A 144,179-nucleotide genomic window follows, 5' to 3' on the forward strand; every position below is an offset into this window, starting at 1 on the left:
TGTTGTGATGAACCAGAGGATGGCAGTGATGAACCAGAGGGTGACATTGATGAACCAGAGGGTGACAGTGGTGAACCAGAGGGTGACAGTGGTGAACCAGAGGGTGGCAGTGATGAACCAGAGGGGGGTGCTGCTAAACTGCCCGGGAGCCCTGTGGGTGTGAGCACCCGTGCTGCTGAGCTGCCCAGGGGTTGTGAGCCCACGGGGCCCAGTGGGTGTGAGCCCCCGTGCTGCTGACCTGCCCCGGAGCCCTCTCAGTGTGAAAATCATTTGTGCTCAATTGCCTGGGAGCCCTCTGGGTGTGAGCACACATTTTGCTAAGTGCCCCCCTGCCCCCAGTACATATATACCCGTACCACACAGCACCATTATGCCCTTGCACCATGAAGTCTGGTGCCTGGATGCTCCTGATCCATGTAGGTGGTACCACCGTCTGGTGTAGTCAAAATGTAAAGTCATAACTTGCTACACAGCACCAATAAACACGTGTCCCCCCTGGCACAGGTATGCGCATGTACCAGGCGTGGAGCACCCGCATGCCACTGCACCCTACTGCCCAGCGCCAGCATATGCCTGTGTGGGGCAGTTTATTATGAGATGGGACATTGTCCAACAGCAGCAGCTGCATGCGCCTGAACCCAATGAGCAGGATCAGAATGGCTTTGTTCCAACACGCGCAGCAGAGCTACCTTGGACATCTGAAGAATTCTGGGGTCCTGTGCCAAACGTATTTTTGCATCAATGAGTTTCCCGAGTGCCATCTCCGTGTAGCTTCTGTGACCAGGGGGCTGCTTTCTCCTCATCTGCTGCTCTGCTCGGTCTCTGACCCTTTATAAACAAGATGCATGTGAACTCGCATAGAAGCCCAGCCCATTTGGCCCTGTCCACCACACGCTAGCGGTTTGAAACGTCTTCCCGCCCGTCCCCACTATAATGGCCAGCTCACTCAAGGGACCACGGCGCCAGGGGCTAAGATGGCGGCGGCTCACTAGTCCGCTGTGAGACACTCTCCCGTGCCTGAGTCAGTGAATGGGCTTGTGGAGGGGTAGAATCCCGTGATACCCATGCGGTACCTTTGAATTCACCGTGCGAAAATGCGATGTACAACTGTGTACAACTGTGAAGAACTGCTGTGAATAACTGGAGCAGTAGAGGACAAAACCTGCAAGATGAATAATGAGCGGCGCCTGTTTTAAACCACCCGAGCACCCTTTGCGCTTACCTCAACAGCCGCGCTCTCAAATTCACTTCATCGCGTCTGCAATTGGCCTCACGGTGCTCAGACTTTATTTTCGGCTCCACCAACAGTCCTGTTGCACTTCTGGTACCGATCATTTCCATACAAAACCGCTGATGGCTCCAAAAAATGCAGCGGAGGCGGCCTCTGCTGCCTCGAAGACCCGTGCAGCTAAACAAGCGCTACGAGACCAGAAACTTGCTGCCAGACGTGCCGGGTCACAAACGGATGAAGCTGCCGGATCAGATGGGGGGCAGGCCCAGCTTCAACTACACCCAAAACAGCAGAGATCTGTTAAGAATATCAACACTCCAGGGCCAGGTCCTTCAGTTGTAGACTTGCTCCGCAAAACGCCGGCCGGGGCTGCTCCCTCCCCTTCCAAACAACACGCAACAAGCGGAGCGCTGATTGCAGCTCCGCCAGTAACACCAACTGGCTCGGATTCGCCAACCGCGGCAATAGTGTCTGAGGTAGCAGCCTCTGAATTACCAGCGGATTTGGATTCTTTAGCAAGCTCTTTACAATTAGCTACTGCCGTAGCTATAGCTGACCCGTTTTCACCGCCAGCACAGCAGTGCTCATTTGTTACAGCAGAAACGCCAGCGGGGGCCATGATAGAGGTAGCTACAACGGAAAAAACTACAATTGTGCAAACACAAACTCAAGCACCTGAAGCACCAGAAACAATACGTTCTGAGCCCACAGCAACCACCTCTACCTCTAACACAGCAGCTTCTGTTACTGCTATAAGCGATGTAAGCGGTGCAACAAATACATCCACTGCTCCTCAACCTAAAATTCAATTGACTTTGTTAAATAATGAGGAAGACAAGCTAATATCACCCTCATCAACGCAGACATTTGCTGAGACCCAAGGCGTCTCTGCGTCAGTTGGGGAAGGAAACATTGATGACCTAACACTGCTTGGGCCCAACCACGAAGGTGGGGCAGGAATCGCGTCTGATACAGATGTGGAACCTCTTGAATTTTACACTATATCTGAAGGCCGTGAGGACCCAGGGTGGCACCATGACCTAGACTCTGAATTAGACTCTCTATCCGACCTGCATACCGGCACCAGCTCCAGCACTCAAGATAGTGATGCGGATGAGCTTTTGGGAGAAGCCTCAACCGGAAAGCACACAGTGATAAAAAAAAAAAGAAGCCACCATATCCCAGCAGGTCCTCACCGGGAAGGCACAACCGCACTAGCTTCCAGCTCTTATGGGGCCTCTTCTTCTTCAAAAGAACAAAACACAACCTTAACTGCGGTAATGGATACTGTGTTGCAGGCAATCGCGTCACACAGAGAGCAAACATCCAAGGATGGACGGAAAGCACAACAAGCTCTACAAAAGGTACAAGGAGTGGTACGCAAACTTTCAAAAACAGTTGCAGCATCCAATACAAGAATGTCGGACATGGAAGATCGAATTGTGGTTATTGAGGCGGAAGCAGTTGTGGTGAAAGAGCAGGTTGATGCTCACGACGCCGAGATGACTGACGTAAGGTGGAAGCTTGAACAGATGGAAAACCGGATGCGCCGTAATAATCTTCGAGTACTGGGAATACCGGAAAAAAGTGAAGGGGATGATATACGCACCTTTATGATTCAACTCTTTAAAGACACTTTTCCTGAGTTATCTTCATGGAACTGGGATCTGGAAGTTCAACGGGTCCACAGAACCCCTTCTACATTACGGCCTACCAACTCGCAAAGCAAATACCCTAGGGCGATCCTCGTCTACTTTGGTAACTTTTTGCTACGCCAAATCATTGCAGAAAAAGCGAGACCTGAGGCTCATCGGATCCGAGGCGACATCTCATACTTTGTCAGACCGGACTTCTGCCACACAACTGTGGAGCGGAGATGGCGCCTCCGTCAGCTAATCAAACCTTTTATGGACAAAAAAGCTAAGGTCTATTTGAATAATCCCGCCATACTCAAGGTGTTGTATAATGGTCAGGTAAAATTTTTTTCCTCCGAGATCAAAGCAAAGGCTTTTTTAGATAGCCTGACCTAGTTTCTTCCTTAGGAGCCCTAAAAATACATCGGTCATCTTGACTTTAGTTACGACACCGGATGGTGTGCCTTGTTCTGCAGTTCCCAAGTTCCTAAGTTAACACCAACTTTAATGCTTTTCGGATAATTCGCTTAGAGTAGGACTAGAATATGCTGTATTATATATTATGGCATAATGTACCTTTCTCCTAGCATTCAAGGGTTCCATTCGCATGGCTTGTTGGGAACTGCATGGCTCTAGGATGTTTATATTTTTCACCGCTTTGCATGTTTTTCGCTTTCCTTTTTTCTTCTTTTTTTTTCTCTTACATACCCTTCTCACTAGCCTACATATGTGTTATTTGAAATATTCATAATTAATGATAAGGCACGGTCACAGGGTGTCTCTCCATCACTATAGACTCTAGTGAGAGTCTGTTATGCCTCATAGGGTGGAGTTCGTGGGGAGGTGGGGGGGTAAGGTCTTGGAGAAGACCTTGGGGAGGGGGTTGAGGAGGGGGGGAGGGAAGGGGGGGAACCAAAAAAGAAAAATTGGCAAATTCGGTCATAGTCGTTGTTGTATTAAGAGTAAAAACTACAGAAATGTTAAAGAAAACCAAAACCGTATTATATATTCTAAGGAGAATGGGTGTTTAAAGTTTGTCGGGTTAGCCTTTCAAATCAATTTATGGGGAGAATAAGTCTTTGTACATGGAATGTGGCAGGCCTCAATCATAAAGATAAAAGGGCTCAGTTATTTCAACTAATACAACAAAATCCTGTTGATATATTATGTCTCCAAGAAACACATATTGCACATTCTGATAGGAACCTACTTAAATTACCTGGTTATAACCTAATGGCAGCTACATCTCAAACATCTAAAACTAGAGGGGTAGCTATCTTCGCTAAACCTATAATAGGCCCCCCAACTCGTATATCAGCAGATAAATACGGCAGATGGGTTATAATTCAGCTCCAGCTGGATATCACCATTTGTGCAATCTATGGCCCAAATCTGGATGACCCTGCCATTTTTCGAGAGCTCGAAATTGAGCTGGCTTCCTGGTCTGGTTCCCTGATTTTTTGTGGAGATTTTAACATCGACATAGGGCTATCCTCTGGGAATTCTCTATCTCGAAACTATAAAGGGCGCAAGCCAAAGGTATATACAGCATTGGATCAGATGATGAAAAGTCACAACCTAGTTGACGTCTGGGGCCTACTCCGGGGGCCAAATTTGGCTGGCTACACATATTTCTCTTTCCCCCATAACAAATATGTTAGAATTGATTATATCATGTCAAACATTAACCGTAAGGATATAATAGAAGTAGTTAAATCACCGAAAACTTTATCTGATCACAATGCATTGACTTTTATTTTTGATACATCTAATTTAGTTAAACCAGTAACACAATGGACCTTTGATAGGAGGCTATTGGTTAATCCAGAATACATAGCGTATATTAAATTATGGACCCAGTCTTTCTTTGACTATAATCAGTTCAGTGCTCCACGTATTATAGTTTGGGACTGTTTTAAAGCAGCATTGAGAGGAGAGACCATTTCATTTGTTGCTAATAAACGAAAGTCAGAAAAACAGTCCAATTTGGAAATGATGCAGGAGTTGTCCAATCTTGAGGCCCATCATGCTTCCCTGTTAAATTTGTCTCGCGGGGGCCAAGTCGATTCTACCGCTGACCCTGGGAAAATCTTTAAAAAAATCATGATTTTGAAAAATGAGATTAATAGTAAGTTAATTCAAAAAGCTGCGGAAACCTATCAAGCCAATAAGGATAGACTATATGAATCAGGGGAGAATGTGGGGAAGCAGTTAGCATTACGCACACGACAAAAGCAATCATTGAGTAATATTAAAAAGATTGAATTCGAGGGAAATGAGTATACTACCCCCAAAGATATTGTTAAAGCATTTCATAAATATTATCAAAAACTCTATAGCAGTGATATCTCACATTCTGATAGTGAGGTTATTACATTCCTAAATAATTGGCTCCCAGACCATATTAATAATCAAAATATCGATGAAGAAAATAAGATTCATTTGGACAGAGAAATTACGATCATTGAGCTGGAGATTGCATTAGCTGAGATGGCCAACGGTAAGGCGGCTGGACCAGATAAAATCCCACTTGATTTATATAAAATCCTTGGTAACCAGATAACTCCCTTCCTGCTTGATTTGTTTCTAGGAGTTCAATATCACGCAATTCCTCCCGATTCTTGGAAACAAACAAATATAATAATTTTCCATAAGAAGGGTAAACCACTCCATCTGCCTTCCTCATATAGGCCTATATCTCTGATCAACTCCGACTCAAAGCTTTACGCCAAAATACTTGCTAATCGTCTGAGTGGAGTCATCGAACGGCTTGTATCCCCGTGGCAACACGGCTTTATACCCGGTAAAGGCACTACAGACCACACTTGTAGAGCCATAACCCTACTTGACATCATGGGTGCTACGGGGGGCGAGATGTCGATGATCTTCCTCGATGCCGAAAAGGCATTCGACCGAGTATCTTGGCAATTTCTCTGGAACATCCTGGAAAGTAAAAATTTCGGAAATGCCTTTATCAGTGCCATTAAAGCTATCTATGCCAACCCCACCGCAAAAATTTGTATAGCGGGAAATGAGTCGGAGGCTATTACGATTCAGAGGGGTACAAGGCAGGGCTGCCCATGCTCTCCGGTTCTATTTGCACTCTATATAGATCCTCTTATCCATAAATTACTAACCTCAACATCCATACATCCATTACTTACAGGGTCCTTTTCCACCAAAGTTATGGCATATGCGGATGATATTGCCGTAATAACCACTAAACCGTCTGAAGCAATCTATGAAATTGAGGCAATTACCCAAGCTTTTGGGAAGTACTCAGGGTACTCTTTGAATAGAGATAAGACTATGGTATTGGCTACTAGTAACACTCAGTATGAAAGTACTCTTAGGGTTAATCAGGCCACTTATTTAGGTGTAATACTTTCAACAGAGATAAGTAATATTTGTGATATTAATTATTCTCCCCTTATTGATAAAATCAAAAGCGATCTAAGAAGGGTAGACAGTCTACACCTCTCCATCATAGGTAGGGCCAACTACATTAAAATGAACGTATTCCCGCGCGTTTTATATCTGTTTAGAGCAATCCCTCTATTACCTACAGCACACTCTATAAAGATTATAGACTCCCTTATAGTAAAGTTTATGTGGAGTTATGGAAAAATAAGGCGGGCCCTTCCCCTTCTATCACTTCCTCAATGTAGAGGCGGCTTAGCTTTACCTAATTTAAGATTATACTTTTGGTCATCACTATTGCAATATATGGATCCTCTTTTGACTGCAAAATCAGGAGGCTCAACCTCTACAATTCCTTATATACCATCAATATATGAGCTCAGCTTAGGTAGAAAACATAAGGGACTTTTTTTAAGGCAGGTTGAAACATCTTATTACAAAAAAATTAAATTTAAGACTGTTTTAGACGCTCTTTCAGTTTGGAAAGCCATTGGTAAACATCTAGGCCTTTCGACATATACAAAATATACACCGCTATGGCAATGTAAAATTTTTTCTAATATCCTTAATGATAGTGGATCTCAGAGGTGGGAGCTCCTAGGCATTAAAACAATTGGAGACTTTTTCGGAAATAATCTCCCACTTTCTTTTGAGCTTTTTCAAACGAGATATAAAGTCCCCGCAAATGACTTTTTAAAATTCTATCAAATATCAGCTATCATCCACAATACCAAACCTAAAATTCCCCCAGATAATATCCCATTATTTGACATTTTAGGGAAAAAATCTACCAGAATTGGGGCCATATATCAGCTACTCTTGGCCAATTCCCCGGATGATCTAGAGCGCACGGAACAATCTTGGGCCTTAAAATTAGCTAATCCTAATGTGGACATAGATTTTTCTTTAGCTCTCTCAACAAGATTTTTTATAGCCTCCAACTTAAAGGCTCAATATTATAAAATCATTTATAATTTGTATTATACGCCAGCTAAATTGTTCGCATGGGGGCTTAGGAATGACGATAACTGTCCTAGATGCAAACAACCATCAGCAAATCTCCTACACATGTTTACTGAGTGCCCCACGCTGGTCACAATTAAATCTATGATATTGGAATTTTGGACCCAAATTTTTGGCCGCCGAATACATGATTCTATATCATTGCTCTTATTGGGTCATGATGACTCTCTGAAACACAATAGAGAAGAACAAGCTGTACTTTTTTGGGGATATGCCGTGTTACGGATAATCCTAGCAGCTAGGTGGAAAGATACAGAGCCCCCTACCTTTAATATGTGGCTTAGTCGCTTTATAGCAATATACAAACAAGAAATTTCAATATATGCCACAAGAGGTAGAAAAATGAGAGCAATAGGAACACAGATTTGGGAACCTATTACTAGGTGGTATAATCAAGAAAGGAGGAATTAGATATAGGGCCTCTAAGTGATTTTGATCCCATTCTCTCCCTCTTTCTAGGATTCTATTTCTTCATGGTTTTATCTTTCTTTGTAATAGAGCTTTGATTATATTTATTTATAAATGTACCTTGTAACCTATGTATACTATATCATTTCATTTTACTAATGTTGCATATTTTTGTTCTATGATTTGAATTTGCCAACAATAAAAAAAAAAAAAAAAAAAAAAAAAAAAGGGACCACGGCGCCTTTTGGCGCGCTGGCAAAGTTACAGGCACACGTGGTCACATATTTGAGCAAATGTCACAAAAATCCGCGAGTTCGCAGGAAAATTTGCAAACTCGCAGATATTTTATGCCATTTTGCACAAATTTGCGGACCGCGAATTCGCAAATTTCGCCCATACTTAGACCAAGCTGGGAGCAGCACCTCAGCTTCATTGGTCTCAGGCCACCATCCCAAGTTAGGCCCAAGGCCATGAGTGCCCCAGAGGCAGCCACTTTAATTGCTCAATCACCATCGACCAGGGATGTTTTCGTTGACTCATCGCAAAAAAGGAGCATCCAATCAAAGCAGGGTGTAACTCATCTGACGAGTGTTCAACCACAGCCGCAACAACAACCACAGGTGCAACAAGGAGAGGCGCAAGGAGAGGCGCAAGGAGAGGCACAACTAGAGGCGCAAGTAGAGGTGCAAGTAGTGGTGCAAGTAGAGGTGCATGGAGTGGCGCATGGAGAGGCGCATGGAGAGGCACAATTTCCTCCAGAAGTAGGGGCACATCAGGAAATCGAGATTCAAGCGGAGGTATCATCCGAGCAAGCCACTCCTCCTGATGATCCATTGTCTTCCAGATCCCCAGCAAGAAAAAGGTCAAGGAGGGCTAGTACAAGTTCTTCTTCAAGCCCCCTTCCTTCTTATGATCTTGATCTTGATTGGAACCCACCAATGCAGTCTGAGAGGGAGGCAGGCCATGAGCCGACAAAGGTAGCTAAGACTAAAAGGAAGGTTCCCGCAAGGCTTTCATTTATGGGTGATGACGACGAACAAGAAGTAGAAGTGGTGGATTCTGCTGGTGATGAACAGTCTGACGATGACAACCCAGTCATCACAGTCGTCACTTCAGCCCCAGCGGGCATGCAGCTGACAGACATTTTTACCCTATCCCGAATTGCTGCTGAGCGGGATTATGGCGCCGTAGTACTGGTACCACCACCAACATAGGTAACTACTACACCAACACGACCTACAGCTGCCATATTTTCTCTTCAGAAAGGCCGGCAGGGACCGCCATCCAGCTCGACCTCCGTTACCTCAAGTAGTGGTGCTGTAACTTTAAGTGCACAACAGAGTCAAATTCGGACAAGCCCATCCTCCACTTCATCTGGCATTGAAAGTAGCACCTCCACCACCACTACCAGACATCTCAACTCCCCAGTTTGGGACTTCTTTAGTGTTAGCAAAAAGACGGAAAACCTAGTTAGTTGTTCGATTTGTAAAAATGTAGTTAGTTGGGTAAGCTTGGTACCAACTATGGTACCGGAGGCCAGAGAGGTCATCTCCAAAAACACCACACTATCCAGTGAGAGGCGCACCTAAGTAAGATCCAGGAAGCCAAAAGTACAAATCGAAATGTAGATATTGATATTGCATCTGATGACGAAGAGGAGCTGATCGTGCAGGGGGGAGGTAAACAACCGAGAGACATTTTTTCTGGTACACACAGAACCACTGGCAGCAGCACTGCAGTGGTAGCGCCCACACCCTTCTCTACCCCAATAACATCAAGGAGGCACAGTAGTCTGGTAGAGACACAAATCCGAAAAAAACATCAATGAGCCTAACTGGGTTGAAGAGGTCTGCATCCTCATCACATATGAAAATGGTCCAGACCACCATTAAAAGCATGTTTTGGTCGGAGGCACCATTGGAACGCAACCACCCAACGGCACGTCTTTATAATGCAATGCTGGCTAAAATGTTAGCGCTGGACCTTTTCTCTTTTTCTTTCATGGAAGGGGTGGGTTTTTGACAATTTGTGGCAACAGTCTGCCCTAAATGTAACGTTCCTAGCCGGACCTATTTTGCCAGAGTTGCGGTTCCAGCACTACATAAAGATGTACTGGAGGTGATAGGGGCAGCTTTGCAGAAGAGTGCTGTTTACACTATCCGCCTGACAACAGACATGTGGACCAGTTTCCAAGCCCTTGATTGCATGTGCATCACTGTATACTGGGTCTCTTTTGCAGGGGTTAGAGACAAGTTATCTGCAGGTGTTAACAGTGCCACAATTTTTCAACCTAGTCGGAAACTTGCAACAGTAGCCATGCTTGCCATGGAGAAATCTCATGCTGCAGTAAACATTTTGGAGGAGTTTAACAGTAAGGTCTTTGAATGGCTGATCCAAGAAAGCGCATGATTGGTTATGTTTCCATGGATAATGGCAGTCATATAGCTAGGACCATGAATGATGGTGGCTATTTCAGAGTGCCGTGTTTGGCGCACAGTATTAGCATTGTTGTTCAAGATTTCTTGAAAAAAGAAAACACAGTCAGCAAGTTACTGACCACCTGCCGAAGAATCTGCACACATTTCAGCCATTCTTTTAAGGCCCAGAAGAAGCTGAGGAAACTTCAACATGAGCGTAGAGTGCCAGTCAGAGGACTCATTCAGGAGGTGGTTACACGTTGGAACTCAACCTTCTACGTGCTTGAGCGTCTGTCTGAGCAGTGCTTGGTAATCAATGAGTATGTCTTTGCACTGGGTTCTACTATGAAAGACATGAGGCTAGAGTTGGAGGAATGAGACCTAGTTAAACACCTGACAGACATGCTTCGTCCTTTTGAAGTCTTCATGCGTGAAATCAGCAGGGAGGACTGTACTTTGGGCAAAGCTATCCCATTGTTGCGCATGCTAGAGCACCAACTGAAGGTGGTGTCTTCAACTTTCAAAGATGATACTGACAAGCAAGACGCATATAAGTTGGTGGAGAGCTTATTAACCGGCCTAGTTGACAATGAAAGCTTTAAAAAATACATACAGAACAACATTACATTTGTGCCACTATTCTAGATCCACGGTACAAAAAGGCAGTGGCCAGCAAAGCATTCATTCCTTTTACTGAAGTAGATGTTTCAAAGTACAAACATTAGCTAGCTCTGTCAGCCAATCGGTTCGAAAAAGAGCGGCAGGAAATTGAAGGAACCGGTAGAAGAACTACTGAATCAGCAGGCCATCTGGAGTCAAGGTCCACTTCTGTGGCCGAAGGCAGTCACTTTCTCTCACAGCCTTTACCTACACCAGCAACCATATCACCATCCTCACCTGCACCAGGCCCAGCCATAATATTGTCGGAAGAGGATTGGATAACTCATCAAGGGTTTGCTCGTTCCAGTGCTGATGCAAAGGCCACAGATGGTACGCAAAGTGGAGCAGCCTTGGGAGTCCTTGAGTGGATGGTGCAGGCCTATCTGGATGACCCAACAGAGGTCTACATTGATCACAACCCATTGGTGCATTGGTATGGGAAAAGGCCTCACTGGCCAATGATCGGCAAGCTGGCTCTAAATTATTTGTCTTGCCCACTCGCAAGCGTGTCTTATGAACGTGTTTTCAGGGCTGCTGATGCTATTGTAACTTCAAAAAGGACCCGCCTCTCCCCCAAAAATGTGGAGAGGTTAACAATGATCAAGATGAATCAGCACTACATACCACCAGATTATAAAATATGTGAATCCACGCAGGAAGAAGAGGACACCGACTTAGGTGACGGAAGTTCTTCTCTGTTAGCTGACCTACTCCGTCTCAATTCGCAGAATTTGAGGACAAGCTTTACTTCCATGACACCTAGGCCTGAAACTGACTTCCTTTTTTTTTCGTCCTGACTCCTTATTCACTTTTACTCCTATGTGTCTTTCTTTGTTTTGCAACTTTTACAACAGCAAAACTCTAATCACATCAAATCCATCAGCAGCACTGTCATCATCTTATTTTCCTATTGAAGGTGCCGCTGTCTGCAATCCTGAAGTTCACCAGTTCACAACTGAGTCATGCTCCTCTAATCTCCTCCTCCAGACTCCCCCTATCCATTTCCCTCAAGGCAGATGGCTGGATTACGCAGAATGAAGAAACTGTCGCTTCGTAGACGAGTCCCCTCAAAAGAAGTGGGACTGGAATTACTGACTATACGCTGATTGCTGACAGTTACTTCTGAAATTGACACAAGAGGCTGCCCTGTGGGCCTCCACTTTAAGAACAAGATGCGGGCAAAAAGTGGAACAGGTAAAGAGTAATGAGATGGCATGCAGTGGATAGCACTGGCTGTCTGGCTCTGATAAAAGCAATTGCTGTTTGTTTGTTGTGCATGAAATGAATCATCATATGTCTTCTGTAATTATTTAATCTTTTACACATTAAATGTAACTCAAGTCTACTCTGTTTTTTTACCTTGTTTAATTCAAATTCTACTTCTACTGCAGGGGCCACTACAATGCATGTTTTATTTTGAAAAATGTCCTTGGACTCACTGTGTGTGTAGACTGTGACTGCATGAACAACATTGAGTTTGCCAATATACCATGATGATGATGAGTCTTGGTGATCAAAGTTACATAATATATTTTTTCTTTACTGTCACTCACTGGGATGGATGGATCATCATCGTCGGTTTACAGAAGAACTATGGCCATTTCGTGAGTGGCAAACAGGTAAACCAGTCAACAACAACTACAGCAGAACTACATGTCTGTCTAGTCATGGTATGGAGTGGTCGAGCCAGTGTAGTGTTGTTATGCCAAAGTCCAGACAGCAGTTCATGTAAAATTGCGGCTATGTGGCTTGCTGCATACAATTAGATATGCTTTGTCTGTCTGTGTCAAAGAGGTATGCTACATCAGGTTGCTTCACTCAGTGGTGCCTGCCTTGACCGTCTGCATGGCTCTGGCCTGCTGTGTGCTAATTACTATCCTTGAAAAGGAGACTCAGAGTACGCACTTTACAAATGATGCTTGTAAGTAATACTGTTGCCTCTGAAACTGAGTGTTATTTTTGCACTGCACACCGTACCTTATAATTTTTTCTCTGTGGTGTTTTAGGATCACTTCCTGCTTTTCCATCAACAATTACAGGCCGGCTTCTACCCTGTGCGATGGGAAAAATGATTGATTCAGGCTTACCATTAGCGATCCGCAATTCCGCATACGCCAGGCAGGCAGTGGACAGTGTGTCTGGTCACCAAGATTGATCGACGGAGCGTCAGATGGAATGGTGGAGTACTGCGAATAAGAGAAATTGCTGGATGCATGCAACTTCCCAAATTGAACAGGACAACTACAACATACAGTTAGAGTATCCTCTTCACTTCTCCTTATCTTTTAAATAATGTTATTGTTGTGAACTTCTATGAGTGTGACTCTGTGTGTTTGGTTTCTCTCTACTTCAAATTCATCCCTCCAGCTATTTGATAAGTTTCTTCGCTATTTTTAAAACTAATTTAGGGCCTCATTATGATGGAGGATTTTCCGCCTCCTCCGGGCCGGGGGAAGCCACCTCCGGCCCGGAGGAGGCGGAAAATCCTCTGCGGACTCACCAGACGGGCCGGGATTGCCACCTCCTTCGGAGAGGATATCGCTGCCTGCCAATCCTCATCGTCCAGTTCCAGGCCATCGCTGGTCCAGGCCTCACGCAGCTGTAGAAGAAGGTCTGTACGGTCATTTATCAGTTTCTTATATATAAGAGAGATCGTGCTGTCCGGGACGTGACCGTCGAGCACTCTGTCTTCCAGGGGTGAGGATTCCGGAATGAGGGTGCCGGTCGGGAAGACTGAGCCAATGGCGTATCGGACCTGTAAGTACCGGAAGTATTCCTGATCGCTAAGTGTATATTCAATTTGTAGCTCATCAAAAGTCTTTATCCTATCTTTCTGCCAAAGATCCCCCACCTTGCTGATACCAATTAGGTCCCATTTCTCAAAGCCCTTGGTAGTCCACAAATTGCCTAACTTCTCAGAGACATAAAGTGGAGTCGCTCGAGTGACAGTGTCTGACCAGCCCATAGCTGCATTAGCACTATACTAGATCCGCACCGCTACCTGGTGGGCCCAGTTAACGTCTTATCCGACCGCCTGGAATAAAGTGCCCTGTAGTAATTCTCGCCCGGAAGTAACCATTTATCCATGGCAAAGGCCAGATTAGAAACTGGGCCATACAGTGCATGATTGACCGAGCACAATTGAGAGGCCCAGTTGTAACGCCTGATATCAGCCAACGCTATGCCGCCATCGTACCAAGGCAGTGTGAGCTTAGCCAAGGCAATCCGGGGAAAACTCACTCCTGAGGCGGAAGCCTGGAGAAGTAGCTGTGTCGCTTTTTAAAAATTGAAAGTCACTGATTACTTGTGTTTTTTTTAACCTCACACTATTCAAGCCACTCTTGGGGCAGTAGCCCGCACTTTGCTCACTTGCACAGCCAATTTAAATGCTGTAGCGGACTTTAGCAAAACATACCTTAGCTGCCGCCATCGCCGGCGTGCACCCTGGCCACGCCCCTTCGAGGCCACACCCTCCTAGCATCTTCCCCTCTACGATAAAATGTGCATCTACCGGAAGCGCAGCGGACGAGCGCAGCGGACGAGCGCAGCGGGAGCGCCGTTTGCGCGCCGAAGGCGTGCCTAAGGCAAGCCCGTCTGCACCCGTCCGCGTCCGGCCGGGGACAGGGGCCACCCCCCCGATACTTCTTATAGGATGCAATATAACTCTGCCACCCTTTTCACATGGAAACCCCCCTGAAGGATAGCTGCCTCCACCGATATCATCCCCTTAATCTTCCCACCTACTGCCAACATTGTAATGCTAACTTAAAAACCACTCAACCTAAGCAGCCACAGCAAAACTTTACCCTATTGCTTCTAAATTGCAAGTCTATGCCAAAACACAAAATAGAAATCTCACTTCTTCTAGACAAACTATCCCCCGATGTCCTCTTTCTAACCGAAACCTGGTTACCCCTAGACTGCGACCCAGATATAATTCAAGCCTTACCATCGGACTATCGAATCGAACGCCGGGACTGCCCATGCGGGAAAGGAGGAGGCCTCACCATTATCTATAAATCTATCTATCAATGCCACTGCACCTCTGACCCAATCCCGGACTGTGAAAGCTTGTCCTTCTGCCTCAAGCTCACTCCTAACGACAGCCTAACAGGTGCTCTTATTTACCACCCACCAGGCCCGTTGAACAACTTTCCCTCCTCTTTACCTTCGCTTGCTGCAGAAACTGCCATGTCCTCCTCGAATTTCACGCTGTTGGGCGACTTCAATATTCATTTTGATGTCAGCATCGACTGCACCGCCAGCGAGCTCGCTTCCAGTCTAGCTGCGATCCAATTACAACAGTTAGTAAAGGCGCCTACTCACGACAAAGGTCACTTGCTTGACCCAATCTTTACCAACTGCCCCACCCTAACAGTCGGCTCCATTACTCCCCTACCCTGGACGGATCACCATCTAATCCTTCTTAACTGGTCTGCAAAGAACGCCACCCTGCCCCCCCTCCCACAACACGGAAGATGAGAAATTGGTCGAAACTTCCGCTAGAGGCGTGGTCTGGCCTTCTCTCCAACTCCAAACCTATCCTCTCCAAAAACGCGGAACAAAACAGCATAACCTTCAACAAATGGTTAGAGGACTCGATTGACACCATCCTCCCCGCAAGAAAAACCAAACTAAAAAGAGCCCGAGAAACCGCCCCTTGGTACTCGGACAAACTCAGGGAATTAAAACGACAGTGCAGAAAAATGGAGAGAAAGTGGCGCCTGGGATACGCCCTCACCGACAAAGAAAGATACAGAGAAAATATCAGAGCCTATAAAACAGAAATAAACGCCGCTCAATCCATCTACTACAATGAGAAAATCATGGCAGCTAGGTCCAAACCCAAAGAAATGTATCAGGTAGTTAAAACCCTTTCCAAAATTCCCCCACCTACAATCACAACCCTTGACTCCATCTCCCGTTGTAACGAATTAGCTGAATTCCTCTTCCAAAAAATAAATAAAATATACTGTTCATTTGCAACTCCCAACTCAGAAACTGTCTTACCACAACCCACATGCGCTACTGAACACCCTGCGCAAGTTCACCTGAGTGAATTTCCATTATTAGACCTGGAATCACTCAAATCGCTTGCACTTCAGGTAAAATCTGGCTCCCCCCTCGACCCTGCACCCCCTAAAATGATGAATATGGTCAACCCAATTATTCTTCCTACTCTCCTGGACTTACTCAACAGTTCTATTTCATCAGGGGTGGTCCCCCCGCATGGAAACAAGCAATGGTGAAAGCATTGTTAAAAAAGCCGAATCTCAACCCAGCAGACCCTAATAACTACCGCCCAATTTCCCTGCTACCATGGGCAAGCAAAATACTGGAGAAGTACTGTAGTAATCCACTCAAAAAGTTGAATTAAGATGACTTTTATTCAGTACAAGTCAAGTACAGCAATCATCAGCAAACCCACAAATACTGGTTTAAATTGGAACATTCACATTGATGCAATTCCACTGCATCATGACCGCATCATCTAATTCTAACCATTACCACATATCTTCCCCCCTATGGAATCAAAAAGAAAGAAAATAAGAAAACATTAGAAAATGTAACACATTTTTTTTCTTTGCAAAGTACAATACATATCAAAGAACTATTTTACAAATAAATCACATTCACAATTTGCATTGCATTAAAACATACTTACAAATTAGCTACTTTACACAAACTACCAAAACTCAATTTCTTCCCATCGTCTAATTCAACCACAGAGCCTTTAACTGAAACAACTTTATGTGGCTGAGAAAACTTACTTTCACCCTGTCTTACAAAACCAAACTTCCTCACAACAACCCAATCACCTTCTTTGAAAATTAAATCCTTAACATGTCTCCTACTATCAAATTCCATCTTGTTGCGCCACTGACAATCAATAGCTCTCGATCTCATCTTTTCCCTATCAACCCAAACTTGATTTTTCTCCTTCAACCACATTGGAGACTCCTTAGTACCTGGTTCTCTTCCCTTCAAAGCCACAAAATGAGAAACTCCAGTAACTGAATGTGATGTAATTCTGTGACCCCACATCATTCTTCGTAACTCATATTTCCAAGATAAACCATTAGCCAAAGAAAGCTGTATAGAATCCATTATCATTCTATTGACCCTCTCTACAAGTCCATTTGCCTGCGGATGGAACAAAGCCACTCTCTCATGACTAATGCCCAAACTTAGAAGAAAACTAGTCCTATCTGAAGAAACTAACTGAACACCATTGTCAGTTATGAGAGATTTGAGTACCCCTTCTTCCAGGAAAACTTCTTTCAAAAATGCAATCACATTTGAAGTGCAAATTTGCCCCATTGATTCGCAAGTAAACCACTTGCTATGGTAATCCACCAACACTAGCAAAAACCGATTATTTGCAACCCAATTTGTCAATTGGACCCAAAACATCCAAGACTAATTTCTCCCAAGGTTTCATGGGCAATTCCACACACCTCAACGGAGGTTCCCTTGTAATCTTCACTTTATCACTATTGCTACAAGCATGACAATCACGCACAAGATCTTCCACATTCTTGTCCATTTCTGGCCACCAATAAAATTCTCTCAATCTTTGTTTAGTCAGACTCCTACCTAGATGTCCCTCATGTACAATTCTCAACAACTTTGACCTCAACAAAATTGGTGGAACTATCCTATTTCTTCTTAAAATGTTGTCACCTTGCAAACTAAGTTCATCCTTAACAGATATAAATTGCTTATGTACAATCTCTTCACTAGATCCATCCCAAGAATTCATAATCAATTTTTTTACCTTCTTGTATTCCATATCCAACTCCAAAGCTTCTCTCCACTCTACTTGACTAACAGCGAATTCACAGTCAATATTCACCACATAGTCTTCTAAAATTTCTACATAAATATCATCCTCTACTGGCATCCTAGAAAGACAATCTGCAATGACATTCCTACTTCCTTGCACATATTCCACCACAAAATTGTAATCTAAGACCGATAGTAACCACCTTGATATATGGGGAGTCACACTTCCATCCAAACCTCGTCCTCCTTTAAAAACATGAACTAAAGGTTTATGATCCGTCTTTACCACAAATGGCAACCCCCACAAATAATACCTAAAGTGTGTTATCCCTCAACAACATGCCAGTGCTTCCTTCTCTATGGTAGAATACGATCTCTCTGCTCCCTGCAATCTACGTGAAGCAAACCCAATGATGGTCTCATTACCATCTGACACCTGTATCAACACCGCCCCAATCCAACATTGCTTGCATCTGTGACTAAAATGGACTTTTTCTTAAAGTCAAAATGTCCTAATGACGGAGCCTTTGAAATACATTCCTTTACCTTAACAAACGCGTCCTGACATCCAACACTCCATTCAAATAACACTCCTTTTTTTAAAAGAACTCTCATAGGTTCCACTAAGTCAGCAAATTTAGGCACAAATTTAGCACAATATTCTGCGAGACCTAAAAATGATTTTAACTGTTCCTTATTAGTGGGAGATGGAGCATCCCTCACAGCTTTCACAATACTACCTTTTGGTCTTATACCATCTGCTGATATTTGATGACCCAAATAATTAACTTGACTTAACCTTAACTGACACTTCTCTTTTTTTATTGTTAAACCATGCTCCAAAACTCTACGCAACACTTCATTCATCAACTGATCATGTTCTTCAAATGACCTTCCTACAATCATAATGCTGTCTTGAAAACACAACACTCTGTCCATTCCCTTAAAAATCATCTGCATAATGCGTTGAAATACGGCTGAGGCTGACACCAACCCAAACGGCATCCTACAGTACCTAAATGCCCCCAAAGGAGTCACAAAAGATGTTAAAGGTCGTGAGTCAGGGTGTAAATTCACTTGATGATAAGCGGATGACATGTCGAGCACACTAAAAACACAACCTCCACCCATTCTACCCAACATTTCTCCAATATTCGGTAAAAGTTGTCTATCTACCCAGATATTACGATTCAAATCCCTCAAATCAATACATAAACGAATTTTGTTCCCTTCCTTCGGTGCGACAACAATTGGGGACAACCATTCTGATGATTCAATTGGTTCTATAACTTTAGCCTCCAACAGCTTATCTATCTCTTTGCTAAGTGGTTCCCTCATCATGTGTGGTATTGTTCTAACCTTATGAACTATTGGCTTAGCATTTTTTTTTTAATTATACGATGTGAAAATCCTTTCAACATACCCAATTTGTCAGAGAATACCTGAGAATGCTTTTCCATTAACTTTTTACCCCATTCATTGTCCAACTCCCCACCAGAAGATACATTATCCACATCTTGTTCAATAATCATTACAGGTTCCACAGCATTTGGATTGAGTACAATATTTAAGTCTTTCTGATGACGCCATCCGAGCAAATGAGATCCTTCCTTGGTAATATACACTCTTCCATGGACCCCATTCTTTTTGAAAACAATGTCCATCCATTGCATTCCAAGAATATTAATTTTTGATCCACTGTACCCTACAGCTCTCATATCCGCAGGTAATAGATCTTTCATTTCTCCATTTAACTTTTCTATGAAAGTTTCTTTTGAAATTAAGGTAAAAAGGCTACCAGAGTCAGCCAAAAGACTTACAGTTCCTTTTCCCAGAGCAATTTCACAGTGAGGTTTCTCTAACTTTGTTGTACTTTCTCTTTTTAAATTCGTGCAAGCCTCACCAATTTTTGATACATCAGAATCATAGTGTTCCACTGACCCAATAACTTGTGAAGGATCTTCCACAGTTTCAACAGGAAGAAACAACTCTTCTTTTTGTTCTTCGCCATTCTCCATTTCTTTAATACTAGCATTTTTAGTGTATCCCTTCGATCTACAAGCCTTTCCACATATTCTGCATGTTGCATTCCTCGCTCCACATGCAAAGCTTGAACTTACATGACCCGGACATCCACACCTATAGCAAATTATGGGTCTCTTATCACTTGTTTTGGTCAATCCATTTTCATTGCTTCTTATTTGAGGTTTCTTATATATTTCATTCTTTACTTCTTTGACTTCCACAGCAGTTTCCTTGCTTGGTACCACAACCGGATTTCCAGAAACTCCTTTACCTTTATCAATTTCTTTGACCCACATGTCAGTACTTTCCATACTTCTAGCAATTCTAATAGCTTGTTCTAAAGTAGGGTCTTTAGATAATCATTTTTCTCTTAGTCTTTTGTTACTTGTACATCTAACAATTTGATCCCTCCCGTCCTCGTCGCCAAAATATGTAGTAATCCACTCAAAAAGTTGAATTAAGATGACTTTTATTCAGTACAAGTCAAGTACAGCAACCATCAGCAAACCCACAAATACTGGTTTAAATTGGAACATTCACATTGATGCAATTCCACTGCATCATAACCGCATCATCTAATTCTAACCATTACCACAAGTACGTCAACCTCCATCTCACCAACTACCTTGAGGAGAACCTCTTACTGGACGCCTCCCAAACAGGGTTTTGCCCTAGACACGGCACAGAAACAGCGCTGTTAGCCGTTACAGAAGAAGCTAGGAAGATCTTGGATCGAGGGGGGACAGTGGCAGTGGTCCTCCTCGATCTATGCGCAGCATTCGACACAGTATGCCACAAAACCCTGCTAGCCCGACTCTTCGATCTTGGCATCTCAGGAAACGCCCTAGACTGGCTGAGTTCATTTCTCAGCAATAGAACCTTCCAGGTCTTTGACGACGATTCTTACTCTAAAAGCCGACCCCTAAACTGCGGTGTGCCCCAGGGCTCCTCACTGAGTCCCACGCTGTTTAACGTGTACATGAGGCCACTGGCGGGGGTCGTCCAAAAATACGGTATCAAAATCATATCGTAAGCGGACGACACCCAGCTGGTGGTCTCCCTGACACAGAAAAGCAGCATGCTCCCCCAATTTAATCTGGCAGCATGCATGGAGGATGTCAAAAGATGGATGACAAAGTCATCCTTAAAACTCAACGGTGATAAGACCGAGATTATGATCCTCAGCCCTTCTCCTCCCACCACTAAGGGTGGGCGTAAAATCCGTTTCGCGGGCGAATTTGCGGATTTTCCGCGATTTCGCGATCCGCGAATCTCGCGAAATCGCGGTAAAATCCGCGAATCAGCGGGGACGAATTTTCAGCCAAGCATGGGTTACAGCAGCAGGTGCAAAAGTTGCACCTAATTTCTTTGTAACCTTTTACAAAAGGGTTACAAACAAATTAACTTCAACTTGGACACCTGCTGCTAATTGCTTCCTGGCGCCTAGTTGCCTACTTGCAACTATTCTCTGACCCTGCTCTGACCCTTGAAGCAGGGTCAGAGAATAGTTACAAGTAGGCAACGAGGCACCTGTCCAAGGAATTAAACCTCATCAGGAAGCACTTACAGATATAAAAAACAGGAAGAAGGGAGAGGATGGCAAATACACCCATTTTGACTTGTCAGGAGTGGTTAAACTAAAAGAGACCTTCACAGCACAATTTTCATATGCATTTTGCTAAAAATAAAAAGCTGTATGTTCTGTAGGGGCAACTCAGGAATCTGGCCCTTCAGAGATCCGGCCTCTCTTTCTTTCTCTCGTTCTCTCTCTCCCTCTCTCTTTCCTTCTCTTTCTCTCTCTTTCTATCTATCTATCTATCTATCTATCTATCTATCTATCTATCTATCTATCTATCTATCTATCTATCTATCTATCTATCTATTTATCTATCTATCTCTCTCTCCCTCTCCCATAAACGACTGCATGGGTAACTTCGCTATGCAAGCGGCTCGCGAAGACGCACAAATCCCCGCGAACACGCAAAAAACCCTGCGAACACGCAAAAAACCCCGCGTACACGCAAAAAAACAAAAATCCGCAAATTCACACAAATTCGTGAATTTTGCGGATCGCAAATTCGCAAATCCGCAAATTCGCGGATCGCAAATTCGCAAAATTCGCCCATGCTTGCCCACGACCAGCTGTGGCCCGCAAGCCTGGGACCAATGCCAACTCCCAAGGAAAATATAAAAAGCCTAGGAGTTTGGCTAGATAACAAACTCACATTAAATACTCAAGCAACAAAAACAGCTGCAACCTGCTTCGGGATTATCCGAATGTTGAAAAAAAACCTCCCAATACTACCCTTTGAAGCCAAGCAAGTGGTCATCCAGGGCCTTGTACAATCTAGGCTGGACTTCAACAATGCTCTATACTTAGGAGCCCCAGAGTACGTGTTGTAAAAATTGCAAAGAACACAGAACTGTGCTGCCCGCACTCTCCTTCAGATCCCTCGCAGAGAGTCATTCAAGGCAGGGATCAAATCTCTCCACTGGCTCCCCGTCAGAGAGAGAATAAAGTTCAAAGCTCTCTGCATATCACATCAAGCATTTCACAGAGCGAGCCCGGAAATTAATCATTCACTTCTCTCCCCCTACTGTCCCGGTAAAACCCTTAGCTCCACGAATGCATTTCTCGCCGTAGTCCCAAGAATCAAAAAGCTAGAGCAGGAGGCAGGTCCTTTTCTCTGAACGCTGCCAAACTCTGGAACTCTCTTCCCTTCTAACTTAGATCAACCATACCCTCCTGCACTTCCGCAAAGAACTCAAAACATTCTTATTCAGAAACTAATCCCCCCTGCTCCCTCCTACCTATCCCTTCCTGCTCCCTCCTTTCCCCCCTCAGAATCTGTTTCCACTACTAGCGCTTGGACGCCCTCGGGCAGCAGACGCGCTCTATAAAACCCCTTCACTTCACTTCACTTCACGTCCGGTCCACAACAACTTTCTTTGGAGGCTCTCGATCTCATGGAAATAGCTGGTGGGCACAAGGTCAAGAGTGTTTTGGAGTGCATACAAAAATCTAGGCAGGGACATCATTTTGAAGAGAGCTGCCCTGCCCACCAGGGACAGCGGCAGCCTACACCAAGCTTTCACATCGGCTTTCAAACGAAAAAGCGGGGGGAGCAAGTTGCGCTGATACCTAACGGCAGGATCCTGCGAGGTATATATATACCCAAATACTTGAAGCCGGAAGGCGAGATTTGTATCGGCAATTGCACGGCACGAGAGGCGTATCGTCTGTGAGCGAGTAGACACAGGACTTACTCCAGTTGATCACTAGACCAGAGTTCTTACCAAAGGAGCCAAGGACATCGAACAGTACACCCAGAGATTTCCGAGGCGAAGTGAGATAAAGGAGAATGTCGTCCGCATACAATGAGATGCGGTCTTCAAAGTCGGGGGTTCACCTGATACCCTTAAGTGATGGTTCCCATCGCAACCAGGCGGCCAGGGGTTCCAAAGCCAAAGCGAAGAGCAGCGGGGATAGGGGGCACCCTTGTCGCGTACCTCTCCCGAGGACAAAAGATGCCGAGACCCTATCATTAGCGACCACCTGAGCCAGGGGCTCCTCATAAAGTGGCCGGACCCAGCTAATGAATACCGGTCCGAAGCCAAACTTCGTAAGAGCCGCCCATAGGTACGGCCATTCCACTGTATCAAATGCCATGGTGGCATCTAGGGAAACCAAAATGGCCGGTTCATGCAACGTCTCTGTCCTCGCCAGAATGCTGTGTAGACGACGTAGGTTCAACGCAGTGTTGCGGGTTGGAATAAAGCCAGATTGATCTGGGTGCACCAGGTCCCCAATCACTTTAATCAATCGATTCGCTAACAGTTTTGCCAGGATCTTGGGTTCGGCATTAAGAAGTGAAATGGGTTTATAGGAGGTACACAACTCACGGGGCTTCCCATCTTTATTATTACGGCGATAGACGCCAATCTCTGGTCTGGGGGAAGTGAACCCTTCTCCCTGGACTCCAAGAACATCGAGCGAAGGTACGGCGCCATTTTGTTCGGACACAACTTGTACAGCTCGATGGGTATGCCGTTCGGGCCTGTAGCTTTCCCGGAGCGAATGGAGTGAATAGCGAGCGCTACTTAATCGGTGGAAAATTCCGCCTCCATAAGCTCTCTGTCAGAGTCGGACAAGCTAGGCAATGCGATATCCCTGAGCAAAAGATGCGAATCCTCCTCCAGCCTATCAGAGACCGGCGCATACACCGCTCTGAAATGACAGGCAAACTCTTCCACGATCTCCAGTGGATCTATCACACGTACACCATCCACACGTTCAACAACCAGCACCACTCGATTCAGTCTTTCTCTCTTGTCCAACCATGCAATCAATTTTCCTGCCTTATCGCCCACATCATACAAACTGCCCTGTTGCTCACAACTCATGGCTTTCGCAGCATTCGTCACCAAAGCTTTATAGTCAGACTGTTTCAGTTTCAAAACATGTACCTTATCTCGTGTGACCCCGGATTCAAGATCTGCCTCTAGAGCAAAGATGTCAGATTCCAACTGCTCAACCTCCTCATTATGGCGTTTCTTTAAACCGGCAATCAGTGACAGCGTCTGACCCCGAATAACAGTTTTAAAAGCTTCCCACAGGGACACAGATGAGGATAACGATCCCTCGTTTTCGGCAAAGTAATGGTCGACAGCCTTAACCACCCCAGCCCTGGTTTCCGGAAGACGGAGATGCCAGGGATTGATCGGGGCGACCCGGTCCCCGGTACCCAGATGGAGATCAATGAGTATCCATAGCGGGGAGTGATCCGAGATGCCTCTGGGCAAATGTCGGACCTCTCTCACCGATACAGCCTGGGCTGCAGGCATGAGGATGTAATCAAGTCTAGCCAAGCTCCCATGTGCCCCAGAGTGGAAGGTGTACTGAGCCTGCCCGGGGTGAAGCATCTGCCAACAATCAAAAATTCCAAACGTATCCAAGTAGCCACCAAGGCAGGACTGCGACTGCGTGAGAGCTCTCCGAGGGTGACGATCTTCCGAGCCGCTAACAACTGAGTTGAAGTCTCCTCCAACCACCAAGATCCCCTTGGGAAGCTCCAACACCAGTTTCCCCAGGTCGGCAAACGTAGTGGTCTGTAAACCTGGGGGAACGTATATTGAGAGGATGTAGATCGCCTTCCCCTCCCACCTACCAATAATGGCCGCATACAGTCCCCTATTGTCCAATACCGTGTCATCAATCTCCAAGGGAGGGAATTTCGGACCATAACACCGGTCCCTCTGGATCCCGAGGTGAACCCCAAGTGTGCAACCAACCTGTAGCCCCTCCGATTCATAGCATGAAACGTGTTCCCCACCAAGTGCGTTTCTTGCAATAATACAATGTCAGGGGAGTGGCGTTTCAAGTATTGAAGTACTTTCCCCCGTTTTATCTTGTCCCCCAAGCCGTTGACATTCCAACTCAAAACTCTCAACCCCCTATCCCCCTTCCCATAAGTAGTGGCGGGCTCTCCCAAACCCCAGGAAGGAAACACAGATCACAATATGCAACAATGCGCAGCCTCTGAAACAATTCAAACAGAAAGAAAGAACCCCCCCAAAATGCCCACACACACATCCCCCCACCCTGCACCCCTGTGATAGTACAAAAAACCACCCCAATTTGCAGTGTGCCTGTCGCCCTACCCTAGAAAACTAATCTACAGGAAGAACAAGGAACACCCCAGGAGGAGGAAAAGTCCCAATCCCCCTGCCGCCCCAGGGTTTGCATCGTGAAAGTGTCATTGACCCAAAAGGAAAACGAACCACCGCAACGTGGTATGGTAGTTGCACACGCCGGTTTCCTCACTCCTCCTGGTCCTCTTGGCCTCCCTCTGCGCCTCTGGATTGCTCCGCATTGTCCCGTTGCGTCGACAAAGTGTCCAACCAGTCACTAACCACCTCTGGCATATCAAAAAATAGCACACGTTCATTATGTTCGATACGTAGTCGGGCAGGGAAGAGCATGGCATACTTCATGCCCAGATCTCTCAGTCTACGCTTCACCCCGGTAAATCCCAGTCTCTGTTTCTGCACCAATTGAGTAAAGTCGGGGTAGAAGCTGATGGATGCATTCTCAAATTTGGTGGGGCCCTTGGTCCTCGAGGCCTGTAAAATGGCGTCCCTGTCCCTGAAGTTGAAGATCCTCGCAATTATGGGTCGTGGTGTAGCACCCTGTTTGCGTCTTCCACCCGGAACTCTATGGGCACGCTCCAGCGCAAAAAAGCTACTGAGGCCCTTAGGGGCGAGATGGTTTAGAATCAGGTCTTCCACAAGGAGATCCGTCGATTGATCGGCTGAGGTCTCCGGAACTCCGACGATGCGAACATTATTGCGCCTAGCGCGGCTTTCAAAATCCTTGAGCCAGCGGGCAAACTGTTCACTCGAGGTTTGTAAGGTCCAGACCTCGGTCTGGAGATCGGAAACGTCGGTGGTGAGACTGGCAGCTTTGATATCCAGCGACTTGATTCTCTCGATGGTCTTAGCCAAGTTCGCCCTAATCAAACTGACATCCACAGCCACTGTGTCAATCTTGGTGGCCAAAGTTTCATATTGTTGGCCCATGGATGACTTCATGCTTGCAATGGCGCCCATCACATCTCAAAGAGTCAGCTCCTCCGTTTCAGGGGGCCACCACCAAGGTCCTCCGAACTTTTGCCAGTTCCGCTGGGAGAACCCTTGTTGCGCGCAAATCGGTCCATAATGGTGGTTTGAGTAATGCCACCCCGAGACGTGTTCTTGGTCGTCTGTTTGTCGCTGTCAGGCTTGCCCATCATGTTGGGCTCTGCGCCCCTAGGGGGCTTTTGGGACCTGCTGTAAATGGCTCCCCACGGAGAGAGACAGCAAAAAAACAAAATGCTGGGCGCCGGCAAAGAGCAATTAAGCAAGTGAGCTCATGGGCCTGCTAGATCAGGGGACAGTCGTCTCCCAGCCGTCGTGGGCAGGAAAAATCGAAACCGAAAGTAGACCCGGGTAGCTATCTCCTTCCATCCGCCGTTGTTGTTCAACTATCCCCAGGGTGTTTCGGATGCCCAAGTCCCTGGATATCTCACGGTATAGGCCTTCAGGCTTCAGGACGGAGTATTTCAGGTGTCCGGCGTCCGATTCAAATTTTGAAAAAGGCCATCTAGGTCAGGAGTGTCACAGCTACAATAACCCGTTGTTGGAAACAGGATCCGTGACAGGATAGATGTAGGAGGCGGCGAGGGTTTCGGGAGCTATCAGCTCACGCAACCATCTTGGATGCGCGCTAAGCTCCTCCCCCTCAATTTTTAAATATTTGGGACTGAAAAAAAGTGACGGTTTTGGGGAGGGTGTTAACTTTTTATATGCTTAGCCATGACATGCAACACTTTTTGGCACAACTGATGAATGCTTGCTTTTTAACGTGCACCATTTTCTAATTACAGACAGAAGATTCCATTGCCCTTCTGCCAACAAGAGTTTTTCAATTTTCACCACCTACTACTCATCACCACCAGTACTTGAAGTTCAAACAAGGTGAGGGCTTCCGTACAGTTATTATAATAATTAGATGTGTTATGTTGAAGTATATTCTAGGAAAGGGTGTTTAAACTTTAACGTCATCTATCACCACTGCTTGCTGGGAATACTGCGTTATTAAAAATAAAGAAATTGTTTTTGTATTTGTTATTTGAAAATAAAACTTTAAAACTAAAATACACTGTGTGGTTTTTGTTCACGAGTGAGTGAAGGGAAGGGTTTGTAGTTGACCTACTGCGCTTTGCAAGCATGCTTCTGTGACTCTGATAGGTCAGGACTCTGTAGTCTTCTTCTGTTCTTCTGGGTCGTATAATCATTGGTCAGACACACTAGATAGACGGTCAGGGGATTGGGGGTTCAACTTCTGTTCTGACTGAGGTATGTGGAAAGTCAAACTGCACCTATCATCAACAATGTCCTATTTCTCTTGTCCATACTTCTGTATGTGCAGAATAGTGCTCCTATCAAATCAAAAATCCAACTACTAGCTTATTCTTGGTGGAGATTGACATTTTGTTGTTGGGAATTGTCAAAGCACTAACATTAAGAAGACTGGAATAGACAGCAAGGGCAAACCAGAGGACTGCACTCAGTGCCTAGAGCTAATGCTGGATCAGAGTTTTGTTTAACACCGTTTGCCGACTGGGCAAGCTTAGCTACCTACACAGACCGACTAATAATAATAGTAAATAGTAGTAGCACAGAGAGTGATAGTAGAGGCAGGATAGGAATGTAGAAACAGTGTACAAGAAGATCAAAGACTATTTTGTAAAAAACAGAATTAGGAAGCAGTTTGGAATGAATAGGTGCTGTAAAAGTTAGAGTTTATAATTATTAATATTAACAACAGAACAACTTACTGGGGCCAGCAGAAGAGACCTCTGAGGACCGATCCTGCCCACCTTGTTCCGCCGGCGTATCTGTCGTCGTCTTGCCCCTGGGAGGTGGTGCTGATGATCATGAAATAAACACAAATATGGATGATTGTTTTTTTGAAATATTTGATTTCTTTGACCACAATCTAAAATTATTTCGAGGAAACAAATTACCAACAATTGCACTACATGTATTGACCTATCTGATCTGGTCAACTAGGAGGATAGTAGAGTATTGCAGGATTCACAGACAGTCTACTTGGAAAGTTATGTAAACCACTAACTAAACCAACAAAAAAAAGGTTCTACTATGACTGCCAGCACTCAACAGCACGCGACGTGACAGACACAGTCCATCATCATGATTGCAAACCACTAAAAAATGTCATACTACTAAATAACTAGTCATAATATACTCAACCTATCAATCCACCACTATCTCTTCTTAGTGGCAGCAGGAGTACAAAGGAAGGACTAGATTTGAGTCACTAGTCTCTCTAGCATTGCGCAGTTCGATAAAGTACTCACTCATACATAATCACTCAGGCCAAATGAGCACAAAATTGAAAACAAGTAAGCATAGTAGCACCACCAGTGAGCAGGGAGCACCTGCCATCACAGAAGCTTTTGAAACATAATTTACCTGCAATGTAATCAGCAGCATTCTTGCTCTTCGGAAAAAACAAATTGCAATATCATAACACAGAGCAGGAGAAAACAAAGTAGTGATTAAATACTAGCTACTACTACTCACCAAGGCCCGGGATCTCGACTCCAAGCAGGTCGAGTAGGTCTTGCTCCCGGTCCAGGAGGTCGGACCACTGGTGCGTCGCCCGGTTGTAGGTGCGCCGGACCCCAGACTCCTGATACATGGCCCGGCACACCTTCCCCCATAGCTGGCGACGCTCCCGGAGCCCGTACCCGGCACCCGGCCTGCCGCCTGCCGCGACGGTGTTGGGGAGGTGGCGCTGGACATACAAAATCAGTGCCGCCACCTCCAACCCGCTGAAGTTCTCCCGGGCTACTACTGCCTCCCACCTTAAGCGACCGCAAGGGAGCCGGGTACGGGGGGCGGGACCCTGCCCCTTGATGTTCTTCCCGGCTCCCTTTGCCATGGTCCTGGACAGGAAAGGAAAATAAAATAGGAAAGAAAGAAATAAAATAAAAGGTAAACAAAAGAAAAGAGTTAAAAAAGTAGTTTTAAGTAACCAAAAGTAGAAAAAAACACAAAATATAGATGTAGAAAAATAAGAAGATAGATAATGAGTAAAAAAAATTAAAACAAAGTTCAAAGAAACAAAGGATTGCAGAGATTAAAAGAGGATGGAAAAAGCGTGCCCAGAACCATAGCAGTGAATGGAAAACAAGATGGCCGCGCCTATTGCGACCGCGTGGGTAAGTTTGCGCGATATTTCCCCCGCGAGCATGCAAAAACGCACGCAACCACGCAATCGCGCCCCGTGCACAACGCGAGCATGCAACTAGCGCCCGGAAACAGAAATACGCAACGCGAACAAGATGGCCGCACCCATGTATGACCGCATGGGTAACTTTGCGGTCGGCGCGCAGAAAAAAAACCTGCGAACACGCAAAGAGCCCCGCGAACATGCAAAAATCAAAAATCAGCAAATTCGCGGATTTTGCAGACTGCGAATTAGCTTTTGCAAGAATTCGGGTAGCGCGAATTCGCAAATTTCACCCATACTTACAAATGTTACCATTGCGAAATGCCCAAACACAGGAAATTGCCTTTCAGCTTCTACAAATATTGGTACAACATTGCAGTATTTGTTGACATACATTGATTCATAGCTCTTTTCTTCCTTGTACTCACTGTACAAGGTTATTTTTGCTTTGCATCAATTGTGGTGATATAGGTTTACTATTTTAAACAATAAATCAGAATCATTCAGAGGTGTTAAACAATGCCATGAGAGAATTGACAATGGTTAAGTAGTAACCATTTTAGAATGGCACCGGCAAGCTGCCAGAGTTGAAGTTGCTTACTTGCAAGTGGCAACTTCAACTCTGGCAGCTTGCAGGCAACATTATAAAATGGTTACAAAGTTAGCTTCAACTCGGGCACCTGCCTTAACTGTGTAAGTGCTTCCTGTGGGCCAAAAATTAAACCTCAACAGGAAGCCCTTACAGATATAAATAAAGCAGGTGCCTGAGTTGAAGCTCAAATTCAGTAACGTTTTAATCAGCCCAAAACATCAGTGAGCACGGTCGAGGCTGCGCAAGTGTGCTTTAACCCCATATCTGCTGTCAAAACTTAGCTGTAATACTCAAGGGAGGTCTTTGAATCCCTGAGTTTCTCGAGCGTAACCCCCGTGTAGTTCCTGTGACCAGGAAGCTGCTTTCTCCTCACCTACTGCCCTGCTCGCTCTCTGACCCTTTATACACAAGAGGCATATTGACACGCATGAAAGCCCCGCTCGTTTGGCCCTGCACCACACACTAGCGGTATCAAACGTCTTCCCGCCCTTTCCCAACTATGATGGACAGCTCAAACAAGGGACCTGAGCACCTTTTGGAGTGGTGGCAAAGTTACAGGCACACATGCTCAGTGAAGACAAATCTTCTGGCTCTTTACGCAGCTGCAGAGAAGGAAAAGCACTATACATTTACCCAACGAGGTAGCAGTTACTGATTAGCCAGTAGAAAGTACTCCAGTTGAGTAGAGTGCAAATCGCAAAAAAATCAGCGAATCAGATTTTTTTGCGATTTCGCGCGAATTCACAGACCACAGATCCGCAAAATTTGCCCATAATGGTAAATTACAAAACTGGGACCAAATGTTTTCTGAAAAATCTCCCTACATGCATGATATAATGATGAAAATTAACCAATGTTTGAAAGACATGAAGCAGATGAAATCTGAAAAATTGGAAAAGAATTAGAGAAAAAACTTCATGAGCACTTCAATTTACAAAGAAACAAATACGCTATTGTATATGTCTTTACAGTACCTTCAGGAGCAGACAATGGGGACATTGGCGGGGAAGCAGCTGGCCACTGAGGTTCAGGTGCTGAGACCATGGACACTGAGGAACCCGGTGGTACAGAGGTTAAGAGGACTGCAACAAAAGCCATTGTCTCATCAACATCATCTTTGGAGGCTGCCACAAGTGAGCAGTCCCTAGTGGTGGTGGACAATACAAGATCTGTACCAGCTGCCTTCCTGCCCACAAACAAGAGTACCATCTCCATGTTCCTCTTGCTCCCCCCATTGGCCAGACCTGACCCCCTAAAAGGGCTGGGGTCTCCTTTGCCACAGGCAACTCACACCGTGACCCTGTCCCCCGGCTCTTGAAGAGGCTATTGACTAGGCCTGTGCGAAAAATTCTGTTCCGCTCGCCAAAGTTGCGAAGTTTGGACAATTTTGCGTTCTGCGGAGAACGCAGATATGTTGAAACTTCTGCGATCTGCTGCGTAGCGGAGGTTTTTTCTTGTTTGCGCTTTAAAAATGCGTTCTCGCATGCGGGGTAACGATTTACCAGCTCCCTACGTTTGCCGATGAATTTTCCTATCCGTTTGCGTGCGCCACAAGATGTTGGATTGTTGATAGCCTGTCGTGCTATCACGCGAGAGTTTGCGATCCCAAACACGTCATTCGACTTGCATGGCCAAGTTAGAGATATATTTCTCTGCTAGCATGCAAAAACACATCACGAACGGGCGGGAAAGCAATCTCTGTGTCTTTGCGAAAGTTCTGCGTTCTCACGGAGATTGAGAGCAATTTTGGGATAATTTGCGTAGGGCAACTACACAAATTCCGCCCACCCCTACTATTGACCTCCTATGCAGCATCTATTTCTTAGTTGCAGGTCTAGTTGTCAGATCGACACACACTCTCCCTCATGGCTGGTATACAACCACACCACACCCATTCAGTGCATTTGTCACTACACACGTGACCCTATGTATATAAAAGACAGAGCGCACGTGTTGTATGCCATTTTAGAGTTGTTCCCAAAGTACCGAACAAGGGGCCCACTACTACATGCGTGGCTTCTTTGGTCACTGAGATAGTGGTGCCTGAACCACTGAGCGGGTGAAGAACCTGCGATGATGATGATGGGAGCAGGAGTATGTTGTTAGCCATAGAGCTATCAAGACTCGGAACCATATATGAGACTTCTTTGTTGGAGATCGGAACTTCATCATGAAGAAGGTGTCTTTTCCACGAAAAGGTGAGCAGTGAGGCTTGAGTACGCATCGGATGGAGTCAAAGGGTTGTAGCAGACTAGATACAAAAACGCGACTTAGTATTTCAAAAACGCACTTCTATATAGTGTATTAATTTACATGTATACATTTTTTTCCCAATAGCAGGAACATTTTTATAATCACTGAAATGTCCGGAATATTACCAATACAAACAGTTCGTAGAAATGTGAGAAGGAACGTGTATAATAGCGCAATGTTATCTAACTCCAAATTAATATAGTAACAATCATAACATCTTTCTTTTAATATCTTTTAGATGTAGACCTTCAGGATGGATTATGTAACAAGGACGACGGCAAGGGCACAAGGTAAGCAAAGAAGCTTGTTTCCGAAAGAACGACAAGTTATCTGTGAAAGGAGAGAATGTGTAGTGTGCAGCAGGGGCGCAAAACACACATTGGGCTAAGGGGACTTCAGATAGGATGAGATAGCTTCCTAGGCCCACACACAGTCGCACCCGAGTACTGCACAGGTCTTTTAAGGACTTTTTGCTTGTTAATGAGGCTTTGATTCCCCCCCGCTTACAGCCCCTGCAGCTCCACTCTTCTTTTTGCTTGAAGTTAAGCCCCCCCCGAATTTTTTTTCTAGCCCCCCCCCATATTTTTGACTGTGGTTGCGCCTCTGGCTTCAGGTACCCCCCCCCCCCCGCCCCCGTCGTGTGTGTCTCTCCCACATTTTAATGTCCTTTTTTCTCCCTTTCTCTTTCTTACTCCCTCACATCGTTTCTCTTTCTTTTTTTAAGTGTTGGACACTGCTATCTCCAGTCTGCTGCATAAAACCTTATCTGAGTTGAAGTGGTGAACTCTCTTGGTTACACTAAAGGCTTCTTCCACACGTAGAGCACCCTCTTTCAATCACGGCAATGGCACTAGCTGAGCAAAGAATTGTGTTTCCGAAACAACAACAAAAAAATTGTGAAGGGAGAGAGTGGGTAGTGTGCAGCAGCTTGAATGTGTAGAAATGTATATTTACCTCCGAGCAGTGACAACAGATAGGTTACAACAGTCTGAGAAACAGATCTACAAGCTTATTGCGCCAATTTTGTGTCACTTTTAACATGGGAATAGTGGCGCAAGGAGCTTGTAAATCTGCGTCTGACTTTTGAAGAAAAAATCTCAACTCCAGACTCTGCAAGACAGTTTTAATGTTGCTTTCTCTCTCTTTCTCTCTCTCACTCTCTGTGACATCATTTCTCTTTTTCTTTTAAACTTATAGACACTGCTGACGTGTAGAAGCAGAGTTGAATTAAAGTTGTGAACTCTGGTGGCGCAGTGTTAATACAAGGTAAGCACAGCGGCCTAGATATACAATGCCTCCTTTCCAATGCATTATAAATAAATCGGCCTATTTACAATCCCGTTGTGCCAATTTTGTGTCAGTAACGCAGTAGGCACTTCCATATAGACACCACTTGAACGCGGGACTATAACAGAAGTGAAATATACTAGGCACACTGCACACGTAAAATCGTAGTGTTACCTTCACTTGTAATGCTTCACCTTATTTAGTCACATCTACATAACTTTAAACTCTTTTTTTCTTTTTTGTTTTGCAGATTACCTACCCAACGTTTTTTGGAGTCCACATCACAATTTGTTTATAATACTGTTTAATAAAGTTATTTTTCGAGTTGTTTATCATGTTATCTTTAAGTTACATTTACAGTTATTGTTGTTTTAATAAAAGTTAATTAAAAAAACTATATACTTGTTTTATTTTGGGGGTGGGGGCGGTCCACAACAAAAATAATATTTATATTTGAAGTACTTTAGTAAGATGTTTGACAGTAGGATTGAAAAGTACTGGCTGTAAAATAAGTTATATTTTCTCTGGATGGACTACAACATAGAAAGGAAATCAAAGTAAAACAAAACAATGTGTACAATATTTACAAACCTCTTGCGACATTTTTGCTTGCAAACCTACCCCCTGAAAAATTAACTGTGTGGACCTCAATGACGCCCCTCAAACCACGAAAACGACTACCCCCCGGAGATTTCTTTATTGTGTGAGGGAGGCTGCGTGGCCCACCGCCCGATGCCCTGGAGTCCGCCACGCCTGGACCCGGTTCCTGCAGTGTCCTGGGGTAAACAGCCATTACAATGCGGTCATAACCAGGCGTGACCGTCACCACAAATTCATTAGCACGCATATGGCTTTAACACGCATGCCTTTACCACGCATGCTTTTATAACTACTATACATTTACCACGCATGATAAAGGCATAAGCACGGTAATGGCCTTGTGGTGACGGTCACACGTTCTAATGGCTATGCCATACGTGATTCAAATTAGTTTTTAGGTATGCGTGTGACCAAGTCTGATAAGATCGGAAGCCAAGGACAAACACTGTGGTGTCTGTGGCAGGAAATCTCATGGATCACAGAGAAGATAGGTGGGGGGTAAATTGAAAGTAACAGGTATAATAAAAATAGCGAGACCGGCAGACAAAAGCAGAAAATGTAATGCCTGAAATGAGGAGATGTTTGCTTGGCGAACTTGAAGAAAAACAAAGAAACGTGGGTTTGGAAACGAGGCTGCACACACGCAGAGAGTACAACTGGTGCAGAAAAAAAAGAAAGTTTTACATACTATCATAAAAAAATAGCTCTTTTATGACCAGTAAAGTTAGTTCTGAAAAGAACTGTTTTTATAAGCCCCAAAGCCCACCGTCCCAGCCAGCTCCCCGCGTCCTTCGGGAGCTGCCATTGCTTTTCGTAACCCCGGGCACTGCAGAAGGCGGCACTGTAGGCACCCCGGAACACTGCAGAAGCGGGCCCTGAAACGTGGTAGTCCCCAGGGACATCAAAGGCTCAAGGAAGGGGGCCGTGCGGCTCCCTCCCAACATTCAAAAGCCCCGAGGGGTGGTAGTCCCTGGGGCTGGGTGGTCCATCCCCCTATTTTCTATATTAGAGCCTCGGGGAGGTGGCAGTCCCCGGGGCATGTGTGGGGGGCTTGAAACCCCCCACACAGTTTTTTTTAAATAAAAAGAGGCCCCAGGGAATGGCGGTCCCCGGGTGGGCCATGTGCCACCCCGCATACATATAGTTAACGCCCCAGGGGATGGCGATCCTTGAGGCAAAGGGACCCCTCTGGGCCCCCCATTATGACAAAAAAAATTGCCCCTGATATTTGGCCTCCCGGGGGCTAATTAGGAATAAAACGGACTTCTCGTTTTTTTCCTTTTCCACCGCATACGAGTACCATATGCGTACCCCGCGATTTTTTATTTAAAAAAAAATAATTGGGGCATATAAATCCATTTAGGACCCCCTAAGCAAGCCTAGAGGGTCAGGATGTTTCTACCCTTCCCCCTTTCCTTATTTTTCAACTTTGTTTTACTGTTTTCCAGTGACTCGGTTCTACCGAGGCACAAGATGGCTGCCAACACTTCCTGGTTTGGAGTGTTGACAGACAGTTGACATCCAATCAACATGCAGCTCTTGCTCGTAATTGTACGGATTTCCGTACGCGTACAGTACTTTGTCTCTAGATATCACTATGATTTTACTTTTGATTTTCTCAGGAACTTCTGAATGTATTCACACCATTTAACAAAGAGCACAATCTGCGACCTGAACTCTACCTCTCTGCCAAATTTGGTAAAATTCCGTTCAGCCGTTCGGGCTGTAGCCCTGGCTAAAGGTCCCTATGGACAATTGCATGGGGATAACACGTTTTGGGACTGCCCTTTTTTCTTGGCCCCAGCATGACGAATCACCCCCAACCTTTCAGCGAAGGAGCGGAGCGGAGCAGGCCATTGTCTTGGAGAAATTCGCAAAGATTCATCCACCGGCACCAAAGTTATTCCAAATAGAATGTTGTGGATTTCCTATGGAAAGTAGGTCCTAACAATAACTACCTTCTGGCGACCGCCAGTAGGTAAATATATACATCTCAAGGCCTTGGGATACAAGAGTTTTTCCCTTGCAGTCACTGCAAGGCGTGTAAAAACAGCACCCTGGTCAAGAGAGTAGAATACAACGGTATTAAAAGAGAGATTACCCAATTTCTCAATTGCAATACCATGTTTGTAATCTACGTGATAGTTTGCCCTTGTGGACTTTGGTACATTGGGAGCACAACTGCCCAAGCCAAAAAACGTATTTTGGAACACTATCGTGCCATAGTCCATTGTGATGCTAGGTATCCTGTGGCTAGACACTTTAGTGAGTACCATTTCTCCAATCCTGCACTCATGAAATTCTTTATCTGAGAACAGATCAACAAGAATCCCAGGGGTGGTAACAGAGTTCTCAAGTTGAGACAGGAGGAATCTAAGCATATCATTAATTTCCAGACCAAGACCCCGGGGGACTTAACTTTGATGAGGAACTCTCGGTTCATCTAAAAGATAATTAACCCCATTGATCTGTTTATCCTGTTGATACTGTTCGTTTACCTGTATTCATGCTATTTATTTCTCTCGTCTTCTGCACCTTTCCATGGCTGTTTGTTTATTATAGTGCATACATACTTGTTATCATGTTATCTAACATCTTGTTCCTTTTCCCTATAGGTGTAAAGGTGGGGACTGGGTCACGTCACAGCACTTCTGCTCCAGCCCCCTGACTGTTATTTTTTCACCATCACTTAAGAAAACGCCCATTCTGGGCTTTCATCTAGAAGGTTCTGGACTGCTTTGTGGGTTTTGGGACATTACATACAAGTAAGAACAGTCAGTCACGCGTCTGCACTGTAGTTCCTCTTCAGTGTATTGCACTTTAGTTGATTTCTACATTTAGTGGCCATGGTGGTATTTTACCTGGTTACTGTGTCACTTTCTCTCCAACCGGGCAGTTTGCTTGGATGGTAGGGATTCGTGTCTCCTGGTAATTGATTCGCCCTTTTCTTCTCTCCCTCCCTTTCCTTGTGAGGCATTTCCAGAGTTGGACCTGTTCAGCCATTCTTGCTGTGATTGATTTTCAGGTGTATTGCACGTGTTAATCTCTGGATGATATTATTTCCTTACAGCCTTTTGCCAAGATTATTATATATATAAATTTTTTGTGGCATATTAGTAACTTTGGATTGACACGATTTTGACATCTTCCTGTTTTATTTCACATTTTATTTCATACAGGTTGTTTGATAACCGATGTGCTACGCGTTTTTGTAAACATGCTATTGCAAATGTTTTGATTTCTTGACTATGTGCCTTTCAATGACTGTTCCAACATGTCTGCTGTTTTCACTTGACCTTACTTTCATCCCAGTCCACTTTCGATGTCCATACCTTCTTGTGATACCTCTATTTATTTTGTATGCACAAACAGTGGCACTAACGTGAGCAAGGCCTTTGTCAGGCCGAAACATGTAGTTTGTGTTAATAAACACCCTTGGACTCGGCGTACGGTGTTTGTGTGGGACTCTGAGAGCGTGTTTACGTCTTTTGAACTTTGTTGATATATATATATATATATATATTTCAATACACACTCCTCAGCACTCAGCAACCAAGGAATTGTGATGCCATGTCTTGACAAATCCTTAAGATTTTATTTGTCGGCTGATTGGACGTGTTTCGCCTGAACCAGCAGGCTTGCTCACCAACAATGCTTTGTCAAAATCACCTATTTTTAAATGCTGTGCATGTGACATATCATGTGTAGAACTACTGAATCAGTATTATGGAGAAGGTACTCGTAGTTTGCCAACTCGATATGGTTACAAACACAAATTGGTGCGATCGCAAATTAACAAGAGGGGCGGTATTATCCACCATTCGATCATTACATTCAGTTTGATTCAATTATAAATTATAATACAATATAAATTATACAACATCAGTGTTTACTGAGGACTTTACCAATGTAGTCCACAATAAAAACTACCCGCCCAAGTGGGCATGTATTGTTCCTTGTCTCACACGCTGCTAATTCAGTCCCAGTGGGCATATTTTGTGTCTCAACCACTTCCATAATGTTAATTCATAGTGCTACACATCAAAGTGCAAATGTGATGAAAGTGATCAACTAAAATAAAATTCCCTAACAAAACACTAAAATTATTAAAACATAGACTTACGAGAGACTATCTATTGCATGATTTTTTCAAATTACTATTCACATTAAGTGCACAGAGAGATCACAGATGTGTATATAAATCTTCTTCCATGTTGAGGCCCATAGGGGCTCTTGTATTTAATTCCAATACGTGACAAGATTCTAATCTTCTTAGACTTTTCTCTCTGTCACCTCTCCTTACATTGGGAGCGATAGAGTCTATGACAAAATATGTTAAGCCTGACACATTACTACAGGGACATTTTTCGAAGTGCCAAGCCACTGAATATGCTTTATCTCCATGTTTGATCACTCAAAGGTGTTGTAGCACTCTTCTATGTGCCGGAAGAATTGTGCTGCCCACGTATTGAAGATTGCAAGGGCACCTCAATACGTACACAGCAAACTCTGTTTTACAGTTGTATTGCCCTTTTATTTTTTTCTAGATTTTTGAGCAACCTGTCACAAAAGATGTTGTATTCTTCCCATGCAAACTCGCTTTACATTTCAAGCACTTAATAAAGCCGTCTTTACGTTGGAGCCATGTTGATTTTGTTTTTTGTACTACCGGTTTAGGTGCCATGTTGTAAACTAGCATTTGTTTAAAAGATTTTGCCCTCCGGAATGTAATCAAGGGTTTGCAAGACACTATTTTGCTCAAAATTGGTTTGTTACATTTTAAATGTCAATGTTTTGACAAGATGTTTCTAACTTGGCCATGTTGTTTATTAAAAGTTGTTTTTATTCTACATTCTTTCAATGTTGCTTCATCACTTTTCTTTTTCTTTTCTTTTTTGGTTTCAGATTTTTTTGAACAAAATGTCTTCTCTTGTTTTACTTTTAACCTCATGTATTGCAGTTGCAATGCATTCTTCACCATGTCCTCTAGATTTAAAATGAGAGGTTACATTTCGTAATTCTAGGTTTGCAACTTCTAGTTCACTGAAATTATGCATAGTTCTCAAATACTCCCCATAGGGTATATTCCTAATCAGGTTACTGGGATGGAAACTAGTTCTGTGAAGCAACGTGTTTCCAGCTTTTGGTTTTCGGTAGATCTTGGTGTGTAATTTAGAATCTTCATACACTGTTAGATCAAGGAAATTCACTGCCTTATTACTGATTGTACTTGTGAACTGTAGGTTTTAACTATTAACTTGTAGTTTTTTAATGAAGTGCCTAGCGGATAGTTCTGTGCCTTTCCGGATGACAAACAAGTCATCCATGTAATGACTCCAGTGTAAGATATTATTTTACCAATCCTCTTGGTACTGCTTCCAGATCACCTGCTCCTCCTACCAGCCCATATGCAAATACGCATTTCTGGGGCAAAGCAGGTGCCCATCGCAGTACCGCATAGTTGGTGGAACAGTTCCCCATTGAAGAGGAAAACATTGTTCTTTAAACAGGTTTCAACCATAGAGGTCAGCATTTGTGTATGAGACCACAATGTGATGGGTCTAGTTCCTAAGAAATGCTTTATTGCATTAAGCCCATCCTCATGCCTAATGCTCATATAGAGCGTAGTTACATCTATAGTCAATAATAGCATGTCTTTTTTCCATGGTAAATCATAAATGCCGTTCAAAAAATCACCTGTATCCTGTGTAAACAATGGTAATAACTTAACAAACGGGCAGAGAAATCAGTCAATAAATTTGGAGGTGTTTTCTAAAGCGTTCCCAATGGCCGAAATAATGGGCCTGCCCGGCGGGTTGCTAAGATCATTATCTACCTTTGGTATTAATAAAAAATACAAGAACCAGGATTATTGATCTTAAGGTACAACAACTCATCACGTGTAATTAGACATTGTTTATACTAACCTTGCAATTGAGTATTGTATTGTAGATGGCTGGCTGACATGGCATTCGAGGATACTCTAACATATTTGACTCGGTTGTTTAGTTGTTTATTTGCTTCATCTAGGTACCTCTGCCTGTCCCACAGGACTATGTTCCTGCCCTTATCTGCATTCTGCACTATGCAATCATTGTTTCCTGATAACTTCCTAAAAGGGCCATACACTCTTTTTGCTGCTGTGACCATTTTTTAAATGTTACGCCAGTACATTTTTCCAAATTCTTTAAATCATTGACTACTAAGTCATTGAAGACATCAATTGAGTCTCTCATGGACATGGGAATAAATCTGGAATGTGGTCTAAAACTTGTGGTCTCACTGGCCTCAATGTCAATTCCTTGTTCATTTGGCAATTGCTCAATTTTGATAGATCTTACATTTGGTATAGTAGTTTCATCATTAGCACTGGCTGTGTCCATTTGCTCCAACTCCTTGACTCTGCTTACATTCCAGGTAACCTCTGAACTGGTGGTATTCTGTATTTCCCTGGGTTTAACGCAAAGTGTTTTTTTCAATTTAAGCATCCGTATATATTTGAAAGTGTCAATTCTCTTTGAAACATAGTCAAATTGGGCAATAGGAGAGTCCTAGTTGCAGAATTGTTTCTTCCTTTTTAGACAGCAGGATCGTTATTAAATTAACTACTGACATTTGACTTTATGTGAGCACTTCATCATTTACTTTTTCTTGATTTTGTCATCTACCTTGCTGTTGTTTTTCCCCTTTGCGCCTCTGCTTCCTTTGCCTCTACCCCTTTCGGGTGTTGCGTAACTTGTCATAGTTCTGGGGAGGAGGTTGAACCTCCTTTCTTCCTGTAAAAAAACGAATTCATCCAGGACTGAAGGTATTTTATTGCCCATAATTCGACTTGGTCGTTCATCAGCTGAAGTCTCAATTTCTGAGCTTTGTAGGCTGCTGAGGCCCGATTGCGCTTCCACTGTTAATTTTGCACCCACATTCATTTAATGCCTTCGCACATTTTTGAATATTTTGGCGACTGTATAAATCTGCCCTCTTTCATAATTGCCTTTTTCTCGCATGAATTTCTCTGCTTTCATTCTTTGATCAATACTTCTAAGTATTGCCACCGTTCGATCATAAATTTCATTATTGGTTCTTGGTCTGTTTCCTTGTCTAACATCTTGATTATTTGACCAATCTCCTCCAATATTTTTGCACGATCAATGTCTGCGTATTTATTTATTGTTGCGAGCATTCTGCGGGAAGATTCTTGAATATTATCTGCCCACTAAAATAACATATTGGGATTTAGGTCCTCGTACGTGGGGGCTAGCAGGATTCTTAGACCTCTAGGGATCCTTTTAACTTCCAAATATCTTTGGAGGGACTTTGCTTCCCACCACTTTGACAATTTGCTGCATTTCAATTTCTCTAGGCGCTTAAGTCTCGACATTACATCTGATACTTTGTCACTGCTCGTGGCACCTCCCGCGCCTGCCCTCAGCAGAGGATCGCCAGAGCCAGCGGAGCATGCCGGGCAGAAGTCGCGAAAACCAGTTCAAATAGGGTGATCACTCAGAGGTTTTTACCACACCAGTAGACGGTTTTAATCCAGTAACGTGTTTCACTTGCACAGCAAGCTTGTTCAAACATGAGTTTGCCCACAGGAAGACGCACATGGTTGGAGGGGCGCTTTCACAAAACATCATAATGGTAAATGCCACATGAAGCTAGGAATACTCAGTCAATCAGGTCATAGCACACACAGTACATTCAGTGATCACGCTCTCCCCAAGCAGAACATCTGGACTTATTACCCACTGGCCCTCATTAGGTCCACGCAAGGGTAAGACTCACCTGCATTTTTCATCATGTGTGAGTAATTTATGGCTCAGTGACTAGGTCCATATTCCTCTCCCTATACAGGATCTATGAATTGTTTTATGATGCTCAAAGAAATATATATAAAGGTGCTCAAAACAATACTTTGAGTCAGTCCTCAGACCCGTTTCTGTATGATGTACTCTGGCCACTGTGTTTAAGCAAACCAACTGTTCCTGTTTTGCCAAATGCCTCTTGTCTTGCTTTTTTCCAGGTAAATTCATATTTAAGCAACAGAGGGAGAAATAATTAGTTAAACTCTATATTGTATATCTGCATTACATAAACTTCATGTTATTTCCTTCATTTGCTGTGCACACCTCAATCAAAAATAAGCATTAGAAGTTGGTATTTTTAAATGTATTTTATTTAGGAGTGGGCAGAGCTTGTGGAGTTTTACTAAAAACTTCACAAGATTCCGCAGAGTTCCAGGAGCAGGCAGAATTCTTCATGTCATGCTGATCGCGCTTGTTTTTAGCATTATGAAATCAGCACAAATTGCACCACAGTCCCTTTCTAGCTGTGCAGACTCTATGCTAGTTTGTATTTTGATTTATAATTAGTGTTTCCTGGCTCTTTTTTTAATTTAAACTCTGTGTTGGTCTTTTTGTTGAACTATACTTAGATCTAGCTGCTTGCTCTCTTTGGAGGTATCTCTAGTGTAAATCCTCAGGCAACTGATATCTTAACTATCTAACACAGTTATTAATATTAGACAGAGCTCATGACCATACAAATATAGAAAAATATCAAAAATATTTTATTATCAATATTTAAATCAACATATCATAAAATATACATCAATATAAATAGAATATGGCTCTAAACAATACAATCGAATCTTACACACCTCTCATAACCCATACTCATTCACAAGTTCACTCAATGTTCCAACATACAAAAAAGTGTTTGCCTAACAATTGCATTCCAATTCATTTCCTGTTCTATGTCTTCTTGAATGTGCAGAGCATGATAAATACAAAGAATAACCATGAACACATGTAGTTACTGATTGATGTAACTTCACAATTCATTATAAACCATGGTGTGAATTCATTTGAAGTTGATAGGTATCCAATGGCTGGAATGCAAGAAACACACAAAATCACTATTTCTTTGGAGGTATACCTTATGATGATCCTCTCATAATATTTGATTTAGATGTACTATTGATTAACTATTGCTATGGATTAACTAGCGACTTTTTGTCTACTGTAATGCTCCTAATTTCGAATATTCCTAAACATCACGTATGTTTATTTGAAAGATTTGGAATTAGTTTTATGAAGGAGTAGATAAGTCTGATCCTAGGCATTGACCCTCTTAATTATTTTAATTGGAGCGTTGCTAAATTCAAAGAAGATGCTGATGGAAGCAAATAACTGGCATTCAGTGTCATTTGAAATTTTTCTGACTGTTCATAAACATGCAATGCTCTGAATTCATTAAATGCTTATTATCAATACTCCAGTCAAAGAATAAATGTGTCCACTGAAGTTTACCAATGGTTATGTGGTGGTGTTTAGGGGACACCGCTTTCAGTAATTGCTGCAACCAGAGCTCACTTTGGTGTGCAATGTGTTTCTGCACACTGATAGTTTTAGAAATTAGGTGGGGGATCATAAGCCCCTCTCCCTCCTCTCTCCATGCTAGTGTTTGTAGATGAGTCCCACTCCTAAACTCGGGGGTGATCAAAGCATGACTTAGAACTACTGAGTGTGGCCTGTTTTCAGTGTGAGATGGCAAGGGGGGATATTGTTGGACTTGGCCCTTTTTGCAGGGTTATCCCCAAACCTTTTGCTTCTTCCTCCTATTTATTCCTGACCTGTGTTTGTTGGTTTTAGTACTCTGGGCACTTTACTGCTGCTAATCAGTGCTAAAGTGCACATGCTCCCTGTGTAAATTGTTATTATGATTGATTCTCCCTGATTGGCATATTTGATTTACTGGTTAGTCCCTGGTAAAGTGCACTGAGTGTTCCAGGATTGGTAAATCAAATACTACTAGTGGGCCTGCAGCACTAATTGTGCCACCCACAAGTAGCCCTGAAAAGATGTATCAGGCCTCCCACTGCAGTGCATGTGCACCGTTTGCTAACTGCCATGTCGACTTAGCGAGTGCGCCCACTTGCCAGGCCCAAACCTTCCCTTTTCTTACATTGTCAGTGACCCCATAGGTAGGCCCAAGGTACCCCTATGGGCAGGGTGCAGTGTATGTGAAAGGTAAGACACGCCCTGATGTGTGTGGCATGTCCCAATAGTGAAATACTGCCAATTTTGTTTTTCACTATTGTAAGGCTATCGATCCCCATAGGAAAGCATAGGACTTAATTTATAACATCTTATACATATAACTTATCATTGGGACCAGGTAGGAGAATAAGGTTTAGTATGCCTGAACCTAAAGATACATCTTTTAGGATAGGTGATTTTTACATTCTGTGTTTGAAAATACCACTTTTAGAAAGTAGGTATTTTCTTGCTTAGCCATCGTGTGTGCTTCTGCTAGGATGTGTATTGACTGTCTGGCTTTGGAGTGACAGGGGCTGGGGATGTGCAGTGGCTCCATAGAGTCTGGATGAGTTAGCGCTAGGCTGAATAGGCCTGATCTGCATTTGGAGTAGTGGGAGTAGTAGCACCTGCACCTAAATAGGGCTGTGTCTGCCTTCTACAATGATGGCTCCGCCCCTCTGTGGTGTGTCTGGAGCCAGAGATCAAACTGACAATGGAGTTAGTTGTGCACTTGCATAGTGCCATGCAGAACTGGCTTTGACTGGGCACAGGACTTCTCTTCACAAAGAGAACAAAGACATTTTGGGGTAAAATATTAGACCTAAAACCCATGAACTTTAGACTACTTCTGGAATCAAGAGGAACCTTTGCCAAGGAGAAGAGCTGCAGAAACTGAGGAGAAGTACTGCCCTTGCTGTGTGTCTGGGATTGGCATGCAGTTGCTGTTTCTGCCAAGGAAAGGAGACAGACTTTGCTGTGTACTGTGTCCCCTGTTTTAGGAAAGTCTCCAAGGGATTGAGTAGAGCTTGCCTCCTATTTTGAAGTCTCAGGAACACAAAGATTTCACCCCCAGCTCCCCGGAACATCCTTGCTGGGAGTTCTGACCTGTCAAGAGTGTCTGTGTCTGTGGCTATGTGTGGCCTCTGGAGGTTGTTTATGCTACTGGAAGCTGGAAAGCAAGGCAACAACAAGAAAATCTACACGTCGCTCTTCTTGCAATAGTGCAAGAAAAATCTCCCTGCACTGCCCCACCACTGCTGAAACCGACGCAGCTCCTGTTACTGCTGCATGCTTCGACGCATTGAGGGATCGAGGCAGAAGAAATCGCTGCAGCACCGCTTGATGCTGCTGCATTATTCACCGACGCATTCCGGATTTCCATGCATCGTCCCCGTGCTGCAAGTTTCCAACATCACCCGCGGATCGGAGTAATCTCAGAATCAATGCATTGTTTCCCCCTACAGACCAGACCCGACACACCAGCGGAACTGTGGCATCTCATCCATGAAGGTCTCAGGAATCGACACATCTCTTTGTTTTTCAACGCTTCCCATCGCTGCGGCTGTTTGGCTTGGTGAATTTTGTCGCAACAACAGGTACTTTGCAAGAAATCATGCATTCAAAGTTTTCTATGGACTCAGTTGCTAAAACCTTTTGAAGGTAATTGTTCTTAATACTTGTATGTTCAATTTTTGTCATTTTGGTCTTGTTGAAGTCTAGATAAAGATACTTTCTTTTTCTAAACTGCTGTGGTATCCATTTGTGGTATTATTACTGTGTTAGTGTGAGATTTGGTACAAATACTTTACACATTGCCTTGGGGATAAGCCTGTCTGCTCGTGCCAAGCTACCAAGTGGGTGAGAAGAGGGGTCATCTAAAGCAAGGGTACCCACTTGGACAAAGGTACCTACCTCTGCCAACTAGAGACCCCATTTCTAGCACATATGTATGCACGATAGTAGGGCAGGTGGATCTGCACATACAACCTACATTGCATTTAAAGATTGAGGAAACAGCATAGTGTGAACTGTGTCAAATGCCATTTGTTATTGCTACATTGGACATTGTTCATAATTTGGACAGGAGGGAACAGTCTTTCTCCATGTCTTTTTTTGCTTGAAAGGTGGAAATCTTGACTGGCACTGAGGATTTTTGATTAAATACCACAAAAACAGGGGGTGGCTTAGCCAGCGACATGGCGGTCGTGTAGAGCCGGAGCTCCGACCAGCCGATCATCATCCTTGCTTAAATATCCTAGCCCTGGTCGATTATCGAGGCTCCCTACACTTTGTCCCAATTCTGGATCCCGGGACACTTGAAATCTGCAGCTGGGGCCGCCTGCGTTGCATCCTGAGGCGGTGAGGCGCCCCGGAGAAGAACCGCGAGGCGAGCTGGTTGGTGCGGCCTGTGAAGCCGGGGCCTCGATTTTCGGAGTGTCCCACCGGGCAGGAAGGGCCGCGCCGAGAGTTGCTGGGGTGCCCGAGCCGAGTGCTGCTGGAGCGCCCGCACTGCTGTGGATCGACGGCTCCGGGCCCCGGGAGAGCGATCCCCGCCGGGCGACGCTGCGGGCGGCAGCTGCGAAGTGGGCTTGGCGGATCCCTGCAGCGAGGAGAGCCGGGAAGCGCGGCCGCCATTTTCACCGCGCGGAGGGCCGCCATTGGCATGGAGAGAGCTGCGCTGCCCTGACGAGTGACTGTCTTGGGCCCGGCGAGAGACTGCTGCAGAGCCGGGTCAGAGTGGTACCCGGTGGGAAGGCAGGCGGGGAGGTCACAGTACCACATTGCCCTATCGGGGGTCAAGTGGGGTCCCGGGCTCTCCTCTGCCCGCATTCCTGAACGACGATCCGCTGCGAGACCCGGGCCCAACTAGGAGGAAGGCATGGCCGGAGCTTGCTGGCCGCCGCTGTGGGTCTTGAGTGACCCGGGGACCGCATATTGATGATTGGAGATCTTGGGGAGCTAGCTTGGGGGTAAGGCTGTTCTTCACGGACCGCAGAGAGTGAACTATTCCCGGGAGTCGCCATCTTGTCGCGAGGTACCTGGTGGCAGGTGGCGCCGGTTGAGCGGCTTCAACTGAGAACGGCAGGTGAAAGGCCCCACGTCACAACACCATGACACGGGGTGGAAGTGGGAGCCAAGGCAAACAGGGCCCCATTGATAAGTTTACTGAAGCCGCTGGCGCGAAGGGGGCGCCATCTCCGGTGCCGGACAATGCTGCACTCTTGGCCGCGATCACTCAGTCCAGGGACGTCCTAGATGCCAAGATTGGGGCAGTTGGCTCCGATGTTATGCTCCTTCGGCAGGACCTGCGAAACGCCGTGGAAAGCATAACGGGCACGGAAACGCGCATTTCAGCCGTAGAAGACGACATGACTACCCTAAAGAAGAGGGTTGTTGCCCTTGAGAGAACACAGAAAGGATTGGTGGCGAGAGCGGAGGAGGCGGAAGGTCGTGCCAGGCGCAGTAACCTTCGCTTCCTGGGATTTCCAGAAGACTGCGAAAAGGGCAATGCCGAGCGTTTCCTAACACAATGGCTGGAGGGGTGGATGCCGGCCGACACTCTCTCACGCTGCTTCGTGGTAGAGAGGGCCCATCGGGCCTTGACCCAGAAACCTCCAGTGGGAGAACGCCCTCGTCCCGTGATCGCCAAACTGCTGAATTATGCTGACAGAGACGCTATCAATCAATCAATCATTGACACTTATAGAGCGCGCTACAAACCCGTAGGGTCTCAAGGCGCTGGGGGGGGGGGGTGCCGCTACTGCTCGAACAGCCAGGTCTTCAGCTTCTTCCTGAAGGAGAGGTGGTCTTGGGTCAGGCGCAGGTCGGTCGGGAGGGAGTTCCAGGTCTTGGCGGCCAGGTAGGAGAAGGACCTTCCTCCTGTAGTCGCTCTTCGGATGCGGGGGACGGCGGCGAGGGCGTGGTTGGCTGATCGGAGGTGGCGTTTGGGAGCGTAGAAGTTGATCCAGCTGTTGAGGTAGCTCGGGCCTTGGTCGTGTAGGGCTTTGTGTGCGTGGGTGAGGAGGCGGAAGGTGATTCTTTTGTTGACGGGGAGCCAGTGAAGGTCTCTCAGATGTCCGGTGATGTGGCTTGTTCGTGGGATGTCGAGGATGAGTCTGGCTGAGGCGTTCTGGATCCGCTGGAGTCTCTTCTGGAGCTTGGCGGTGGTACCGGCGTAGAGGGCGTTGCCGTAGTCCAGTCGGCTAGTGACGAGGGCCTGGGTGACGGTCTTCCTGGTCTCGGTGGGGATCCACCAGAAGATCTTCCGTAGCATGCGTAGGATGTTGAAGCACGCCGAGGAGACGTTGTTGACTTGCCTGGTCATGGAGAGGGAGGAGTCCAGGATGAAGCCCAGGTTGCGTGCATGGTCTGTCGGTTTGGGTGCGGTGCCCAGGGCGGGTGGCCACCAGGAGTCGTCCCAGGCGGAGGGTGAAGAGCCCAGGTTGAGGACCTCCGTCTTGTCAGAGTTCAGTTTCAGGCGGCTGGTCGTCATCCACTCGGCTACCTCTTTCATCCCTTCGTGCAGGTTGGCTCTGGCGGAGGCAGGGTCGTTTGTCAGGGAGAGGATCAGCTGGGTGTCGTCGGCGTAGGAGATTATGCTGAGGTTGTGTTTGCGTACGATGGCCGCGAGGGGGCTCATGTAGACGTTGAAGAGGGTGGGGCTCAGAGATGATCCTTGAGGGACGCCGCAGATGACTTCGGAGGCCTCTGACTTGTACGGTGGTAGGCGGACTCTCTGTGTTCTTCCGTCGAGGAAGGAGATGATCCATTCCAGCGCCTTGTCCTGGATTCCGATGTTGCTGAGGCGCTGTACTAGGGTGCGGTGGCAGACCGTGTCGAATGCCGCGGAGAGGTCTAGGAGGATGAGGGCCGCTGTTTCTCCATTGTCCATCAGGGCTCAGATGTCATCGGTGGCGGCGATGAGGGCGGTCTCGGTGCTGTGATTGGCTCGGAAGCCGGACTGTGAGGGGTCGAGGGATCCGTTCATCTCGAGGAAGGCGGCCATCTGCTTGTTGACGGTCTTCTCGATGACTTTGGCTGGAAACGGGAGGAGCGAGATGGGGCGGTAGTTCTTGAGTTCGGTGGGGTCCGCTGTTGGTTTCTTGAGTAGAGCGCTGAGTTCGGCGTGTTTCCAGCTCTCAGGGAAGGTGGCGGTGTCGAAGGATGTGTTGATGATGTCTCGCAGGTGGGGTGCGATGACAGCGTCGGCCTTGTTGAAGACGTGGTGAGGGCAGGGGTCGGTCAGTGATCCGGAGTGGATGGAGTTCATCGTGCGGATGGTGTCTTCGGTGCTGATCGGGGTCCAGGCGTGGAGGGTGGTGGTGGGGGGTGGTTGTTTGGTCATGGTGTGCGTTGGTTGGTTGTTGAAGCTGTTGTGTATGTCCGCGATCTTGTTGTGGAAGTATGAAGCGAGGGAGTTGCAGAGGTCTTGCGATGGGGTGATGTCGTTGTTTCCTGCGCTGGGGTTGGAAAGCTCTTTATCGATGTTGAAGAGTTCCTTGCACTATCCTGAAACAGGCGAGATTGAAAGGCCGACTTATGTTTGAGAACTCTCATATCCTTTGCTTTCCGGATTACACGAAGTTGGTGCAGCAGCAGAGACAATCCTTCGCAGCGCCCAAGGCCCGCCTCCGGGGCCTGAAACTGCCCTATGCATTGCTATACCCGGCTCGATTGCGGGTTGTCTTCCAGTTCCGTACTTTCTTCTTTGACACCCCGGAAGCCATCTTTCAGTGGACGGACGAGACTGTCAGAGTGCGGGTCAACACGGCAAAAGGCAGAGAGTCTGACTCCACGACCGTGGGCCCCTCGGGTAGGGGTCCTGAAGACCAGCGTAAGCGCCGAGGCAGATCTCGATCGAATCGCAGCTCACAATCGCGGTCCAAAACACGCAAGGACAAGGAGTCACAGGAGGCTACTGACGATGTGCCCTGACTGTGGGGGAAAGGAACAATTGCCCATCCACTTAACTGTTATCGTTGACCAGGGCGCTTTAGCTTGGCTGGGAGCCACAGCCTAGTTTGACATGGGTTGTGCTGAGGGGATCCATTAGAGGGGGTGCTCCCAGGCTCCCAGTTGGGGCAGGGAACTCGCCCCGACCACGACAGGTGCTTCCATGTTGGAGAGGTGTGGGGTGGGGGGTGGGGGGGGGTTTGTTGGGGTTTGGGGTTGTTCTGGTTCAGGGAAAGGGTCTGTGCTTATTGTGCTGCTTCCGATCCGTGATGAGTGCTGCTATTGTTGCCTGTGGCGCGACATATATAAGTTATATGCCTTTACACAAATGTCATCTGATGCTGGGGGTTCACGGCTAGGTCCCTGTGGGTCACGCATACTGAGCTGGAATGTACGAGGAATGTTGGACAAGGTGAAGATAGGGGCTGTTTTTGCTTGGGCTAAAAGAAAGGGGAACTGACATATTACTACTTCAGGAAACCCACATATTGGGCAATAGGGCATTATGTCTTCAGCACAATGGCTTCACGCAGGCCTTCCATTCAGGATTCATGAGGGGGTCGCAAGGGGTGGCCATGCTGATCCATCGTAGAGTCCCCTTTACTCATAGAAGTACGTGGCTAGATGCGCAGGGCAGGTATGTGTTTGTGCAGGGTGAGATTGGAGGTGAGGTGGTAATCATTGGTAGTGTGTATGCGCCGCCCCCACTGCAATGGGCCCTAGTGGAGAGGCTGATGTCTCTATGGGTAGATATGCCTACAGCTTTATCTATTGTGGGGGGGACTGGAATGACGTCATGCACGTATCGTGTGATAGATGGCGGAGCGCTGCAGGCGAGGCGACCGGGAGGGAGAGGCAGGTGTCTCGGCTGAAAGCCATGGTCATGGGATTAGACTGGATTGACTCCTGGAGATACAAACGAGGGGCGAGCAGGGAATTCACATCCTTTTCCTCTGCGCGAGACTCGTTCTCGCACCTGGACTACATCTTCCTTCCGCAGGTAATCTTGCCCCGGGCACTGTCGGACCATTCTCAGATCTCTGTCTTGATCGACACGGGGCGCTCCAGGCAGCCATTCAGGTGGCGCCTGTTGCCTTGGCAGTTAATGCAGCCCTCCTATCATGCCCACATTACCTGTGAACTTGCGCACTTCCTATCCACCAATGTGGGTTCGGTGGCATCTCCGCCAGTACTGTGGGAGGCCATGAAGCCCACTATGCGGGGCCTTGATATCTCGTGGTGCTCAGCGCCGCGGAAGGAGAAGCGTAGGGACCTGGTGCGGCGGGAGGCGGAATTGGAGGACCTAGAGCGTAGGGGCAGACGGAGAATGAGAGAGACGTCAGCTAGTGTTGGCGCAACAGCAATATACTTCGATACTACTAGACGAGGCCAGCCAGGCTTGGCTAGCCACGCAAAGCCGTATTCACCAATGGTGCGAAAAGTCTTGTAAAATGCTTAATCGCCTGTGTCAGGGCATTATGCATGCGCAGCCAATACCCCAGATAGTTGCCCCGGATGGGGAGCCGCTGTTGGAGCCCGGTGCGATAGCGGGTAGCTTTGCCTCCTACTATGAGACTTTGTATGCGCCCCGGGAGTGCCTGGATGCCGAAATGGTACAGCGGTTCATAGATGATCTTCCACCGAGGGCCGTTTCAGATGAGGTTCACGATGCACTGGACCGGCCACTGACGGACGACGAGCTGGCCACGGCCCTGGGCGAACTGAGCCTGGGCAAGGCACCGGGTCCGAACGGGTTCCCGAGCGAATTTTTTTGACAAAATGCGACGCAGTTGACACCACACTTTCGACCAGTTATCAAAGAGGCACGTGAGAAGTGTACGCTTCCTCCGGACTGGAGACATGCGGAGGTAGTAGTCTTTTTGAAGCCAGGGCCCTCCCCGGAGAGACACGAGTCCTACCGACCTATTTCGCTGCTTAATACCGAGGCCAAGATTCTGGCAAAGGCCCTCGCCAACAGACTCAAGCCCCATATCACGGACCTGGTCCACCCGGACCAAGCCGGCTTTATGCCCCAGCGAGCCACTCGGCATAACATCAGGCGAGCTCAAGTTGCGATCTCAGCCCGGCGGGGTCTGGAAGAACAGGCTGCGCTGCTGCTGGCGGACATGGATAGGGCATTCGACTCCCTGAGCTGGACGTATTTATTTGCCCTCTTGGGCCGTCTGAACTTGGGCCCCCGCTTCTTGGCATATATACTGCTCCTATATACGGATCTAACGGCAGTGGTGCGTGTGGGCGGAGGAATCTCCCGTTCTTTTAGTATCCAGCAGGGAACTAGGCAGGGGTTCCCCCTCTCCCCGTACCTTTTTGCACTCGCAATGGAACCCCTTGCGGCATGGGTGCGGATCGATGCCCAATTGAGTGGTTTTCAGTGGTCGACTGGTGTGGCGGATAGGATAGCCCTATACACCGATGATGTGCTATTTTTTGGATCGATCGGGGCCTCGCTTTCTGCGGATCCTCCAAATTTTTGGAGAAACATCTGGTCTTTATATGAACCCCGGAAGTCCACCCTCTGGACTCTAGGGGGCCCGCAACCAATTGGTGAGTGAGCCGACGGGATTCAGGTGGCCGTAGATGGAGTGAAATATCTAGGGGTGTACCTCACGGAGGATGCGTCCGTGGCCATGGAGCATAATATTACCCCTATCTGGGCATGCACGCGAGAAGATCTTAAGGCATGGGCCAGGATGCCGCTCTCCATTCAGGGCCGATCTGCCATTTTTAAAATGGTCGCGCTCCCGCGCTTATTATATCAATTACAGAATCACCCGGCGTTCGTTCCACAATCTTGGTTCCGGCGCCTGAATGCGGCATTGAGTGGCTTTCTGTGGGAGGGGGGGCGCAGTGCGGGTCACGCTGCGGACCTGCTTTCGCTCCACTTATACCGGAGGCCTTGCCACGTCGGACATACTGTCCTATTATCAGGCATCCCACCTTCTAGTACTGAACGACTGGTGGTACGCGGACAGGGGAGATCCTGCGTATGCGGTGGAACGAGCCCTCATGGCCTCTGCCTTCCTGCACATGCTGCTATACTCTGCATCTCTTCGGAGATCCCTGCCTTCCGTCTTGCAGGTGGTCTTTCAGATATGGCGACAGGCCCTGCACGGGGTAGGCTGGTAGAATGTCCAGGCGCTGGAGACCCCTTTGTGGCAAAATGGAAGATTACCTCAGCTAGCGGCCCTGGTGGGCTTCCGTAGTTGGGATGCGATAGGCATCTCTACGTTGGGCAATGTCATATCTGGGGGAGTGCTCAAGTCCTTTGCCATGTTGCGGGAGGAGTTCAAAATGCCACACACACAATTCTATAGATACCTCCAGTTCCGTCACGCTCTGACCCCGTCTCTTCAGGGAGTGGAAGACATACCAGAATCTAGTCCTATTGAGGCCAAAGTCTTTATGGGAGAACTGCCGGATAAAAAGATATCCCGCATATACCAAACCCTTGTACGACACAGTGCTTCAGACCTTGCCCATCTCAGTACCCAGTGGGAGAAGAATGTTGGGGAGCTAGAGGTGGAGGATTGGGTGGAGGCGCTGGAGGGACCCAGGGGAGCAGCCATCTCCACGCGCTTGCGACTGATACAATTCAAGTACCTTCATTGTACTTACTACACTAGACAGCGCTTGTGGAGAGCAGGATTGATAGCATCCCCCGATTGTCTTAGATGCAGCACAGAGGTGTGGATGCTGCTACACACAGTGTTGGACTGTAGGGTTCTCCAGAGGTTCTGGGACAGAGTGTTTTGATGTTTGAATGAGGTTCTGGCCTGGGAGCTGCAGAAAGACCCTAAATGGCTCTCCTTCATGTGCTGGCTGGAGTGGGGGGCAATCGGTATAAGCGCCATTTGCTACTGTTGGGGCTGACCTTGGCCAAAAGGGACATTGCGAGATCTTGGAAGGCGCCCCGTGCTCCTTCATTCATGGCTTGGCAGAACGGAATGGACTTTTGTATATGCCTGGAACAACCTGTGTATGTAGCAAGGGGGTGCCCGCTCAAGCATTACAAAATATGGAAGCAGTGGGCGGACTATCGGGCCTGGACCTGGACCCGCCTCCAGAGGAGGATGTATTACAACTAATCTAACAGCCGGATGGCCTATGATATGTCGGACATTGCAACGCGCCTAGCACGACACGGACGGAGTGAGCAGCGGCACGCGCGGGGGGAGGGGGGAGTTGAGGGTAGGTGGGGGAGGGCGGGGGGTTGTACAATGATGCATTTCTTTGTTTATTAATTCGACTGCTTATATACATATGAAACTGTTTGCATGTCAAAGCTCGTGATAACTTGTTCTAGTGATTGCCTCTGGATGTCAGAGGATTACTTGATGTGTTCCTACCATGCACCAAATAAAATCTTATTTAAAAAAAAAAAATACCACAAAAACAAACTCACTCACTTTCACTTACAAAATAGCCCAACCTATTGGCTTTTTGTTTAAGTATTTCAAGACGGTCAACAATTCACGAGCTTGTGCACACACAGTTGGCAACTTTTTAATGTTTTTGATATAAAGTATATAAAAAATAAGTCCAAAACGGCAGTCAGTGTGTCTGCACGCATAAGTGTGTAGTGTTGCAAAGTTTTGCCATTAATGCTGACACATTGCTTTGAAGTTACTTGACTCTCTTGGAATTAAGTCTTAACAAGTCTAGAGAAGCCAAAAGATTACAAGCCAGGGCCAAACATAGAGGTTTTGCCAATGCTTGTTTAGGTCTGTGTTGGCCAATACATTTTTATTTTACTAAAAGTATCTATAACTTAGTTACTTATAGGGGTTTTCAGCCACACCTCACCCATTTGTCTGTGCTTGAATCATTCATATTTTTCGACCACCCACTCCAGCATGCCCCAAGGGACAATTTTAGCCCACTTCAGCCATTGACTGACTTAACTTCGAGTTACGGCATGCTGCACTCTCACAGAGCTGTGACTAGGGTGATCAGTTAATTTGTTCAGTATTCTGTCCATCATCTGTTCTTTTTTGCTTTTCTTGCCCTAAGTGGGTAGAGTATGCCCAGATGTGGGTCCCATACTCACTGTGCTACTGGATTCAAGCTAGCCTGGCAGATGATGGGTGATACCCCGAAACCAGTAACAGGATGCTGGGAGGACCTGGCCTGATAGTTCGGGCTGGACTGTTCCTATGGGGAGCAGGGTCAAGGCTGATTTGCTTATGGATGGGTCCAAACTGGGGAGGCGTGGTGAGAAAAAAAATGACGACATAAACCCAGATATGTGACAGGGTGAATTTTTGATTTGTTCAGCATTCCATCCATCTTCTGTTTTTTGCACTTTCACAAGGAGCACACCCACACACATGGTAGTTCCTTTTCAGTGCCAAGTGTACCATGGTAACTTGTGCGTGTTTGAGGCCAGAATTTTTTTGCCCTTAGCCATTTTTTTCAGATTGAATAAAGGCTCGGCAGTTTCCTGAACAATAAAGTTTTTCAAAAACCATGACAAGCAAAACAGGAATTGCCAAAAAGCTAAACCTTTTGGATTTTCCAGTTCTTGTAGCCTTTGCGGCTTCATAACTATGTGTGTAAGTGCATCACTCTCAGTATAAGAGCGTTTGGCTCAAAGTCTGTTCAAGCATCAACTGAGACGGTAATCACGTTTTTTTTTGAAATGTGTAAAAATGACATTGTCGCTTCTTTCTTAGTAAGCATTAGGTTTCACTGTTTGTATTAGTCAGTGACTAGAAAAGAGATTAACTTCATAGGAGAAGTCCCCCAAACATGAAAAATATGCTGTCAGCCGACTGGGCCACCATGGTGGATGCTCTCGCCTGAGCTCTCAGCCTTCCTACACCGGCAACCCACCATACTCAGTGCTGGTGGAGGTTCGGAGCATATCCACCCAAACCACGGCATCCTGAAGACACAGAGGGGACCCTGACGCAACTTGAACATCCCTGCTGGCCACCAAGGCCGTACTTCTTTCCAGCTGCATGCCAGAGGGAGCAGCATCCTTGTCCTGGTCTACTCTGCAGCTCAGAGGTTACTTTGGTAGCGGGCCATGGGGAGATGTGGCACACCCTGCTGCCCAGATTATCATGCGTCGGTGCACAGGGAGAGCCTTGACACACATCTAGCTCACTGCTAATCTCCATTCGAGTAAATTGCTATGGCCGTGCCCCAGGCCTACAGCCCTCATGTCGGGGTGGGTCCTCGTTGTCCTGGCAGCAGGCCTTAGGAGAGGCGGGTGAGAAGAGGTGGCCCCCTCTTCCAATGAAACCTCTCTCCTTGCCAATGAAACCTGGCCCCTTCTGTGGGCCCGGCTCACCTGTTCAATGTTTTGCGCCTTCGGAAATGTATTAGGTGATGGGCCTTCCCATGTGCACTCTGGGCACTATACACAAGACCCTGGGGGAAATGTGGAGGAACTGTGCTGCCTCCGACAGGAGCCCTTAATCAACCTGCTGTTCCGACTGCGCTAGTGCCTCCTAGGGGACCCCAGACGGACCTGGCTGCAAATCACCTCCTCCCTTATGTTTACCTTCAATGAGATACTGTTTGAGCGACTCAAGTGAGACTCACATTGCCTGGTTCAACACTCCTAGCCTGCTCTCACCCCTGCACAGTGACTTGCACCTGCCCTGGCTGCTTGGGAAATCTGTGGGCTCTGTAGACTTGGACCACGAGGGACACCCACAACTACTACTTGGAGAATCCTCCATCTCGGGGCTTTACAAACACACTCTGTCTGGCGTGATTCACCCATCCTGACTCCCCCATTCCCAGTTGAAAATGTCTATAATATTCCTGGGGCCCCCGCTGTTAAAGCATGCCAACCAGGTGCCTGCCTCCCTGCGGTGCAGATCTCTGCTCACCCGTGTGGGTACAACCACCCTTCGTCCCTCACTGAGGGCTCACTCAGCCTCGTCATACATCCTTCGATGTTCACTGTTGCCTGTGCTGTAACCCATTTTTGTTTCTTCTATCCGGGGGGGCTAGACAGCCAGACTGAGGTGCTTCCACCTTCTGTGCCCTATAAGCAGTGGACCCACTAGCAAAGCCTTTTGAGCTCCGTCATGGGCAATGTCAAGTCCTCTGCTGCTCACTCCCAGACCTAAATTTACAACTATACGTCCCCCACCACAACTACCCAGGGACCCAAGACGGCCCTACCAGCCCACTCCAGACAACCCGTTATAGCAACAATACTATACTTCAAGCTATTCGAACCAACTGCCCCATGCTGGAGACAAAGATTGGTGAGGTTGGTGTGGAGGTCTCAGTCTTACACCAGGACCTCAGGAGAGTGGTGGACAGAGTCAGGGAGACTGACAAGTGAGTATTAGGGCTTGGAGACATCCTCAATGAACTGGTATCCACAGTCCACTGGCTCGTGATGACGTCTGTTGAACTGGAGGCCTGCACGAAGGATGCAGAGGGCCGGGCCTGGCAGTGCAACTTCTGCTTTGTGGGATTCCCCGAGGGATCCAAGGGGCTGTGCCCAGAACACTTCCTGAATACCTGGCTGACTTCCTGGCTGCCCGCCTCGTCTCTCTGTGTGCTTGCTTTGTGTTGGGAAGAGTACACCACTCCTTGGCGCCACAAGCCCCCCCAGCAATTGCTGCACTGACATAAAAATGTACATGGCCATAGACAAGTAAATTACTTCACTGAATAGAGATATCTTTGGCCACAGCGTCGCTAAACAATATAAGAAGCTTCAGGGTTGGCCTTATAGTAGGACCAGGGACTAAGTCTGCACCATAGAGGTGGCTACGCACAGAGATTTGTGTAATAGCTCTTGAGAAATGTGCCTCAGAGGCTGGGTCTGCCCAAGGGGTGTAAAGCAGACCCATCAGTCACTTTCGTGCAGGGTAATGCCATCCCTTTAATAGCCGCACAATCCTTCTGGGGGCCGTCATTTAACCCAAGTTCAATGAACATCTCTGAGATATGGGAGACTCAAGGACCCCTCTTCCAAATCTGCATTGTTGGGGGGCCTTCATTTTGCATTACCCCCTCATCTGCTCCCCGGAGGTGGCTGCACATAATGGTAGGACACACACTTCAGCACAAGGGTAGAGACGCCTCCTTATATTATTAAAGCTCTTCCAAGGTTCGATTCTGTAACAAGACACCTATTACACGCCTGAAAATAATCCATCCAATAATGCGCTTAGTATATGGTGCTATATCAAGTGAACATTGCTCTTCTCACATGCACCAATGATGTAGACTACTCTAAAAAAAAGTAGATAAGGTAGGTAAGAAGCTGTGAGCTCACCCTTTCTAATCATAATGGTATACAGGATACTTCAAAAGTGTAGGCATTGCATATTCCCCTATTCCACCTGCCCCCTATACTTCCCTGATTCACTGTCTTGTCTTTTACTGAGAGGCCAGAGGGCAGAGGGGTTGGCACTCACAATTCGTGAGCTCATTTCCTATAGAGCTAAAAACAAACAAATACTTTGTGTAGTAATTCTCTCAGTATGGACTCCTATTTAGCAGAGGCTGAGTTCCTGTGTTTTTTTTAATGTATTTCTTTACAGAATTAGTGAATTCAGGTGCCAGAACTTGAATACTTGCTAAACGTTTTTTTGCTTACCGCGCTTGGTGAAGCGCTGTGGTCCACTCACAGGGTTGGGGGCTGCACTAGGGAACCATCAGGACTATCACTACTCCTCAGTTCCTGGATGCCAGTGCAGGCACAGTGAAACATTGACACCACCGGAGTTGTAGCTCAAGTAATGGTGTGCAAATGGTTCCGCAGTTAACAGCTAGCGTGGGAAGCAGATACATCGAGTCTACGCAGTGTGTCTTCAAAGGTTCTGATGTCAAACTGTGCAGAGTCGATTTATCAGTCTACCAGCCTGCCTGCAGCTTTTACCACACCCTTTGTCAACTCCTCACAGGGCGGGACCCATCAGATCCACCACCCTATGTCCCCCCTAGTTGTGAAAGTGTGGGGTAACTATCCTCTCCACCCCATGACTGACGTGAAGCCCTATTGCTACATAGCTTAAGTCTATAATGCCCAAGGCTAATTCTACCCCCATGTCAACAGTGGTGGACACTGGTCCTTTAGGCAATGTCTTTGCCGAACTGATGACCTCACAGGAGTTAGAGTTGCGAGCTCGTCAGCCCTGCAAATGCGGAAGGCTCTGGGCCTGCCCACTGGCAGCAGGTTTACGAAATGGCATGCATTGGCATCGCTCTCTGGCAGTGTGTCATGAGAGACTCTGAGACTATCATTCACAGCAAAAACAGTACTGTCCCCAAGAAAGGTGTGTATGTACATTGAAAAAAAACTGATGAAAGAGTTTGTTTCAACTTTGAAAATAGTCGACCCTGGGGGGTGAATGAAAAGGGGGCAGAACCCCGGCGATCTTGCTCAGAAACAACAGCTGATGGCAAGGGCTCGCAACGGCAGTGACGTCGCTTTGGTCTGGTTCCTGGCTTTCCAACTCTGCAGTGCTCGAGGGTTTCAGGGTGTGGGACCCCACTGCCATTACAATGCTAAGAGACAATTGGCAGGGCTCGGCGATGTGCGCCTTTCAGCATCTGGCCACCACATTCACAATGCATCCATCACAATAATATTGTTTCCTGCAGTTGCAACATGCTTTTAAAGCCTCCCAGGAGCAGCTCCCAAAGCCCCTCTCTCAGTCTAATCCCCTCAAGACTCATCTGCCTGAGTTATATCTTAAGAAAAGTGTGTCCACGTCTAACGCACATTAGTGAATAACGCTCAGACCCCATGACTACTCTCAAGGAGCGCTGGGAAGACAACCTGGGCACTTTGAATGATGAGGACTGGGTGGAGGACAAAATGGCCCCTAAAACCTTAGCGTTATCGATGACGCTCCACTTTTTCCATTTTTAATATCTCCACCGCATATATTACTGCCCCTCGTGCCTACATGGTACGGGGAGAATGACAACACTGCAATACTGGATGTGCAGGCACCCATTGGACTCCTTTTACCATGAGGCTTGGGACTTCCCACTGTACCAACCTACTGATCACACATGTGCACTACCTTCTCCCACGTCACACACAGTCCCCTTGGACCTGAAGCTGATTCTTTTATACTTGTCCGACCCATTGGGGGGGGGGGCTGCAGCGTCCACCCGCTAGTGGGAGTGGGCCATATTATGGCATAGAGGGACATTACCTGGTACTGGTGATAGTGCTCCGCTCTTTCTGGAATGAACTAGGGGCAGGGACTTTGCTGTCAAGCCAGAGAAATGTGTTTATCAAGCCAGAGGGTGCCTGGAGAAGCATGATAGACAATGGGGAAGCTGGATGTCTTACTCAGAATCACTTTTATCAGGGTGATGATCCTTTTGATGTATACGTTTGCCTTGTATTCCACTGTAATCTCGCATTAAGGAACTTGTTGTAGTTGTATTTGACTGCTTTTGTTTGTTGATTTTTCTTTACTGATAGTTGAGTTCTATAAAAAACGAATAAATAAATGTATTTAAAAAAATAGCCACTGTCAGAGGGGAATAAACAGAAATTGAAGAAATACAACACAGACGATACTTACGTTATAGCACAGTACAGTAATTATGTCAATGATTTCCATACTTTTTTTGTTTGTTTGTTTTAATGAAAAGTATGTTGTCAAAGCAAGGCATAACAGATGACATTGGTTATAAAAAAGAACTGACTAATCAAAATGATTGCACAACTGCCGCTTAAACTCAGCGGTGTGCTTCATTCCATCCTAGTTCCCTAAATGGTCTACGTTTTCATCAGAGCTCAGAAATCTGTAACATTCCTTTGAATGACAAATTTTGTTATGTTGCGATACATTTTATTGATGACTGTATTTTTATGATTATTCTTTTTCGCTTCTTTGTATTTTAATGAATTTTCTTCGCTTTTTTGTATGTCTTTATGTACTACTTCCTTCTTAAAAATTCAATAAAAACTTACTGAACTAAAAAAAGAAATCTGTAACATAAAAAAACACTAACATTTCCTGCTGGTTTCCGACTTTCCGCACCGAGAGATCCGCATCAGTAGGTCAGGCAAGGCCCAATCCGAATGTGGGCTTTTCATAATAAAAAGACATGTTCACGTTCTTATCTCTAATTGGAGGAATGAAAACCTTAGCAAACAACACATGTTTATTGATCACCCCACTACTGAGAAACTGGGCTGCACAACAGGAAACAAGAAAACAAAAAAGCCCCTATAAACGATGTATAAACTGAAATAATGAACACGAAAACACATTTCTCTGTGCTCTCGGATTGGACCTAGTTATGGCTTGCTAGGTTGCATGATCTAATAACGCGAACATACTTCAATTATTAGAAACATAAGATGCTGAATACAAAAAAAGCCATTTCAAAGACTGTGTCGACAATTTCATTAGAAGTAAAAGAAATATTATACACTGAAGAATTTTAGGCAGAGTCCTAGTTAATCATGCTTGTTTAATTGCTTTTCTGTAAAAAAAAGAAATTGATTTTCTTTGAATAAAGTAGGTGTTCAATGCATTACTAGCGCAAGGAGATATTCACTTTTTTAATTCACTACCTTTGAAAAATACGTTCAGGGCTCAGGGAGAGCTAGGCCTTGGTGTGCTTTTGAAAGATATGCGTGAAATGGGGAAACGTGAGTGAAAACAATCAATATTCCTTTGTGTGATTACAATTCAGTCCAATGTCGGATGCAGTAAATTGCTCTTACGTGAAAACATCACATCTCGCCTCGTAAAAGTCGGCCGCAAACATCACATTGTGTATTTGTTATTCCTCAGATGGCCCCAAAGACCATTAAGGGCTATAATCATAAGGAAAACGTTCCTCGCTCTTTGCTGTGCATAACCCAGGGCAAAATGAGCCCTGAAGCATTTCCCTGCGGCCCATCAAGCGACAATACACATTTCCACTAAAATAACACATGCTTTAGGTGGCCTTTCCATAAATGAATCACAGTTAAGGTTTCACAGCGGTTTTCATTTTCTTTTTTCACTTTCCATTTGGGTATTTTATTTTCACATGACCAATGAACATAAAACTCAATAAAACTTTGACACGTCTTCTACTGCATTCCACTCTGCTTGTTGTGTTGTACATTTTATGCACACGTTTTAATGTGGCAACACCGATAGAAGCTGGCAATTAAAAATGAGTATTGAGTTCGACTTGTATATGCTTCAATTACATTTGGCATGCCATATCTAATCGGATGCTTTCAGCCATAGATGCTTTTTGGTGTCCAAGTAACATTAAAACAGACGCGAGCCATGATTTGTAGACCAGTGTTGCAAAATTCAAGTAAAGAATTAACTGAAAACCTGAATTGTTGATGGTTATATATAGGAAAAGTTTTTTTTTTGTTGCCCATAGCCACTTGAAGAACCTATACAAAATTTTGACACAACTTCCTCTTTTTTGGTTCAGCTGCTATGTTGAATGTTTCAGTGTGATCCATCAAGTGGAGGGTGAGAAAAAATGGGGGTTCCAAAACGCATTTTCGCAATGTTATGTCCAACAGGAGTTTTAATTTTTTTTAACAAGACTACAGCACAAACTACTGAACGGAATTACACCAAATTAGGCAGAACGCTAACAAAACCCAGAAAGAGTGCTTTTTGTGATTTGGTGTACATTCATTCAGTAATTTCATAGATATGTAAGGTTAAAAAACATAGATATCTGGAGACGCGAGCCCTTGCAGTGTACTCGGGGATCCTACTAAAATTTGATTGACAGCCAACACTACAACCTGGAAGTGTTCGGACTTCTTCCACCAACGAGCATTGCACCAGGAGGTGTGTTTGCAGAGTGGTGGGAAAAGGGGGCATGGCCTCCTACGACCTCTTATTAATCTAGCTGTTATGGGTCTGAATGGAGGTAACAAGAGGGGTAGTTGGCCCCCAAATGCCCTCAAGAGTCAATAAGACTTAGTCTCCCAACTAGTTGTGTGCTGAGAGGCACGTTTGCAGAGTGGTGGAGAAAAGAGGCATGGTGACCGAAAACCTCTCAGCAATCCCACTATGTTGGACTTACTAGCATTGCACCAAGGGACGTGTTTTCAGAGTGGTGGAGAAAGGGTGTTGCAAATTGGCAGCGATTGGTTTAGCATTAGAAGAAGCCATCCTGTATTTAGAGGTTATCTTATCAGTTTTGAGGAATTAATTTTGTATTTCTGGCATCCATCTTGTTTGCCATGTGCTACCACGTGCGTGCCATGTGCTCTGTCCTACCTTGCTGTTGTCTGCTCTTGAAATCCGCCTAGAGACAGGTTATATTTAGCTTCTTCTGCTTCGCACATGCTCAGTTGAGCTTGCAGCTGTCCATGTGTTCACCAGAATTAGCAACTGTTAACTCCTCCCACTTGTTGACTGTGCATTTTCTGGATGACCTTATATGTACCTAAAAACCTTCTTGTTGCACTTGTACCACCTTCTTTTGAGACCCTGTGTGGGTATAAAAGGACCAAGCTCCTTTCATTCAGTGTGCTACTTCATACATTGCCGAAGGGTGTTGTGTGAATGTAGTTCCACCTCCTGAGGATTAATAAATACTTTGTTTTCTATTCCACTTTCTGTGCCAACTTTTATCCTATTGGTCTGAGGACTTGTGCAGAGAAGGGCGAACCCCTAGAACTGGTAGGCCTTGCTGAGGTCCACCACTACAAATTGGTGACGAACACGTGGAGCTCATCGGCAACTCGGATTACCGAAGAAGTAGTCGAAACGGAGGATTGGAATCTCGCTTTGGACGATCACTGCCTGAGGAGACCCGCGTCTAGGCAACCACGGCGTTTTTCCTCCCTTTCTGATCTGACCCTCCAGGTGGTGCCGGTCCTCAACTGAGATCTCTTCTGTTGATTCGCCGTGCACTGACCATTTGGTCGATTTTGAGAACTGGGCAGTTGGAACCTGGACACCAAGTGATTGATAAGAGTTGTTATGAAACACTTGCTGTTGGTTTTTGATGCCTGGAATTGGTAAGGTAGTTTAGTAACGCTTACTGTGGCTTTGGAATTTTGGAATTTGTGTTGGCCAACTTGGATTTGTATGGGATTAATATATGAACTTCAATTTACATAGGAAGGTAATGAGGAGAATTTTCTCTGTTTTGAATTAATTTGAATGCCACAACGTACTAAGAAGTACCCTAGGTGCTACTTTGGTTATAATACTGCATATTCTGCACTTTTTTTGGCATGCCTGTTTCCAGCACACTTCGTAGGATGTGTTTCTTTTGTAGTGGTACCAATTTGAGACTCGATGAAGCACAACCGGCTCCCCCGGAAGGGACGCCTAATAGGGACATGTATATTAAGTATGGTACTTCTTCTATAATGTCCAGCACATTATGGAATAAATATACTCGTAAGGATCCTGAGTTGCGTTGGCCTATGCATGGGTCATTTGATTTGCTAATGATTCAGTATGTGGAGCAACAAATGTTTAAGCAAAAGGCTAGGCAAGACATGTTTGACTGTGTACGAATGTGGGAGAAAGAAGTGCGTGAACGAATGAAGCGTGAACAAGCCTTGATTGAAAAAGAGCAGCGAAAGAACATCAATGCGAAGTCATTAGAAATAAAGAACTAAAAGAGAGGGAAGATAGGGAACGCCATTTACAGGTAACTGGCCAATACTCTGTTCGGCGACCACTCTATCCTATTCTGAATAAACCCTTAAGATGATTTTTTGTTATTAGATCGTTCTCTGTCTCCGTATATTTTTTGTTCTGCTCCTTATGAGTCAGATGAGGATTCTCCTACAGATCAGGATAAAGCACGAGTAATTCGTTCTATGTTGACCACTGCGCATTCTGCTGAGCTTAGATCTGGTGCTCGCAAAGCCGCCTGTAGTACTGCTTCTGCTTCTGAACTTTTAGATGACATGAAGGATTGGCATGAAAGGGAGCAAGTATATTTTACAGAAGTGTTTGCCGCAGAAGTTGTTGAACGATTTAGGAAACATTCTGACGATTTGGAACCTGTGATATAGCAAATGACTGCAAGCAAATGCGTGATGGTCTTTTTGTCTTTTCTCAGGTGGCTGACTCAGTCAGGCGCTTGGTTAAATTACATGTTGAGACAGTCCGTTTGCGAGAGGAGAAAAAGGCAGCAGACGCAGCTGCACAAACACCTCAGACCGGCGTGGCACAAGCTTCTATCTTCAGAACAGATAAGACTATGATAGTTCATGCGAAACCTATGCGGGAAGCCGCACCTTTGTATGTTCCTCCTAAAGGAGCGGGTACGAGTGATGATAAAGCTTCCTCTGATGCAAAGGGTTATTTTATTTATAATTTGGTTTACACTCCTTGGAATAGAGCAGATGTTATGGCTCTGAAAACTGCATTGCCCGATCCGCAGAAAAATCCAGCGGCTTTTTATGAGGAAGTTGAGGGTGCTGTCAGTTCTTGTACTATGACTCTGCCTGATATTGACCTGTTTTTCGGATTGATTTTCCCCCTGATATGTGGAGAACTGTATGTAAGGTTGATGATCATGCGACTTTTGGGGCATTATGGAAAGATTTAGAACGACTGGATGTAGAGAGGGAACCTGCACAGAAACCATGTCAGTTAATTTTAGATCTTCCCGCAGCCATATTAGTTAAGTTAAAAACGATTATTCCCCCTAAAAAGATAGATTGGACTGTATCAGCGTCTTTTAAGCAAAAGGCAGATGAATCGGTTTCTGACTTTTTTACAAGCTTTGAGGAGGCATTCCACTATTTTAGTGGCCAGTCATTGACAGATGACACAGGCAGGCATCTGTTCATCGAAAAATATGTTAAAAACCTGTTGCCAGGAATAGCTGTGAAAGGCCAGTGAAAGCTCATGGACTACCTCTTCTCCGGTTTCTCTTTTCACTAAGGCTCAGTATTATGAACGGCAGGAATTAGAAGCAAAGGGAAATGATGACTAAGGAATTGAAGAGCAAGGTTATGTTAGCTCAGGCCTATGGTCCGCCCTCTAGTGGAAATGATAGAAGTAATGATAGAGGTGAAAGTGGATCTTATGGCTCATCTTTTTCTTCTTATACTCGTTCGAATTTGTCCATTGATCAGTGTGCGTACCGCAGGGAATTTGGAGATGGAGCTTCTGATTGTCCAGCATTGCGTGCTCAGCAGTATCCACGTGGGACAAATGAGAACTCATTCAGGATATTCAGGGTCTAGAGGAAGCAAGGACGATCGTGCTATGTTTGATTCTAATACACGTGGACAGGATGGGTTTAACGCTTTTGACGGAACCAATATCAAATGTCCGACTATGTGCCGTCTGATTTTAAAGATTCTGCTTATGCATAGGATTGCCTAGGATGGGGTAAGGAATCAGTTGAAGTTCCAATAGATCAGAAGGGTCCCTATGTTACAGCACATGTTTTGGTTTCTACTGATCAGTTTCCGGTTGATACAGGATCTACTCGTAGCGCCTTATCTAAAAAATTTGTTTCAAGGGCTCTCCTCTCTGGCTTAACCATTACATCAATAGGTTTCGATGGAACACCTTCCCTTATCCAACTATCACAGCCACTTGCATTCCATGTTGATAAATTTACTTCTCCTTGTCCGTTTTTGCTCTCTCCAAACACACCAGACAATATTGTGGGACTTGATATGCTAAAATATTTCAGGGCTACAATACGATGTTCTCCTGAAGGTGTACGTGTTATTTTAAATGACAACTACCCCGTGATTGAGAGATCTTGTCTTGTTAAAGAGGATATTGCATTAGCTTCACTTCCTAGTACTTTGTGGGCTACTTCAGAGACGGATGTAGGTCAAATATTTATCCCACCAGTGCATATTAGTGTCAAGGAGGGTGCTTCATTGCCATAATTGCCGCAATATGACATTTCTCAAGAAGGGTAAGAAGTACCTATACGCATTGTCCATGATTTGATTAAAGTGGGGGTTGTGGAGGAAGTTCCTTACAATGTTTGCAACAGTCCTATTCTTCCTATCTTGAAAAAAGACACTGACACTAGGATATACAGATTCATCATTGATTTGCGAGAAGTCAACAAGATTGTAGTACTGCAGTACCCTGTAGTTTCGGACATAACGACATTACTTACCCTAGTTCCTCCAACAGCAACTACATTTTCTGTAATCGATTTGAAGAATGCTTTCTTCTCGATTCCTATTCATCCTATTAGCCGATATTTGTTCGTCTTCACTTTGAATAATCAATCGTATAGATTTTGTAGAATTCCTCAAGGGTACACTGAGAGTCCTAGCATTTACAGTCAAGCATTGATAAGACAACTTGATTCCTTTACTTTGTCTGGAGGAGTGGCTCTCATACAATATGTCAATGACATCTTGTTGCCACCAGATGCGCCTGAGCAGTGTGAAAATTGTACTTTGTCTCTACTTTCTTTTCTTGCTACACTCAACCATAAAGTGTCACAGAAGAAATTGCAATATTGTAGATCAAAGGTAACCTTTTTAGGTCACCTTCTGTCTAAGGAGGGTCGTGCACTTACACCTGATCACATACAAACAACTTTAGACACACCAGTACCTTCTACTCAGAAAGATGTCTGTGCATTCATTGGTTTGACTTTGTTCTGCAGGCAATGGATATTAGGATTTTCACACATTGTTAAACCCCTGCTAGCTATTTTGACTAAAGACACTCCAATGCCCCTTCCATGGTTCCATGGACAAATGAATGTCAGAATGCTTTTCATCAGTTACGTCAAGCTCTTTGTTCTACACCAGTGTTAGGCACTCCAGATTACATGAAGGCCTTTACACTCTATGTACACGAGAAAGATGGGTGTGCATTGTCAGTTTTAGTACAGGCACACGTGGACAAGCAGCGTCCCTGTGCATATTATTCAACAGTTCTTGATCCTGTTGCTTGTGCATTGCCTGGATGCTTCCGTTCAGTTGTAGCAACAGCTGTGTCCATACGTCAGAGTGAAGGGATAGTTTTGTCACATAAACTGTTGGTGCTAGTACCCCATGCAGTAGATGCCCTTTTAGCATCAGACTAAAACGCAGCACTTAACTAGTGCTCGCCTGACAGGATACGAATTGACACTTTTGGCCCCTCACAATACCCTTAGGAGGTGTGCAACTCTAAACCCAGCTACTTTGTTGCCATAGCCTGTGACTCAGTCTCAATCAAAAGTGCCTCATGATTGTATATTCCTTACTGAGGAACTGACAAAGCGTTGCGTCGACTTGCAAGATACGCCCCTTTCAGATGTAGATGGGGAACTGTGGGTTGATGGGTCCTGTTTGAAGTTACTAGACAGCACAACCTGAGCTGATTATGCAATTACGACACTTGAGACAGTAGTGGAGACAGCTCGCATACCACAGAAGTCGGCTCAAGCAGCTGAGCTAATAGCTTTAACACGAGCGTGTGAACTTAGCACTGACTTGTGTGTGAACATCTATACAGACAGCCGCTATGCTTTTGGAGTGGCCCATGATTTTGGCCTGCTTTGGAAGGAAAGAGGCTTTCTTACGTCCCGCGGGATGCAGATAATTCACAGAGAATTAGTGCATAATCTTTTGACTGCACTAACATATCCAAAGAAGATAGCTATTGTGAAGTGTTGTGCACACAAGAAAGTGACTGATAAGATAGGACAAGGTAATGCTTTTGCAGATCGCGTAGCTCATGAGACTGCGATGCAACGGAGCACTACATCCATGTACGTAGTGAAGTGTCAAGCTGGGTGATGGCATGATGCTAGAGAGAAAGTGCTAGATGTACAGAGATCTGCTTCGGTAGCAAAACTTGAGCAATGGGCCAAAGAAGGAATATTGGACGATGAGGGTTGTTAGCGCAACAAAGATATGGATAAGTGGAAACTACCTGCAGCCTATTTACAACCTATGGTTCAAATGGCACATGGGCTGGCACATGTTCGAGCTCTAGCAATAACGAAATTGCTTACACGAGTTTGGGAGCATCCTGAAATTGCCAGCACAGCTAAGAGAGTAGTACAGTCCTGTTTGATCTGTTGGCAGTATAATCCTGGTTAGGGGACAACGACTCCTACAGGAGGGTTTGCTACACCGACTGCACCTTTTGAAGTTTTGCAGATGGATTACATCCAACTTGAATGCTGCAATACCTTTAAGTATGTCCTAGTGGTGGTATGTGCCTTCAGTAAATGGATAGAGGCATACCCTACAAAGGATAATACAGCTGTCACTACAGTGAAGGTGCTTCTAAAGGAGTTTTCCCTAGAAGTGGTGTTTGCAAGCTTTTGTGGAGTGACAACGGACCTCATTTTATTGGGCAAGTTGTTGAGAATGTCCTGAAAGGATTAGGGATCAAACAGAAATTCCTTGCAATCTTCCACCCACAATCAGCAGGATTAGTGTAGAGGTATGACGCTACTCTGAAACTAAAATTAGCGAAAATACTGGCTTTCACGTCTCTGAAATAGCCAGATGCACTACCTCTGGCATGGTTGTCCATAAGATCGGTGCCACATTCACGATCTGAACTTACACCATATGAAGTGGTGTTTGGGAGACCGATGAACATTTGGGGAGTTCCTAAGCCACGCCCCATACATGATGTACCTTGTGTTCTGATGAATGATTATTTGGCACAGTTAACCGACAGTTTGATCTCTATCATCAACAGGTTCGACAAGCTCTTCCTGACAGATCTACAGGTGAGGCCCACGATCTCCAGCCTGGTGACCAGGTTATGGTCAGAATATTTGAGAGGTCGAACAATTTGGAGCCGAGGTGGCGAGGACCAGAGCAAGTGCTACTGGCTACGAGGACAGCAGTTTGAATGACAAACAGAAATAATTGGATCCATAGCACACACTGCAAACGTGTGTCGCCTACCTTGGTGGAAGCTGCTGTGCTGACTGACCATCGAGAGATTATAGACACGGAGAAAAACCAAGTGATCCCACCAGACGAATCTGAGGAAGTCTTCCCGGATCACACGATTTCTGGAGCATCGCGATACCAACTGAGACCACGGCAAGAGCCTGCGTTGTCAAAAAGGACTGGTTGAGCTACCGCCCTGGTTTAGTGAAACGGAGTGCCGATGTGGCAAGGGGGGGATCAGTCCTGCATAGTGTAGTGACACCCGTCTTGACCCTCAGTGAAGAAACCAACGGCTGCCCAGGGCTAAGCGCTCCACCGATTGTTTCACCGACGAGCTGATCATGTCTGCAGAAAGATCGATTGTTGATGTTGCTAAACCTAGTGCTAAGAAGATTATTTGTGCTGTAGGGTTTGTTGTTGCTATGGTGGTTATGGCAATAACAACTTGGTTTGTTGAGAAAGTGGCTCCTGTTTGAGAGCTTTTGATCACCACTACTCCAGTGCCAGTTGAGCACCATTATTTTACGCTTCCCTACCATGAGCAGAAGCATCGACAATCCTACTTAAATATTACGTTCATTCAGATGCTGCATCACACTCATAATGCCACAAATACTACTAACTGTTGGGTGTGTGGGATGATACCTGCTCACCAAAAAAAGGGAGGAACACCTTTCATTCCTCTTCTATTCTCGCACAATGGTTCTTGTCAAGCTTGGTTTACGCTTTTGTTTGCTTCTGGAAAGCCTTCAGTCGGTGGGATTAACTTTCAACTCAATAAAGTATGCTATCAAGATAAAGATGGTTATCCTCAAGCTAAAGGGACTAAATGAGAATGGGAAGAGTATCAACCTGACAATATTTCGGCACCATATGTCTTCACAAATATGAGAACTATTAAGAACAATGGACCTTTTGTGATTTCTGTGACCAGAGCTAAAGCAGATTTATGTATAGGCCATGTTGGGAGAATCCCAGTAGGAAGGATTGAGTGTACAGTGGTACTGACTATTGAAGATCAAACTAAGCGTGAAACTGCCCAAAATACAGAACTAGGAGGCAAACAACACGACGTAGTGAAACCCTGGGATATTTTCTATCAAACATCGACCCTTACATTAGAAGCCCTACAGTACCAATCAAATAAAATGAACATTCAAATTGACCTGTTAAAAATTATGGCAAACAATGTGGCGGGAATCGACAACACACTTGCCCAATTAAATGATTTGATAATCAGAGCACAAAGAGAACACAAAAAAACAACCTCTGATTGCATCTATGTTCCTATCATGGACAAGCTATCAATCCTACCAGCAGTACTAACAAGTATAATAGAAGACACAAAAAGAAATATTGAACTTAGTAAGGATAAACCTAAATCGAACATGGACAGTATGAGGGTAATGGAAAAATCTGCAACTGGGGTTGACGTGGATAACCTACAAGCCGAAGATCCACAACAGTTAACAAAACAACCTGGTGACATAGTCACTCTTCCATTCCCCCAGGTAAAGGCTCTACCGGAAAAGGAAACTATGTGTGAAACACTGTGTAACACCGCCAAAAACGATCAAAACCACAGTGACACTGAGTCAGATGATTACTCTAAGATGTCAAAACGTCAAAAGAAAAAACTCTGCAAAGCAAGAAAAAATGAGAAACCAAAGTTGAATATTATAAGCAACATAGCTGAGGATCTGACACTATCTACTTCAGGAAATAAAAAGATAGATAAAAAGAACTTCTTCCCTATTTTTGAAAAACAACCAACAAATGGCCCAAATCCAAAATCATCTGACAAGTCAAGTCAAGTCAAGTCAGGAATTTATATAGCGCACTACATACCCAGAGGGTTTCAAGGCGCTTAGGAAGGGGAGGAGGATTACTTGTCAAATATCCATGTTTTAAGTAGCTTTCTGAATGCTAGGTGGTTCTGGGTAAGGCGAAGGTGAGTGGGGAGTGAGTTCCATGTTTTAGCAGCCAGGTATGAGAAGGATCTGCCTCCCATGGTGGTCTTGTTGATGCGAGGTACAGTGGCCAGGGCTTGGCTGGAAGAACGTAGTTGGCGGGCGGGGGTGTAGAAGGACAGTCGTGAGTTGAGGCATTCTGGTCCGATGTCGTAGAGTGATTTGTGTGCGTGGGTTAGCAGTCGGAAAGTGATTCTCTTATTGACGGGTAGCCAGTGGAGGTCTTTCAGGTGACCAGAGATGTGTTCGTTGCGTGGGATGTCTAATATGATCCTGGCTGAGGCGTTTTGGATTCGTTGGAGTTTTTTCTGGAGTTTAGTGGTGGTACCTGCGTAGAGGGTGTTTCCGTAGTCCAGTCGGCTCGTGACCAGAGCATGGGTGACAGTTTTCCTGGTTTCGGTGGGGATCCAGCGAAATGTTTTTTTGAGCATGCGAAGAATGTTGAAGCAGGATGAGGATACGGCGCTGACTTGTCTGTTCATTGATAGTGAAGAATCCAGGATGACGCCTAGGTTCCGTGCGTGGTCTGTCGGGATGGGTGCTTTTCCAAGGGCTTCCGGCCACCAAGAGTCATCCCATGCAGAGGGGGATGTACCTAAGATGAGGACTTCTGTTTTATCTGAGTTCAGTTTCAGACGGCTGTGTTTCATCCATTCGGCAACTTCTTTCATTCCTTCGTGTAGGTTAGTTTTGGCGGTGCTGGGGTCATTGGTGAGAGAAAGGATTAGTTGAGTGTCATCCGCGTAAGAGATGATGTTGAGGTTGTGTTGGCGGGCGATGGCCGCGAGGGGGCTCATGTATACGTTGAAGAGGGTGGGGCTGAGTGAGGACCCTTGGGGTACGCCACAGATGACTTCAGTGGCCTCGGACTTGAATGGTGGAAGGCGGACTCTCTGCGTTCTTCCGGTGAGGAAAGAGGTGATCCATTCAAGTGCTTTTCCTTGTATTCCGATGTTACTGAGGCGTTGTAAAAGGGTGCTGTGGCAGACTGTGTCGAATGCTGCAGAGAGGTCGAGGAGGATGAGGGCGACTGTGTCTCCATTGTCCAGTAGAGTTCGAATGTCGTCCGTTGCTGCGATGAGGGCGGTCTCGGTGCTGTGTTTTGCTCGGAAGCCAGATTGTGAGGAGTCGAGGGATTTGTTGGCTTCGAGGAAAGCGGCGAGTTGGTTGTTGACAGCTTTCTCGATTACTTTGGCCGGGAATGGAAGGAGCGAAATGGGGCGGTAATTTTTGAGTTCGGTGGGGTCCGCTGTGGGTTTTTTCAGAAGGGCGGTGAGTTCGGCGTGTTTCCAGTTTTCCGGGAAGGTGGCGGAGTTGAAGGAGCAGTTGATGACGTCTCGGAGGTGCGGTGCTATGACGGAGTCTGCTTTGTTGAAGATGTGGTGAGGACATGGGTCTGTGGGGGATCCTGAGTGGATGGAGTTCATCAGGCGGATAGTGTCCTCAGTGGAGATTGGGTTCCAGTCATTAAGGGTGTTCACGGGGGGAGAGTGTTCAGCAAATGGTTGGGTGGGTTGGTCTCCGGGTAGGTTGTCGAAGCTGTTGTGGATGTCTGCAATCTTGTTGTGGAAGAATGAGGCTAGGTAGTCGCAGAGGGCTTGAGAGGGGGTGATGTCGTTGGAGTTGGCCGAGGGATTGGAAAATTCCTTGACGATGTTGAAAAGTTCCTTGCTATTGTGGGCGTTGTTGTCAAGTCGATCCTTGAATGCTGTTTTCTTGGCCTTTCGGATAAGTTGGTGGTGAGTGCGGGTGGCGTTTTTGAAGGCGTCCTTGGTGCTAGTGGTTGGGTCTTTTTTCCAGGCCTTTTCAAGGGAGCGGCAGAGTTTCTTGGACTTCTTAAGATCATCGTTGAACCATGAGGCCTTCTTGCTGCCAGGTTTGCTTTGACGTTTTTTCAGTGGTGCTAAGGTGTCGGCGGTGTTGGATAACCATAGGGTGAAGTTGGCGGCGGCTTGGTCTGGGTTAGAAGAGTGGGCTGGGGTGTTTAGAAGGAGCGATGAGGAGATCTGGTCGGTGGTGATTTTGTTCCAGTTTCTTTGCAGAGTTGGTTGGAGGTGGTTGATGGGTTTTGGCTTGTTGTAGGTGAAGTGAACGCAGCTGTGGTCAGTCCAGTCCTCAAATGCCGGTACGGGAAGACAACAGAGCATGGGAAGTACAACTAACAAACAGTATACCAGACAATTTGCAAATAGTATCTATTCAAGATGAAATCCAAAATAAAGATGAAATAGAGCCCAGCATTTACAACTCTAACAAAAAGAATGAAACCATGCCTATTAATCAGATTGAAAGAAGGATTGCTTCCTACAACAAGGTTGGCACGGAGGAAGATTAAAAAAAACATAGGGTCCTCATAGCCCGGAGGGTAGAAAACAGTCCTGAACCAACACCTGAAAGGGACAATCTGCAGATTAAAAGTAGGGACGGGAATAAAACAATCAGCTACACAAGGAAGCAAATCGGGAAAAAGGAGGCAGCTATTCGACATAGTCCAAAAACTAGCGAGAAACTTATATTTACACCAGAATTCCACTCTAGAGGTAGACACGACATACTTAAATCGAGGGAATCTACTTCGACTTTTCAAATCCATACCCTCACTGAACAATATTACAAGTGAAGATATTATCTCTGTACAGTTTATGGAGGATGAACAGAACATCCAGACTCCAACCTTAATCTCACTAACATCGTTACTCATAGCTCAACAGATAATGAAGGAACAAATGACATTCAAATCCTGGGGCATAATACTAACTAAACAAACCCCAGAGGTTTACCCTACCCCTTTTATAGAAGCTGATACATCACCAAAACATTTATTGGTAGGGACAAAGATTGTATCAGTCTTAGAAAATGCACTAGGCAGATCACCGGTAAAAAATGTATGTTCCACTTCCCAAAACGAGGTAGAAAGAAAACTAGAAATAAACGATAAATGGATCACCATGGCACTCCATAAATACCAGTCACAATGACATGGTATTCCAACACAAATAGGAGACAACAATGAAGTCAAAGAAAGATTAAGATTATGTTCGTGGAACATTAATGGTTTGAGGGGGAAAATCCGTAATGCGCAAATCGACTCTATAGTGGGAATCCAGACATAGTAGCTTTGCAGGAAACATGGGAACTTAATCCATTTATGCTACATGGGTATGCCGGCTATTACAAAAGCGCAAAGAAAGAGCAGAGGTTCGGGCGAGCCAGTGGGGGGCAGGAAATATTCATTTCTAATGCGTTGCACATCGAGCATGAGCAAGTGGAGATAGATGACTCAAACATTTTGATGGTTAAATTGAGTTATAAAATAAACACTCAAAATCCTAGAACACTATATTTGATCACGGTCTATATACTGCCCACCAATAAGAGTAGGGAGACAACATGTGGAACCCTGAACAACGTTAGAATCAATAAAATGTTGGAGGATCCGAAAGCAGATTTTCTTATACCCGGGGATTTCAATCTTAATTTATTGTCACCTCACCTAAGAGATGAGACCACGCTACTCCAAAACCACCAATGGCTAATACCTAAGCAGGATATAGGGATTGATAATAACAGCAACACTAATAAAACGGGACATAAATTCGTAAAGGACATGGAAGCTATGGGTCTTTGAATACTTAATGGGAGAATTAAAACGGATGTCCCACCAAGATACAGTTATTTCGGGCACAATGCAACCTCGAGGATTGATTACACTATGACATCACTATATATGTTCCATAACATCATCTAATACCAACTAAATAAAGTAATTGAAAGTGACCATGCCCAGCAGTTAATACTAATGGACATTGGAATATCTAACAAAAAAACTATCAGACGGTCCAAGGACATATTGGTACTATTAACTACAAAAAATTGATCTGGAACACTGGTAATAAAGAGGAAATGAACGACCAAGTAGAAAAGATCTTGGTAAAATGCCTGAATGACACTGCATCAAAAACAGTAATTGAGCAATGGGAAAATATGATTGGGATGTTGACTAATACAGAAAGTCAAACTAAAACAAATAGGTTTAAAAACGGGAAAGAGCCCAAGAAGGAAAATGAAGCTTTTCTAATCCTACCGCATACAATTAGGTTACTGAAAAAGACGTAATAGGACTATCAGATTAACTAAGAAACCGGGGGTCAACGCAGAAATGATTGGAAAGTTAAAGTTAATAAATTTGAATTTGAAAAAACTGATATGGGGTGTGAAAAACAAAGCAAAACAAGAAATCTGGGCAAAAATATTCCACGCAAGTAACAAGAAGAACTCAAGAGACTGCTGGTATATTATCAATGGTCTTGCACGACCTAACAAGCAAGCTGTCTCATCACCTATAACAGAGCAGGAATGGTACAAGTTCTTGAGTAAACACTTGAATCAAGACTCTCTACATACAACCTCTCTGGAAATCCAACAAGGGCGTAAATCTCACAAAGTGAATGACATTACTTATCATGATTGTGACATGGATACACAAGTAGATATAGAAAAAGAAGAGATAATTAAACTCATAAAACAACAGAAGAACGGTGCTCCTGGACCGAATGGGATACCGTTTGCGCTCTTCAAAGAAAACCCAGACTATGGGCAATGTACCTTGAAAAATTGTATTTAGAAGTCGCTCGGACAGGAACAGTACCCAAGTCATGGCACATATCCCTAATAACTCCAATTTTTAAAAAAGGATGTTGGGCACTTCCAGAAAACTATAGACTGATCACATTGCAAGACACTGATGCCAAGCTATTTGCCAGAATAATTTTGATGAAATTTACTGCCTGGGTGACGGAAGCAAAAATAATGCCTTTAAACCAAACAGGTTTTATACAAGGTTTAGGAACTACCACTAACATACTGGTTCTCATCCTACTTATGAACAAGTCGCTTAGATCAAAACAACCCTTGTATCTTTGTTTTATAGACTTTAAATCAGCATTTGACTGTGTCAACAGTAAATTACTCTGGAAAAAATTAGAAAAAATGAAAATTCCAGTCCCCTTACTTAAGCTAATTTGCCTCTTATACTTAGAGACATGGGTGAGTGTGAGGATGGGTGACAGTCACACACTATCCAGGGAGATCCCAGCTAATGAAGGTCTGAAGCAAGGCTGTGTTTTGGCCCCCCTTCTTTTTAATTTGTTTCTTGCGGACCTACCAGGAATATTGGACGAGGAAAATGCGCATCCCCGAAACTAGCTGACAAGAGGCTCACAAGCTTGATGTACGCGGACGACGTCATAATTATGAGCCACACAAAAGTGGGCTTACAGCGCTTAATGAGAAGGACCTATATCTATTCTAAAGAGAATGGGATGGTTATAAACGAGACCAAAACCAAGATTATGGTAGTTGCCAAAAACGCTAAGTTGAAACACAAAAGCCAATGTTCATGGACAACATAGAGCTTGAACAAGTAGAGGTTTATAAATACCTGGGCGTACTATTTGATTCAAAGGGCAATTACCAGCTACATAAGAGTGACGCTCAAAGAAAAGCGAACGCACTAGCTGCTGCATTTAGAATTGTGCAGAAGTCGCTTACCACCCTGACGTATGGTCCTCTCCTGAGCATTGTTGGTGCAAAACTCCTGCCCACTATTGCTCATGGCAGCAAAGCTTTAATGGGTAAAGACAGTGATATTTTGAACAAAATCATAACCAGAATATACAGAGTGTTATTTCATCTCCCAGTGAACGCTTCCCCGGCGCAAGTTAGGTTGGAGTTTGTTTTAACCAATCAACAGTTCGCTAGGCAAGGCCATTTTTATAAAAGTCTGGAATCAAATAAAAAGTGACCAGAAAAACGAGATATCGATGCTCTTATGGAGAGAAATAAATAAGGATACTAATTCTTCTGCAGCTCTATATCTTAGAGATGCAATCAATGAGTTTTGGGTCATATCTATATGGGAAACGAATATAACCAAGTCGTCATTCAAGAAAATCAGTAATAAAACCCCAGCCCACCTATCCATCATAAAGGATTAGGCTACCCTTACCAAGAGGAAACACGCCTGGATCGTGCTAAACGGTTACAAAAAGAAGGAGATACAACAATATCTGATAACCCCGGACGGAAAAAAACAAGCAGGTGCTCCTTAAAACAAGATTCGGATCCATACCAGGGCTATGTCATCTTCCCCCATGGGAATTTCAAGAAACCCAAACGTTATGCAGACTATGCAACAGGAGTGAGGAAGACATCCAACACCTTCTGTGTATTTGCCCTGAACTCCTTCAAGAGAGAAAAACATTGCTGAAAGTTCATCTCGAGTCACGAGGCATACGCTCATGCAGGCAGGCCGTGATGAATTGTATGATCCCAAATAATATCATTTTAAACTCCTCCTTTATAAAGTTCCTACTATTAGTTAAAAGGAAACTCGGAGACGTAACTAATGCAAATACTTAATGGATTGTAAAGTTCATTTTATGATATTTTATATGATTTTAAACTGAAATATAACTTTTACATTTTTTTGTGTGGAATGTTGTAAGTTTTTAAATAATCATCACAATAAACTACCTTTGTACCTTTGTACCTTTGACTATTGAAGGTGCCAATAATAGCAGTTTTACGGCCTCACATAATACCTACTTTGTATGCCGCAACATGAGATATTATCAACTACCTGTTGGTTGGTCTGGCATATGCTACGTGTCCTTCCTGTTGCCCCCTGTGTTTTTGGCACCGGCATCGTATCATCGTGATTTCCGACTGTACAACGATATTTACAAAAACAGAAATAAGAGAACAATAAGTATGGATGAAGTGGACCAGACTGACACGACTCTGCAACAAAATGTTGATTTTAATTTAGGCTTGTTTTTCTTTGTGGGTGCTGCATTAAACAGCAGGAAAATAAGACGATTGTCTAGATTTGTGGAAGCTGTTACTAATCAGACAGCTATGGCACTTGGGAGCAAGGATTGTAGCACTCCAGAATCGCATGGTACTTGATGTGATTTTGGGTGATCGAGGTGGTGCATGTCGCATCATCGGCAGCAGCTGTTATGTTTTCATTTCGGATCACTCGCCTTCAGTATATGATGCAATCTCTAAACTACATAAGGTTGCTGCAGAGATTCATCCAGAGACTGGTACATGGACTTTTTCAAATTGGATGTGGACACTCTTTATTACTTGGGGCTGGAAGCTACTGACTATGCTATGTATACTATTGGTGATACTATTTACATGCTGTATATGTATACATTGTGGTCCTATGCTTTGTTCTGTTAGCATCATTGATTGTACACCAGCCAAGAGAAATGTTGCAGAAATGAAAGCCCAACAAATGCTAAATAAAGAGGTCACTGAACTGATGAGCATCGATGTACAGGATGCATATCTAGATTACTTCAGATGAACGAATGTCTTCGGATGATGCTAAAATGATCAGCTGTTAGTAATTTGGCAGTGATTGGGTTAGCATTAGCAGAAGCCATCCTGTATTTAGAGGTTATCTTATCCATTTTGTGGAATCCATTTTGTAGTTCTAGCAGCCATCTTGTTTGCCATGTGCTAACACGTGCATGCCATGTTCTCTGTCCTACCTTGCTGTTGTTTGCTCTTGGAATCTGCCTAGAGACAGGTTATATTTAGCTTCTTCTGCTTCGCACATGCTCAGTTGAGCTCGCAGCTGTCCATGCAGCTGCTGTTAGTCTGAAACTGTCAGGATGTGTTCAACAGAATTAGTAACTGTTAGCTCCTCCCTCTTGTTGACTGTGCATTTTCTGTATGACCTTATATGTACCTAAAAACCTTCTTGTTGTATTTGTACTGCCTTCTTTTGAGCCCCTGTGTGGGTATAAATGGAACAAGCTCCTTTCTTTAAGTGTGCTACTTCATACATTGCCGAAGGGTGTTGTGTGAATGTAGTTCCACCTCATGAAGTTTAATAAATACTTTGTTTTCTATTCCAGTTTCTGTGCCAACTTCTATCCTATTGGTCTGAGGACTCGTGCAGAGAAGGGCGAAGCCCTAGCACTGGTAGGCCTTGCTGAGGTCCACCGCTACAAGGGGGCGTGGCCCCCACAACCTCTCAGTCATCCTGCTGTGTGGGACTTACTAGAGGTAACAGGAGGGGTAGTTGGCACCCAAGGATGTCCTTGGAGACCAACTACCCCTCCTGTTACGGCCAGAAAGTTTCACACAGCGGGATTGCTAAGAGGTCTTCAGAGGCCATGCCCTCTTTCTCCACCACTCTGCAAATGCACCTCCTGGCACACTACTGATTGGGGATAAAGTCCACACTACTCCTGAAGGACCTTGGGGTCCAAGAAGCCCTCCTGGTAACTCCTGTAAGTCCTGCACAGCAGGATTCCTGAGAACTGATCGAAGGCTCAGTCCCGTTTCTCCACCACTCTACAAACCCAACAACTATTTAAAAAATCATTGAAAACCACTGATAAAACCAAAGGTTACAGGGACATATAGTTAAGAACTTGCAACCCAAGACTTGCACTCGGTTTACAGGAGGTAACACTGCTAGGGTGGCAAATCCCAGAGGGAAGGGGGTTGGGATGAAGAGAGAGTGTAGAGTCAAAGATGCTTTGGATCATCTACTCAACAGGAACATTGCAGCAGGCATCACAATAGTCTGATCGATGGTACAGGCAGATATTGTACCTATAAACAAATAATTGTACTTTAGTCTAGTATTAACTCTATCTCTTAAGGTATCACCTCACAAAAGCTTTTCGAATCTCAACCAACCTTTAGTTTTGTTGCTGTTTTGTTTTCATTTAGATTGTCTTTAGTATCAAACCCATGAGCAAATTTGGACGGGGTTCGCTTCACCCAAGTCCTCTCTGGCAGAGCCCTGCCAACAGTATGAGAAGATGAACAAAAACACTGGTTACCTTTGTTTGCAGCATGATGTTGCGAATGAGCTCTGCCCGGGGTACCAATCAAGTCTGTTGAAGCGTCTCTCCTTTTCTTCTTGGTCTTTTTTCCATCCTGTTGTGAGACATATTCTTTGTGGTGAGCTCCAAATGGGAGGATCAAGGGAGCTGGCCAGGCAGAGTCCTGGAACCCGGGAAACGGGTAAGTGGCAGGTGAAGAGGCTAAGCAAATGGGAGGAGTATGGATGGTCTTTAAATAAGACTGCTTTCAAACGTTCATAAAGGTCACATTGTAGTTGTTTGCAACAAGGAACAAGTGCAGCACTAACTTGATGAAGCTACCTTCTAGAAGGCGCTTTAGAATGTTCACAAATGTCACCTTCTAATTGCATATATAAAAAAGAACAGGTGCAGATGATTAATCTGATGAGGCTGTCATCTAGTAGATGTTTTAGAATGTTCATAAAGATTGAGTTCAAATTGCTTAGAGCAAGTAACAGGTGCAGATGATTAATTTGGTGAGGGCTGTCTTCTGGAAGATTCATGTTGAGGTCATCTATGCCAGTTGTTTGATGCTTTAAAGCAAGTAGGTGTGCTGTAAATTAAGAATGCATTGAGTGGAGTGTGATATGTAGAGTGCATGTTGAGGAGGTGCTCGTGTAACAGGCATGCTGTAGGAGTCATATCAGAGCAGGGTCACAATGCCAAAACAGACCATGTTATCTCTGTATAACAAAGAGAGGGTAGACCTGCCCCTCCCCATGAGCTTTGGGAAGGAACCCTCAGTTGGGTTCTGTTGTACTGATGAATAAATTGGGTAGGTGTGAAAAGTTTTAAGAGACATGTCCGAACTCAGCACACGCAAGTAGTTATGGAGCCCTGGGATACTTCATTTCAAAGTAGCACACTCTCCGCATCCACCCAGGTCACCACCCCTTGCCACCATGTTGCCATGGCCGGGGGTGATGCCTTTTTCCAGAAAAGTGTAGTTGATAAGATCACGAGTACAATGGCTAGATCGAAAAAGCTGAAGAGACCCTTCTGTTTGTTATAGTGTGGAAAGACCTCCAGGACACAGATCTCCCATTAGCGGAAGGTGCCGTGCCCATACCATGTTTATCAGTGGTGTGAGACTGCAGACCAGAAACCAGCCAACTCTTGACAGGACCATAACATGGGCTATAGATAGGTGCATCTTAAGTAGCAACGTGGGTAGATGGCATTGGCAAACAGGAAATATCAATTTATTTTTCTTGCTTTAGGGAGGCTTTGTGTATGTATAAGTTTCAATCAGGAATTTCTCGAAATCATAAAGCGGTGAGTGAGACCATTACACCATTTAGCATCAAGAAGTGTTAGTCAACAGCCCCTTAGTGGTCCATCATATCAGGTGTCACTCAGTATCCATTGTGTGCAGCAATTGTAGTTCTTCGTGTGTGGGTTGTGCACATGTCACTTTCTGCCATTTACATTGGAGTGAATGTGTTAGTGCAGTATAAATTAAACAATAGAGAAAAAGTAGAAAAATGCATAGAAATTCAGGCAATGCTTTCATAAAGATCACTTTCTTGTTTTACGTCAATGTCGGGGCCAGGTAAGAAGTTTCAGCATGAAAAGGGGACCACTTGAAAAAGCAATGCACAGATGGACTTACAGGTAAGTCCGGCGGGGCTCCTCGGAGGGAAGATGTCACAAGAGTAAGGCGACCATTGGAATCAGGCTGGTTGGTTCGAGAGGCTATCTCAGGAGAGCTGGGCCATTCAGGAAGTGGGTCTCAGGTGTCTTTTTTTTATAAATCTTTATATTGAACATTAAGAATGATCGACATTGTAGTATAGTTACAAGAAAATTATCCGACAACATAGGATGGAATACATTTGATCACAGAGTACATTCAACTGAAAACTAAGTAGATTACAGTATTTACGGAGTCGTTGGTTTTTCAAAGGAGGGGACAACCAGTGGGACACATAAATTCCCCCGTAGGCACTCCATTTACTCCACACTGCGGACCACCTTTTGGGGCATCCACGTGCAATGTATACTGTTCTTTTGCTAATCCTACACCAGTCCATATCCGCTTTCCAGGCCTTAAGTTTTGGCGATGCCTCTGCCCCCCACAACTGTGCAATGTTTCCTTTCGCCATCTTTAGACCTAGTGTAACCCATAGTTTGTCTATACTATTGAAGTCAGTGGGCTCCCACACATTTAGAAGGCAGTTTTGGCTTCAGGCTGTATACCAGAGTCTAGCACCTCGCTCATAAAGTCATGTATCTTCTTCCAATATCTCTGAACACTCCCACATTCCCATATTATGTACATGAATGTGCCTAATTGACCACATTGTCTCCTACATTTCCCATTATCTACTCTTGCCATTCAAACTAGTCTGGGCCCAGAGACGTAAACTCTATGCAAGATTTTGATTGAACGAGGCGCAGTCTGGAAGAAATCGCCACCTCTTGTGGGGAGGCCCGTCTGAGGGGTCTTGACTTCCCTCGATGGGTGTTTGCTTCTGGTGCTTCAGGAGTCCAGAGTGTACTCTTCTTCTTGGTGTTTGTTGCTGGGGGTCCGACCCTTTAGATCTGCTGTACATTTTCTTGCTTTGGTGCTGGGTCGAGGTATTGGGGAGCAGCAAGTCGACAAACCAAACTTCTTAGGATTGGTACCTGCTTTGTGCAGGGGACTGACTCCTTCACTCCAAGGGAGATTCATGGTGATTTCTTGAAAGCTGAAGGTGCTCCGGGGTTGTAGGAGTCCTTTCAGGTTTCAGGATGACACAGCAGCAGCCGGCAGGCAGCAGGCAGGGCTTGGCACCTTTTGTCTGCAGCAGGGCTTCAGTTTTTGAGAAGTGGGTCTTCTTTATGCTGGTTTTTACTTGTCTGATGTTCAGGTCTCGGGGTGCCACCTAAATACTAAATGTAGGCGTGTGACAAGGGAAGGCAGATAGTAGCCAATGGGCTACCTACCATCAAGGTGTCAACACCATCAGGGTGTCTACACCCTCTAGTGACCACTTCTTCACTAGCGGGAGGTTTTCTCTCTATTCCAAGATGGTGGAATTTTTAAATATTTTTCCTGCCTTCCCTTTTCAAAAGGTGGAGCAGGAAAAGGGGTTTAGCCTCCCCCCCTATCTGGATGTTCCTGGGTTGGATTTCAAAGGCAGCATTGCCTTCGAAGTTTTCCGTCCCGGAATGCCACCCATACTGTAGAAGATGTGAAGCAACTCTGCCCAGAGCAGGCTTTTTCTTTGTCCTCTGAGAGTGCTGGCTCTCAGCCCAGGAGGTCAGAAACATGTCTGGGAGGGACAGGCTCGTGAAAACAAATCAGAAACCACATTAGTGCTTGGTAGGTTTTCAGGGGACCCTCTAAAAGGGTCTCATGTGCAAATTTATTACTACATCCAACACTAGCATCAGGGAGGATTCATTAAGACGATGGGCCCGATTCACAAAAGTAAGCTGAGACAAAATCCTAACTTTACGACTTTTGATATTCAAAAAGGACATTTAGGGATAGTAAAGTTAGGATTTTGTCTGAGTTAATCTTAGATTTTGGTCTTAAGTTTAATTTAAGACCAAAACTTTGTCCCAGATAAAACTTATGTTTTGGTCTCAAGTTAAACTTAAGACCAAAACTTTGACTCAGTTCAACCTAAGTTTTGGTCTTAAGTTAAACTTAAGACCAAAACTAAAGTTTAATTGAGACACTCTCTATATAGTGTCCTATGCATACTTTCGTAGTTGGGCATATGTAAAGGAGTTGTGTGAGCCTCAGTGGGTGCTGCTCACGCAGGCTCATACAGCAAAGTAATATAAAAGCTAAGTCCAGTTTATTGGGTCAATCGTCTTCTCCTGGTTCAGCATAAAACAGGCCGACCGGGGGAATGTGCGAAGGCTGAAATTCATGATGCGAAAGAGCCTGTGGGTGTTCTTGGAGGTGCTACGCCCAAGGACAAAACCGTTCAGATCACAATGTACCATAAGGGACAAGAGCAGGAGCTCCCTGTCAGCCAGAATTCTGCTTAAGATTTTATAGTGGGTGTTAATGATTTCTAGATGCCAATATGAATTTAAGATCTCAGTGTTCCTTCTTGGCTTTGGTATAGAGACTAACAGGGCTTCTCATAGGAATGAGGGAAGTTCTCCCTCCACAATGTAGTTACCAGCCGTGACACAAGAAGATTAGACAAGGCACAGTAAAATTCCTGTGCTAGCTCATCTGGGCCTCGAGTTCTCCCATTGCTAAAGAGCAGATATCATCTTTAATTTTCACCACGGTAATGGGAGGATTGAGATTGTGCTGCTGAGTCTAAGTGATACGCTGAATGGGGATTGGGTCAGGTATGCATTACCTCAGGCATTGTGGAGATGGCTGACCCATACATCATCTTGTAGTGGGCAGTGAAGGCATTGTGAATTTCACGTTATTCAAGGTGTCAAACCCTCTCCTTATGGCGGTGGTGATAGGGGGTTAAGTCTGGTTCTTCTGGATCAACCAACCCAGTACTGTGCCTGATTTGTCTGCCCCGAGTGCATGCACATTATGCATGCATTGAGTTTTACACTGCTCAGCCATTTAAGAAGTTCCGTATGATGGGTGGGAGCCTGTACGACGGGACGGAAGGGGCATACACGTTTTTTTATTCCTTTTCCAAAGAGAGGCAGAAGTTTTCAATCGAAGTGAGTAACAGGATCCCTTCATCGAGTGGTACTACTTGAAGATGTTCTGTGAGCCTGCTTCCATTGTGAAGACTGGTTTGGAACCTGTGCTGCACTTCACTGTTCATTTACAGACTTTGCAAATCCTCTTGGAAATCTGATCCAATCCAGATTACATTCCAGGGTTTACTTACTATCTCCTAATGCATTATAGTACTGCAGAGGGGCATTTTATGTGAATCTTATTATATATTTAACACTGTGTTAACAAATTGGGAATGCCAATGTGCTCTCTTCCATGGATTTGTGCCATTTACAGAAACAAAATTCGATTCTTCTTTTTCTGTAAATGTTTGTTCTGCCCACTGGTAGCTTCCTGGAACTTCAATGCGCTCCTTCAGGCAGAGAGCTAGAGGAGGGAAATTAACTGCTCTCATCTATACTGTGCTGCAGCAAGCTCACATGTTCTGAGTTCCAATCACTGTTTGTGTCTATGAGCTGGAATAAGGGATTTAAGACTGGCTTCTGCATTCATAATGTGTGCTTCAATTACCATTACAGGGAGCACCTACTTTCTTCTCCAGTTGCTTGCACTTCTGAACCTTTGTAATCCTGAGAGAAGTCCTGTTGCCTGCTACTGCTTTTCTGTGGCTGCCCTGTGCATCATTGTTCTTGATATGTTTTCCTTGCTTTAGGGCCATCTTATTTCTGCCTAGCCTTTTCCAACTTTATATTTTGAATTTCCCACATGGGCTTTTGAGCACCTATTCACTGAGTTGGCAGTGGTTTCCCTAATTTCCTTGCTCTGTTTTAGATTTCTGACCCTTTTCTGAATTTCTTTGTTATTACCTGCACCAGCAGAGCATTATTTGTGCCATTGCCTGTTGTGTACATCATCAAGTTCTATATTCTGAATCCTACTTCCAGTTTCCCTATACCAACATTGCATTACTTGTCCTAATACCTGATGTTTACAGCTTGCTCTTGACCCCTGTGTTTCTGTCCCCGCCTTAGATCGCCGACAGATTAAAGCACCCACACTAATTTGATTTCTACTGGAATGCTCAGCATAGAACGAAGATATGTGGGGGTAAACAGAAAAGGCCTCTGCCTGGATATATATCTTCCAAGCAAACAGCTCACAAATTGTATTGCTTTTAAGAGAGCCTCCTGAGAGAAAATGAATTTCTCTGTGAAGCATTTAATGCTCGTTTTTTCACAGACCTTTCTATAATACCTGTTGATTCAATATGTAATGTGTGTGGTGGGGTACAGGTCTGTCTGTGAAGAGCTCAGTCCAGTGCGAAAGGAATGTGTTAAAGAGACTTTGAAAATTAATGTGGGTTTTTCTTTTTGTACAGTACAACATACTTCACCTTTTTACTAAGCCAACCCTCTTCTACATACAGTTCCCCACTGGACACAACAGCTAATAATATGCTGAGCCTCATCTACATGCAAATGTATCCCTTAAAATTGTTCAGTTCGAAGACTGCAGCCTCCCACTACATATAGCATATAATGGTGGGCCACATACATCTATCTGCCTAATGTTACGTTATGTTATTCGAAACATAATATAGTGCACAACTCATCCCCGAAGGGACATCTCGGCCAGTGATGGCTTGTGCAAGTAGAGCCGTGGGGCGTTGGGGCTGGGGAGTGGGGGAGTTGACAGACAAAGACGAGGGACAATAACATATAAAAAAGAAAAACACTTACCCAGTGCTCGCCAGATTGCTGACTTTTTTCCATTTTATTTTCTCTTGTTGTCGTCTGTCGACTCACCCCATCCCCCTGCCCCACCGCCACGCTACTCTTACTTGCACCTGCCATCACTGATCTCTGCACTTGAAAAACAGGCATTAAGTAGAGGTGGCATTTAAACAGCTAGGTGAACTTTGACATGCAAGGATGAACAAAGGACGTTTGTTCCAGTGAAGTGGGGCAAGATGGGAAAAGACCTAAACAAAGCCAGATTAAAAGTCCAGTACACACCACACAAACTCTATTTTAGTAGGTTTATCCACATACAGGTTCCCCCTTAAACACATCTCTGCATCAAAAGGCCAGTTCCATTCTACACAATCTCCTCTTGCTAGGCTGAGCCCCTGTTAAATGCCACGTTCTCCCTGAAGGCATCTCAATCAGAGAATCCAGTCCCCCCACTACACATATCATATACTGGACCACTATGTTAGTGCAAGCTGATATCACTACCATAGGAAAAGCGGATGCTATATTCAGGGTTTTCCACATAACCTGTTTAAATCATGCACATCAAATGAATGTTGATACATGTACATATTGCAGAGGAAGGCTTATCAAAGTAACCTTTAATTTAGACAACTCCATAAATAAATATGGGAGCTTTCTAATTGGATTAGGTAGATATTAACCTAACTTATATTTTCATGAGGTGTTGCAAACGTGTTCGAAGCACATAACAGATTCAATACAAGGAACAAACTTCAATTACTCTGCACCAGTCTGTGTAAAAACTCTGAGTCCAAAGACAAACGATTCATTTTTTAAAAGTTATTGCAATCTGTTGGCTAGATTATATATCGGTTGTCAGAGAAGAAATGGTAATTTGGAAGAATTTTTCAAGCATAAGAATGAGCCTTTTCTGCCATCTATATCTGTGAATGGAAAACTCAGACAAGGACAGAAGTTGTGGCTATTTGACTGTATTTCCCGAAGTACCACTATACACAACACTGCTCCAGAGGTGGATGCACATATATGAGATGGTGCAGCTATAGTAAATATGCTACCTTCTTAGTCTTGCAAAACATTTGATGATTACATTCCAACAGTTTTTATACCCTACATAAAAACTAGGAAAGTGAAATGATTGAAACTTGTGTGAGATGTATATATTACTGGAAGCATCAAGCAAAGTGTTAGAGAAAAATGTGGTGAGGGTGTTTGCAATTGAGTCACATCTAACACTCTTGTACCCAAAGATTGGCATAGTTTCTTTAGAAGAGCTGGAAACAAGACAGAGGACTTGATTCCGAGTTTGGGGTATGGGATACTCCGTCACAAAGATGGCCGATATCCCAACCACCGTATTGCAAGTTCCATAGGATATAATGTGATTGTAATTTGGGCAGTGAGATGTCTGTCACATTTGTGACAGAGTAACCCTGTCTGCCAAATTCGTTATCAGGCCCAGAGTTGTTTGCTTTACTGAGTAGGCATGTGCAACCTATAAACATCAAAGGAAAGCAACTGATTGTCACCTGCCAGGACAAAGTTGCAATTCCAAATTAAAAAGTGATATTGCCTTGCAATTATGAGGAAGCAGACACACAAGTTACGCATCAATCTTTCCATGCAGCATGTGAAGGTCATTCCAAAATAATGATTCAGTAGATACTGATGTCCTCGTCCTTGCAATTGCTAATTCTGAAAACGTTTGATGTCAAGAACTGCGGTTAGCATTTGTTACAGGAAAACAGTTCCACTACATACCAGCTCACAGTATTGTAGCAAGCTTAGGCGTTGATTTATGTGATTCTCTGCCCTTTTTCTATGCTGTGAAGGTTGCAACACCACGTCGGTTTTTCATGGGACAGGGAAGAAAGTAGCTTAAGTCACCTGGATGGTACTATCTGCTACTACTCCTGCATTTACAGTTCTGTCAGGATAACAGTCAAAATATCGAGTCCTAATTGTTGACCCACACAAATATCGTGTTGCAAATATCGAAGGTACAGAATTTCGATGTCAAGAATATCGTTGAACAGAATATCAACCCTAAGGTAAGGAATATCAAATTTATTTATATTGATGTAAGTAATATCGAAGTTAGCAATATCGATAGCATATATATCGATGTAACTAATTTCGATGTTACTAATATCGATATTTGTTTTTAATTTTGTATGTGTAATATGTTTTTGTTAAGTATTTAAATTTTTCAAAATTATATGTGTTTTATTTTTATATATTAATAATGTTCTTTTTAAGTAAATGTTATGTTTTAGTACCGGAGCGGGTTGTGGGTTTATAGGGGAATAGGGTGGGAAGTAATTTAAATATACAAAATTAATTATTAATTTTTAGGAATTATAAATTAATTTTAATTAATGTATGTTTTTATTTCTGTAGCGAGTTGTGGGTTTATAGGGGAATTGGGTGGGAAATAATTTAATTGTAAATAATTAACGATACTGTTACACCCTCTGGAGTTGGAATAGTAATTTTTATCCCTGTGCTATCCAACGCTTTCCCTACTGTTGCACCTTTTGGAGTTGGAATAGTAATTTTTACCCTTACGCTATCCAACGCTTTCTATACTGTTGCACCTTCTGGAGTTGGAATAGTAATTTTTACCCTTATGCTATCCAATGCTTTCCCTACTGTAGCACTTACTGGAGTGGCAATAGTAATTTTTACCCACCCGCTATGCAACGTTTTCCCTACTGTTGCACTCTTGGGAGTGGGAATAGTCATTTTTCCCCCTACGCTATCCAAAGATTTCCCTAATGTTGCACCCTCTGGAGTTGGAATAGTAATTTTTACCCTTACGCTATCCAACGCTTTCCCTACTGTTGCACCCTCTGGAGTGGGAATACTAATTTGTACCCACCCGCTATCCAACGCTTTCCCTACTGTTGCACCCTCTGGAGTTGGAGTAGTAATTTTTACCCTTACTCTATCCAATGCTTTTCCTACTGTTGCACTCACTGGAGTGGGAATAGTAATTTTTACCCACTCGCTATCCAACGCTTTCCCTACTGTTGCACTCTCTGAGTGGGAGTAGTAATTTTTACCTCTACGCTATCCAACGCTTTCCCTACTTTTGCACTCTCTTGAGTGGGAATAGTAATTTTTACCCCTATGATAATTAATGCTTTCCCAACTGCTTGATTTTCTGGAGTGGGAACAGTAATTTTACATTCTACGCTATCCAATGTTTTCATTAATGTAGGTTTTTTGGGACTTTAAATTGTATTTTTATTTATTTATGTATTTAATATGTTTTTATTATTTTAGATAATGTTGTATTTACTTAACTTTTAAAATATTGAAAGTATATTTCATTTTTTAAATTTATTAAACATAATTAATTATTTTTATTCATGTTATTATTTTATGTGTGTAGATGTATTTGTAATTTATGGTATTTGTTATCAATTTATAATTAATTAAAATATTGTAATTAAGTAAGTATATATATTATATATTGTATGTTTATTTTTAATTAAAGTTTTATTATTAAATATGTATTATTTATTAATTGTAAACATTATTAACTATGTTTTAATATTTTTAATTTATTTATAAGTATTATTTATAAGTATTATTTACTTTATTTACCTTTTTTTTAACAGAAAAAAAACCAATATTTTTAATTACGATATTTTACTTTTGATATTTTTGTACTTACCATGTTGTAAATAGGGTGTCGATATACTGGCCTTCGATATTCCAGCGTCGATGTTGCTGTAGGTCGATATTCTGTCGGTCGATATTCTGTCAGAGATTCCTCTGTCAGATCGGCAAAGTTCTATGATTGAGTTTATTTCGGAATTGTTGAGAGATTCATTGTACTAATGTATAGCTGCACTTTCATGAAATGAACGATGCTCAAAAAATTCATATTTGCAAATGACAACAGAACTCTTGAAAAAGTCTCACCTACACAATACGCTTTTCTTTAACATTTGTAATAGATCTGTGTACCAAGAGGGCCAGGTTTGGTGTTTTACTGCCCATACACAAACTAACAAGTTTAAATGATTGGTGCTTGAAGCAGATTGATAGAGTAATGATACCACATTGCACAATCCAACACAATTGCACAACTCATTTGATGTGGGTGCAAACAGTTGTGCTTAAATCAATGCAAATGTTCAAAGGCAATCCTCCCTTTGCTTTTGCAGTGGAAATTGGTATCAAGACTAAGACAGTATACAAACTAGATCATCATTGTTCCATAACATGGAAATGATGTAAGGGTTTAATATAGTCTTGTGTTGTTTAGTTACAATAGAAATATTTTCCAAATGTTCATAGTATGTGTTGAAAGGATACAACGGATGCAAATTATAAGTTTACTTTTGCTTTAGTGTATACTACTTATTCCTAGTGCCCTTATTGGCGGCAAATTTGGTTTTATATTTATGATATCACAATCTAGATCCAACATGGGCATTTTTTAATATTTGTCAGCCATCTTGGATTTTGATTAGACTATATGATGTCATAGGCAGGACCACTTGGGATCTTGCTCTTATATGATTACTATTTCAGTCTAACAGCTATACCAAAGGGGAAACATCCATGAGAATATCTGTAAATATAATCAGCATAACTCTGGTAGTCTTATTTTGTTCCTTTTGAAGTAGAAACAACTTATTATTAATAAATGGCACAGAACTCATAAGCTCTTTGGTTCTAACAATTATCTGTTCAGTTATCAATAGATTATGTATGAAATGTGAATATATGTATATTGTTAAATACTATGTTTTATGTGATCAAGGCCAGGCTTGGCCGAAATGCGTCATGGAGGATAGTGAACAAAATAAAGTAAACTCTGCAAGCATACATCAATCAATCAATCAGGGATTTGTGAAGTTACTCACCCATGAGGGTCTGAAGACCCTGGGTAGGGGGGAATGTAGTGCAGCTCCAGACCAGCCAAAGAGCCAGGTCTTTAGGTTCTTACTGAATGTGTGCAGTGCTGGAACATCTGATGTTGAGTGGGAGCTCATTCCAGGTCTTTTCCACGATGAAGAAGTAGGCTCTTCTGCCTGCTCCAGCTCTGCGGATGCGTGTGGTTTTGGTGAGGGCGAGATTGGTGGAGCGAAGGTTTCTCTTGGGTACGTGGAAGGGGACTTTTTCATTGAGGTATAGGGGTCCGGTGTTGTGGAGGGATTTGTAGGCATGAGTGAGTAGCTTGAAGGTTACTCTCTTCTCTACATGGAGCCAGTGTAGGTCTTGTAGTTACTGGGTGATGTGGCCGTTCGCCGAGTTTGCAGAGTTTTCTGCACTCCGCGGAGCCTGCGGAGTGTAAAAAACTCTGCTTCGTGATGTACAGCAGAGCTTTTTCCCCGCTTGTGATGGTGAACGGTAAGTTCGTGAGCGCAAGCTGCAGCTTGGGTAGAAATTGTACCAGAGCGGCAGAAATATCAGCAAAAACTGCAGTTTGCATTGCACTCCGCCACTAACGGAACTTCGCAGAGTTTTTTTGTAACTTTGTGGAGTTCTGCAAATTACGCCCAGGCTTAGAATTCTGCTTCAATTGGCACCACTTATAAAAATAGGACTTCGAGAGCCTGCTGTCAGATCATGTTCTAAACCTGTGGACAAACTCTTAGAGGTCTGCTGTTGTTGTGGCCTGTTGTGTACTATACAAGACTGCTTTGCTGCATATGCAAGGACTGCTTTTCTTCCCGGTGCCTTCCTTGAACCCTCGGAGGCCTCCCCACTGTTTGAGCCCTGCTCTACTTCTGAACCCAGGACTATCAGAGTGACTCCAAGGGATACTAGGCCCGCCTCTTGATCAGGGCTGCAGGTACAGAAAAGTCTCCAACCATCTTGTACTTGCACCTCAACCCAACCTGAGTGAGTCCTAATCCTCCAAGTAGCACTCCTCTAGTTTGTATTGAGTAGACCAGGACCAATCTGCCTGACTTTGCTGCAGCTTCTGCTACTTTCTTCTCCACAGCAGCAAAACCTATTCAGCGGTCCTTCGTTAAAGGGGTGTTAGCTCTCTTGGAACTCTCATTGGCTACACCCACCAGGATCTTCCTGCTGGATATTTTCAGCTTCCAATAGAGAGACTAGGTCCAAACGAAGAAACCTTCACTGAGTTTTCAACCAGCTGTGTCCCGACGACAACACCTCCTCCATGGACATCACCTGCAGCCTTGCCCCACTCAAATGTTACCCTTTCCGAAACATTGTGTTAAAACTTCTTCTAAGTTCAAAGGTAAGCACCGACTGAGACCAATCAAACTTTGTACCCAACTCATGCTCTATAACAGTTGGCCATATCTTTCAACTTTCACCAAGTCTTGCACAGCTAGATGTCCATGGTTCACACTTTGACCTTTTAGGTGCTAGTTTTTGCCTTAAACTTTAAAAATTCATAACTCCAGATCTACTGATTGGGTGTTGGTGGGTTTGGTGACAAATATATTAAAGTTTCCTTTATTTTTCTAAGTTGGTGTAGGATTTTTGTCCTGTTGTGTTCTCAATTTATTTGTGTACTGCAGTTATTCTTTCCAGATTGCCTCTATGTTAAGCCAGAGACTGCTTTGTTCCAAGTTACCAAAGGATTAGGTACAGGTAAATTTTGTAACGTTTGTGGGTCATCCTGACAGGTATTGTGGATGTTGCTTGAGCAGAATTAACACCTCACTCAAACACAGAGATCATGAAAAATGGCAGATTTGCTACAGTGAAGCTTAATATAAACAGTTTACTTCTTGAAAGATTGGAGTTTAAGCTGTATATGAGTGACATGTACATTTTGTGTCTATTTTAGAAGATGAGGACAGTGTGACATGGGTGGGTTTAATGCAGCGGAATGATAGAGGTGTCTTCGTTTTGTGTGCTTTAAGATGGGATTTGACAGAGCAGGCAGGCCATAGAGTAGATCAGGCTGCATGGTGGAAAGGATGTTTTCTTTAAGGGGTAATATGGAGATGGGATGGGATCCAGTGTATTTTTGGCAGTCGAACCTAAACTTCCTAAACTATTGTTTGCCGTCAGGGAGAACCAGGACTTCAGAAGTCTCTTAGTGAGAGCTAGACCTAAAGCACAAGAGCATTTCTGCCAGAGATCTATCACAGGGACTAACCCTATTAAGGGTAATCACAGATGTGGTTAATGTCAAACAAGTTAAAGTTGGACATAGGACCATCTAGCTATGGGACATGACAAACTGCAGGACCTCTAATGTTGTATATGTCATTCTATGTCCCTGTGGTTAGGTATACGTGGTTAGGTATACGTGGAAGAGATTGGCAGGGAAATAAGATTTAGAATTGGAGAACATAAGTCCATCATCCGCATTTAGAGGGTAGTAGTTCCATTAGTTCAACATTGGCTTGATCAGGGACACTCCTAGATGGACTGTCATGGAGAAGATTGGACCAGTGAGGGCATGGATGACAAGAAATATTGCAACAAAAGAGAGTTTTTTTAATCTTTCTTTTAGATACATTCAAACAAGCGAGAGAGCAGGCTTTTTGTGTAATTAAAACCTGCTCGGATTGAACACTCAGTAACATTTACTAACCATTTGCAGTGAAAATTATGTGGAAAGAGGTCTAACATGAGGGAAAATGCTACTGCGCAAGCACATACTAAAGTACTAAAAGTAGGCCACAAAGGCTTCTTGACTAACGAAAATAAAAAGGACTAATGCTGCTTTTGTGCACGTTATTAATGTCTTCTAGGGAAAAGTAATAACTAACATGGGTTGTGCTGGGAAGGGATAAATGCAGCATTGGGTTGGTGCATAGAGAAAAAGCCTTTCAAGTGAATAATAAATGTTTGTGTTTGTTTTTCATAGAAGTTTTTTTTTTTTATTCTGCATGACAAATAACGGGTTATAAAAATGCAAGAAAATAAAATGTATTAAAAGATGAAAAATTGAGAGCGATGAGGAAGGTGGAACATGATTTTGTCCTTTGAATCCTGAGTGCCTGCCAAGACCTGTATGAAATAACAATGCGAAAAGCAGAGGGAATTTTCCTCTGCAGAAGCGCAATCAGCACAAAAAGATATACAAAGTTTGTTACATTACCAGAGTAGAGGAAGAGAAGAATGAGAGAGGCTCAGATTGTTATTTCCTGGGGTAGAAGTTGATATCAGAGTAAATAAAACAATGGGACATTTAGTGTGATGGACATGCCGAGAGTGGTGTGACAATACACCCCCGTTCTTAACCAATCAAATGTGGAGAAATCGCTAAGCTTAGATACATGTGTGGATTGGACATTTGGGTTTTAGGGTATAATTATGGTGCCTGGAGGGAGGGGGTTTGGGTAGACAATTTGACAGACTGTTGGGGTGAGATTGTCGTTTGTCGTCTGGTTTACTGTCCTACCTGAATGAGGAGAGGACTTTTTTGCTGTCTCCTAATCTGATTCTGACTGTTCCTGTTTCGCTGATTCCTGACTTAGTCTTTGCCTCTTCAAATCCTCTTGAGGGGCCCTTGCTGTTCTCATGTCCAGAGAGTAGTATTTCCTTTTCTTAATTGGGTTAGTATAGTCTGAAATCTGAATTTGCATATTCATTTGCAAATTTATTTTATCTTTGAATCTTTTGTCTCTTCGCCTATACACTCCTTTATGCATTGTCTTTGATATGTATTTCTCATTTTCTCTTTTGATGTTGTTTGCCTTGTGATGATCTATGATTTGTACTGTGGTACTGATACTGATGAGAATTACTTCACATTATTTGGATAAACATTATACATTTACAAAAGAGTCTGTCTTTATTAGGAGTGTGTTAATTCTAGATTATGAGTTATCTGATACAAGTATTGGTTTGCCAAGTGTAATTAACTATATAAAGATTCTATTGCCAAATTCATTATTCTAGAAATGAGGGTACTAAATGGAAATTGGTAAATTGGAATAGTTTGAAATTGGAATAGTTTTGAAAAACACTAACCCAGCGTGAAGGGACTTGTTGGGTAATGGAAATCGGGCCATGTCATTAGAAAATTATGAGTCCCGGATAGCTGGATCAGTTTTGGTAGCAGAATTTGATGGTTATATTTGTTAATTTGGCAAATGAATGGTTAATTTAATGATTTTGGTTACTAATATGAAAAGTTAGTATCTTTGCTTTAAATGGTCTAGAAGTATGGATATGGAGTTACCTAAGATCCCGGGATGTTATTTAAGCCTTGTGGCAAGACAAGTAGTATGGAAAAGTATCACACGTTGGAAGTACTTTGTCTGTTGTTGTTGTAATATCGAACAGTGAAATGCTATTGATGTTATTTTAGGGACTTACAGCCTGATTCATCATTGTTAAATCCGGTCGCAAAGGGACAGATTCTGAGAATCTGGCCCTTTGCGAGCGGTATTTTTGCATTTGGGATTCATCATCCCAAATGCAAAAATCGCTATTTAAGAATTTGCATATTTGCGAGGAATAGCATTTAAGGAATCTCTATTAGAGATTCCTTAAATGCTATTCTTGAAACATTTTTAATTTGCGAATTTCGCAAAAATTTCCCGCTATTTACCGCGAGGTCAAACCTCGTGGTAAATAGCGGAAACTTAGAAAAATTCATTTAAATTCATTTTTCTAAGTTTCATGTTACACACACACATGTCCTTGGGCCATGTGTGTGCGCAACACATATGTAGCATACATTTCAGGGGTGCTACAGGGTGTCCTTTGGACACCCCTGCACCCTTGAAATCGCAATTTCAATATGCGAATCGCTAATTGCGATTCGCACATTGAAATGTCTTCCCATTCATTCCTATTAGGCCCATAGGAATGAATGGGGAGATATTCCTTAATTGCGATTAGCAATTTGCTAATCGCAATTAAGGAATAATTAGAAATCGCAATTTATTTAGCAATTTCTTGGTGAATAGCATTTTGCTATTCCTTAATAGCGATTCCTTAATAATCGCTATTAAGGAATAGCAAATACTCACCTTGATGAATCAGGCTGTTATTCTGTTATAAGGAGAGTGTTTGAAATAGTGGAAAGTCCGCTTCTGAAATTCTGGCCTTATCCCCAGCAGAGTACCAAGACCTCTTTTAAGAAAAAGTCCTCTTCGAATGTTTGGCCTAATCCCCAGAGGAGTACTAAGGCCTCTTTTCACTTGTTTGGGAGTAGAGTGATGCTGGTCGTTATTTTATTGGAAGTAAAAGGAATCTTTTTGAGTTATCAAACTATCTCATTATTAGTGGAGCAGACAAAGTAAGCATTTTGTGTTCTTTCTAATAAGAATTTTGTTCAAGACATTGTTTTACATTGCCATAATATTTTGTGAAGGGAGGGTCAGTAGTACGAGTAAAACTAACGTCATAAAAGGCCGTGCTGGCATTGGTCAGTAAAGCCGGTGTGTATTGTGCTGTGATTGGTTGGTTAGTGTGAGTCGCGCTGGTACTGGATGAGTGTGAACCAATAGAGTGAGAAGAAATACAGAAGGATTTCCTTGTTTCTTTGAGATATTAAGCAAAGAAAAGCGAGTGTTGAAAAATAATGTTGATAAAAGCGATTCAGGATTTCTGAAACCGATTGTGACTAGAGAGGGAATTCCTGTACCTCCTCCAAGATCGCCTGCATCGTTTATGATGTTAGAATGTGAGTATCATACGTGTACATGGCTGAAAAACTGGGTGAGGTATACAGAGGATGATGGAGTGTTAGCTATCCCAGAACATGGTACTTTTAATGTGAACATTTTGGAGAACTTGAGAAGATGAGTGAATTCCTTGAAACCAAATCCTAGGCCTATGCAGTATGAGGCACTGGAAGAATGGGATTATGAAGGGTACAGAAGGGAGAGAGAAAGGAATGGATTAAAATACAAAAATATGATGGGATGGTTTTCAGAGGCTAAGTGGGATGCTCAAATCAAGAGATGGATGGGAAGATGTCATCTTAGATGAATTATATCCAGTAATGGTTGCTGTGGATCAGGCTGGTGCAAAGAGAAAAAGAAAAATATAGAAAGATTAGAATTAGATATGGATCTGGATGAAATTGAGGATGAGTTACTTGAAGAGATGTTAATGAAAAGGCCTCCACCGTATTAGGAGAGTCCGGAAGGGATTATTCCAAGTGCACCAATGACTGAAATAGAAACTTCCCATGGTCCACAGGTTTCACAGGTTCTCCAAACTGCACAGAAAAAAGACATTTAGATGCTTAATTTAGCAAAAGAAGAATTGACTCAGAAAATGTATCAGATGAGTTGAAATGCAGAAATTTTGTCAGTCCCAGTGACGATTGGTCCTATAGTTCTGTTGTATAGGGAGGGTCAAAATATTTCAATGGTACATGCATTGACAGTTCCGGTGAATGGTGTTAGGAATGTTGGTGGATCAGAGGCAAACTAGACGTGTACGTCATTGATCGATCATCCAGTAAATTAAAATGTGATTGAAACCCCAAAAAGAAGTGTTCAGATAAATCCTAAAAAACTATTGCAGAATGCGAGAGAAACAAATTCGATATCAAGGGGTTCTCGTTCAGTGGGACCTTCGCCAGAGAAATTGGATGAATGAATAAGGGGAATGCTACCTGATAAATTCAGATCAAGAATGGATTCAGGAAGATTAAAGGTAGATCTGGAAGAAAAGATTATTGGTACAGGTATTCTAAAGAGACTGGGCAAATATCAGGTTATAGAGTTGCTATTCATGTGTAAGAATATTACATTGAAAGCGAAAAACCTGCATGAGAGATTAGCGGAAACTATACAAGAATATAGAGTGGATATTGAGAAGTCTAAGGCTTTACAAAAGACGTATAGATTGGATTTCAGTGATAAGGATTTGAAGAGTTTGAATGCTTCTGAAAAACGATTGCAAATAAAGGAATTGATAAATACTCGGAAAAGATGGGGTGACGTAGAACGATGGAAAGGTAGATGGACGAGAAAGAAGTAGCATTTACGAGTAAGGGTGTGACCGCATCTCCTTTTCTTCCGTTAAAAGAGACAGAGACAGAGCCTCCTGAAATGATATATCCCATGAGAGAAGTTCCAGGTGGCAAATATGTTCATATTCCTTGGTCAAGACAGGATATATTGTCTTTTACAAATGAGTTTCCTAAATTAACAGGGAAACCTGTTGAGTGGGAGAAACAGGTATAGAGATCTGTAAAAGTTTCAAACGTTTTATTGAAAGATTTGGATGGCTTGTTTGATATTGTGGGTCCAGCTGATTTATCGACTGAGTGTAAGATTGCAGTTGACTGGCCAAAAGATGAATATCCTAGAGATATTAAAACTGGAGCACCTTCAGAAAAAGTAATGAAAAAATATAATCAAGTGATTACTTATTTTAAAGGAAAGATTATTCCGAAGGAAGTATATTGGGTTAAGATCGACAGGACGACAAAGGAGCTGAAATAATCAGTATATGCTTATTACAAAAGGCTTTTACAAGTGTTTAAACAGTATAGTGGTTTTCAAAGTATAACTGACAAAGATATGGGCCATTTTGTCTTTAGGTTTGTGTTTGGATTTGAACCGTAGATTAACAATATGATTCAGCCAGTGGATTAGATACTGAGGTATGTAAAGTACTGCAGTGATACTATTGAATCAAGACATAAGAAACTAAAGGAGAAAGTCATGTGGGCACAGGTGAAGATGGCACAGCAGAAAAATTGGAGTTTTGTTGATGGTTCACAAACAGGTTTTCAGACGAAAGGGCAGAATCAGAATTTCCAAAATGGTCAGGTACCTAATGTTATAACAAATGAAGGTGTTCAAGTGCAGTTACAGGGAAAGGGTAGAGGTAAGGGTAATAAACAAGAGATGAAAAAGAGATTTCGGTGTTATGGATGCGGTCAGTTCGGACATTGGAGGAACAAGTGTAAGTCCTTGTAAGGAAACAATGGAAGGGTTCAACATTTCAATCCACAGATGCAGAATGAGGTGGTTGTCAATCAACAACAACTACAGCAGCAACAGCTAGTTACACCAAAGGTACAACAAGTACAAGTGCCTCAAGCTCCGATGTCAAATAATGTGAATGCTCAAGTACAGAGATACAATGTGGATGCTGGTTTTCACGTGGGTGAACATGATGGTAAGAATCAAAATGTGCAAATGGCTTTGCAATACTGGTTGCAGTGTTCTGAGAGTGATTCGGATTCATCTCAATGACCGTGCCTGAGGGGGACGGATGAAGAGTACATTGTTGGCGCATCTCTAGAGGTAAATCAGTCCGGTCCTTTTGTGGTTGGGAAAGTGGTAGGTAATGATATTACATTCCTTGTAGACACTAGTGCTACCCGTTCTACTATGAGAACAGCAGAGACTCCAAACCTACCCCTCTCTGGAGAAACTGTCCAAGTTGTAGGAGTCTCAAATAAGCATATTAAGACACTAGTGACTAAGCCAATAGAGGTTCATATTGGGAAGTTTAAAGATTTGCATCGTTTGTGGATTGTGACTCAAGTCCAGTAAATCTTTTAGGTAGGGACTTACTGTGAAAAATGCATTGCCCCATCTATTGTACACCGAATGGTATTGCTTTTCAGACACCAAATGAGGAGGTTTCTTTTAAAATTATGTTTGCAAAACAAGGGACAGAAATTAATGATTTATATCCTTTGTTTACAGTAAATAATGTGCCTGTTGAATTTAGAGACACAATGACAGCTGATGGATGAGATTTTTCTGGGAAAGATTATTGATTAATGAATGGTGTTGATCCTATTCAGATTTTGGTTAAGGAGGGAGCAGACTTTCCGAAAATACCACAGTACAAAATGAGTCCTGAGACTATTGCAGGAGTTATGCCTGTAATTGAGCAAATAATTAAGCGGAGTATTCTGAGAGAGATACTAGGGAGTCCTTGTAATTCACCAAATATGGGAATTAAGAAACCTAGTGGAAAGTATAGGATTGTACACGATTTGCGCAAGGGTAATAAGACCTTGTTGTCCAATAGTGTCCAATCCAGCAGTGATTCTTTACCAAATTCCTTATGATGCAGATTGGTTTACAGTAGTTAATTTGTGTCATGATTTTTTTTCGGTACCCTTGCATCTGGATAGCCAATATATTTTTGTGACCCTTGACCTTACTAGTAGGTCGCTCCCCCACCACACAGCTCCGCCCGGTGTGCCCTGACGCCGCCGCTGTTGTAGAAGTCGAGGCGCTCCTCCACCTGCAGGCTACCACCTGGGCCTCATCCCTGGTGGCCAGTGGTAGGCTCCTGATTTCTGCCCGTTTTTTGCCTTCTTTGTCCTTCTGCTACCTTCTGTTCCCCGATTTCTACCTCTTTTTTCCTTTTGTTTCCCCCCTCACTGCCCCTGACTGTGCCCTCCCTGCTCCCATCCCTGCTGCTGCGTCCCCTCCCCCTCACTGCCCATTCGCTGTCCATGCCTCCCGCCTCCCAGCTGCTCCTCCCTCCCACATCCCCATATATGGCAGCCACTGGGCGGCCACGCCACTGGCGCAACATTGGTTCGCCGAAGGCGTGCCTGAGGCAAGCTGGTCTGTGCCCATCCACGCCTGGACCACGCCCAGCACAAGAACCCCTGGCCCCCGTGAACCCCATGATGCCCGACTCCGCTACAATGCCAGAACCCTCCCCCACTCAACTCTGGATGAGAACACAGCTGCTACCAGGCCACCCGAAGCGCACCTAAGGACCCTTCACCTGCCAGAACTGTAGCTTCCCCAGCATCTGCCCTGCCAACCTCCGCCCAGGAAATAGCCGAACTACCTCAGATGCATCCTCCTCAACACCCGTTCCGCCTGCAAACACCCCATTGAACTCCGAGACCTTCTCGACTCAACCTCCCCAGACGTCGCCGCCTTGACGGAGACCTGGCTGAACCCCTCCTCAACACCCGACATCACCATAACCATCTCGGAAGGCTACAAGATCACCTGCAGGGACCGCACCAATGGAGTAGGAGGAGGAATCACCATCGTCCACAGGAACTCCCTCAGAGTCACGACCAACACTGATGACACCTTCAGCACCGCCGAACACCTGCACTTCCAAACCCCAACACCATTCTCAGAGGAACCCTAATCTACAGACCCCCCGGACCCCATCCACAGTTCAGCGACTCCATCGCCGACTTCATCAGCACACACGCCCTCGCCTCCATGGATTGCATCCTCCTCGGGGACCTAAACTTCCACCTCGAGAACAACAACAACACCAACTCCACCACCATGATCGCCAACCTCGGACTCAGACAGCTCATCCCCCACTCTGCCGGCCACATGCTTGACCCCATATTCTCCGCAAGCCCTCACATCTCCTTCAACCACACCACCGAATCCCATTGGACGGACCATCACTGCATCCATTCACCTTCAGGAAGCCTACCACACACCACCGCACCCAACAGTTGCCTTGTCGCAGCTGGGGCAAGGTCACCGAAGACTAGATAGCCACCACCCTTGCCCTGAGGCCACCCGCCGACCCCAACACCGCCGCCCACAACCTGAGACAGTGGATCAACGACTGCGCCAACACCCTTGCCCAGCTCAAGAAACCCTCCAACAGGCACACCAGCAAGAAAGCCACCGGGTTCCCCGAAGACCTCAAGGCCTCCAGACCAACATGCCAAAAAAACTGGAGAAGAACTGGCTCTGCGACGAACACCGGACAGCTACGCAGCCCACAAGAATGCCACCCGCAGACACCATCACCTCATCAGAGCCGCCAAGAGGGCCTCCTTAAAAGACCGCCTAGACAACAACATACACAACAGCAAAGAGGTCTTCAACATTGTGAAGGAATTCTCCAACACCAACAACATCCCACCTTCGCAAGACCTGTGCGACTCGCTGGCCACCTTCTTCAACCGCAAGATCACCGACATGCACAACAGCTTCAATGTTGCCACCGCCCTGACTACCATGGAGATATCCACCACCACGACTACCATTCTCACCAACCGCCTGCTCTCCTGGACCTGCATCAACGACGAGGACACCAGCAAGATCATGAACAGCATCCACTCCGGATCACCATTAGACCCATGCCCACACCACATCTTCAACAAAGCCAGCACAGCCATCGCAACCCATCACCGGAATGTAATCAACATCTCCTTCGAGACAGCAACCTTCCTGGAAAGCTGGAAACAGGCCAAGATCAATGCCTTACTTAAGAAGCCCAAGGCGGACCCCAAGGACCTCAAGATCTTCTGGCCCACCTCCCTGATCCCGTTCCCGGCCAAGGTCATCAAGAAAAACATCAACAAACAACTGACTCGCTACCTCGAGGAGAACAGCATCCTCGACCTGTCTCAGTCCCGGTTCCGCAGCAACCATAGCACTGAAACTGCCCTCATCACTGCCAACGACGACATGAGGACCCTGCTAGACAATGGAAAAACAGCGGTCCTCATCCTCCTGGACCTTTCAGCAACCTTCGAAGTGGTTAGCCACCGCACACTACGAACATGTTATGTTATGTTATGTTATGGAAATTTGTATAGCGCACGGCTGCCCCAGCCAAGGGGCGTCCCGGCGCTGCGAGCAGACCAGATGCAGAGTGAAGGTGCACAGAGAAGACAGATTATTGAAAAAGATGGGTTTTGATGGCCTTTCTAATGCCTACACGATGCTGGGATCTAAGAGAAGGCTCTGGACTGGACCACCTCCTTCCTCTCCGGCAGAACACAGAGCATCCACCGTCTCCCCATCCACTCCAATGCCACAGAGGAACAGCTGACTGAAGCTGAACTCGGACAAGACAGAGGTCCTGATCCTAGGCTCTACCCCCTTCAACTTGGGATGACTCCTGGTGGCCGACAACACTAGGAACAGCCCTGACACCCATCGACCATGCACGCAACCTAGGGGTCATCCTCAAGTCCACCTTCTCCATGACCAAGCAGGTCAATGCTGTCTCCCTAACCTGCTTCAGCACCCTCCCATTGCTCCACAGGATCTTCAAGTGGATCCCCACTGAAACGAGAACAGTCACACAGGCCCTCATCACCAGCAGGCTTGACTACGGAAACGCCCTCCATGCAGGAACGCCGGCCAAGCTCCGGAGAAGACTGCAACACATCCAGAACGCCTCAGAACGTCTGATCCTTGACATCCTCTGCGGCAGCCACATAACACCCCACCTGAGACACCTGCACTGGCTCCCCATCAACAAGAGGGTAACCTTCAAGTTCCTCATCCACACACACAAAGCTCTCCACAACACCGGCCCAGCATACCTCAAAAGACGACTCAGCTTCTACACCCCCACCCGCCAGCTCCGCTCTGCCGCCCTCGCCACAGTCCCCTGCATACGAAGAACGACCACCGGCGGCAGATCCTTCTCCCACCTCGCCGCCAAGACCTGGAACACCTTCCCCATCAATCTACGGCAGACCCAAGAACTACTGGCCTTCTGAAGACTGCTCAAGACCTGACTCTTCGATGAGTAGCAGCACCCCCGACCCCCCAGCGCCTTGAGACCCTCACGGGTATGTAGTGCGCTTTACAAGTGTCCTGATTGATTGATTGATTGATTTTGTTTTCCGGTTTGGAGACATAGTTTTGGCATGGTGCAGAGTTCCTCAAGGGTACACAGAGAGTCCTTGGATTTTCAATCAAATTCTGAAAAAGTGTCTGGAGTCATTGGTTATGCCATAAGACTCAGTATTAGTGCAATATAATAATGGCCTATTGGTGGCATCAAAGACACGAGAACCCTGTGTGAATGAAAGAATTGCTCTTCTGAACCATTTGGCAGGAGGTGGGCTCATAGTGTCACCAGCAAAATCACAATTTTGTCAAAAAGAAGTACAATATTTGGGACATAATATTGAAAAAGGAGTCAGAAAAGTATCACAAGATTGAATTGCTGTGATCTTGCAAATTGGTCCTCCCAAAACACAGAAAGAAGTTTGAATGTTTTTGAGCATGTTGGATACTGCAGGCAGTGGATTTGTGTTTTTTAACTAAGAGCTAAACCATTACAGAGATTGACTCACAAAGTTATAGTCAATCAAATTCAATTGGATTAAGAAAGCATGAAGGCTTTTATGGAGTTTCGAGATAGTCTATGTCGAGCACCTGCACTGGGAATGCCAGATTATGTAAAAGAGTTGGCGTTGTTCTGCTGTGAGAGAGATAGGTGTGCACTTTCAGTCCTGACACAGGCACACTGTTCAGTGGCATGTCACTAAATTCCTCGAACATTCTCTTCAAGATGTAAGCGGACGACACATAACTTCATTTGAAAATCTTATCCCCGGAGAAAATAATCTCACTCAACACTCCCATAACGTCTACTCAAATTTGATTAACTGAGAACCATCTCCTGCTCAACACCTCCAAAACCAAATTTCTTCTCATCCCTCCTCCGAACCACATCCCCAAGTTAGACCTTTGGCTTAATCGTCTCACTGCATCCCTCTCATCATAGACTTAGGCAAATCTCTGGGAATCACCCTGGACAGTCACCTGTATATGGAAAATCATATTAGCAATGTGTGTAAGGGAGCTAATCACTTGATGAGGACACCTAGAAATATCAAACCATCCTCCCACAAAAGGATTTCAAGCAGGTGGTCCAAGCACTTGTCTTGCCGAGGCTAGACTACGGCAGTGCCTCGCTTTATGGCTTTCCCAAATACACCCTGGCTGCACTAAGGGCATCACTGAATGCTGCGGCTGGTCTGGTCACAGGTACCAAACGAAATGAGAACATATCTCAGTCCTAAAATCCCTTAAATGGTGCCCTAAGACACTCAAATTCAGTTAAATATTGCCATTCTGGCGCACAAAGCCCTGCATTTCAAAACTCCCAGGTACCTAGCGCAAAAGCTTGAGCTATCCTGTGGTGGTGGAGCCTCAAGAAGCACCAACACTTTCCTCTTGAAACCACTCATCCTTAGCAAAAAGAGAACTTGTCCCCGAGCCTTCTCTGGGGCTGCCCCAAAGATATGGAACTGTCTTCCACCGGAAATATGTCTAATGTCCTCAACGACTGCCTTCAAACTGGAAGCCAAAAGATTCCTTATGAACAAATTCCTACCTTAATTGGGCTAGGTTCACTTGCTCGAAGTCATTGATCCTACAACCATTTTACCATCATATGATGCTGCTCTTCTTTAACTGAATTGTGTGCCCCCTTCCTAGTCCTGCTATATACCTATTTATTGTATTACTATCCTTGATTCATTTGTCTTTTAATTAAGTGATTATTCCTGTTTTGCATTCTTACTTGTTGTCAATATTGGATTTATGTCTTTCCTTCCATCCTTTTGTAAATAAATAAATAGAGGGTGGACTTGCACTACCTCATTAAAAAAAATATTACCAAGCTGCACATTTTGATTTGTGTATAAGGTTACTTAGCAGACGTGATCTGGGCTCCCAAGGCAAATGGATATAAGGCCATCAAATAATTTCTGATAGGTTTCTTCACTTGAAGCAGGAATATCAGTTTACCACTTTCCGTTTAGAAATGCTAATCTCTAAAAGTAGAGGGATAGGTCTTCAAATAAGCTTAAAAACATATCAGCCTGGGAGAGTTCAGTAGTATTTGCTTTAAGGATCTCTTTGTAGGAGATCAATTTAAATCTTGGATCAAATTAAATATTCCTATTCAGGACTTCCACTTTCACATTTTTTTTAATTTTTTCAGTTTAGGATGTTTTTAAGAAGCTTTCAACCTTTCTCAGATTCACAAGCAGATCTGATCAGTTTTAACATTTATGTAAAGGAAAGCCAAGGGTTAGGCAATTGGTGCAAAGTTTTACTTAGCTATTTTCAGATTAAAACCACGCCAAAAACGTTACTAATGATCCAAAACTACATTGGTTGTAGGCTGGATATGCAAACATGGAGAGCTTATAACACCTGGGCTCATGAAGCTATATGGGGTGCTAACGTATGGCTTTTCTTTACAAATGGAACCTTTACTATACTTATTTTAAACTCTCTAAAATGTATACTTCTATTTCAGGAGCATGTTTTAGATGCAAGCATCTATTGTGGACTGGCTCCATATCTGTTTTGCATGTCCGTTTTTTGCAAAAGTTTGGAACCAGATGTATCAGAGGCTTGGTAACTAGCTTGAAATAAATCTAGCGCACAAACCAAGCACTGCTCTTTTAGGAATGACTAATACACTTGCCTTACCAATACTACAACAACAATATGTTTGCAAAGATGGAAGGAGGCTGACCCTCCAACATTTTTGCAATGGCTGGCAAAGATGTCTCGCATCAAGTTGAAAGAAAAGCTATATTTGCAAAGAGTAGGAGCCTTAAGGAAATTTTATGAAATATGGAGTGGGAACTAGGTCTATGCACACCCGTATACATGCAAAGTCAGCTTTCATATACATAAGTATAGATTTGTATGTATGTTAATTAATGGGCATTAATCATGTATATTAATGGTAATTTTATTTGGATGAATTGTTTATTTATTTTTGATTTTAATAGCTGCAAATAATGAAATATAAAACAAAAAAAGAGACGCATTCCTGATAAAAAAGACTGGATTATCACCTCATGAAGTTATAATGGGGAGAGCAATGAGACAGCCAATTGTAACAGAAAATCAACTAATGAATATTACTGATGATCTAGTGCTTGATTATTGCAAAGGTTTAGCTGATGTGGTGTGTGTTCTCTGTCTCATCGTGTTCAAGAAATTGCAACCACAACACAGAACAAGCACATGATTTAAGTCAAGGTGAGTGGATCCTGGTGAAGAAGCATGTGAGAGCGTTGTGTTTGGAACCTAGGTGGCATTGACCTTACCAAATAATACTGGTAACAACGACAGCAGTGAAGTGTGGTGGCTGACCAAATTGGATACACGCAAGTCATACAAGAAGAGTCCCAAGTCCACTTGAAAGACAAGAAGAAGAGCAGCAACTGATGGAGAGGCGAGAATAGCCAGAAGCTGAAGAAACATAAGATGCAGAGTCTGAAGCTACAGTCGTTGAAAGTGTTGAACACATGCTTGAACAGGGAAAAAGTCAAATATAGTGGGCACCAACTACTGGGTCTTGTAAGACTGCTGTTGTGGGTGACAATGGATGAATATCAAAAATATTACAAACCTTCATCAAGACTTGTCTGAATTGAAGGGTGATGGTGCTTGGGAGAAACCTTGTAAGAGATTTTCCTCAGTGGTTAATTGGTTTTCTACCTTTGGACATAGTGTATTAGGGAGAATACTAACACCTATTATTCCAGTGGCTACAGCAATACTAATGATGTTCTTAATCTATAAGTGGTGTAGCAAAAGGGATACATCTGATAATACAAGAAAAGCAAGAAAGAGAAAGAGAGAAAACATAGAATTATTAAAGGAAATTATTATGAAGTCATGAAGGATTTAGATTGAATGATGGTAAAACAGGAGAGAACATCTGCTTTCTAGAAGGGATTATTAATATTGGTGGGTATTTTGGTGATGGCTTAAAACGCTTTCAAAGAGGTGATTGATGGAGCAGGGTTTTTTCATAAATAAAACCTGTTCAGATTGAACACTCAGTAACATTTACTAACCGTGTGCAGTGAAAATTATGCGGTAAGAGGCCTAACATGAGGGAAGATGCTACTGCGCAAGCGTGTACTGAAGTACTAAAAGTAGGCCGCAATGCTTTTTGACTAACAAAAATAAAAAGGACTAATGCTGCTTTTGTGCATGTTATTAATGCCTGCTAGGGAAAGGTAATAATTAACATGGGTTGCAAATGGATAAATGCAGCATTGGGGTGGTGCATGGAGAAAAAGCATTTCAAGTGAATAATAAATGTTTGTGTTTGTTTTTTATAGAAGCATGTTTTTTTATTTTGCATGACAAATAATGGGTTAAAAAGATGCAAGAAAATAAAATATATTTAAAGATGAACATTTGAGATCAAAGAGGAAGGTGGAGCATGATTTCGGTCTTCGAATCCTGAGTACTTGCCTAGATTCCTATGAAAGAACAATGAGACAAGCGGAGGGAAGCTTCCTCTGCAGAAGCGCAATCGGCACAAAAAGATATACCACGTTTTATACATTACCAGGGTAGAGGAAGAGAAGAATGACACAAGCTCAGATTTGTATTTCCTGGGATGGAAGTTGATATGAGAGTATATAAAACAATGGGACATTTAGTGTGATGGACATGCAGAGAGTGGTGTGACAATACACCCCCGTCCTTAATTAATCAAATTTGGAGAAAACCCTTAGCTTAGATACATGTGTGGGTTGGACATTTGGGTTTTAGGGAATAATTGAGTTGACTGGATGGAGGGGTAATGGGCAGACACTTTGACAAACTGTTGGGGTGAGATCGTCATTTGTCGTCGGTTTACTGTCCTACCTGGGTAGGAGAGGCCTTGTTTGCTGTCTCTTATTCTGATGCGGACTGTTCCTGTTTCACTGATTCCTGACTTAGTCTTTGCCTCTTCAAATCCTCTTTAAGCATGGGCGAATTTTGCGAATTCGTGATCCGCAAATTTGCGGATTTGCGAATAATTCGCGATCCGCAAAATTCGCAAATTTGTGCGAATTTGCGGATTTTTGGTTTTTTGCGTGTTCGCAGGGTTTTTTGCGTGTTCGCGAGGCTTTTTGCATCTTCGCGAGCTGCTTGCATAGCGAAGTTACCCATGCAGTCGTTTATGGGAGAGGGAGAGAGAGATAGATAGATAGATAGATAGATAGATAGATAGATAGATAGATAGATAGATAGATAGATAGATAGATAGTAAGAGAGAGAAAGAGAGGGAAAGAGAGAGGGAGAGAGAGAACGAGAGGAAGAAAGAGAGGCCGTATCTCTGAAGGGCCAGATTCCTGAGTTGCCCCTACAGACCATACAGCTTTTTATTTTTAGCAAAATGCATATGAAAATTGTGCTTTAAAGGTCTCTTTTAGTTTAACCCCTCCTGACAACTCAAAATGGGTGTATTTGCCATCCTCTCCCTTCTTCCTGTTTTTTATATCTGTAAGTGCTTCCTGATGAGGTTTAATTCCCTGGACAGGTGCCTCGTTGCCTACTTGTAACTATTCTCTGACCCTGCTTCAAGGGTCAGATCAGGGTCAGAGAATAGTTGCAAGTAGGCAACGAGGTGCCAGGAAGCAATTAGCAGCAGGTGTCCAAGTTGAAGTTAATTTGTTTGTAACCCTTTTGTAAAAGGTTACAAAGAAATTAGGTTCAACTTTTGCACCTGCTGCTGTAACCCTTGCTTGGCTGAAAATTCGTCCCTGCTGATTCACGGATTTTACCGTGATTTCGCGAGACTCGCGGATTGCGAAATCGTGGAAAATCCGCAAATTCGCCCGCGAAACAGATTTTACGCCCACCCTTATCCTCTTGAGGGGCCCTTACTGCTCTCATGGCCAGAGAGTAGTAGTTATTATTTCTTAATTGGGTTAGTATAATCTGAAATCTGAATTTGCATATTCATTTGCAAATGTATTTTATCTTTGAATCTTTTCTCTCTTCGCCTATCCACTCCTTTATGCATTGTCTTAAATATAAATTTGTCATTTTCTCTTCCGATTTTGTTTGCCTTGTGATGACCTATGATTTTTACTGTGTGTACCTATACTGATGAGCATTACTTCACATTGTTTGGATAAACATTATACATTTACAAAAAGAGTCTGTCTTTAGTAGGAGTGTTTTTATTCTAGATTATGAGTGATCTGATACAAGTATTGGTTTGCCAAGTGTAATCAACCATATAAAGATTCCATCACCAAATTTAGTATATTAGAAATGAGAGTACTAAATGGAAATTGGTAAATTAGAATAGTTTTTAAAAACACTAACCCAGCTTGAAGGGACTTGTTGGGTAATGGAAATCGGGTCTTGTCATTCGAAAACTATTAGTACCGAACTGCTGGATCACAGAGATTAAACGAAAATCTGCCACAGCAGATATTAGTATGGACGTCCCCATAGGTTTTAGTATGGATGCCCTGTAGCCTCCCTTTCTCTATATCTGAAGTTCTGTATTCCTCTGCCCCGTATCTAAAATATGTATTCTGCTTGAGTTATTTTGAGACTATATACTATAGTGAGAGCAAAATTGTGAGAAACCAGTTGTATTCCTCTTTGATACCTTATATATATATCAATTGCTAGTTATGGTGCTTTAGAAAAAAGGTTGATGTTCATTTCTCTTCTTTTATGCACTAGGGACCGGGTCGTATGTGGCACACCAATTTCCCTATGTAGAATTTATGTGGGTGATAGGTATGTATCTTTCTATTATAGCCTAGTTTATCATAGGTTCGACACTGGGCACACTTCCTGTTTTGTAGAATGTTGAATGTTAAATGTTGTCTCCTTCAAATTACAGGGCAACCTAAAAAGATCATTTGTTAATTAGTAATCCATCTGCTACAGATTAATAGGCTCCCTTTGTAAGGTGGAGGCCACTTTTCTGGGCTAGCTGTCCAGTTACACATACACACCTCATGTAGCCGCTTTCGTTGTCTTCGGCGGCATTGGGCAGTGCATTTAATCGGCAGTCCAAACGTTTGACTCTTCAACTCTGGGACACAATAATAGATGTCCGTTGATTCGCCTGCTGATCAGCACCATAATTGTTTTACTTACAAGTTGTTTGTGCGTTGATTAGATTAATAATCCCAGGCTGCTACTCCGTACTTGTGGGCAGGGATGCCTGTCGAGGATATTGATAGTATTTAAGCTAGGAATGTTTTCCCGTGCTTGCGCTGTCTTTCCTTATGCTCGAGTCTGTTGTGTTGTATATGAACTAGGGGCATTGTATATTTTGCCCATATGTGCCACATACTACTATTTTCTACAATTATAAAAAGGTTAATCTATACTTGTTTAGCGGGTGCCCTTGGTTTCAGTGAGATTCTCAGCATTATTTTTATTTTTGTTTGTCCATTCTTACTAGTATCAGCTCTGAGGTTTATCCCTTATTGCCCGGCAGAGGTTCATAATGATGATCTACACCACAAGTTATCTTGAGTCATAGGGCTTTCTGACAATATGTATACATCAACTCAGTTAAAGATGACTCTACGCAGAGCTATGGTTCCTCCTTTGTCACTGGATTTCCTATGATTAGTGTATTAAGGAAAGTCTGTCTTTTGAACTTTTTTGTTTCTGCCTTCTTCCTCTAGAGTTGAGTTACCTTTATTAAATTGTTGCCTATGGGACCATACATCTATTATTCTTCTGAATGACTATCATACCGATGCATAACCTCTCTAGATAGATAGACATGTAAGCCTTGAATTCTTTTTGGTTATTTGATTCTCCTTGTTTATTTCTATCCCTGTGGTATATGGGACTATCTACCACCAATGGTCTTCCTGGCATGCTCACCTGGTTTAGCCTTTCTTTGTCTATGCTTGGTAACCTTCACTTTTAATTTTCTATTGGTCTTCGGTGGACACATGCTTAGTTGCATAGAGAATGTTCTGGATTGATACTGTTAGGTGTCACTTTCTGTTTTAATTTTCAATTTTCTATCTATCTTGTGGGGACGCTTGTTTTGGTGCATAACAAATGTTTTTGATGATACTGTTGGATTCTACCTCCTGCAGGTAGAATCAGTCATTTTGCAAGCTTTTTTGGCTGATATGATCTCCAAGTTACTGGATGTTTACAGATTTTTTTCATAGTTGTTTGACCTAGCTATCATTTTATTTATTTGTAGGATTATTACTTTACTGCTTCACTTCACTCTACTCAGTGCCACTTTGAATCCGGTAACATCTTGCCTTAGCATCCTGAAGAAGGTGTAACCCGAAGTTGGGTCGTCACTGAAATGCGCATTGGTGCTGGTTACAGCAGGAACATCAGGACATTGGGCCCGATTCACAGAACTAACTTAAGACAAAATCCTAAACTTACTACTTTTGGTATTCACAGAAGGTAGGATTTTGTCTTAAGTTTGTCTTAAGACAGACTTAAGACAAAATCCTAACTTAAGTCTGCCTTAAGTCTGTCTTAAGACAAACTTAAGACAAAATCCTAACTTTTGTGAATACCAAAAGTAGTAAGTTTAGGATTTTGTCTTAAGTTAGTTCTGTGAATGAGGCCCAATATGCCTAGATGGAGAGAATTATTTGAATACACACAATACTTGTGTCAATCTGTGAAGATAGCGATTAATTGGCATGTTCTCTTTATAAATGTAAAGAATTTGTGTTTCAATTTAATGTGTATAATAAATGCATTTTGAAATTGTACTGTTGTAGTCTTACACCTTAGTTTCTCGTCTCTTGACTTCCTGTTCCTGTATATGTAACTTTCCACATGTGTAAGGTAGATTTAAAGGAAGATTGACTGTATATGGTGTGATGAATGATAGTACTTGAGTGATTGTGGAGATGAATGGACGAGGAGTCTGATTGTTTTTGATAGGGGATGTTAAATACAGTTGTGTGTTTTTTTTTAATTTTCATTGTTTTTTTTTTTTTGAATAATTCCTTTAGTCTTAAATTGATAATATAACTATAAGAAATGTTAAATGTATTTTGGAATATATTTGTATTAAATGCACATAAGTGTCTATTAGTGTAGTGTATGTATATGGATAGCTTGATCAAGTATGGGGAATGCCTATCCCACCTTAAGGTGAGATATGCTACTTTTTTAGCTCTTTTGGACAAGGTAGTCTTTTTGTAGTTCATATGGACTCATGGAAAAGAGCCAGACTCGGGTGAGGGTTAAATGTTTCTGCTTGAAGGGTGAATGTGTATAAGGTGTGTGTGATTTAGCCCAGGTGAATGCACGTTCTCTGTTTGCTTGCATTCAAACTTTTTCATAGCAACTGTGCATATCTCCACTCGGAGGTCTATGCCTAAAATCTATGTGAACAGTTAACAGTACTACTTTAATGGTTGTGAGAGACTGCACACCCTCATACAAGGGAGTATACACGTGTACTCCAATAAATGAGTGCTCATTTTCACCCAGAAATAGTGAATATCATCCAGATGGAAAAGTTTGGACAAGCAGATATCTATGTCTTGAATGATCTCTTCACATGTAATTCCATATGCAAACAAGAATGCTGCATTTTATCTTGCAGGACTTAACTTTATAGGTCTATTTATGCAAAGCTTTGGAAAGAAATAACTCGGTTCAACTATATATATATTTACCCACAAGTAAAATGTCAACAGACTCTTAGGGACATACATTCTGAGATTTCCATCTTGAATGGAACACATTGCTTGGGAGATCCTTATACATAATCTTGTATACCGGTTTCCATTTAGCCTCAAAGTGCAAGGGAGTGTCATTGACATTATTGGCTACCTGTTTTAGAGCTAAAATAGACCACAGCCTGTGGTACCATTGAGATAGCAGTGGGGTATCCTTTTTTTCCAGTTGAAAGTATTAATTAATTCAGCAGCCTCAAGTCACTAGAGCCTCATATGCCAGTCATTGTAGGGTATCATCTATTTAAGTTCAATGGGTCTTAATCCACTCAGCTTAACCTCTTAAGTAAAGGGAGTCAGGTAACCCAATATTTATTTTAGTGATGTAGGGACTACATCCCAGAAGGGGAAACCTAGAGGGCACTGACAACCAATGTGCATCTCATCACCTCTAATATTACAGCCCCTACAGAAGTTAGAGCTTGCATTGCAGAGGGTTTGATGCATGCGTGATGGAGTATAGAGCAAGGTGTACTATGTTTTGTAATGCATTTCCGTACCTAGAACTGAACTCACCTGGATGAAGAGTGTATGTCTCTGACTAGCCTTTCCCACTGTTTCTATTATATTTATGTGTCTGGAGGCCTTTCTCTTTTCTAATTGTGTGACCATGCTCTGGGAGCCCCCGGTGCAAACAGCACTGGAAACATATTAGATATGGCACCTTTTGTGCTCACCAGTCAGGGAAATGTAATCAAAGTGCAGTTTCATCTCTGAGAATGGTTGATCGGATTGTAAGATTCATGATCCAGTGTCAGGAATGTGCATAGTGTAATTGTTCCATCTCTGATAGGTGTTCTGTTTTACACTGTGGAATTGTTTGTGGTATGGCGGATTCAATCATATGAAAAATCATCCTACAATCCCACTCTCCAATCTCTTGACCCTCTAGAGCCGAGGTGAAGTATAGTGAATGGGAGTATAAGGCGATTGATATGACACTAGGCCACACCCCCCACCAAGGTGTCTCAGGTATGCAGTGCGGTACCCACCTGTACTCAAGTAGGAGTTCAGGGACCTACATTTCCTATTTAACAAGACCAAGTTCCTAAAATGTCTACATGCTATGGCATAATCCATGTGTCTCGGCTATTCTCAGTTGCGAAGCACATTAATACAAGGGGATGTTAGTCTGTGCGAGTCCACTCTCTTCTCTGCTGTCCATTAGGAGCTTTTAGGATACCCTGGGTTCCCTACCCCCCCATATAAATCATAATAGTTGAATCTACTGAAAATGTCCCATCGCTACCTAAAATAGAAGGGCCTGGAATGGGTACAACAAGCACAGGAGAACATAAATTGTAAAGACATTAATACTTCCCACCCACAATAACATTAGGTAACCCAGGACTCCTGGTCTCATCAGATTGCAGGTAGTACCAGGAGTACGTTTGCTTAAAATAGCTATCTGGATTCTAGGTCACCAGCATGGCCAGGTAGTTAATGAAAATCTTGGCCCAACAAAAGGGGAAATTGCAGCATAAGAAGGTCACCTCGGCATCCAGTAAAGTCAAACTCAAGGATTCAGTTTTTCCATAGCTGCTTTTGTAGCTGGAAACTGAAATAAACATGCAGAGGAGGGCTGTCATTGTGGAAAGAGAAGATTCTGGCAGCACATCATCTCCATAGAAAGTCTATATTCCCAGGAGCCAACCTTGATTCCCACTACTTCTCCCGACTGAGGGATCCAGCAGGGCAGGAGTTCTATGAAAACAGCAAATAAAAGGGGACAAGAGGCAACCCTGTTTGGTTCTCCTGTACAGCCTAAACCCTGTGAAGCCCAGTCAATTAGTGTTACATTGGCCAAGGGACTTATATAATGAAAAATATTCATAAAGAGAAAAAGAAAGGCAATTCTCATACAAGGCACAAAAAGGACCTGTCCATCCGCTTGAAAGACTTTGTGCATCTAAATGACAAACAAGTTACAGGAACATTCTTATGTTATGTTTTTTAGATTAGGTGGATGATAGCCCTACTGTTGTTGTGTGTCTGCCAGCCCTGCACGAACAGATTCTGGGTCCAGGTGGACCAGGAATGGAAAAAATCTCATTTAAGCAGCCCAAAAGGATTTTAGTATACAATTTTGCATCATTGTTCAGAAGCATACTGGAGTGATAGGAGACACACCCCTGTCTGTCCTTACCCTGCTGAGGTAGAACAGATACAACAGATTCTCCCTTTGAGAAAGCCATGGAGCCTCATTCTGCACAATGATTACACTGTGCTACTAACTTAGGTACCAACTTACCTAAAAGTAATTTATAACATTGGGTGATGATTTTTTTTGGCCCAGAGGTTCATCCAGCTTCAGTGACCTCCATGATCTGTATGGGAAGAGTCACAGCCTCCCTTCAAACTGCAGTCACCCCAGGAAGCTGAACCTCACCAAGGTAAGCTCATTTTCGGCATTCTGGACACGCTGTCCTGGAAAATAAATCTCAGTTGAAAAGGCAAAATGTTTCCAGTTTCGCCATATCTTCAACCAGCCTGTTGCCTGAGAGTGTATTTATCTCCATAACATATACATTTTCCTATTTCCCTCACAACAGCCTGACCAGTTGCTTGCCTACCTTATCTCCATTAACTTAATATCTGTTCTACCAGTGTAAATGCCAAATACAGATCTATTACTATAATGCGTATGCAACCACCTTCTAGCACCATTGAGTTTGCATCTGTTCTATTGTGTTGGATTCCCACCATCTCCTGTTCTAACTCCAAGATTTCCTGTTCAATTGTCTGGACTTCCAGTTTGGGGACACCCAGAAGATTGGCAGCTTCAGCTGTACCGTGACCTTGGATGACAACTTAGATGACGTCCCAGACACTCCTCACCGGCACACCCTCTTACCCACATTTAGGTGAAAATATTCTTCAATATATTGCCCATTTCCATCATATATCACTGGGTTTCTCAACAATGAGGTATACAAGTGCCAGTTGTGATGGAGATACCTAACTCCCAGTTCCAAGTGTTCAGTCATGGAAACATGATAGAGATTATAATTGGGTCAATGTGTGTTATGCGGGCCCCTGTATTTGGAGTGACCATTTATTTCAGAGTTTTCTATCATATTAAACTAACCCTCTATCATGCAGAGCAGAGACCACCATCAACTTTCTGATTTTCATAAAGTGGATAACACAATTCACAGTTAAATACAATGTGAATTATTCACTTCCCATCATGACATATTACATATCTGACTGCCCTCATTATGCAAGTCCCATTATTTATTGAAACTGCCCATTTTACATGGGCTTTATTGCTGGCCATCTAGAGGCATTCTATGCAATACGGCTGCAATATCTTCGGCTCCTCTAGTGCTATGTGTATCTGTAGAAGGAAGCTGCCAGGTGCTTTACCTACTGATATTTGAATATTTTCAAACCATACTGATATTATTATGTCATACAACACATGAATCTCGTTGCCACTGTTTTGCCTTACATTAGTGTTGAACTAGGATGAAAGGTAGGTGAAGATGGCCATCACGTGACAGAGAGACTTGTCTCCTAAATCTACTCTTACGTTTGCTATGCTGATGGTGCTTGTATTGTGGAACCTATATCTAATTAGAATCTAATAGCCTGAAGCTCACAACCTTTCAAGCTCGGTAGGGACCGAGAGAAGAATTTCACAATATTTCCAGAGAAATGGAGCAGTTCTGCGCTCTCACAGAACTGGCACACTTTGGACTGTCTAGGGCAAATGCAAGCACGCTTAAGCTATAGTGCAGGGTGCTTGCACTATTGTCAAGATAGTTTTTGTGAATCAAAGTGTAGCTTCCTGCACAAAAAAACGAATCTTGGATGCATTTTCCTCTTTGTTTGTTTGATACAGAAATTAGGACACTTTCTGCAGCACATGCAAATAGAAATAACAAGGAGAAATATATATATTCCTCCTTGTTACACCAGCCTGAGTTAGGGGCACCATATTCAGTCAACTATTTCCAACTAACCAAAGACCCTGTATAGAAAATGAGAACAGGCAAAACCTTTCAGTGGGATGTCAAGTGTTTTATTCATGCACTGTATTACCATACTATAATTAGATGTGATCAATATTTTTATGAACACTTTTTCTGTCAAAAATGAAGTGAGTTGAAGGGTAAGTCAAGGTGTAGCAATGTTGTTACCTGATTTCTTTGAATGTCTGACATAATATCGACAGACAGAACATCGAAATACAAAAATATCGGAGCAAAACTATCGACAGCAAAAATATCGGAATCCTATCTTCATAAAGGTAAGTACAAAAATATCGAAAAAATAATATCGTAGTACAAAAATATCGGAATCAAAAATATAGTTTTTTAAAATGTATTAATAATAATGTAAAAATAATTTTAAAATACATATAATTTTACAAATAATAAATACAAATATTAAAACAAAATTAAAACTAATACATATACATTTAAAATAAATAAAACACTTAATAATTTAATGTAATTTTTTTTAATGTTATTTATTTGATTTAATGTAATATTTTTTTGTTTTTACCCTGTACGCCTGTACCCCAAAAACCCAAAACTGACCCTGAACCCTAAAAATATCCCTGTACCCCAAAAACCCAAAACTGACCCTGAACCCTAAAAATACCCCTTTACCCAAAAACTGAAAACTGACCCTGAACCCTAAAAATACCCCTTTACCCAAAAACTGAAAACTGGCCCTGAACCCTAAAAATACCCCTTTACCCATGAACTGAAAACTGACCCTTATCCCTAAAAATACCCCTTTACCCAAAAACTGAAAACTGACCCTGAACCCTAAAAATACCCATTTACCCAAAAACTGAAAACTGACCCTGAACCCTAAAAATACCCCTTTACCCAAAAACTGAAAACTGACCCTGAACCCTAAAAATACTCCTTTACCCAAAATTAATTAATATTATTTAATTACCAATTAATTATTAATTAACAATAACAATAAAGTAAATATATTATCCCATTAGCTGTAATTAATTTAATTTAATAATTAATATTATTGTTCCCAATTAATTACTTAAGAATGACAATAAATTATATATAAAAAATTTACTATAATTAATGTAATTAAATAATTAATATTAATTAATTGCCAACTAATTAATAATTATAAATATGTACAAAATTGTATTAAATAATTAACTAATTAATATAAATTAATTACCAAATAATTATTAATTAAAATATGTACAAACATATATTAAATAATTAATTATTATTAAATGACTTCCCACCCTATTCCCCTATAAACCCATAACCCGCTACAGAACATATTTATCAATTAATCAATTAATTAAAATTAATTAAAAATTATTTCTCAATTCATTAATTAATAATTCCTACTAATTAATAATTAATTTAACATAATTAAATTACTTCCCACCCTATTCCCCTATAAACCCACAACCCGCTACAGAAGTAAAAGACAATATTTAATTAAATTACATTAAAAATAAATAATAAAACATAATAAATACAATATAATATACACTAAATTTATTTAAAAATTGATATTAGTAACATCGAAGTTATTTATTTCGATATTATTGACATCGATATTTAAAACTTCGATATTACTGATATCATACTAATATCGATATTAAGACTGTCGATATTACTTACCTTCGATATTTTGTCCCATCGATATTTAAACTTCGATATTTTTGTATATCGATATTTAAAAATCGATATTTTGTCTGTGTACCGATTTCTTTCTTACCTATGCCACAATCCTCAGTCCACAACATTACTGGCTGCAGGAGAGAAAGGGGAAGAATATTTTGCTTTACTCCAGCTCCAAAGCTAAATAGGAATGTGACTCCTCTATCAGTTGATTGCGATGGAGTGAAGGGGGCATATTCACAAGCTGCATTTTGTTGCAGTTTTATTTTTAACACTGTAGTGCAACTCATGTACTTTAAAATTCTATTCACTAACTTACGTGTGGAGGTCTGTGCTTCTGCCTCTCCTACCTTCTCTGGGCAAAGACCTCTGATCCTACTGAAGAGTTATCCGCTCATCTATGCCTAAGTTTTAGTAGTAAATGTGGGAGGGACAGGCCACAGTGGCTGGAAAATTAGGAATACTTATTACTGAATGGGAGTGGGTTGGGAGGAGTAAGGCTAGGTTAAGGAGAGGGCAGGTAGGGGCTTTAGAAAAGACATGCATGCAGTCCCAAAAGCATAAGCCCATTCCTAATTACAAACTGCTCTTCTAAAATTACTATAATGCGAAAAGACAAAAAGCAATAGTAAATCTGGACCAGCTCCAATGTGGAGTACGTCCTGTACAACATTGCTAATCACTGGTACTGTAACACTCTCCCATAGAAAATAATGGAGGTGGAGGCAGGGACTTAAAATGGGGGGCTATTGGAAATATTGTTAAATAAAATATTTTATTTTGATGTCTTAATAATTATGGCTATTGCTTGGTTAGCGGGAAAAAAATATCGCCGAGCAGCGGGGATTTTTTCCGCTGAGATACCTTGATATTATCAAGGTTTATCTCAAATGCGGTAAAAATCCTACGAAATGCATGAATATCGCTGAAAAATCAGCGATATTCATGCATTATCGTGACAATGCTCTTAGCCATGTTATCCACCTTCCATTGGATAACATGGCTAAGAACTGCTTTTAGCAGGCTCTACCTTTTGGAGATATTCGCGCTTAGCGCGAATATTTCCAAAAGTTATTAATAGGAGTTAGAGATGTTAGCGACTGTTTTCAGTCGCTAACATCTTGGCACGCCCACTTTGCATGTCATTAGCGATAATTATCGCTGACATTGAAAGTGGGCCCCTAAATGCCAGCTATCGCGTACCAGCTGTCGCTAACTGGTGTTAGCGACAGCTTGGTAATAGGGCGATAAAATTATCGCCGCATTAGCGGGAAAAAGTCCCGCTAATGCGGCGATAATGCCCTTGGTAATATGCCCCTACATTTACTATAAAGTGCACATGTGTAAATTTACTAACTATAAATACCTTTGTGAGTTAGCCTCAAGGTGTTTAAAGAAAATCTTCAGCAAATTACCTTTCCTCTTGAAATAAGGACAGAGTATTTATTGGCTTCCTCGTTTTTAGAAGAGCAACACCCATAAAAAAGTTTAGAAAGAATGCTCGGCTATTTTGGAGTGCTAAGTTTCAGCCTATGCCTGGAGAATATTTTGTAAAAAATAAAAGTGATATTAAGAAACTTAGGGGGAACACATGCAAAGGATGGGAGCTGACAGACCTTCCAGCAATGGTGTCAAACAAAAAGCAAAGGAAAAGAGTATACTGAGTTTGTGATTTTGATGTTTGCGGATGTGGTTCTTGTAGGATAAGACAGAAGAGACTGTAAGGAAGAGTAGGTAGCTAAGCAAGATTAGGTTCCGTTCTTGGATGAAAAGGGAGAGAATTCCATGGTCACAGTGCAGTTGAAAAAGATCTGTCACCTGCAGTGCACCTTAAACATGCAAAGTCTGAAAACTGATATTAGGAACTCAGACTCAGACTGGAGTGAAAGTTTAGAAAAAATAAGGGAATTTATGTGTTAAGAATTCTGGAATAGGAGAATAGTGGGCTCTATTCACAAGAACCAATGCCTTGAAAGAGAATTTTTGTCTAACTGATATCAGGTATAATTTGTGCAATGTGGGTAAAATATTTGATTACCTTAGTGTATTGATAATAAGGTGTGCAGCTGCGTTTTGAGGATGTAGACAACACAATCATTGAATTTACTGCTTTGATGGGGATTTCTACAAGAGGTCCAAAATGTATAATGAATCAAATTTTCATACATTAGGCAGATTTTTAAAGGTTTTAGATCTTCTCCGTCCAATGAAGTAAAGAGAAGGAGCATAACCCATAGCAGATTGAGGTAAAAGGTAAGCACTAATATCTTCAAATCCTAGGATTTGATACCAGCAGCATTTGATTATCGCCTTCAAATGCAAACTCAATATGTGCACTCAAGAACGGTCAAGAGATAGAGAATTAATATTTGGTAAAGAAAATATTTTACCTTAAGTATTAATGCATTAAAATAGAAAAAGGTAAGGTGCATCCCAACTATCAACCCAGAAGAGATTATAAAGGCCCCGTACAACAGGCTGACACCAATTAAAGCTTAAACAATTTGCATTTTTCAGGAACTCTGAGTTCTCTTTCTTGGTATCTTATTACAATTATACCTATCCAGAAGAAAGAAATGGAAAATTATGAAGCCCGAATGAAAGATTAGTCCTACAGATATTGCTAGTAAGACCTTCCCAAGAGTGGTTATGGATTCGTTACAAACCTTGGTAGAGGAAATGCTACTTCAATCACAAGTGAAATGGATTTCAAAAGTGGCTCTCCCTGATTGTTCAGTTGTTTGTGTTTTGCAATGTATTTTAGAAATATGTCACTCTAAAGAACATTTCATTATGGGTGGTATACTATGAATTATCTTCTACCTTTGATCTAAATAGCAGAGAAAGCCCCGGTCAATGAGATAGTATTTTATGTCAAGCATATTTGCTTGGTGGTATTTTGCTTTTGGTATGGCCTCACTGCACCAAGGACGAACATCTCTGGGTTGTAGTTTTGCCTTGATTGTGATACTTGAGCTAAAGTAAAAAAATAACAAATGGGGAGCTAAGGGGCTCATTATGATGGCAGACGGACATCAGTCTGCCCGACATCATAACGGGGGTAGGACTGACCGCCAGACGTGCGGCGGTCACACCGGCCCAATTAGGATGCGCATCTGCCCTTGTACCATTGCTGATGGTGCTGCTGGCGGCAGCACCTTCCGCAATGGTGACAGGGCATGTACAGCATTTCCCTGGACCACGTGGCAGACCCCACGCATGCCTGCCCCCTGGTGCAGGGAACTGCAGGGACCCCAAGTGCACCCCCAACCCCCCGGGGCCCGCAACAGGCCCCCAAAGCCAATTCCCGCCAGTCTTTCCATGGCGGCATAGCCACCATGGAAAGGCCTTGAAAACACCCACAGCATAATATGACTGGCGCTGCCTGCTAGGCACCATCACCATATTACTGGCCCAGCTCCACCCGGCCGGCAATCGTAACGATTGCCGACCGGCAGTAAAGGGACAGACAGACGTTGCGTTTGGTGCGATACCCACTGCCATCATAATATGGCGGGGGTGTTTCTTGTTACAATGGTGTGACGGTCGCCACTGCCTGCTCGGTGGTGCCTATCGTTACACCATCGTAATGAACCCTTTAGTTCCTGTGACCACAAACTGGTATGTGATATTTATGAGGCTGTCTGCTCAATGTAAGTTTTCAGGGGCTCAATCATTTTCAAGTCCAACAAATCCCTTAATTTGTCAAGGGCTCATAAAGAAAGTCCCAGACTAATGGCGATGAACAATTGTAGTAATCAAAATAAATCAAATTGTAAGCAACCGGCGCCATTCCAGGTAAATATTCAAGTCAGGTGGAACGTGACTGTCAACTCTTATTTGTTTCATAACTTCTCATTATAATAAACTCTAAGGCTAATTCCAAGTGGACTTGGCATAACAAAGCGATGTACCAGCAAATGAAATTGCAAGGTTCATTCAGAAGCTCAGGATTGACCACAGTGAAAGCCAACATTATTGCCATCCTTGTTTCTGATACAGACATGGAGTTTACCACTGTCCACCAGTCAACTAACATACTAAGAATATAAATGAGTTTAACTTCTATGAAGAGATCTCTCTTCAGCTGCCATGCATAGTGATGTGTGCTATAGACAGGTAGGTAAATGAACAGCAAATCCCTCTCTGGAGTATGCTGCTAAGACAGTAATGATGACCTGAAGTCATCTAGTGGACATAGGCCAGGAAGTGCAAAAAAGAAGATGGTCCGCCCGCCTGATTTACAGACAGGCAGTCCTTTAGTATGTTGAAGATGGCAACTGGTCTGTTTCCGCCACTTGCATACCCCTTCGATGGCCCAATACAGTGAAGGCCTTTGGAGGTTTGGCTATGTATCCTCCCACCTGATTTAGAGTGGGCGGACATATGGCCAATATTTAGTTTTATAAACCATCACCTAAAATGTTGCTCTAAAATGACCCCCACAACACGAGTAAAAACTTACATGGTGAAGGGGTCATTGCTAGTTTTAATTTCACAATTTTTTTTCCTGTGACGCAGTTTCTGTTAATGCCCACTGGGCTGGCTGAAATCTCTAAATTTGGTGTGCACAGCCCCCTCAAAAAGGCAGAAGTAGATTACTGCAATGATGATGTCACTAACACTGGCTGCCAAACTCTAAGGGCCCACTTTATTTCTTGGCAGTAAGGGCATTCTGTGGCAACGGAGTTTTTTTTAACATTAATAATGCAATCCGCCCACCAAATGTATATGCAGACACACTTTAGGATTGATCATGGTGGAGATTACCCCACCTCCACCATGATTAATCACCTCAGACTGCCCTGCGAAGTAAGGGCTGGCCGAGCCTTACCTGTCAGTCTGCCTACCTAATTTAGATGGGCAAAAATACAAGTCAGTTTTCACTGCCCAACCTAGTGGTAAGAGGATGTGAAAATAAATGCTCCAAAAGAGAAAATGCATTGACAGGAACCACCATGACGGCGGTTCTGGCCAATGCTTTATAAATTACTACCAGCTTGGCAGTCATTCATAAATTTGGTGAGCGGAGTAATCTCTGTTAGGTGGACTTAAAGTACTCCACCAGGCAAACAGAGTTGATTCTGTTCGCCAACATTACATTTGAGCTCTGTATTGGCCCCTAAACATCCTCTACATGTAACCAACGTAGCCTCTAACTGAACTTTTGAGAGGATGCTTCAAGAATACATCTAGCAGATTGGAAAACCTCAGTAATATATGGATACGCATTTTTACAAGAGAGATAGACAAACAGCCATTTTCATTTGCATCTGCTCGTGCACCAAACACACATCCTTTTAGTAAGGTCGGTCTTTTGAGCTGAACTTGATTCTCATGAAAATGCAAAATATTTCTAATACATTTTCATTTTGCAGCTGCTCTTGTACCAAACAACTAAATGAAAACTCACACAGCAAGGTCAGCCTGAAGAGCTTAAGTTGATACTCTTGAAAATACAGAACAGATCTAATACCAGTACGAACATTAATCATTCAGGCCCACTGAGAAGTCACCAGGAAACACATAAGTAGCAAAAACAAATGTTAAAAATACTCCTGGAACAGCAAAACGAGCAATCACGAATTAAATCCAGAAAGACGTTATGCTGCCACGGCATTTTTTAAATCACTTTGGATTGTGAATCGTTCTCATTAGTATTCAAAGGGCACAGACAACCACAGCAACGGATAATTGTTATTAATAACAGCTTATAATTAATGTCACCTACATATGACATAAAATTCTGCACATTTCTTAAAAAATATAGCATGGCCAATTTTTATAAATTTGTATTCTGTAAAATGCTAATTTTCTTAGCTCGCACGATGGGCACCCTGTGAATTAAGTTTAAAAATATTCTCCAAAGAACCACAAACAAATTATGAGATAAACACTGCTCAGTAATCTCTTAGAGGCATGCTGCTTGCTTTTAAAGTCAAGCAAAGTCACGCCTAGAATACACTTACTTGAAGTAGTGGAAGGAAGTGAAGTCATTGTTCACAATTAAAATAAAGGTGAGTTTAACATTTTGAACATTCGTGTGACTTCTCAACAAGGGGCGTAGGTATTATCAGTGCATCAGATGCAGGTTGACCGGAGCCCAAAGCCCTAAGGGGTCCTTTGAACCCTGATGGTTGTTGTATTTGACTTCCCTAATAGTGGTCACAGGGGCCAGTTTTTGTGCTTTCACCAGGACCCATGGTACCCGTCTCAATCCACGGCAGGGGGGCAAAAGGGCTGGCTCACGGGGCAGCAGGAGTGGGGCACGAACCATTCATGCCCCATTCAGGTGAAAAAGGCCCAGGATAACTATAGGATGGCACCGGATGGTGGGGTTCTGCAGGGCGCCCGGCAGCTCTCAATTTACTATATTGGTGTCAGGCCACGCCCCCTCTTCAATACTCCCCACGTATGAAATTTAAATGCCTACCCCGTGTTTAGCAGTCATTGGTTATTTCTGTGATGGCTCAAATATTAAATACAAACTACAAAAAAAGTGTACTAAACCAGACACATATTTGGGACCCCTAAATTTGTTTTGTATTGGTGAACTGTGACAATAAACATATTACACCAACATGAAAATATGCCCATGTCCATGGCAGCATGTGTGACCTGCAGGTCTACAATGAAACTGCTCACGAAGGATGGGAGTTTTTGGTGTACACTCAGTCATTTGGAATTTGGTTAACGAAAGTAAACAATTAAAAACGAATCGATTGGAAATGCTTGAAAGAAATGCTTAAATTAATCTCAGCCAAGGGCAATCATTTGAGGCTGCATTCTATTTCATCGTTTTTCGCCCCTGGTGACACCAGGGACAGAGATCAGGAACATGCAGCTCATCATTAGTCCTTTTGCAATAAAAACAGCTCAGCCCCGAACTGCCAGTCCAGGCTCACCACCAAATGAAAACACAGGCAACCCCAGATTGGCACAGAATTGAAAAGTGGAAAAAAACAATGACTGTAGTGCAACCTGAGCGATCTCCACTGGCAAACAGTATTGTGCCCTGCTGTCATATTGTCGAGTTTCTTTCTCACAATCACTTGAATAGAAGAGAATGAACTGTTCTGGTGTTTGTCTGATTTCACATCGAAGAGGAAAGGCTAAGGCATTTATATATGAAATCGTGAAGTGCACAGAAAATATGAGGACTCATTTAGATGTGGCAGGTAAAGGGTCAACGGATGTATATTGGAGGATGGCTTGTTTCATTCACTTGCTGGTTCCCCAGCCTCATTTCTAGTCAGGGAAATTGCTTGGGTTCCTAGAATTGAGTTTCAGATTGTTCCCTGTTGTAAACCTCTAGCAGGTATCCTGTCCACCATAGGACTGCTGCAATTTCAATGATCCACCCCATTTAGGGCATTTTGTATGATGCCCTTTGAAGATTGTTGTTTTCTCAAACGATTGAAAACTATCAAGACAGGCACGCGGGCAATAGCATAGTGCAGGGGAAAGGTGGAGTTCCTGACTTGCAGACTGATTTTGAGGAGAATGGTAATAGAAAATCTTTCATACAAACTGTGGCTTCTCCATCAGATCTATTCAGTTGTATAACTGTTGCTTTCAGTATACCATGGCATATGTGATAGGCATGACAATGCTAAATGACTTTCTGCAAAAGTCCCAAGCTGTCCCATTCCCCAGTGTGATGGAGACCAATTTGGAAATGGTGGTGGATTTCAAGCAACTATTTATTTCCCAACATAGTAGTGAGACTACTATACATCCATTGAGTTTTGGGAACATTCCATGTGCCTCATTTGACGTCCTCCGGTATCCACAGAACACTGTGACTTTTCAGCGGAATTATTTCTGTAGCTAAGTGGCTCAATAATACAGCCCATAGATGCAGAATAGGAGAGCCCACAGAAAGGATGAGACGTGAAAACGAGAAAAAAGGAGAAAGAAATATATTAAGGTGACACTTTGGGTTAAATGGTCTAAAAAACTGTTCAATTTTGAATATTTCATCCCTTTTAGGTAGTCTGTTATAGTATTCTTTAGTTATTTTGAGGCCATTTATATCCAAACCAGAGAATATAATTTTGATTTGAAATTAATGAATTATCTTTTAGCTAAAACCAAAACAGTGAGGTCGTTTTCAACTGGCTAAATAGAATTTCACTAGAAATAGAAAATGAAATCAATTAAAGAAATATGTTTAGGAACTATTTTCCCACATTAACCATTAGAAGGGCAAACATTTGTATAAAATATTACAAGAAAAGCTACGTGCATCATTATGATTTTTTGATTGATGTAGAATGTATTTAACAATAACTAAACATGCCACGCATTTTCAGCAATGATATCTATTGCACACACGAGTCACCTTTCTATTTTTAAAGCATACCTATATAGTTCTAACGGGACCTGTTTCTACGTCTAACTACTCTACACCATTACTATAAATAGGAGACAAATACAATAATATCAACTTGTGACGTTTCAAAAGGTAATAGGAGTATAATAAGCTGAATCACTGTAGACAACCAATCAGCAATAGTTACAGAGAATGCGTAGCACTACAGTCATGACATTTGTTTTCAAAGTAGTAGATTATGCCCTTTCCTCCATGTGCGTTGTTTTCGAGTACGGAAAACTAAGGGCCAGATGTAGGAGCCCTAATACCGGTCGGTAACGGCCGAATTCAGCCGTTACCGACCGGTATTAGGGTTTCCAGATGTAGGGGGCCTATATTTTACAGATTCTGTAAATTTATCAAATCTGTAAATTTACAGAATCGGTAAAATACCGAATCGGTATATTTTCATCGATTTGGAATATCCACATGTAGGTGGCCCTCCTAAGAGTGCCACAGGCCCTTAACCTCTTAAGTGCTGCGTCGGGGCGCTGGCCGACGGCAGCACTACCTCCCCAGTGCTGCGCTCATCCATTGGACGTCCATTCAGCACTAGTTCCAATGGACAGCGCAGCACTGGGAAGGGATATTTGTGCCGCATCTAAGGTGTTAAGAATCGGTATTTCACCACCCAATCCTATTATTATTATTATTATATTCTTATATAGCGCCAGATTCGACCCCCGAAGGGGTATCTCCGCGCTTGCCTTGGGAACCCGTCCTGGCTTTTTTCCCTGTGAGATAGCCCCTACAGGGCATCCCCAAGGTGAAAGCCAGGCATCCCGCCGCGGGGGGCCGTTGTGGAGATTAAGCAAGCTTAATGCCCAGAGTTGCAGAGTGTGAACCCATGATTAGGTCAGGCACCGAAGCGAGAATTATCGAGTCCATGGACATTTTGAGCTCAAGACCCTGCCGCGTCGAGAATTGAACCCTGGTCCCGGGTCTGACCTCTGCTTCAGGGTCTGCCTGCTCTAACCAGTGAGCCACACTTCTCCACTAGGTGGTAAAATACCGAATTCAGGTGTGCATGCACATCTGTGCATGCACACCTGTGCAATGTGACACACAGACTTGCCCTTAGGGCATGTCTGTGTGCCACATGGCACACAAGTCCGGAATTGGGGTGCTAGAGGGTGTCAAAGTGACACCCCCTGCACCCTTGCAGGATTCGGTATTTACCGAATCGTTAAATACCGAATCTGTATTTCCCATTGATTCCTATGGGCTTCAAATCCCATAGGAATCAATGGGAAATACAGAATCGGTATTTACCGATTCTGTAAATACTGACTCTTACAGAATCAGTAATTTTTTACCTACATCTGCCTCCTTCCAATTTACCGACTCTTAAATACCGAATCGGTATGAGTCGGCATTTAAGAGTCAGTAAATCGGATTTACCTACATCTGGCCCTAAGTCATCTAATTGCTAATTTATTTAATCTCGCTGTTACAAACCTTTAGAAGAGGCATGTTGTCATAGAAATGGCTCATATAATAAAATATCTATCTTTGATGATCAGTGATATTTAAAGCAAACGTCATGTTTCTAAAATAAAAACGATGGCCCTGAATGCGATATCGGTGAATCCGCCTCCGGCAGTCTGCCGGTGGCTGATTCACCGCCAACTTGAGGCCATTCTATGCTTGCCAAATTTGGATGGAGGCGGTTTGCTGGTGGTCGGGAAGTTCCTCCACCACAGGTCCGCCACAGGCAATCATTCCGATTGCCTGGCAGACCTGGAAAGCATACCAAGATTGGTGAGGGTGCCTAACAGGCACTGTCCGCCATATTAGGATGCTTCATCTCCGCCAGCTGTGGATGGCGGTTTAACTGCCATTCACAGGCTGGAGGGGATTGCATTTGGGGGCCTGCTGCGGGATCCCCTAATGCTGGGGGGAGGTCGGTGGGCCTTGGGGGGGGTACCATCATTTACCTGCACCAGGTGGCAGGCACCGCCTGGTGCCTGCCACGTAGTGCAAGGGAAACGCAAACAGTGTAAATTGAACATTGCAGTGGGTGCTGCAGTCAGCAGCACCCACCGCAATGTTAAAGATATGCAATGTGACTGCCACAGTTGCGATCGCATCGTAATCACATGTGCGGGACGGCCATATTAAAGGCGGCTGGTCTCAAGCCTCGCAACGATGGCGGTCGAACAAAAGTCCGACCGCCATCGTAATGACCCCCCCATTTGTCTGATGGATCACAAACCATTTTGGCTTAAGCTGTTATTTGTCCTCGGTGGTAAGCCAGTGGTTGATGTAGGAACGAGTTGCCGTCATATTTGGAAAATGTTTTCTGGAAGAGGTAATATGTAAGAAGAATATGTGTGCATATTTAGGCTGATAAGTTGCATTCAAGCCACAGCAATGTAACTGAACTATAACACAACATTAATATATCATCACCAAAACAACAACACAGCACTTTAAACAGCATAACACAAAAATTCACCAATAACTCAAACAAATATACCACCCTACACCAAAATAGAATGTTCAAACACATTGCAACAAAACAAGAACATGACAACCCAATGAATACTAATGAACACTGCTCAAAAATAAAACTGCACAGCATGCTAAACTCACCACCCCAGCATACGAACACAACAATACAACTGTGGTTATTTCGTGTTTGTAGATTGTGTTACTGTGCTTTTGTGGTGGTGTGTTTTTGGTTTGATTTTATTATGTTGAATATGGCTGTGGTGATGTGTTCAGTTGCTGTTGTGCGAGGGTGTGTGTTTGTGTGTGGGAAAAGCAGTCAAAATTCATCGTAGGGAGAGAGAAACAGAGTCATATCTTTGAAGATGGTGCTGCTCGGGTCTCTCCCTTTGACACAACACAGTGAATCCATACCTATATCGATCCACTGAAGAGCTGAGTGACTCAGCTCTTTGGAATGGGTGCAGTACTTAAGTAAGTGTTAGCACTACTCTTTATAATGAAGTCTTTGTTTCAACGCTTTATATAACACAAACTTGTCCTAAAGGAATTGGAGCACTTTATAAGGGCACCAGTTACATTACACAAAGATATTTTTCTGTAGGCATGGGGAGATTAGGTGATTTGACCAGAATCACAGGATGTTGAGCCAATGCCAAGAACTAAACTTGGTTCCACAGCTCTAAAGTCAGCAGCTCTGGTCATTACGCCACAACCTCTCAGAATCAGCTTAAGATAGTGTAGTATTATACAGATTAGTCATGAGAAGGTGGGGGTGTTGCTAAGCACCAAAGATACTACCTGCTTTGTTCAACATGTTTGATAAGCTTGTAACCAGCTACGTGTCTGATATATTTGATCAGCCCATATGAGATTTGACTGATTGCTGAGGGCAGCTCCATAGTGAATACGTGTGTCTCACACTTACCTCGATTTATCATCATTGCTACAAGTGCCCAGTGTCTCCCACAACGCATACTAGCATCTATCACGGGTAGTAACAAGTGCAATAGAATGTCGATGCTGCCGGGCCTTGTGATATCCCGACATCGTCAGTCAGACGGCACATCCACCCACATGCTGGAGAATTGTATTTCACCCACAACTTTGGACCCTCCATCTGACAAACTGGATATCATTCTCTGAGAAATATATGACTCAAGAGCTGCAATTGAGCACTGCATTGGTACACAAGCAGTAGATTTAGGCCTGCTGAGAAATGATCAGCGGAAATGATCAGATACAGTCAAGCCTGCTGAAAAATCCTTATCTACGTTTGCCCTCCAACAGGCATCACACTCTGCTGCTATTGTTGACCTCTGTGAACAACCATTTGTCCTGCATGACCGAACAGAGGATACTGAAGGTCAAGCATGCTGCAATAATGTGTCCATTATTGGATTGCCAGTTGGGCTGAAGGGTCCAAAGCTATGTTGTTTATTAAATAATGAATCAAGACGGAAGTGGCCCGCAGTGCCTTTCCCCCTTTTTCGCAGTGTCAAAGGGCACATGTAGTACTGACACTCCGCCCCAGTGCACCTCCAAGGCTTATTGTTGCACACATTCTCAATTTAATAAACTGTGATATAGTACCTGCAGGTCTCTAGGCGCTCGGAAATCGGTGGTAAGAACAATAACTTGGCAATCACAGAAGAAAAGGCATCTACTGGCCTATATAGCACTCATGATTCTTCTGAACAGCAGTGTTTTTAGCCCCTTTCTAAACCGTAGGAGGTTCCCTTCCCTGCGCAGCGTCTCAGGTAGCGTGTTCCATAACTGGGGGACTAATACAGAGAAGGCTCTCCCTCCCTTGGTTACAAGTTTGTACCGGGGACAGACCAATAACTGAGAATCTGACGATCTAAGAATTCTCATTGGACTGTACACCACCAAGCGATCTTTAATGTAGGTGGGTGCCAGACCGTAGATTGCCTTGTGAGCTGTGCACAGATTCTTAAATTCCACTCGCTCTTTGATAGGGAGCCAGTGCAGGCTCTGTAACAAAGGGAGATGCTTTAGTTCGTCTTGGGAGCCTGAAAATGAGTCATGCAGCGTCGTTCATGACGACCTGTAGCCTATTGGTCAGGGTTTTCGGCAGGCCGAGATAGAGAGCATTACCGTAATCTATCCTTGAGATAACAGTGGCTGCTACGATTGAGCGCATCATGGATTGAGAAAGGACGGGAGCTAGCTTCCGTAGCTGTTGGATGATATTAGTGCAGCTTCCCACCACAGAAGAGATCTGACTGGCCATTGATAGATCACAGTCCAGTTTGATCCCCAGGCTCTTTACATTCAAGCTAGGTTTTGGAGCCGGGCCTAACTGCGCAGGCCAGTAGAGGTCACACCATGGTGAGGTGGTAGATGGAATCACCAATACCTCGGTCTTATCTGGATTGATTTTCAAAAGATTTTCCGTCATCCATTGTACACTGTACCTCAAAATATTCTGGGCTTGGAGTTGTGCGGCGCTTGTGTTATCGACACTCAGCAACAGCTGCGTGTCGTCCGCATAGTTAAATACTCTACAGCCCATGCTTGCCAAGGAAGCAATCAGAGGTTGCAGGTAGAGATTGAATAGAAGTGGGGACAGGGCCGAGCCCTGAGGCACCCCACATTCTAAAGTCCCCACCTCAGATGTTTCGTCCCCCAGTTGTATCCTTTGGGTCCTTCCCAAGAGGAAGGATTGCAACCATCTGAAGGCCAGGCCTTTGATCCCGAAGTCACTCAATCTATCCAGAAGCAGGGCATGGCTGACGGTATCGAACGCGGCTGAAAGATCTAACAAAATCAGGGCGTTTGGTTTGTTACAGTCAGCCATGCCTCTCAATTCATCCAGCACTGAGAGCATCACCAGCTCGGTGCTGTGATGAGCTCGGAACCCTGCCTATCGTTCATGAAGTAGATGGTGAGACTCCAGGTACATGGACAAGGATTTTAATACATGCTGTTCCAGTATTTTTGAGAGGAATGGCAACTGAGAGATAGGCCTGCAGTTCTTTAGCACTGCGGGGTCTGCGCCTGATTTCTTCAGTAGAGGTCTTACACGTGCTTCCTTAAGTTCAGCTGGTAGATACCCTGTTTCCAAGGATCTGTTAAGGAGGGAGATTATACATTCCTCCAATAAGGGGCGAGCTACCCGAAAGACAATGGGTGGGCACGGGTCTGCTGGGGAGCCGGATTTGATTCTACCCATCAACTGCTCCAGAATCAATATATCAATCTCTGGAAACAGCGCGATAGTACAGTCAGCCGGTTTATGAGGGGCTGTGGGTATAGCCATCCCATTTGCCATGCCACTCTTTATTTCCTGGATAATGGTTCTCACTTTCTCCAAGAAGTATCCCTGGAAGATGTTGCAGTTTATGGGAGACTGGGAGCTTTCGGGTTTTTTGCTCAGCTCCGACAAAATCTTAAAGGTCTCTCTCTGGACATTAGCTGCCTTGCTTAGGCGGGACTCATAATATTCTGCTTTAGCTAGAGCAATAGACTTTTTATATAGGTGAAGAGAGTTTCGGTAGAAGTTCCTAGCTGTGTCCTGCTTGGTTTTTCTCCACCCTCTTTCCAATGCTCTAAGCTTCCTTTTATGGTCCCTCAATGATGGCGTAAACCATGGAGCCCCTTTACCAGGTCCCTTTATTAGCTGTGTTCTTATTGGTGCTATCTGATCAATAGCCTGAGTCAGGCTCCGCGTTAAATCCGCGTATTCCCGGTCCAGACTACGTCCCGGGCCCAAAGACTGATCCATTGGCGAGAGCACCTTGGTCAGAGTTATCAAATCAACCTCTGTCCATTTACGGGTTCTCCTAACTTCCGGCGGTAAGTTATTTATGTGGTCGTTAATGCGTACCTCGCAGGATACTAAATGATTGTCAGACCATATGCATGGGGCAACGTTTTTAAGGGCCGCATTTGGGTCTGTGGTCCACACGAGGTCAAGAACATGACCTTTGATGTGTGTGGGAACCTCCACAAGTTGTTTGAAGCTTAGAGCTGACATCATGGTGTCCAATTGGCGTTTAGGCAGGTCCCAGTGGGACTTATCCCAATGTAGATTAAAATCTCCTGTTACTAAGATTTTCGTATATCGGGTACATAAGTCCGACATAATGGGACCAAAAAGATCATAGAATAGTGGGGTTGAGTTAGGTGGGCGATAAACTGATAGCACCACCCAGCAAGAGTTATTCAAGGTGACCTTTACCCCAAGCAAATCAGCTAGATCGACTGTCTCTGATAGCAGTCTTTCCACTAGCAGAGCCTTTTTAAAACGGACCGGCACCCCTCCCCCCCGTGCACCTCCTGGGCGGTTATGCCATATAGCATCATAGCCGCTAGGGAGAGCGGCAATGATGTCAGGCATCGAGTTCTCGCCCATCCAAGTCTCTGAAAGGGTCAATATATCTATATTGTTGTCTTGAAGCAGATTGTAAACTTCCACATGGTGGCAGTGGAGCGAGCGGGTGTTTAGGCTAGCTATTTTCAGTGTAGAGTACAGCCCTGAGGGGGCCCCATTATGGGGGAGAGATATTGCGTACTTCCTACGTTTCATCAGGGTTACATGGACAACACAACTACGTTCCTTTTCCCGTATTACATGTTATCAGTCCAGTGCAACCGGGCGTCTTTCCTGGCTGGCAAAAAACAACTTAGGATACAAGGACTCACCTATGCACTGATGTTCCCCGCATGGTTAAATGTCATCTATGATCAATGCACTGAGTTATTTGATGGCCGTATGGGACTGATTGGAACAGCACTACCCTACTGCAATTCGTCCTCCTCCATCAGAACTGCTGTCTCAGAAGGTGTGGGTTCACCTGAACAATGATGTCTAGAGAGGTCCCCACGCCACTATAGGCACTGGAGGGCAGGCGGGCCATTTTAGCAACAGTATCCTTGGTTAAAACACAGCAGCTGTTGGCCCATTCTAGTTGTGCAGCAAGTGTAGCTTCTGATTCGGATTCCAATGCCAGCATGGCTCTTTTTCCCTCTGTAACATCACAAAATGCAGACAATTAACTTTAAGCCTGATGCTATTCTGATTGTCACTTACTTTGTCGGAGAGATCTAGCTACCATCATTTAGGGCCTATTTAGGATGTTGGTCAGACAAGGGTCCTACCGACACCGTACTGGGATGGAATTTTGCTGGACTGTTAGTGGTGCCACCGCAGTATTAGCATCCATTTTTCTATTGTAGCTTTTGCCGAGGCCGGAAAAGGGCTGCAACACAAGCTGCAAGGAAAAATGGATGTGCAGGTGTTAGAACTGGGATTTCTGGTTGTCTAAGGCTTGCGCCAAAGCCAGGCAGAAATCACCAGTCTAGTCAGAGCAAGCGAGTTACACGCCAAAGATAACCCCTGCTCACCCCCTTGGTAGCTTGGCACGAGCAGACAGGCTCAACCCGGAGGCAATGTGTAAAGCATTTGCACACGCACACAGCAACAACATCCCAGGCACACTACAAAAGGAACTCCACACAAGGTTATATAAAAATACCTTTTATATTCTCAAAACACATCAGATCGTAATCACACAATATATATTATGCCAACTGGCATGGGCAATATTCACAAGGGATTATCTACACAGGACAGGGCCACATACGCCACTGTCAGGGTTAACACTTAGCAGAAATTGGTGCAAGTAAAAATAGACCATAAACCTACACCAGAAGCCACTGGTAATCACTGTACTCCACCTCAACCTGTAACATATATTACATTATGTACTCTTCTCACTAGTCAAAACACATTAGACCCTACCTCCTAAGTAAAACTCACATTAGGGGCGTAAATCACAGAGTGAAACATAACCTCACTAACACAAACCTACGTAGGTAAAACAACCTCATAATCATAAACCATATCTAGAGGTACCAAAACAGGGTGCGTGAAACATACTAAATGCATTACATTTCCTAGCACCACAATCACTTCAGCACATAAATCACATTAGAGCCTTGCCCTGTAAATGTAACCATCCCCCTGGCCAACTGGCCATATAAAATAAGGGGGGGGGGGCTCAAAAGCCCTATGTCCAGAGAGTCAGGGCTCCTGCCTAGGCAGGAAGGTCAAGGCTGCGCCACTGCGCCAAAACCTTAACGTTGCAGCTGGCACTAAGTGCTGCGCAGCTGTGGAAGGCCAAAGTAGGGGCAAAGCGAGTGCATCTCACCCCTGGGTTCACCAAGAACATGTCCCCTAGAAAGAAAGACCTAAACAGTGCAGCTGCCCACTACTTGCTGTGCAGCTGGGATCTGTAAACTGCAGCAAGGGCTCTCAGAAGCCCTGGAAACAAACTGCGCCACAGGTTGGAGCCCTCTAGGTTCTGAACATCATCAGCAACACGGTGGAGCCCTCCAGGCTCTAGGATTAGCTTAGGGGCGGTGGAGCCATCTGGCTCTAACATCAACTGCGCCCCAGGAGCCCACTGGCTCCTTAAACAAAAAGGTGCCCCAAACGTTGGAGCCTTCTGGCTCTGAAACAGATACTGTGGCGAAAAACAGATGGGAGCCAACAGGAGCTCTTAAAATGCACATGCCCCCTAGAACTGGGGCGCTCAGGGGCAAACACACGGGCCCCTCTGGCCCTCGGGACCCCCACTGGGGCCTGTGAGATCAATAGGACCATCATGGGAGCCCTCGGGCTCGGGGAATCAACAGTACTACATTGGGGCGGCCCACTGCCATCCAGGGCCACCCTAGATGCGCCCCTGCTGCCACTGTGCAAAACATTGGAGCGGCCCGCTGAGCACCCGGGGACACTCTGACACCATCTCCCCCCACAGCCATCAACACTCACCGGCTCTCTGGATGCTGCCTGTCTCCGCTTCGACCGGTCCCTCTTCTGGGACCGGGCCATTGTCAGCACGGCGCAGGCAGGGCTCTCTCTCCTAACGAGAGCCCCACTGTTTCCTGATGCCAGTCTTCACCCGGTCCCCCATCTTGGAACCGGGACACCGGTTGTGGAGCCCTCACGGCTCCGGGATGGCAATCTTCTTCCGGGGCTCCCTCCTGGTCATGGGAGCCCGCAACATTTCGGGCGGCTTTCTGCAGGCGGCCCTGGGGCTATCCTCAGCTCACGGGAGCCCCGGGCCGCAGGAGGCCCTCCCTCAGCTGGCTTCCTTTTTCCGGTGCTGCACAGCTGTGGAAGGCCAAAGTAGGGGCAAAGAGAGTGCATCTCACCACTGGGTTCACCAAGAACATGTCCCCTTGAAAGAAAGACCTAAACGGTGCATCTGCCCACTACTTGCTGGGCAGCTGGGATCTGTAAACTGCAGCAAGGGCTCTCAGAAGCCCTGGAAACAAACTGCACCACAGGTTGGAGCCCTCTAGGTTCTGAACACCATCAGCAACACGGTGGAGACCTCCAGGCTCTAGGAACAGCTTAGGGGCGGTGGAGCCATCTGGCTCTAACATCAACTGCGCCTCAGGAGCCCACTGGCTCCTTAAACAAAAAGGTGCCCCAAATGTTGGAGCATTCTGGCTCTGAAAAAGATACTGTGGCCAAAAACAGGTGGTAGCCACCCAGAGCTCTGAAAATGCACATGTCCCCTAGGACTGGGGCGCTCAGGGGCAAAAACAGGGGCCCCTCTGGCCCTCGGGACCCTCACTGGGGCCTGTGAGATAAATAGGACCATCGTGGGAGCCCTCGGGCTTGGGGAATCACCAGTACTACATTGGGGCGGCCCACTGCCATCCAGGGCCACCCTAGATGCGCCCCTGCTGCCACTGTGCAAAACATTGGAGCGGCCCGCTGAGCACCCGGGGACACTCTGACGCCATCTCCCCCCCACAGCTGTCAACACTCACCGGCTCTCTGGACGCTGCCGGTCTCCGCTTCGCCCGGTCCCTCTTCTGGGACCAGGGCATTGTCAGCACGACTCAGGCAGGGCTCTCTCTCCTAACGAGAGCCCCACTGTCTCCTGATGCCAGTCTTCACCCGGTCCCCCATCTTGGAACCGGGACTCCGGTTGTGGAGCCCTCACGCTCCGGGATGGCAATCTTCTTCCGGGGCTCCCTCCTGGTCATGGAAGCCCGCAACATTTCGGGCGGCTTTCTGCTGGCGGCCCAGGGGCTTTGTTCAGCTCACGGGAGCCCCGGGCTGCAGGAGGACCTTCCTCGGCCTTCTTCCTTTTTCCGGTCCTGCCACGGCCCGCCCCCTCCACAGGCAACGTTGCCTGACTTCTGGGGTGGCTGAGGGGGGACTGCCGGGGCAATTTTGGCGGAACCAAACTGAGGGGTAGGCACCCTCGAAATCAAAGTAAAAGTAGAAGCAGGGTGGGCACCCGCTTTGGCTCCGATACACGGGGTGGGTATCTGTATTTAAATATTTAAAAATCGGAGCGACGCAGGGTGGGCACCTGCGCAATAAAAATATTGCAAAAAGCGGGTGGGCATCCGCGCTGGGAACAAAAAGGGGGCAGGAGAGCTTCCCTCTGGAAAAACGACAGCGCTCTGCCCATAAATGAAAATAAAGCGCTCCAGAGGCGCTGGGAGGCACAACAACCCCAAAGGCCCAGAAATGGCCCCTTAAGCAAACAGGGCCCCAGCAACTAGGTCCTCCTAGGTGAAGAGGGCAGGAGGGTCCAAAAGAAGTCCTCCAGGGCATCCAGGGGCTGGGCAGGGCCCAGGGAGGCAAACCTTCCCCTGGGCCCCAGCTGCAGCACGCCCCTGGTAGTTTCAAGTTAGAAAACAAGAACGTTTTTCATTGGGTCACAGTCCCTTTTTATACACATAAATCCTTTCTTTCCACAGGTACAGGCAAGGGGGGAACCAGATGTGGGTTCTGGAGCACTTTGCTTTGCTCAGCCCCTCAGCCTATTCACAGGGTGGGTCAGGGACATTAGACACACCACAGGGGGTGGAACCAGCATTGTGGAGGGAAGGCCCAGACCTACTCAGGTCTAAGGTGCACTCCTCCCTGCCATCAACATGCAGATCTCTCCATTCACCACCGGGGCAGACCCATCCTGACTCCTGGAGCCAGGCACACCGGCCAGCTCCAGCCAATCACAAGCCAGACAGTCAATTCACATTCACTGCACAGACATGCCATCTTCTAAAAGTGGCACTTCCACACTAGACACAATAAATCTGTGCGCATCTATGCGCAGCATTTAATCACACGAGTTCACACATACCAAACTCGACCCTGCACTCCCCACCACATCAGGAACTACCATGGTCACACATATTCCCCATGCATTCCTATGGGAGGGCAGGCCACTCTCACCACACATACACAGAGAGCGCACGCACTTTACACTGGACCTACAGTGAAAAAGTGCGCAGAGGCCTAAAATCACCAAAATCAGGTTACAGAAACAGGCCAGGAAAATGCAAAAAGTTTTGGGGTGAACCTGCCAAAAGGGCCAAGTCCAACAGCAGGGAGTTTAGGGGGTACCACAGATGCACCCCAGGCCACATAGCGGATGGCCAGAGGGGAAGGGTGCCCTGCTAGGAGCCCCCAAAGTCCACCAATATCATAATATGCTGGTCGGATGGAAACCTATGATGTCAGGTTGAAAGCCTCTGACGAGTTGTCAGATGGCTTTCCGGCCAACATCATAATGAGAGCCTATGTGAGCCCTACTGATGACCTTCAAAATTCGAAAGGTATCCTCCTCATGATATGGTAGTACAGTGAGTGGGATCCTGCGACACATTTATCTTTTGTGATGCTTCCATGTATCCCCACAGGCACACATTGATTTATTGCACTTATTTCAATATTGTTATCTCCCTTTGCTTTATTGATGTGTTCCCTAACTGACCACATGATGATAAGCCCCATTCTCATTTCCCATCCTTCCCCTTTTCCCCCATTCCCCCTTCCTACCCTCTCTCTCCCCCTCCCTTAATACTTCTATTGGTGGGAACTCTTTGCTTGAGAGGATTTGTTGCTTAATTCTTTCTTTTCCTCATAGGCATGTTTTTCTTCTGCTCAATGTATTGGTTACTATACTTGTGGTTTGAATAACATTTTTTTAAGACAAGTATTTGCATAACTCCTGGAGTACCTGAGGGTTATAGATTATAATGCATACACACGGAAATTACTCACAGAAGGTGATAAATCAGTTTCACTATTGGCCCTTTCTGATATGGCCGTTACCATCTCCTAACGCAGTTGTTTCAGAGATAATGCCCTCCAATACTCATTACACCACCCAGTTGGATATTAACACTGGGCTCTATGAAGCTTGTGCGCCAAGCATCTGGTGACATGGAACGCTTCCTGCATGATCTGCGACTACCACAAATCTCTTCCTACATAGGGAAGAGTTGGGAACCCCTCTAATACCAGGCGCACTGCGGAATGACACTGGGGACATAGCATGTAATAAAACACCTGGGATAGATGTTTTACCCATTAAAATTCATGCCACGTTTGCCTCCTGGATAATTCTGCCATTGGCATGATTTTATAATATCACCCTCTACGCGGGCTCAATACCACCATCCACATGCCAAGCCCTACATAAACCTGGACCCAACTCGGAGGACCTATCTTCCTATAGACCTCCATCCCTTCTAAGCACAGAATATAAGATATTAAGTAAAGTGCTAGTGTGACGACTACATCTCTTCCTTGCTCTCCGAGTTGATACATATTAACCAATGTGGATTTGTCACACAGCATATTACCTCTTTGATTATATGTTGACTGTACCAGGTTATGGAGGTAGCTCAAGAACACAGCACAACGGCGGACTGCCTATCCGTAGATCTCCATTAGGCATTCGATACATCAGGTGGGATGATATATTCTCAACACTGTTTAAATTTGATATTCCTCCCTCCTAAATCCACTAGGTCAAACGCCTATCTACTAGCTCCCCAGCAAGAGTCTGAACAGGAAGACTTATCTTGTTACAGTAGCCAATATCCTTTGGGACAAGGAAGGATGTCCACTTTTGCCTCTCATTCGTTCTGACAATGAAATCTCGGGCACAGGGGCTCAATCAGATAGCTGGAGACTGAGGCATAGCACAAGGGCATGAGATCCATGCTGACTTCATTTATGCGGATGACTTGATCATTTACACTTGTAACTTGGGAATAGATCTCACATCTATATCTAATTTCCTCCAGATATTTGGTGACCTGTCTGGCCTCTAAGTCAGTCATGCAAAATCTCATGCATTCTCATCTCGAAACACTGCTAGGCACACAGACCATACCAGTAGCTATGGGAAGCAGAACTGTATTGCGCTTTAAATGATAAAGAATGTCACTTTCTCCTCAAATATCCAAGTGTGGTAGCCCGTAAAGCCCGCCTCAAATGTATTCAGTTTTTACTCTTACACAGAGAATATTTGACAGCATTGAAACTTCACAGGATATTCCTTGCTGCCTCTCCCACTTGCCCTAGATATTAAAGCAGACACTACAGATATGTTACATATGTTATAGACATGTCTTTTGTTGATATCTTAATGGGAGGCATAAAGGACACACTGTTGGCATTTACAGGGTCTACCAAATGGGATATTGAGGAATCCTGCCTCTTGGGTCTATGTCCTAGGCCAAAGAATTTTAACACCATGGTTCGATTTGAGAACCTGGCACTCATTCTGGCAAAATGACAGAATCCACTATGGGGAATATTCTCAAGAACGTGCGATAATCATTGCCAAAATAGGTTAACGCAATTGTTTCATATTGTCTATCTCAGCAAAATAACTCCATGTTAGTCGTATTCATAACACGGCGGTAACATGCAATAGTTACCCAATAACACATCAAATGTCCACAATAAACTTACCAGGACAGCAATAAAAATCTCAACCCGAACATGAAAAATTTTGCGATGGGCACAACTGCGATAAAAAAAATCAGCAATAAGCAGCACGAGGCCTGCAAGTGCCACAAGTCAGGCGGGAAAAATCACTATGAAAGCGGCAACAAAAAACACAAACAACGGTTACAGGGGGAACGACAAAGCTACATGACTGAAGTCTTCCCCACTGCCTGAGGTAACATGGTTGTGTCCACTGGGTCCACAACATTACAAACACCAGCAGTATATGTCCACATGGACATGTCTGTGCTCTGCATCCTGAAGTCTGTCCAGCACATCAACACCACACTTAGCATTGTGTACATTCTTATTCATGGGTGACTTGCCTCCTTCACACATACTTAGTTCCTACCTCTCCCCACATTCTGCAATTGTGTGGCTGAGGGGCCATGCCTGAAGGTCAGCTTTCGTGTTCTGCGCTGCATCGGTGGTAGTCCGGGGGGTTGTCTGGGGGAGGGGGGGCTGGGGGTGGTGGCAGTGGGTGTTGTGGCCCTCTTGGGTCTTCGAGCTGCAAGATCAGTAGCTCCATGACATGTGTTTGTCTTTAGATGTAGCTATGGGCTGGGCTCCCTTTCATACTGCAAGCTGTCGTCCTGCTTAACACCAGTAAAAGGCAGGTGTTAAATCCCTGCTGTTAACGTCCCTTATCGCCTGTTTATAGATCGCATCGCAGATCTGGCTGGTCGTTGAGAATATTGCAAAGAAGTATTTTTGTGTGTTTTTGTACTGGAACGCCTACTTTACAAATCATTAGCGTTAGTTGTCGCTCTCGTCCGTGGCGATGTTTTTGTGACAGCTATTGATGGAAAAAACTGGCGATATCTGCAGTTTGCACCAGCTTGTGAATAGGGCGATAAACCTATTGCCACTTTTGCCGTGATAGAGAGCCAATAAATTGTGATAAGTCCTTGAGAATATGCCCCTATGTTGGAATTTCTCTAGAGCACCTCTTGTCTCATGCTGGTGGGAGGAAGATATACCTGTGGCATGGTTGAAAGCTACGCAGGCAGGAATATTGTGGTTTACGTAAACAACCTATAGGGAGAATTTACTGGAGAAGTTTCACTCCCAAAATGACGATGAACACTAATCACTATTCATATAATGGCGATGTGCCACCATGAATTTGCCCCCTAACTGACATAACCTAAAGATATATATACAGGTGACATGCGACTACCCTTTAGACTTCCAGAATGGTCCCACAGGCTGGACTACAGTTTTCTCTGAGACGTGGACAGCGGGTGGCAGTTCGGGGGTGGTGAGGTTTTTTGGTATTTTCATTTGTTTTTCTTATTCATATAAAAGTGGCCATTATGTAGCCTGGATTATGTATAATATAGTATGAACTATATATAAATGTTCAGGAATGCTGCCCAGTACCAACAATTAGGTCTGCTGTACTGCTTTGTATGACTCTATTCATATTGTAACTGTTTTCTTTTCTTGATCAAAAAGCAAAAAACTATCTTTAAAAAAATGCATCTACGTCATGAATTTATTTTTAAATCAAAATGAACACACATCCATCACCCGAACTCTCCTCCGAAAATAAATAAACAACATTTACAATTCTTTCAGTTTAAAAGTACGAGAGTGTGTGCAACACACTGATGAATGCGGTTTCGGGGACCAAGATGAACAGACTAACAACCAGCCCTTATGCTCTAAACTGAACTTTACTGCTAGACCTTAGCGACGAGACTGTCTGACTAGATTTTTCTTTTGCAAGAATTGAAAACGACTCCTTTGAATGAAAATCTTCTGATTAACGAGTTCGCTGGTAGCACCGCAGTTTCAGAACAAATCCTTCACATTGGCAGATTTTTCCCCTGTAGATTATGAGATTTAAAAAAAAGCATAATGTGACCTCCTGAAGGATGATTCTGCT

The sequence above is a fragment of the Lissotriton vulgaris genome, chromosome 9 (assembly GCF_964263255.1).
Source record: "Lissotriton vulgaris chromosome 9, aLisVul1.2, whole genome shotgun sequence".
Taxonomy (NCBI): Eukaryota; Metazoa; Chordata; class Amphibia; order Caudata; family Salamandridae; genus Lissotriton; species Lissotriton vulgaris.